The sequence below is a fragment of the Lynx canadensis genome, chromosome B3, assembly GCF_007474595.2.
Source record: "Lynx canadensis isolate LIC74 chromosome B3, mLynCan4.pri.v2, whole genome shotgun sequence".
NCBI classification, from domain to species: domain Eukaryota; kingdom Metazoa; phylum Chordata; class Mammalia; order Carnivora; family Felidae; genus Lynx; species Lynx canadensis.
In genome coordinates, this window is record NC_044308.2 from 98,529,826 (window position 1) to 98,674,004 (window position 144,179).

General features: G+C 40.8%; 1 protein-coding gene across 1 annotated transcript; it reads right to left on the bottom strand.

Moving 5' to 3' along the window:
- Positions 1-1,927: 1,927 nt before the first annotated feature.
- TRIM9 (tripartite motif containing 9) lies at positions 1,928-115,484 on the bottom strand. Its single transcript, XM_030319086.1, is given in 12 exon segments — positions 1,928-4,032; positions 6,063-6,225; positions 8,769-9,072; positions 25,934-26,023; positions 26,026-26,071; positions 27,723-27,844; positions 27,847-27,879; positions 35,698-35,854; positions 37,238-37,348; positions 50,266-50,388; positions 52,717-52,812; positions 114,508-115,484. Coding segments are annotated over 12 exon segments (2,130 nt in total). The 5' UTR covers positions 115,330-115,484; the 3' UTR covers positions 1,928-3,969.
- Between the last annotated feature and the right edge of the window lie 28,695 nt (positions 115,485-144,179).

The window sequence follows — 144,179 nt, forward strand, 5'->3', positions numbered from 1 at the left end:
GAGAGGCAATCTTCACCAGATGGGGAGAGGAAGCAAATCAAAGCCCTTCCACCAACCAAGGGAATATGGAGGGGAAGGAAAGGAAAAGAAGGGAAGGAGAAAGTAGGGCCAGGAAGTCTGTTCCTAGGTCCTCAACACCCCTTCTTCTGCCTTGGGCTTTATCTCAGAGGACAGGCTGGGGGAAATAGGAACAGACTTGGGTGTAGCTGGAGGGAGGGGATAAGGAGAGTCCTGGTCATGTCCAACACGGCCCTTCAGCCTTTCAAGTGTACAGCTCAGTGATTTGTGGTACAATCACCAGGTTATGTCATCGCTAATTCTGTGACATTTAATCTGTACCTGAAGTTTTTCTTAGTGCAGTTGTGGCACCGTGGAGCAGACAATACCTCCGAAAACTAGGCTGATCTTTCTGTGTGTATTTAATTAGGTGCCTCCACCGTACAGTCTTATTCAATCCCGCAAATTCTGTGTGTGTCCGAAACCCTGGCTCTTTGGATAAAGACAAGGTTTAGGAAGCCTCAGTTGCCTGTGATGTCTTATGTCAGACCCAACTTTCCATAAACGCCAGTATCTGTGGAAGTAGCTGGGACATATATTTGAAAAACAGATGTGGGTATCGTTAGCATGTTCGCAGTAATCATAAGGTAGTGTGATCCGAGAACCTCCTTAACTGCTATAGTTCCCTTGATTCATGATCAAAAATCCCGATTCAACAGAAAGTCCTCCTTTCTTATCAGTGAGTTGAATAGATGAGCAAAAGATTAATGCACCCATTAAAGGCAGAAAAAAGGGATTCCACTTCCAGAAAATAGGATGAGATCTTTGCAAATCACTTCATCATCCTACGAGGCAATGCCAGGAATCAGAATTTCCATTAACCTTAGTGCCATGAGAAGACTAGAAAGTGGCTAACGGGTTGCATTAGGTAGAGAATAGAAGGAAAGAAAACCACGAGAGCAATGGGACCCATAGAAGAAGAAGGAAGTTTCAGGGTACGGGGCGAGGATGTGGGGAGACCTGGGTGGACACAGAGCAGGAGCTGTTCCAACTGCCTAGTGTGCTGCTCTGAGATGAAAACCAAGGTCAGCTGCTTGCAGGTGATGTTTTCCTTTAAACAAAACAAAACAAAACAAAACAAAACAAAACAAAACAAAACTAAACAGGGGCCCGGGGTGGCTCAGTCGGTTGAGCATTCGACTTCAGCTCAGGTCATGGTCTCGTGGTTTGTGGGTTTGAGCTGTGCTGACAGGTCAGAGTCTGGAGCCTGCTTCGGATTCTGTGCCCCTCTCTCTCTCTTTCTCTCTCTCTCTCTCTCAAAAATAAACATTAAAAAACAGTTACTCTTTAAAAAAATTTTTAATGTTTATTTTTGAGAGAGAGAGAGAGAGCGTGAGCATGAGTGGGGGAGGGGTAGAGAAAGAGGGAGACACAGATTCCAAAGCAGGCTCCAAGCTCAGAGCTGTCAGCACAGAGCCCGACGCGGGGCTCGAATTCACACACGGTGAGATCATGACATGAGCCAAAGTCAGACGTTTAACCGACTACGCCACCGGGCACCCCCCCCCCCCCGACCACCTCGGAAAAAACAGTTCATTTTAAAAGGGTAATGACAATAATACTGTTGTGATTATTTAAAAACAACTGTATGGTTCAGCCAGTCAAAGCAATGTTGGAGGCACCAGGTTTGAAAAAGTCAGTGACACTGTATTTTGCAATACACGCTTATGGCCTTTCTCAGTAGCAGGCTTGTTAAAGTAAGTCCCCGATATTTGGAGGCAGACCCAAACAGCATCTAAGTTCCAAATGTTTCACACCAAATTAAGATTCAGGAGGTGGGTATCACCAGGAGACAGCACCAGGGCTCCCAAGGAAATCAGATGAAGAGCAAATATTTTCAAGAGCTCGGGGGACTTTCTAATTACACTAGGCTGGAGAAATATGGTTCCAACAAAGGTGAATTGTCATCCCAACTAGGTAAAAACCACGACATTCTGAAGAGACATGTGATCTTCCCTCATAAAAATCTTTTATTGGCACACCAGAAATATCCATTTTTTTCTAGTACAGTAGCTGTATGCATCTACAATGGCCATTCTGTGTAAACTACGTGTTACAAGTCACTAGAAATCTAATTAGCAAGATGAATTCAATAAAGAACAAGAGTAATTATGAGTCTACAGCGGCCCAGCCTTCGAGTCTCATTGGAGAGTAAATCAAATATCAAACTAGTGTTGCCCTGCAACAGAGTTTTTCTGTAGCCAAGAAACCAAGATGGACGTAAACAGGATAGCACCCATTCAATAAATTAGGTACGCTTAACTAGAAAAACACTGTAACTGATAGAAATGACCTAAATAAAGCACGAAAGGAAATAATCAGCTATTTACATATATTATTTTTTGCCAAAACTTTAGTTTGTTAGCCTTCCCACCTTACCTCTTCTATTTGTTATTCTTGTTTTTTCATGGTGAATTTCTTGGCTCACTGGCAAATGCTTAGGCAACTGATCAGGACCTCTTTCCCTGTTCTCCATTTTCTAAAACTTCATGTCAAACTAAAGAATCTGAAAGGTAACCTGTGTGAGTCTATCTCTCTAGAGAAGTAATGAGAATTATTGTTCTGCTCTCAGTCACAGCCATGACGCACAATCGCATTTTTCTTCCACACATTGTTTGAACTACTCCAGAGAGCTGGGTTGTGCATGGCAGCAGAGTGGACGGATTGGTCATTTGTGACAGGCACAGGTACACATGGAGACAAGCGTGTTGATCCTGAGAATGGGGGTGCTGTGGACTGCAACTTCAGATCCCCCATTACTGAAAATGGGGTCTCTCTCTGGTTGCTTTTGTTTCACATTTATTTTTAAGGCTTAGTGTCATTGCAGCATTAACAAATAAGAATGCTGACGTCATTTCTGTCAAAGAAGGGCTCTGTGATGAATGGCAGCAGGTACCATAATTAAAATAGCGTTGTTGAAAAGGCATCGAGTTGGTATGTTTCTGCCGCTACGGCCAGAATGTGTAGATTTTTAGCATCGCTCTTGGGGATCTGAGAGATCTTGCCAATGAGCCTCTTTGGCCCTTGTTTATTCCCTTTCTAGTACTTATAACAATTTTGTAATTGTTTTATTTTCAGTTTGCTTTCCTATGAGAATATAAGCCCTAGAAGGGCAGTAACCACACCTGTGTATTCACCACTGTGTCTCCAGTGTCTAGAACAGTGCCTGGTCCATAGTAGGTTCTCAATTAAAAACTTGTATTAAATAAATGAACCAAATCATAAATCTCCTGGTCTGCCTGTGTCTAGAGACTTTCTAGTTTGACTCGATGACCAGGGTTTCTGGCCTATCCTAATCATCCTACGTGCTGTGAACCTCTGTGTAGCCCTATGGCTAATATTTTTGTGCTTCGATGGATAGTATAACCTCTCAATGCTGCATTTGTTCTGCCCATCTCTCAAAGACTAGCTATGCAGGGCTAACTCTGCATGAGAGATAACAGGGCAAGAACCTTGTAGGAGGTAAACTGCAAGCTCCAAATTCAACTCATTCTTCCCCGCCTCTCTTTACAACCTCTTTGTCAGAAAGCTTAAGAAAAAGGTCATCGGGAGAATATTCTCTCGGTGGTACCAGTTCAGTAAGTCACCAATAACATGATCAGTAAAGAAACAAAATAGAACTCACCTACATTAAAAGAAACTTAAGTTAAATGAAAGCAAAATCTGGGAGTGGAAACTAAGTGACACGGTGGGCTGTCTAGGTCCTTTGTTGCTGGACGCGGAAGTGACGGCAGGCATCAGAGCAGGAGGGGGGTTGGAAAAGAAGGGGTGGAGCTGTGGGGTGTGAAGACACGGGGGTCCAGCTTTTCTCTCCTCCTCCCCCTCTGCTTCCGGAGTGCTCCCTCTGCATGCTGGCTGAGCTCTTGCTGTCGCTCTCTCAGGCAGAGGTGAGGACGGCCCGGCCCGTCGTCCTTAGGCTATTGATGCTCTGCTGGAGTAGAAGTCGGGGACTGGGAGCCCGGTGTGAAGCGTGACCTGGGGGACGAGACTGTGAGTCCTGGAGGCACCGCGGGAACCCTCCCGGCATGCCCCTCCCCAGGGCACAGGGCATGTGTTCCTAATTCAACAGGGGCCCTGTTGGCTTCCTTTAACGTCTATTCTAGTAGACGTTAAAGAGAATTCTAGTAGAATTCTGCCTGTGCGAGGAGCCTGGCCACCATGGTGGGCTCCCAAATCCTGGAGACACTTGATAATATGGTTCTCATCCATCTGCCTCTTTTAAGGATCCTGGGAAGACCGTGTTCCTTATGACCGAAGACACAGGCATTGATCTGCAGGTAGCAAAGCCTGTTGGCGAGGACGCAGTGACACTGCCAAGTCCATGGATAGAGAACAGGTGAGCAGACAACCCTTCCCTTACCACTTGTCCACTAGTCACTCCCAGGAGGATAAGCCTTTCGTATGGGGAACAAACAGGTGATTGCCAGGTAAGAAGAAACATGGGCACTTATACGGTTTCCCTGGTTCCGTGCAGCCTTGCACTTCAGTGGGAAGCTGCACGGATGAGGCTGGAACTGTTCCATGCGGGGCTGTCATCCCTCCCCTTCTCGTCCCTGTCTCCCCCAGCCCAAGAGTCTTTCTCCAGATACTCAGAACATCCCGGAAACCGCTGAAGAGCATTGAGTGCCATACTCCTGGGAAGGGGAAACAGCTGAAAATGTGGAAAACTTCGAAGGAGGTTTTTCTAAGACTCACTTCTAGGGCAATTTATGGTTTTCTTCCTTCCAAGGTAGAGGCTGACCTCTGAGAGATTAGATTTCAGCCTCCCAGAAAACCCGGTCTAGTCGCAGGAAGAGAGAAGGGCAGAGGTCACTGGGTTACAATCACTTTTACTGCACACACTGATAAACGACAATGCTTTTTTTTGTTGTTTTAATAGTTCCCGAGACTGCAGTTCTGAACAGAGCAAAAATCACCTGCAGTGTTTTGATTCCCAAGGCCTATGTGTCTTAAGGCGGCCGTCTGCTGAATGAGGTGCACAGCTGATAATGAGAGCTCCAGGTGAGAAGGGCAGGGGCAGCCCCTCAGGGCACCCCACGGCTCTCTGATCTTTGCCCCAGCCGTGGCCCCTTGGTCCCACCTTGCCCCTGTGAGGCCCCTCATACCTCAGAAACTTTGTCCTGGTTGCTCCCTCTGCCAGGAAGCCTCCACACGGCTCGCTCCCCACCCCCCTCCAAGGCTCAGCTCACCTGCCACAGCACTAAGACCTACCCTCAGACTGCAGCTGCCCGCCCGTCCAACCCCAGCACTCTCCACCCCCTCGCCCTGCCCTTGGCCTTGTCTCCCTTGCACTTACTGCCTTCTAACACATTATATAATTAACGCAGTAATTTGCTTATTATTTCTTCTATCTCCTGTCACTCTACGAGGGCACAATTTTGCATGTTTTGTTTTCACTGATAAACAACAATACTTACAGTAATTATAATAATGGTGCCTTGCGTATTAAAGGCACCCAGTAGGTGTTTGTTGAGTGAATGCATGAGAAGAACCTGTAGTTTTGCCATTTGCAGTAAATCCTAAGTGGCCCACAGGCAGGGATTGTTTTCTATCCCTGTGGCACCTAATAGAACCGAGTAAGAGTGCAGAGAAGATGTTCAGGATTTCTGATAATGGTGCTAAAACTTCAGTCTCACACCTTCACTTCTGGGGTGCTTCTGGCGCTCTGAATAAGTCATTCCATCTGTTTTCATTCCAGCTGGTTCAGGGGTTTCGTTCCTACTAGGGATGAATCTAGGCCTCGGGGACGATCAATAGCAAACCATGAACAGAGTTCCAATTCGCTGTTCATTAGACTGCGTCCAAGCTTAACGAAGGGGCTGATGCTGATCTGGAATCATCTCAGTTGTCACCGTTGATCCCTTTCCCCTCTCCTTTCCTCCGTGTCTTGGTCTGGGCCTTACACGGTTGGCTTCCCTGTCTCGGGGATCAATGTACTGCCCGCGGGCAGCCTTTGAAGCGGAGCGAGCGGAAGCCGAGGTGACACCCGGGGGCGCGGTGCTTACCTGCACGTTCCTGTTCAGGCTGACGGCCGGGAAGAACAGGCCTTCCACGTTCTCGAAGGCTATGGGCCCCTGCTGTTCGTCGTTGATAAAAAATGTCAAGGTTTTCCGATTTAAGTCGAGGAGCACCCCGATGGTGGCCCCCTTGGTGATTCCTCCCTCAGTTCTGTGAGAAAAAAAAAAAAAAAATCACGTGTCATCATTCTAGAAGCTCCCCTTTTTGTGCTAAATGTGCAAACCCTTTTGACTAACCAGTGTTTCTCGGCCTGTTTAAGAGCATCGTTCCCCACATCCAAGGAGCATCTTCAAATATCTTTTCTCCTTAATCACCCCTCCTCACAAAATTTTCATATCACAGATATGCTGCGTATGTTTCTGTGTTGTGTATATCTGTGCTTTGTGAATGAAAAGAGTAACGTGTTTTGCTTGCCCCCAACCCCCACACTAATTTTCACTCCCTTGGGGGGAGATAGCGCCCCCTGTTGAGAATATAGAGTCAACCACACTGCTCTGCTGTTGCTGAGGGTGAACTCTTTCTCAGAAGGTCTCTACCACTGAACCACAGCAGCAGAAAACAAATCAGTAAAGTGCAAGAAAAAACAAAGTAGGCTTTGGGCTATCAGAGCTCTGCCTACAGCTGTGCTGTGTACTTTGCACAAATGGTGTGGCTTGAACATCAACTCCAAAATGACTTAATTTGAAAGTCAAAATAAAGAGGCACTTAAGCTAAATCTAAAGCATATGCATGAAAAATTGGATTTGGGGCCTTATGCTACTCATTAAATAGAAAAACTCATTCCGGAAAGATGTTAATTTTTGGGCTGTTGAGTTTGAATTGAGAAGGCTGTCCATAAAATGACAACATCGAAGAGGATTCTCCCCTGCAAAGTGAAACAATTATATTGCAGAAGATGGAGTGGTTTTCAAGAACCTGCACTGAAATGTCACTTTAAAACAAAGTATGTCTTATGCTCCAGTTGGTAGTTTCTCAAAAGTCATTAACACGGATGACCAGATTTGTCTTACCGGCCGCTTCCCAACTCTTTGAGGTCTAGCAATATTGAGCTTCACCCTGATCTCAGCAGAGCATACAAATTGGTAAGTGTTGTTCCTCCCCCCCGGCATGCAGAATACAGACTGTACATAGCGGTTAAAAGACAGGCTTGTACGTTGCATCTTGTTAATCACAGCTTCAACAATGACAGCACAGGCGACGTGCAGTCTGCACGCAAGCAGACGTGTTCAGCTTCAAGAATGTGTTTTTTTTTTTTTTGCATAGTGTGACACTTGTGTTATTCTTTACTCCTTTACTCCAAAATAAAGAAGCTAGAAGGGAAAAGTAAGTGTGCTACCTCGGGGAATGGCATCAGGAATCTAGTGACTGAGGGCTCCCCCACGTGCAAATCACCAAAGGTGACCGCTCATCTACATCTAGAAGGATTTGATATCAGGCTGCAAGGACATGTATGTTCACTTTCAGCGATAGTGGACAACGCACACCTGAGTGGAGGTGTATAGAAAAAGTCTAAGGGAGTAGGAAGTGGAGGTCCTAAGAATCCTACTGGCTGGAGAAGCAGCAGAGATGATGTATCCAGAAAAAGGTAAGACTGTGGAGCCCACCAGCCTACCACTGCCAGACTCGCTTTCCTTTTGATCTGACTGAATAGAACTCTATATTTTTTTCCTTGAAACACCAGTGAGAGCGTATCTCAGGGAAATCTTTGAGAATAAGGTGGATGAGGATCCATGAAAGACACCTCTCTACTTACACAAACCAAATGATAAAGGGAGTGTAGGAGGAAAATGTGTAGCATAGATTAAATTATAATTGCTTATGATTTGCTGTTAGAGGCAAACCCAAGGAGATTTCTATGTTCTCTTTCCCCAGCAAACAAATCAAATTTATACAATAATAAGAGAGTCCTACCCAAAGGAGTAGGTGCTAAAGGTTCTCAAGTTACCCAAACTGATATCCATAAGATTTAGTTTAATGAATGGCTTCTATTCTGGGCAGTGGTAGTAATAATAATCATAACAAGAAGAACAATGGCTTCTGTTTTCAGATGCCTCTGATGTGACACATTTCCCCATATCTATCTCACTTAATCTTGAGAACACTCCCACATGAAAAAATACTATTATCCTAATTTGGTAGATTTGGAGATGAAGGTTCAGAAAAACTCAATGACTTTCCTGGGAAGTTGTAGCTCGGGATTTTAGAATCCTGGGATGTTTTCCTGAAATGGATATGCATTGGAATCCTTAGTTTCCAGCCATGGTGGAATAGAACAGTGAAGGGCCTAGGAAAGTGCTCATGTCTCTGGCATTATGCAAAACATCATATATATATATATATATATATATATATATATATATGTATGTGTGTATATATATATACACACATACATACATGCATATATACATATGTATATATGCATGTATAGATGCATATATGTATATATGCATGTATGTATGTGTGTATATACATGTATATGTATATGTATGTGTGTATATATATATATATATATACACACATAAAATAAACAAATAAACACTGAGATGAAGAGTGGTAGAATTCCCGTGCTACCCACTGAAGACCACCTGCCTGTCTCCCTTAATGTCATCTCTTTAACAGGACTTTGAGCCTGGGCTCTCGTTTTTGACCAGAAGCCAACGTGAAGAAGGCTCGGTTTGGGGGCCGCTGGGTACCTGTTGGTGTGCGAGTTGTTGTGCATGAACCAGCTCCGGTTATTGTCCACATACATTGCCCAAGCTTTGTCGTCCTTTCCTAACATCACATCCTTCATCACGTCGATGCGAGCCACGCCGAAGGCAGGGTCAGGGTGGTTGTCATAGCGGTCTACAGTTAGCTCCCAGTAGTGGACGCCCTTGGAGAAGCCGGTCTTCCCCAGCACCACCCGGTCATCGTAGCTGCTGCAGGTCACAGTCAGGTTGTCATTGGAGAAGATGATGTCAGAGTGTGCCGAGCCGGGGTCGAAAGCAAACCAGGCCACTGGGAACAAGAGAAGGGAGTGCGGTTACTAAGGCAGACCCAGTGAGCTCTACGCCGCAACACGCTCCTGCGCGGGTGAGGAGTGTCGTGTCCCGTTTTCATGCTGCCATGCAGGAAGGAGGCTTCCGGGGCCAGAGGGGGCCCTGAGTGAGCAGACCGGGGGCACGTCCTGGGAGGTGGCACTGTCTGCACCCAGAAGCAGACGGAGGACACAAGACCGATTCAGCAGGGGTTACCTGACTCAGACTGCACTCCCAACCAGGTGATCCGGGAGTGAGGTGGCATCGATTTTGGAAGGTGCAAGTCCCTTCACCCGGTGACTGGGACAACAGTACACCAGAGACATAAAGGGAGAGGGTGCGCTAAGATGCCTGTGTAACCCTGAGGCGGGGAGGCTAGGATCTACAGTCCTAGATGGAGGAGGGATAAAACACACTGAGTGAAACCAGCAAATATCCCTTCGGCAGAAGTGAAGTCTAGTCATTTTGAAAACTTCCTTAAGCGGTATTGGAAGCTTAAAGGCTGCGAAGCTGTCGGCAACATGAGCTGATGTTCATGAGTGACTGTGACTCGGACTTAAGACAGGTTGCTTTCTTTGTACCTTAAAAATAACAGTTTGCATGTTACTCCTGACCCTAACGTGTAAACTATTTTGCTGGAGCAGCAGGTATTTTGGACATCGGGTGAACACAGAATGACATCTTTGAACACATCATTATGACTCGAGTTCTAAATGCCGCCTACCAATACCACACTCTGGAGAGATGTCATTGCTGATTTACTGAACCTGTGAGCCACCTCACATGCACTTTGGTCTTTGCTATTTGTAACAGAATAAGGTTATTCCATACCTGCCAACAGCTTTTTAATGTCAACTGTTGTCATTCCAAGTGAAAGGCATGGGAGAGAGAAATAGGAAGCAAAATTGACATTGATAAGAAAACAGGTCTCTTTTGATAGGCTAATACCAAAAAAGGACTCAATTTAGGACACTGCAAACATTACAACAGTTGGTCTGACTGGTACCTTTACCCACGTGAGCGCTCATAAAGAGTGCATTGGTGTTTAAGAAAAATGGGGGGGGGGGAATGTAACCTTCTTCTAGGTATAAAATTTAAAAACACATTTTTCCAAGTATTTGAGAAAGTTATAATAGGATTTTAATGACAATTAGACAATTTTATTGACATAAAATAAGCTGCCGCCATTTATTTGCTGAAGGAGATTGAGCATGCCAACCACAAAAGTAAAAGATGACAATCACAGTAGGTGTACTTGCCTAATTGAGAGTAAGGTGCAGATTGTGTCTCAAAATTGCATCCTATAAAGAGATACTACACATCAAAGCTATGAAACAGCAACCAGGTTGATAAAAATTATTTGTATACAACGAAAAAGCACCAGCTGAAAAGAGTCACCAGAGGCCTGATTCATGAAAAACCAAAGCCCTTTTTATATTTGTTTAGTTTTCTGGATAAAAACTGTTTCTCTTGCTCTTTTAAAGATTTTTTTTTCAACGTTTTTATTTTATTTTTGGGACAGAGAGAGACAGAGCATGAACGGGGGAGGGGCAGAGAGAGAGGGAGACACAGAATCGGAAACAGGCTCCAGGCTCTGGGCCATCAGCTCAGAGCCTGACGCGGGGCTCGAACTCCCGGACCGCGAGATCGTGACCTGGCTGAAGTCGGACGCTTAACCGACTGCGCCACCCAGGCGCCCCTCTCTTGCTCTTTTAAAACGAAGAGTACATCTTTCTTTTTTCCATTTAACAAATCCTCCTCCAACTGATGCTAAACTATACAGCTTAAATTTTTATCATCTCCCCACGCTCAACCTTTTCCACTAAAATTTCCATATTAAGAAGGCTTACTGTTTAAAATGAGAAAAATGTGGGGTGGGAGGGAAGCTAAACAAAATAAAATACAAAATGAAAATGAGAAAAATTCACCCAATTGAAATGGAGAAACCAACAGATCTTGATAAAACTCTGTTCTATATTACTTGTCCATGCACTTCTAACTCTGGTGATACAGGAAGGCCTTTGTCGTGACTTGGGCCCAAGTTAAATGACACATATATGTATAAATGAACATGGAATGTAACGTGTATGTTAATAAAAGCATCCGATAATTGTTAATAATGACATGAATTAAATGTAGTAAAACAAATTACTTCATCCCCTTCTCAGATCATTTTGTTATATCAGTTCTTCTTACCGAAGGGAGGGGAGGGGGCCCTGGTGGAGGTAAGATGGTCTCAGAGACATATTAGAATCACCTGTGGAACTTTTTCACCCCCTCCAAATCTTAGAAGATTTGGATACCCCCTAGCTACTCCATGAGAAACTGGGTTGGGGGGAGGAAGCAGTCTAGTCTTAAAATGTTCAAAGGTATATAAACTATAGTTTCAAGTCATGTTGGGGACTGAGCTGGAAAATGCATTCTTGAGGAGCACTAGGGTATCCCCTAGAAAGGATCATTTAATTTTTTTAAGTCAGTAAGACCCTTATAAAGTAATTTCTAAAACAATCAAATGATAATACACTGAATTCAAATAATTTTAGAATTAAGATAGCAACTTACCATAAAAAAAGGACTAATGATTAAGTTAAAACACAAAATTGAAAGGTTATGACCTTACTTTTGGTTACTTTATTTTACTATGGGATGAGTTCACAGACAAAAGAATCATCTTCTCCCGACTCATGGATGATTTTTATGTTTAATTTCCACCAATTATCACTTAATTCCTATTCATGGGTTAGAGCATAGTGAGTACTGACCACAGGGGTTTGATTAAAGCTGAATCGCCTATCCCACTTTGGAAATAAATCTGTAGAATCTAAATAGGGCTTTTGAAAATTTTAAATGAATCATGCCTTGTGCAAGTCTTTTTCAAAACAAGTTCTCTGAAATCTTTTTACACTATTTAAAACATACCACCATACATTTAAGATTCAACGATACAATGAGCACAATGCTGTGAAATACAGCCATCACATCTCCCCAAATCCACATTTCATTTTATTCTTGAGACAGTACGTGTTACAAAGACTACAACAATATTTCAGTACATTGGACACAGGTGAAAAGAGTTCCATAACAAAGCATGTCTTGAAAGCCAGTAGTGCACAGAAAAACAATAAGAAACATAAAAGCACAAAGAAAAAGGTCGTTTTAAAGGGAGCTTGAAGTCCCTGCATCCTTTTTGCACTGTCATGCTGTGGCCTTCTTCATTCCAGGATGTGGGATGAGCAAAAAGAAGAAAATAAAAAACAAAAGAAACCTTTGGAAATGTGAAATGTGCACCACGTGTATCCACGATTACAATATAGTCCTGAAGAGATCAAATAGGTCTGCATCTTAGATGTTTTCGGGTTCTATTTGCTAGACAGAGTTGATTGCACAGTAACGCATGTCTAGCTTCCCTGAAATCAGCCTGAAGCCCTGTCACAACCTGCTTGGCTGTAGGAAACTTGGGGGAAGCCAGCCTTTTCCATGACTTGGATCTTTGGGCCTTAGGCCAGTTAAGGGTTTCTAATTTGGCTAGTGATGATCCCTCCCCTTCGCTAGGGAAAAAAAATCAGCCACGAGCCAGACCGTCCTACCAGTGAGCACGGGCTTTTGCAGAAAATACTTTCACTTTCTGCTCTCTGGTTTGCCCGCTTTGTAGGATGCATTCTGTTGTTGGTGTGTTTTTACTTTATTTTTCCAATAAAGATCTCTTGAGTCTATGTTTAATCAGACCACTATGAGCTGGATGCACTGATCCAGTCTCCCAGACACAGCTGGTTTCCTGGATACAGCAGGGTTGCAAATCTCCAAACGAAGGCCACAGCCTCCACTCAGCCAGCCTATGCCGTGCGATGCCACTGCATGTGATGACGGAGCGGGTTATCCGTGGCGGTACCAGCTTGTGCAAAAAGAACCATTTCGCTCGTCACTGTCCAATGCCATTGTACATTGACCACAGCTCCATGGTTGGGCCTTACACCACACAAACAAGAACGCCACAAAGCTCCAGCATCCAAATGCTCCTCAGACCGGAAGCAGGCCACAGACATAGAGACTAGCTCATTGCCCTCTCCATGCACATGAATGGCAAGAACAAAACAGGTATTCGGAAGATGCCATCAAGGCACAGAGAGATCAAGGGGAAAGATCAGACGAGCTCAGCTCACCCGGTGCATTGAGAGACTGCAAAGAGGAATGCAAGCTCAGCTGGTGGGGTGAGGGTCGGAAATCAAAGTAGGATCTCCCGGGAAAGCTGGGTTGTAGATTAAGGGTGGAGGAGAAAGGACTCATTCTACGGAGCGGCAATCTTTCCGAAGGCACTGGAAAAGGGAGTGTCTGTTCTTCTGAATCTGTGTCTAAATGTAAGATCAATGCAAACTAGAGATCAGAAATCTGGTACCTGCCCGTGCACGGTTCCCCAAGACCTGCCTTACCAGTGCGTGTGCACAAAGCCTCATCCATCCCGCAGGTGCCACGAGGCATTTACAAAACCAACGTGGCTTGGGGCTAGGAGGGCACTCTCAGCAGCCAGGACTCAAGAGCACGGGACACCTCAAATATCACAGACAATTGCTTTCACTTCTCCCAATTCTCAGTGGTAGAGACAGTATCTTGGAAGGTTCCCTTTTAATTCAATATTTTAGAGTTGAATTTAGAAGCTTTAGAGGTAGATTTTACCCATTGATGACCAAGAGTAACACTTTACCCCTTTCGGCTACCTTGGAAGGAAGTTACTACCTGTATAACAATGACCTCTTAAAGGGTTTTTGTTTAGGAAATGATGATTTTTTTTACCCACTCTTTGCTTTTCCATATTTTTCCCTTTTCTCTCTTATGTATATATTTCCGTTTCTGAATGGACGAGATGATTTTTCTTGTGTACTAGCACACAAGACCTGCTCTTGAATAGGATAGGAAGATAGGGCTGAGCAAGTAATCAGGGAAGGAGCCTTACCTTTGTTTCCGAATTAAGATCAGACCCCAGCAATGCCACTTGGACATCTCTGGTTGTCTAATAATAAACAAACTGGGGCAGTGGTAAGGTGCGTTGGTGGCAAAAATGTCTTTATTTTCAGATACTTGGGTATGGCATGAAGGTCACTATTATATTAAATAAAGACTTATCGATTATCCGACCTGGTTTTAGAAGCGCTTATTAGATAGTTTCTCTAAATTGCTAAAATCACTCCTTTCTCTTTTGTCAAACAAGAGCTGGTTCTACGCAGCAGGGTGGTCTGGTCAGAGACAGATATTTTATCAATTGGGGCCTTCTTAGAACACAGTTTGACAATAATAATTTAAGAAATAGACACGGTACAATGGTAATATTCTATGTCCAAAAACACCAAGCAACCATCTTTTCATTGAAAAAATAATTTTGTTTTTGTGGCCAGAGGATGTTCCTAGGGATACTTTTCTGGTTTGAGTATGTCAGCATGCTTCTCGTGTTGACCATACCCTTAGCCTATCAAAATACTATTGTGGACATGTTCAAGCCAAAAGAACTCAAGTGTGTGCGTGTGTGTGTGTGTGTGCGCGCGCGCGCGCGCGCGCGCGCATGCGCGTATAACACGATCCTATTTGCAAAGCTCAGAATAAGGGGATTGGCTAGTTTCAGTTGAAACTGCCAAGAGTCAGTCCCATTTTAGTTTCTGAATTTACAATATTAAAATTAGCTTTTTGGGCTTTACTCTTATCCTTGGGGAATTTTCTTTTTAAGAAGTATAAAAAGATCCCAGAGAAAAGGAATTGCTATCTATGGAGTTAAGGTGTTGTGTTCCCAATCACAATATATTAAAATTTCTTCAACCTAAACTTCATATAATTTCGGTGATTTGACGTACGTGGTCATTTCTTGGCTCAAAAATGTTAAATAAGAAATGATTCTGATTCTATAATTGTCTCAAGGGGGAACTAGTCTTTTAGTTTAATGGAAAAATTTTGAAATACAGCACCACAAACTGACATGGGCTTCGTTTAGGAAGAGAAGGCCATATTTATGTCAGTAAAAGATTTTTCATTAACAAGAATTTGCTTGGAAATGTATTTTTCACCAGGTGGTAGCAATCAATTCATTATATTGAAAATACTTGTTGCTTTAAAAATTAAGGGAAAGGATATACGTAGTAAAATGAATTCCAGAGTATATTGAACCTCCAGGTCATCATCTGAAAACCAAGGAAGAGATGTATACTGAATCCAGATCGCAGGGACCATACCCAAGCCATCATGAATCGTACTCACCTTTCCTATTCTCAGTACTGAGTTGGTGATGGCACCATTCTGTGGGGTGGGGGCTGTGAGTAGCTGTGGTCATTCATACAATCAACAACTTGACACTAAAATAGTTATTGCTTTTCTATCCTTTTATGTGGGTCCATTATATTGATGACCCAATTTTCCTTGACTTCTCTCACTCTTGAACTATGCCCTCTCTTCAGACAAGCTTATTTAATATGCAACCATTCCATCTCTGTCTTTTTTCCCCCACCAATGGCCTCCCATACTCTTCAGCTGGGCTCATGTTCTCTAAGGAGAGTCTAAAAAAATTTCTTACCTCGTTGTGAAAACTTTCCAAATGAATTACAAGAGAGAGAGTGTTTTCCACCTGATCCCAGCAGGCCTAAACAACAGTGCCCCTTTATGCCCTTCCCCATGGGCACATAGTACAAATGTTTGGTCAGTTGCCTCTAGGTCATCTATGTTACCTGATGTTATCTTAGATTACAGGAGTCTTAGAGGAAGACACTTCTTTCAGTAACGTCTAAGGAGCAATCATCATGCTTCCCCTTGAGATATCCTGGGTGGAAGAACTCATTGCCTCTGGGCAGCCCCTCTCCAGTTTATAGTTACTGTTTATATTGCTCTGGATATTCCTCTTTGGGATCTTTACTCATCAATTGTAGCATTACTATCTGGGGCCAAGATAGTTTTAGTTCTTCAAGTATTTGAGGGCAGTCAGCAAACCCCTTTAAATCTTCCCTTTTCTGGGCTAAATAGAATCTATTTCCAACCCTTGTTCTATGGTATGCATTTCAAATCTTTACTTTCATTGTCTTGCCCTCTGGATATATTCAAAAACATGAACCAAAGATAATATGACAATATTGGGAACAGTATTGCCACTCCCCGGTTTAGCCAAATCACACAACTCACAATGAATATACACACAGCTATGCAGGAAGGATGTACATCCTCCTCCCTCACCTCCTCTTGAAAGCACAACTATTGAGATCTGGAGAAAGTTTCTTAGTCATCAGTATTCTATTAGCCAAGACAAATAGGAACAAAGTTAATCTTTTTTTCCCCCAAAATACATGATATGGAAGCCATGTTTCAGATCATAGCTAATATGCAGGATCATTATTATTATTTTTTATTAAAAATGTTTAATGTTTATTTATTTTTGAGAGAGAGAGAGAGACAGAGAGAGAGAGGGAGAGGGAGAGACAGAGAGAAGCAGAGAGAGAGGGAGACACAGAATCCGAAGTGGCTCCAGGCTCTGAGCTGTCAGCACAGAGCCTGATGTGGGGCTTGAACCCACGAACTGTGAGATCCTGACCCGAGCCAAAGGCAAACGCTTAACTGACTGAGCCACCCAGGCACTCCACAGGATCATTACTATTAATTTTTAATGTATATATCACTAGAGAAAGACACGTAGCGCCTTAAAAGATTTTTAATTTCTTGTCATGTTTCATTCCATGCAGTAATCTGTCTGCTGAAGAGTTTTGCTGAGTAAAAGCAGTTTATCAGGAAAGACCAATGGAAAGAGCAGTAGAATGTCAGCTGAATACTGTTATGGTGACTCTAGGCACAGCTGAATCTCTGGGGTGGAGACAGTGGTCATAATGGGAATGCATCAAGACACAATTTCCATCAATTCTATCAAAGACCACCATTTTCCTCTTGCCCTTGCCTAGACTGTTTTCCCTTCCCACCCAGCATTAGCTGGATTCAGGAGTTGAGGCCTCTGTTTTAAAGAAGCAGTTAAGAATTATGAAAGCAAAGATCAACTGGGGATCACACTTATTATTTAATGACTCTTGGGTTCAAGGTGAAAAAAGAATGTGTAGGTACTGTACTCCTGTTTGGCTTAGTGTTTATACTTTTTGTTGCTGTTGTTCATTAATTAACATTTACCGAACACCTACCGTGTGGCAGACATTGTATTAAAACTGAGCAGCTATGAAACATGAAGTTGGCAGGAGAACTGACCACAGGAAAAATAATAATTTAGAGAAAATCTTCTAGAGGTAGAATTTCTTGACTGATTCCAACATGTACAGAGTACGAAAGATTTCTGTAGTGTGGTAGAATATTTTAGAAATATTTCTCATCAGTCTTTGACGTATTATTTTTGGAATTCAAAGAGGAAAAGCAAACTGACAGGTCTTCCTTATGACAGTGTATGCTAATCCAGCTTTCTTTGTGACTGGTAGAATTCTTGGTCATCTTTTTGTCTGGTAGCAAACAGCTTCATAACTTGGACAGCCCTTGGGTGCTGGGCTGACAAGACAGTTATATTTCAAAGCACAGAAAGGCAGAATATGTCAGTAAGAACTGCACAAATGGCATTAAACATGAGTTTCAGTTCAATTATAAACCATCTGTAAAATAATTTGCCTTCTTTAGGAGACAAAGAAATGAATGAAGGAGGCTGAGATTCCTCAAATGATCTAATAAGCATCCAAAGTCACAATTATGTCCAACTGGCACATAACTTACAATGAAAGGTGGTATTTAAGCTCTCTTAAGTGTGGCATTAATTGCAACTGGGAAGTGAGAAGCAAATATGTTTTGAAAAATTCCTTCTAAGAGAAGAAATGAAATAGTCTCTTACCACTCCTGGGACAATTGCGTACTTTGTCATCAAATCTCCACTCCAATTTAGAATTATATCATGGAGCTATTTATAAGTAACTACCACCAGAAGAACCAAAAATTCCTATATTTCAAATAGATACAAAAGATCCCAAAGGACTAAACTGCTCTCCAGAGTGTCAACTGCAAAGCATATTCCCCAAAACCAAAGACAGGGTCTGGATCCAATTCAGTTCTATGGAAAAATTCAGAGAATTCCCTGGGATATCATGCATGTTGTCAACATTGAGAGGAACAAGGTATCTCTCTTTTCTGGGTTCTGAAACCTATCATGCTTCTCACTTTGGGTTTTGTAATATCGACCCGAATTTGTTCAAGTATGATTTACCTACCTTGAGGATTTTGTCCTGGAAATGCACAGTCTTCTAACTAAATGTTTTGGTAGCTCTGATGCTCTGAGTGAGGAGAAATAAAGCAGAGGCATAGGAAAAAAATGTCTCCAGTGGACAATATACTTCTCCCTATATGACCCTTTATCAACTATTTTCTATTATTGTTGAATTCTCAGTATCATAGGCAGATCTTTAAGACCTATTAAGACCCTTGGAGGAGGGGGGAGGTGTCTATGCCTGTTCATAGCATTTTCTGAAACAGTTAACAGATTTCACAAGTACTTTTGAAGACAGAAACCATATAAAAAAACCAGGGGTACAGATTGTAAAGAACTTATAGGTTATCTGCTCTAAGTCTCTAGTTTTGGAGACAAAAACAAAAACAAAACCACCCCCCTAAACCAAGAAGCCTCCCCACCCCCCTTCCCAAATACAACAACCACAAAGCAAAAGCCCCTAAGGTCCAGAGAAGTTAAGGGACACATCCCAAGTCACACTGCCAGTTGTGGTAGGACATGATAGGGACCTAGGCAGGATCAATTCTTGGGGAATAATACCTTGGGAGTGACAAGGCCATTGTTTCTCTTTTGTGCCTTGGAAATGCACAAAAAGGTAAAGTCTATGCCACAGGCCATGGGCACATGCCAGTGGTCTCAGAGGTGGCCAGGTTTTGTGCAGATGAACCTAATATATCATTCTCCAAATCCTGCACCATACTGCGTGAGGGTGAATCTTTCTTCTCTAAACGGAGCAGTTTTGGGGACTGGGGTGGTTAGGGATTGAAAGGCAAACACATCATCCTCCCCTTTGGGATTTTGGTCATGGGGAGTGGGTGAGCAGAGAGTTTCCTGTTGTTCTTCTTCTGAGATCAGATGAGGGTCCTTTTCCCTCACAAGGTTATAGCTTCTCTGGGGTGGAGGGGGGCCGGCGGTTCAAGACATCAGGATTTAAGAGTGCAGTACTTACATTGGTCCAAAGTCACTATAAAATATCTGCAAAGAGATTCTGGACAGATGCATCTGGGGCTACTCTGGGGTCATATTCTATTTCTACCACTGAATATTCTTTGGATTATTTCCTTTAATGTGCAGGAGAAGGAGCTATCACATTGGAAGGGGGAGTATGATGCTAACAATCCAATGTGGGGGAGGGGGGATAGACATTTTAATGTTATGAATAACATCTTCTATGCCCTCTTTTAGAAAGCATTTTCTAAGATGTAATTTTAAGAATCTTAACCCTTTTATTATCATTACACAAGACAATCCTGAAAAGTGTTGAGGAAATGGCTCCTGTGGACATTCAGCCAAGAAAATGCTGGAGAGCATCCTCTAAAGACTGATTCCCTATCACTATTTACCTTCTCTCTAGTTTTCTCACAATTGAAATCTGGAGGGCTGAGAGCTTTCATCAAGAAATGGCTCTGTGGTTTCAACCACACAAGAGCTCCAAGACCCAGACCTCATTTGGTAGGATCTTTCAAGGACCTTGAAAAGGTGACTTTGACATTCCTTTTTTTCTCCCAAGCAGCGACCTGTCACTGCCAGCCAAGAGCATACTCTAGTACCAACAGAGGAGAAGAGCCTCTCTAGGGAAGCACTCACTCCGGGGAGGAAAGAGGGGGGAGCTAGTGGAAATGCAGAGACAGAAGAAAAGGACAGGACTTGAGTAGGAGCTTGGATATGACGTTGGAAAGGACAGTCTCTTCACACCTCCTTCTTAAAGGACGAATGTTATTTTTTTCACCAAAATTCTAACATGACTGTTTGAAAGTGTTAAAGTCCATTTCTGGCTGGGGTTTCTGGATGAATACATGAGACAGCTATGCAATGCTGTTGCATTTTGACAAGATGTTTCACACACTTAGCAAACAGATTTAGGATAGGGTTCCCTCTTTCCTCCCTTTTGGTTGAGCGCAAATAGCACTGTTCTAATGTCAGCACCAGAGTGCACTACACTGGGCATTGCAGGCCAAAGGCCAGGGTTTGACATATCACTTAACCTCTGGAAGGCTCAGTTTTCCCAAATGCAGTGTGAGATAATAATGCTAATACTTTCTCCTAGAGTGTAGTAGGATTCCAGTCCTTGGAATCTGTGAATACATTACCTTACTGTCAAAAAGAACTTCACAGATATCATTACGTTAGGGATTTTGAGATGGAGAGATTATCCAGATGGGCCCAAGATAATCACAGGGCTCCTTATAAAAGGGAAACAGGAGGTTCAGAGTCAGGAAGAGATTCAAAGATGCTACACTGCTAGCTTTGCAGATGGGGGAAGGGGCCAGGAGCCAAGGAATACAGGTGGCTTCTAGAAGCTGGAAGAGGAGAGAGAACAGATTGTCCTCTAGAACTACCTGAAGGAATGCATCTCTGCTGTGAAATCCACTTAGGATTCTGACCTCCAGACTGTAAGGTCATAAATGTGTGCTGTTTTAAGCTACTAAGAGTGTAGTAATTTGTTAGAGCAGCAACAGGGAATTAATACACAGGGTAAATCTGGAATATTGCAGCAACAGAACAGGAGAAGGGTTTAGACATTACATTAGCAGTGGGCACGAAGGTGTAGTCTGGAATCTAAATAGCTGTCTTAGAGTGAACAGAAAAAAATTCCTAGTTTTTCCTCAGAAGCTTAGAATGAAACATAGAATGGATAGTTTTTATACAATTCCTCCACTGGATAAAAATACTTGCTGGCTGTCATGTTGCTGTCATTTTTCATGGACTCTTTTACTGGACAATGTAGAAATGAGGCAGTTTATTGCAATAGTTTTCTCAGTGTATTTTGTACTGTGATCCCATAAAGCCTTCTGAGAGACACCTAATGTTCATTATGAAGGGTTCCAGATAATGTACTTTTAAATGTTAGATGGAAATATTTTTAAAATTCATACATGCTTTCTTTCTTAATCAGAACCCACGCCACAGAATGCTCTCTTTTGACTCCCCCCTCCTCCGGGTCTGTTCTCAGTTTTCTGTTACCTTCCCTGATCACCAACCCTTCTCGTCTCTTCTAATGTGAAGATCCTAGTCTGCTGTGGTCTTCCCAGCTGGGTCAAGGAGCTCTCGGACTTGTGTGTAAAGTAAGACTAAGCAAGAACTGAGGGAGACCAGGGGCCCTGCTGTAAAGACACAGGAGTGTCTACACCTGAACTTTGTTGCCCGCCCCCCCCACCTTTTTTTTTTTTTTTTTTTTTTTTTTTTTTTTTTTTTTTGCCAGTAAGAGGTCATTGTCACTTCTTGATTGTAAGATGGCCATCTAGATTTCAGGGTGGATATCTTAGTTCTAGAAAGGTGAGATACCATAGTTTTCAGGCACTCTTGAGTCAGGTGCCATGGAGTTCAGGAGGGAGGAGGGGTGGAGCCTATAAACTCCAGGGCAGGGGCCATGTCTCATGCATCTTTGTGACCCTGGGCCCAGCACAGTGCCTAACAAAATTGAGGTGCTCAATTAATGCTTTTGAATGAGTGAGGTTTCTTTATCATAGCCAGCTCAAGGCAGACTTTGAAGTTTTTGCCTTGCATACAGTTATTCCCTGTGTTTGGATTTCTGTCTCTCTACTCTCTGGGAAGTTTTCTCTCCTTTTTAGATTATATTCATTTTCCCTGCAATATGTTGTAACATATTTCATGTAGCTCTTAGATGTAAAACAATTGAGATATTATTTCCATGAAAATATAAATTTCAAAAGCCCTGTTTGAGAAACACTTACTTTTAGGGGGGCTGCTTGTTAGTTGAAATTAAACTCCAAATAGAAGTAAGGTGATTTTAAAAAACGGAATGGCTCATACATTTCTGGTGTAAAATCTATCTGGAAAGCAATTTAGAAACACAGATCAAAGGCCTTAAAAATGTTCCTACTCCTTGGTCCAATAATTCTAATTCTAAGAATTTGTCTAAGGAAGATAATCTTTTTACACAAAGATTTGTGTTGGAGAGTATATACTGAGTAAAGAGTGCCACCCTTCATGTTCTAATTTCCCCGAAGGACTCCCACCTATGCTCAGACTGTGTGAAGCAATTCGCTTGCAATTCTCTCCTCTGAGAGGTGGGTCAGAAAGAGACCCTCTCATTTCAGCCAGTTAATAGTTATTTGAGCCCCAGGAATGTTACCTTCGGTCTATTTCATTTTCTCTCCAGATTAAAGAAAAAGAAAAAGAAAAAGGTAAGTCTGTTTAGTTAGGTAAAGGGAAAATAGGGAAACATCAATAGGAGGTTTTCCTATTCTGTTCTCAGCCTTGCCTAGAAAATTTTTTTTTTGTTTTGTTTTGGGAGGAGTCTCTCACACAGAATAAGCCCCAGAACTCTAGTAGGAACAAAGCCCTATTACATAATGGATACTCTTTTTCAGATGGTTTCAAAGACTGTGACACAGCCATGGTGGCTATTAAATGGGTTACTTTAAAAATATATACAACTGGGTTTGTAGGCCTTATTTTAAAATTTCATAAAGATTCTTAATTGCTTACAGTTATATTTCTTCTTCAGTCGGGGGGTAATTTGGCTTAGATCTGCAACTGGCTTTATTTGCATGGCTGTTTTAGGTATATTTCCAAGAACTCTGCTTTCAGGGAACTAACCACATTTGAATTCATCCAATAATGCATTTTCCTTTCCTTGTCTCTTTTAATAACACATTCTTTATCATTTCCATTGAATTACATTATTTTCATTGTTTTCCTGATGAATTCCCCCCCTCCCCCGCCGCATACAAATTATGTCTTCCTACTAGTCCTTTTTCCTTCCTTCCCAGGGTTTATAATAACTTGTATGTACATAACTAGCCGTGTGTCTGTTTTTTTAAGGACCATCTCTCTTCCTAGACTGTAAGCTCATGAAAGCAGGGACGACATCTACTCAACCCTCTAAACTCACAGCGTAACAGACAGTGAACATTTACCAAACACTGCCCAATAAATACACAGATTTGCTGTCAGAAAAAATGGTCAGCATTTCTAACAATGTGGACATGTGATCTCCCCTGCATAATGTTACCTGTAAGTCAGCAGATGGTTTTATGACCGTTCGAACAGTATAAGTGATAAGTGATTTAAACCTCGTACTAAATGCATGTAAATACAAGTCAGACTTGCTATCACATATGAAATAATACCCTTCTGTAATACAGATTTTTGTTTTGAAACTTGGAAAGGGTTAGCTCTTGCTACGAAGACCGCACAAGATTTGTTACAATAGAAAGCCAAAACGAACCACCACATCACCCCCCAATAGCAGCAAAGAAAAAAAATGTTTTCCAAAGCAAACCCTTTCCAGGAGCTGTAGGAAGTAAGATTAATAGTGGATAATATAAGTTCAGTTAATGTATTGATCTCTGTCAACGGCATTTTCTCACTGATTTCTAACAAAAAAAAACAATATATATATATGTGTGTGTGTGTATATATACATATACATATATGTGTATGTGTATATACACACACACACATATATATATATTGTTTTTTTTTGTATATGTATACACACACATATATATATATATCTACATGTGACTCTTTAATTCTCTAGGTTTTCTCTATCATTACAAGGTTGATCAATCTTTTTTTTCTTTTTAATTGGCCATTCATGATATTTTTTTCTTGCTTTCTAAACCTTGTCTCACCATTTGAATGGATTAGAATGAGGGAGAAACAAATAGAACAAACCAAAGTTATGGAGAAAGTATGTGTGTGAACTTTATTTCATCATGAGAAAACACTTCTGGGCAGTAACAGAGAATACTGATATCTACAAGATGATAAGGTTTTCTTTGTATTTAGATACATACCTTATATTTGTACACAATATATAAAATCATGGAGGAAATTAATTTCTACAGTACAGTTTCTTTGTTGGAAGAGGACTTGTTCCGTTAGTTTCTTTTAGAAAATGACCCCCAGTTCTGTGACGGGGATCGCAGTTCCAATCCTGGAATTTATTAGACACCATAATCTTATGAACATTAAGAGAAACTGACAAACTACATCCTCCTGCAGGATGAAAAGAGAAACGTGAATGCTCAAGCTGCTATGCTATAACTGATTTTAGCAGAAGAATATGATTCCATGATGGATTATGAGTAGAAATAGGGAGGTCTCATGACACATATTAGCAACATTGCTGCAAACTGGCTCCCTGCTCTGATGGCATGGCACTTCACTCTTCAATCAAACCGCCTTGTACACCTGGTACGCACGTGGGAAACAGGCCATCATCAGGAAGGGCCTTCTGCCCTGCATCGAGGCAACTCTTGAGGGCTTAGCAGTTAGCATGGTGCTTGGGGAAACGAGGCAACTGCTCTCAAGCGGATAGGTCATCCCGGAGAGAAGTTGCTAACGTGATCATTCGGGAGGGCATGTCGCTGCCACATCCCCATAACCCGACGGGAATAGGTCACGCTAGCCATTTTCCCTTCAGCGAATCCTTCCCTTCGAATACCGTCCCTCACAGACTTACCCCTGCTCCCCGGCACGGTTTGTATGGCTAGGGACCTGCCAACCTTGCTGTGGGATTTGAAGTTGGTGCTTGTTTTTAACCATGTGAACCATTTTAAGGGTGGCTGGCACATGCCAAGGTCTGGGGATGTGGGAAAAAAACACCACCACAGTTCTTTTAGCTAACATCTTGAATTTGAACAAATCAACACAATTATAGTTCTGCAGACAGAGGTCATGGGGGAATGCCGGTGGGGGGGTCACTTCTGTGATTAAAATAACACCCAGGGGGTCTGAAAATGCTTTGGCACCAACCACAAATACCTCTTCATAGGTTTAGTTCATGTGCTGTGATTGATTTTAAAATGAAAATGTTAAAGCCTCAGAGGTTATACCCGGTCATCAAATTCAAGCCCTTCTTCCGAGGGGAATGGCTTGTCTTTGATGGCCAAACTATTTACAGTACAGCCAAGAAGCGAGTGTTCGCTAGAGAGTGACCTTGTGTGGTGGCCCTAAGGTGGCCTGACCAAGCCTAGAGGGGACGGGCAAAGGTGAAAATGGCGAGGTAATGCGGAGTTGCTGGTCACTTCCTGTTTGGTGCCCACAGGAAGCCTCAGTCCAGGCGCCGCCGGCCTCGGCTTTGGGTGAGATGGAAGCGGTCCGTGCTGGGGAAGCCAGGAGTGGCCAACAGGCCCTCTCTGAACAGCTCTAGCACCTACACCCACTGGAAACATGTTCAGATCACACAAATCCACAGCTGGAAAGAACCTCGGTCCCCACCCTCAGAACCAAGCAAGCCTACAAAGCAATTTAGAATCATCTGGGCAAAACTGGCAAGTGATGTGTATTGTGGAGAATGGGAGCCTGCCCTAGAGCCTAGATACATTTGTGTCACACACCGGGGGGGACATTCAGGCCTTCATTTTTCAGCTTCTTCAACTGCAGCTTATTTAGAATGTTATCAAAGGAAGCCGACGCCCCCGGCCATTTGAACTGCTGCTGTGGACTCTTTGGTTTGATCACATCCACATACCATGGGCTCTCTAACGGCAGGAGAGGAACAGCGGCCTTGTGCCAGAATGCAGAGCAAGTCATGGAAACACTTGAGAATGTGGGCAGTGGTGGGGGTTACCTCCGGGCTTGCCAGCCATTTTAGATGCCTCGAAGTTCTCGCTCTGAGGGATACTGCTGAAGGGCTTACCCTCAGACGTTTGGAGGACCAGGGTCTTGCTGTACTGGCTGACTCCTGTTTTGTTGAAGGCCTTGATGCGAGCGTTGTATGTGCTGTTGAGTGAAGACCGTCCACGGTGCACATCGTCTCCTTTCCAACATACACTTCCTGAGGGTCAACAAATAACAGGCCACCGTTTAACGCCATCTCCCGTGAGGGGTTGGGGAGGCACTGTCGCTCAGAGGTTAGGAGCAAGCATTTTAGTGTCAGCCTGATCTGGTTCAAATCCTGTGAGATCCTAAGCCATTTAATTGACCTCGTTTCGTCTCAGTGTCCTCATCTGTAAAACGGGGACAGTAATGCCCACTTTATGAGGTTGCTATATGAGCATATATGGAGGTCATGTGTGCAAATTGACACAGTGCCTTACATTTAGCATGGGTCTCACACCTTAATGAATGCCACTTACTAGTGGCTAGGGCTTAAAAAATTAAAACTGGGTGCTTCAGTTAGCATTATGCATACTATTATTAACTTGGCGTTATAAATATGTTATACCTACCTAGCTCTTTATCCTTCCGTGAGATTTTTTTTAAAATTTTTTTTTAACATTATTTTTGAGACAGAGAGAGACAGAGCATGAACGGAGAGAGGGTCAGAGAGAGAGGGAGACACAGAATCTGAAACAGGCTCCAGCTCTGAGCAGTCAGCACAGAGCCTGACGTGGGGTTCGAACTCACATACCGCGAGATCGTGACCTGAGCCGAAGTCGGACGCTCAACCGACTGAGCCACCCAGGCGCCCCCCCCGTGAGATTTTTTTTTTTTTTTTTCTCCAACGTTTATTTTTATTTCAGGACAGAGAGAGACAGAGCATGAACGGGGGAGGGGCAGAGAGAGAGGAGACACAGAATCGGAAACAGGCTCCAGGCTCTGAGCCTCAGTCCCATAGCCCGACGCGGGCTCGAACCCACGGACCACGAGATCGTGACCTGGGCTGAAGTCGGACGCTTAACCGACTGCGCCACCCAGGCGCCCCCCCGTGAGATTTTTAAAAAACTGGTTTGAAAACATGAGGGTGGTCTCTGCTATGTTTATAACTCCACTGTAATTTCAGAAACTGTCACAAAGACTACCTCAAAGTCACAGGAATATCGGTTTTAAATCGTGGTACAGAGGGAAGGGGGAGGAAACAGGGGCTGGAGGAAGAATGACATTTCAAAGGCTTAAAATAAATCGTACCATAATGCATCTTTAGCATAGGTTAGGCATTTGCCTCCCTCTTAGCTGTATGCTTTGCAACATTATGCTGATGTAATGAGTAAAAATAATTTGTATTCCAAGCACAGCCTTAAAATGACGCCTGTCTGTGTGGATTACTAACACGATTGGGTTGGGGATCCTGGCATGCTGAGAATTGCATACGGGTTATCTAATTGACTCTTAACAAAAATGCATAAGGTACATGTTAATATTATCCTCATTTTCCAAATGAGGGGGTCCCGAGGGCTCAACGAGGTGAGAAATGGGCAGTCACACAGCTAAATGGTGGAGTCCGGATATGGGTGCACGCAGTCTGACCCCAGAGCTTACGCACTGCATCCGCTTTCTCTGAAGAAGCGTAGGGCGTTTCTACTCAGAGACTCCATCATCCATCTTTAATGGTTCAAGGAGAACACAAGCCTCAGTTGAAAGGCAGGCAGGGCCTGCCAGGATGGTCTGGCTCTAGGAGAGATGGGGAAGCTTGGCCTGAGACCCTATGGTGGGCTCTCTGAGGTGGTCAGTGGCTTTGGTTGACAAGTAGCAGGTTCTCTGCTTACCCGAAACTGACCACCGTTGCCGTCATCCAGCTCCATAATGTAGCCTTCGGCAGGCACCGTGGACAGAGGTGGCTGTTTCCAGGACAGTGTGGCGCTGTTGTTGTGAGTGCAACACTCCTCCACTGCAGGAGGGGGGTTGCTGGGACTGGAGAGGAAGCTAAACAGAAATTAGTGGGACCCTGGTTTCTGTTGAGCTGCAAACATTTCGTGTCTCAGAATGTTAACATCCCCCTGATCAACACGTGGCTCCACTAAGTAGCTGCCCAGGGACGACCTGAACCTGGATCCCTTCCGGAGTCTCCAGGAGTGGGATGGTTTCTGAGCTGCTGTGCTGCCTTCTCCCAAGCTCGTGGTGGGGCTTTCCTACCTTAACTGGAGGGGAGACAACTGCTCTGTTCTTGCCCCCTTGAGGACTGAAGACATCAGTCCCCAAGGGAAACGTTTTACATGGGGGATGGGTTTCTGGTCCAGACCGCTAAAGTCTATTTAACTCATAAACATGGCTGAAAATTTTTATCATAAAATTCATTCTGTGCCTTGACCCCCCAGTTTATAAACTTGGAACTGCCTTCCGAGCAGTAGCTCTGAAACCATCGTCCTTCTAAGGTTCTATCCTTTTTTTTTTTTGTTTTTAAACCAGTGATTCTACTCAAGTCTTGTGTGCATTAAGTAGTTATAACAGTGGCTTTTGAAAATTTGGTGCCAAGTGACACAAAAACAGTGATTTTTGCCATTTCGAAACTTCTGAGGAACTTGACCTCATTCTTTCAAGGTAGCTATGCTAGCTCAAGTTCACTCTTTCCGCGGGCGTAGAACTGCCAACTGTGAGCCTGGAGAGTAGTATGGGAGCAGAAGGGGCCTGGCAGGGGAGGGTCAAGGTGTCCTTGTGACTTTGTGAGAATCTGCCACAGTATTACTAGTCACAACATGCCCCTGTCCCCATTTTGAGCCGAGAGTCTTTTCTATTACTTAAAACTGCAGAGTGGTTGAGGCTTCAGACACAAAGACGTGGAAATGTTAGGTAACACATAATCCCAGTTCCTAATATATAAACTCAGTATATGTATTTGGAAACAATGTTTTTATGAACTGCTTCAAATATTTTTCAGCAACAAAACATTAGTCTTTAAAGCACTTTAACAGTAGGAGGGAACAGTTTGGACCACACCCAGGGACATTTAAGCGAACAAATGTTAATTGTAGGGCACCTGGTATGCTGTACCAAGATTGGACTCTGTGTCACGCATTGAGTTACATGCTCCCTGCCATCACCTCAACCAAAAAGATGGCTTATTTAATAGCAGTTTAAGAAGCAGGTTCTATGGTAGACAACCTAGAAAACACAGGCAGTGACCATAACACAAGAAATGGGAAGGTGAGGCAGGTCAGTTATACCTAAGAAAAGACTGAGATACAATAAAACCATGCCTGAGTGACTAGGTCAAACATAATTAAATTAAAATTATGAGCAGTTAATGGAGGTGGTGAGTTTAGGAAGGGAAATCACGTTTCAGGTTTCAATGGCATGGAGTTCGGTTGGTCTTAGGAGAGACCAGTGGCTTCTGCAGCCTCGGAGGTCCCAGAACATCTGGAAATGGAGGAGAGGAAATGAATTCATTGCCTTGTTCAAGAAATAGACTACAGGACTGGATGGGAAGGGGAGGAGAGAAAAGATGTAACTCCTCATGATCATCTACATATAAACAGGCATCACCTAACAGTTGTAATTGGAGGGCTAGCTTTAGGTTATCATGTATTAGGGAGCTACTTTGTCATTAAAAGGTTTTTGCTTATAAAAACAATAAATTTTAACATATTAACAGTGGAGTAGATTATAATAAGTTTGAGCAACCTGTTCTTCAAAGGGCTTCTAGAGACATGGAATGATTCTCCCCAGGGATATTTGCTGTTAGTTATCCTCATTAATCAGCGCCTACCATAAAATAATTCCTTGGACTTCCTTTATTTCATTAGCTGCCCTATCAGTCTTCATTTTCCCTTTGTTCATGTTTCAGGCAGCTTACATTTCATCAATTTTCAAATCAAAGAATAACATCACAAGATAGTTTCAACTTGAATCATGCAAATGCTTGCAATGTCTCTGATAAGAAACTCAGATTTCCTTGTATAGGCATAGGTATAATTAACAGATTAATTGAAACACATGGTGTCATGTGTAATTAAAACATGGGAACTTCATTTGTAATCCTCAGTGGATACACTTTAAAAGACCAGAAAGATAATAAAAAGTCTAACCAGTCACTAATCTTTAGATTTTAATATTGTCCAGATTTAAACAAATAAGCAAACAAAAGATCAAGATGAGGAAGAGAAGGAGAGGAGGGAGGGGAGGAGAGGAGAGAGAGAGAGAGAGAGGAAAACGAAGGACCACAGAAACATTTGCATGTCTAAATCTATTTCTCGATGTGCTTCAATTATTTTTCGTGTTTCCTTATTTACTCCAAAGTGATGTTGCTATAAAAGGCAAATGTGCCAAAATTACAGCCGTCATTAGTAAAGACGAAGGCTGACATTTAGCAAAACAGATTTTATAGTGGGTGTTATATTACCCTATTTCACTTTATTAGGTAATAAACAAATGACCTATAAGATCCAAAAGTATTTTCAAATAACTTATTATGTGTGTTTGGAAATGGATAGCATCACGGTTTCTGGTCTGAACTCTAAGGAAAGTTTTATTTTTAAAACTGCATCACTGGGCTGCTGTAGCCATCTCATCTTAACACTTTCATGATCATTCGTGGATGTTTAGTTTTTCCTAGAAACTAGTTTTCCCCTGCCCTGATCAGAAGACTATTGGCTTAGCATTTTGTTAACCAAAAACAGCCTCTGGCTAAAAATTCTCTTCTTAGTTACAAGGAACAGCTGTTCTTACTGACCGCCTTGAAGGGGACTAGGGAGCCTGGGCTCAAATGAAATTCTGCAACAGTGTCTTCTTAAAGTTTTCAAAATGCTATTCTAGTTCAGATTATGGCTTAACGTCGTTTTTTTTTTTTTATAATCATTTAATTTTTTTTTCCAGATCCTCAGATTGTGAACACTCACAACTAGGCAGAATTCCTCTGTGAAAGGTCATAGGACGTAATGAGGCATGTGAGGACATATGGCCTCCCGCACTTGGACATGAAAAATAATGGCAGGGTCTGCTTTTCGAGCACTTACTGAATGCCCTAAAGTGTGGTGAGAGGCTTCCGTGTAGTCACTCGTGTAATTTTCACAGCAACCCCGACAGTAATGGGTACCATTATTATGTCTATTGTGTAGAAGAGGAAACTGAAACACGGAAAGTTTTCATGGCTTCTACCTAAGTGGGAAAGCCAGGATTTGAAGCCAAGGAGACTGGCTCCAGGGGCTGTATGTTAAATTGCACTACACCCGTGTGTAGTAATAGTGTACTACAGGGAAGTCCCAGCCTAATCCAGGAGGAATGTTTCTTTTTGCTTCCTGTAACATCCATGAGAAAGTTCCCCAAGACTTGCTGGTAGAATTAAGGAAATATTTCACCATACATAGCATATGTATCAGTTTGGTCAAATGGCTATGTTTGTCATCTGAAACTATGTAACATTGTGTGTCAACTATACTTGAAAAAATTGCAGAAAGAAGAAACAGAGAAGGAAAGAAAGAAGAAAGGAAGGGAATGAAGAAGAAAGAAAGAAAGAAAGAAAGAAAGAAAGAAAGAAAGAAGAAAGAAGAAAAGAAAAGAAAATATTTCACCATAAGAGCTACAGTGGTTGGGAATGCAAGTCTACTGAATCATCTTGTCTGAATTCCTTGGTGGACTGTCACTCCTTTTTACGGTAGCTGAACTATACAAGTGGCATCTGAGTAAAATATAGACTTTAGAGGGACAACAAACCATTTCTTCAAAGCTCTCATTCGTACACTGTTAAAGAGAATGTGAACGTAGGTTTTGAGGACAAGCATTTCAGGCCTCCAAACCATGAACAGATCACATGCATGAACAAATTACATGGGAGTCAGCATGTGTGCTCAACCCTATCCCCACCAAACAAACCTCTAGGTGCTCTTTCTCCATGATTTATAAGAGGGTCTGTTCACATCACACTGACCTTGGCCCATGACCTTGGTGCATAATCAAGGCTTTACATTCAACATGAGTTAATGAGGATAAATGTGTTCTTAGGTGAAAAGAGGCACTTAAGGGATTACAGCCATCGCTCTAAGTGCTAAAAAGGCTTGGAAAACATTAGGTCACTGTGTTATCCGGTTCAAAATGAACATGCTGGCATTTTCATTTTAGTACTGACTCAGAACCTTGGGATACCTTGTACACTTAAAACAATTCTGGGCTAATATTTGTTCTGGAGATGTTTGAATAAAGAAGGTTCTGGCATTCTCCACTTAGATTTCTTTCTTTCTTTCTTTCTTTCTTTCTTAAATGTTATTTATTTTTGAGACAGAGAGAGACAGAGCATGAACGGGGGAGGGGCAGAGAGAGAGGGAGACCAGACTATGAAGCAGCTCCAGGCTCTGAGCTGTCAGCACAGAGCCCGATGCAGGCTCGAACCCACAGACTGTGAGATCATGACCTGAGCCGAAGTCGGAAGCTCAAACCGACCTGAGTCACCCAGGAGCCCCTCCACTTAGATTTCAATTGCTTGAGGGCGATGTAGAATAAGAAAGAGCAGATCAGTTAAATCCTTGGCTACGAGAATAATTTTAGGCAGTGCATTCTTGCTGAATAGTTGCTGGCCCAACTAGAAACATTTAAAAACCAGCAACACACCTATCTTTGATATCAAGGGACAAAAGTCATCTGAGATGAAATCTCAAACCAGAGAGATGCCAAAATTTTTAGTCAAGGAATAAACAGATATTTTTGTTGTCAGTTTGAGTCATAAGTTTAAATGCATATTTTAAGTAGCTTTGAAGATCTTTTAACTTTCTACTGTAATCCACTTAGTACTATTAGAAACATATTAGTAGTACACGTACTGTATCAATGGTCAGATTACTTTAGCACCATTCTCAATGCTATTTAAATTTTGGCCCATTTGTGCATGGATTCTGGGGTACAGTTTCTTGAGATATTTTTACTGACAAGTTGTGAAAGTGCAGTTTATTAAACTGACCAGAAGAGCCTAAGGGAAAAAATGTCTAACACTACACTGGGCACAGTTGTGTATGTTGACAGATCTCAAAAAGGCCGTAGGAGTAGTTTTAACTATAGCTAGCTAAGATCTGTTGCCTCATGACCCTATTGGCTTTTTCTTTCCATCAAAGACATCTGACAGGTAAAAATGATTTAGAGTCTATAGAGGACTTGGCTCTCACTGATTAATTAACTTAATGAGCACAAAGCAAAGCATAAATGAGCTCTGTAGAAGGACACTAATCAGAAGTAAATTAAATTAATAGGAAGTGTTAAAAAGAAAAGGAAAATGAAATAATCCAGTCTCATGCCAAATGGCCTGTTATATGAACTTCAGAAATAACTGTTTTGGGATAATTTTGCGTTCCAGGTGAATTTTGCTGTGATTGTGTTCTGCGTTTTGGTCTTTAGAGTGCTTGGTATTCTCTCCCGTGTGTACAGACTTTAGTGGGGTGTGCACACAGCCACGTTCACGCATATTTCTTTAGGCAGCTTTATGTGACTGAGTGACATTGCTTTAGGAATGTGGTCTGTGACACACAGCACACGAATCTGCAGTTCCCATACCAGATGAAGGGCCTGTTCACTCCCAACACAATTGTTCGCATCCTGCCAACTGGCCTGGACTCCACTCTGGGCAGATGGGCGTGATTCAGAAGGACAGCAAATGGGGGAGGAGAGGGCTCGGTCCAGGCAATGAAAGCATTTGAAAGCCCTGAGGCTTTTACCCTCTAACCTGTTCCATCACCAAGGCTAATTGGGTTGGTTCATTTTTTTTTTCCGCTTCCACTAAAAGCCCTTCTCTTGCCCTTTGGGACATATTTTCTCCCCTGAGCTGTTTTGTGACATAACCTTTTAATGATTTTACCTTATTGGGAGAACTGGATACAGAGAGAGGCTGATTGAGGGGGATTTACCCGGGGCTCCCTATATTACTCCGATGGCTGTATTTCACAGGTCACCATGTGGGTGTGAAAGAAAAAAAATTTCAACAGTAAGAAAGACTCGCTGTAACAAAAAATTAAATTTCTGAAATTTAAGAGAGCAATTCAGTTATTCCTTGAAGAAGCCAGTTTCATTACACAGTGACATTATAACACAAACTGGAAGTTGTGTTATAATGAGGAACAAGTGAGGTTCCGAACCTCACTCCCCTGGTTTGGAATCTCTGCCCTGTCACTCCCAGCTGTGTGAATTCAGGCAAGTTATCCAGTCTTCCTGTGCCTCAGTTTCCTCAGCTACATACTAGGGCTGTGAGAATAAACTGAGTTAATTCACGCGAAGCACTTATTCGGTTTGGTAAGCAGGTCGGCAAAGGCTAAAAACCATTTTTATTACCGCACCAAAGTGCTTTTATTTACAATCTTTATAGTACTTCCTCCAAAAATTAATGAAGGCACCATCCCAAGCCATACATATTAACAAAAAGTGAGAAAACTGAAAATAAAAGAGCAAAAATCTATTAAAGGGATGAGAGACGTACTTGTACAAGGTACAGGGGTGAGTTTAGGCTGCATGATGGGAGCCACAAGCGTATAGCCTTAAAAACTTGCTGAGTTAGACGGTTTTCTGTCTAATAAAAGGAAGTATGTAGATGTTTTCTTAAAAAACTGAAATTTTAAAGTGCTGATTCTATGTCCCTTTATTATGTGGATGCTTAAATTAGAAAAGCAGAGAGGCAAATACATTTCTTCAGTTTTAAAAAATATTAGAAAACGACAAAATTACAGAGATGAAGAACAGAAGAATCCAGGGATTGGAGGTGACAGAGGGGAGGGGCATGGGTATGACTGTATGGTGATAATGGGGTAGCATGAGATCTTTGTGGTGATACAGTGGTTCTGTATCTTGACTGCAGCGGTGGTCATATGAGTCTTCACATGTGACAAATGGCACAGAGTCATACATATACACTGTACCAATGCTAACTTCCTGGTTTTGATATGCTAGTTATGCAAGATGGAAACCATTGATGGAAACTGGCTAAGGGTGATACTGGACCTCTCCTTACTAGTTTTGCATCTTCTTGTGAATGTATAATAGTGCAAAATGAAAGTTAAAAAGAAGTCAGAATATTGTCCAAATGGATATTACCTACACAGCCATAAAAATATTGTTGTATGGTTGGCTTTTTATTTTTCTTGTAAGAGTAATTTAGGTACTTGCATTTCCCCTCAGCCACCCAAAAAAATCTCAGAGAGATCTTGCATATCCCTGTATCACATAGCCAACAAGTTTAAAAAGTTAAAACTTGTCTCAAAATTTTCATTTTCCTTCGGTAACCAGACTTGCATTTTCCTGATCATTTTGGCAAGCCAACTGGGATCCTCTCAAAGTCCCACTGATTTCATGCTCAGCCATTTGCTCACTACCTATCCACGTGGAAGCAGTCACTTCAATTCTCAACTGCCTTGATTCAGTAACTGGGTTACTTTCTGTAACAAGATTTTATTATGTACAGTGAGCTGTCTCTATCTCCTTATCTTTTTAACGTCAGCGATCCCCTGATATCAGGGCTTGTGAAATTTCTAAGACTCTCAAAGAGGCAGCATTGAGTTATCTGAATTTATCTGACTCTCTGAGAGGTAGGTCCCACTGCTACAACCATATATTTCCTTATGTGATAAGAGAGGAGCCACTCTAGATTTCTGTACCATTACCAGAAGTGTGTGTGTTTACTTCCTCACCCCTTAGGTGATTCATAAACCTGGCAGCTGCCTTTTTTTTTTTTTTTTTTTTTTTTTTTTTTGCAGCAATCTGGCCAAAGCCTTGATCCTGCTTCAAGCACCAGTACCCACCCAGGATGTTGCTCTGTTTAGGGAGATGAGATGCAGGCACATACCTTTCATCTGCCGAAGTCGAGTTGTGAATGGATTGCAGCAGAGGGCTGTTGTCCCAGACTCAGGTCGAAGTCCGTGGTCATCCTGGGAGTGAGCGTGCCTTTCCCCCACTGATCCTCAGTCAGGTGCACTCTCCTTATGAGGGCGTCAGAAATCTAATCACATCAAAAACCACAGCCTAAGAAATATAACACCACACTGGACACAGAATGCTGCTCCTCCACTCTCCGGGAGCTTTACCAAACCACTTTGGGACTCACACCCTTCCTGTCTCCGGGTAGGCAGTGAGGAGTCTCTTCTGATAGAGTGACCCGTGCAAATCTGGGTCCTTCTGTGAGTCAGAGGGGCCACTAGAAATAATTAGCAGCTATTAATTGCTCTAATAGAAAAACCTGGATATATGCTCATGCTATTTATGACTGATTCATAATATTTGGTGATCCATAATCCTACTAGCACCAACAACCCTAGTTTCTAAGAGGAGGTGTGGGTTCCTGTCAAAACTTGGAAATGAGGGTTTTTGAAAATTTATTTATTTATTTTGAGAAATAAGAAATAATTATTTTGAGAAAGTGGGGAAGGGGGAGAGAGAAGAGAGAGAGGGAGAGGGAGAGAGGGAGAGAGGGGGAGAGAGGGAGAGAGGGAGAGAGGGGGACGAGAGAGAGAGAGAGAGAGAGAGGAGAGAGAGAGAGAGAATCCCAAGCAGGCCCTGCAACACCAGCACAGAGCCCAATGTGGGGCTCAAACCCACAAACTCAAGCCGAAGTCTTAAACCGACTGAGCCACCCAGGTGCTCCAGAAATGAGTTTATAAATAGTAGAGAGGCTGCATATGGTAATCTGTAAAGTGGAATTTCTTACACTTTAAGCAGATCATCTGACTGTATCACTTTATTCTTTGATAGAGAACTCTTCCACTTCTTGTATTTAATCTCCCTCTGTCATTCTTGGACAGTTTGACAGAATGTGAGTTGGAAGGATAATTTATGTATTCCTTAATACAAGGTCCCTTATCATTACGATCAAAACTAAGTAAAATTCAGCTGACATCATCACATCTCATTAAAACAATACTGAGAAATCATGAGAAATCCAAGCAATGAAAAACCTTCACTTTATTTAGGAAATCACTGAATAACTGGCCAGTAGGAACTGTCAAGAAGGTAGAAGTCTTGCATATTTAGACATTTCTAGCTGACCAAATTGTCCAAGAAATTAGTGGAAAGGGACTCAATTCTTAGGCAAGTCAGTAGCTCTGCTTTGGGGGAACTTAAAGGGAATTACATTTTCAAGATTAAACATGAGCAAAACAAATTTTAAAAAGCCCACGTGCTGCTCAATCTAGTAGCACATGAGGGCCAAGGCTTCCAAGAAGTCAATGGAGTTTTGCTGGCACCCATATATGCATGGCAGTCTGAAGTGGGTTTCATTGTGGAGGGGATCCTTGCTCTCCAAGGGCTGTTAGGAGTCCACCCTGGCTTCGGAGACTCAGTCTCATGGGACATTGAGAATCTGAAGTAGAAACTAGATGGCACTCACCTGTAAAAAGCCACTGGGATCATTTTCCTTAATGACCTCCAAGCAGTACTCCATGAGACCTGTGGTCTGGCGCAATTTCACTGTGCAGTGAGAGATCTGATCTCGAACCACCTAGGGTTGATGAGAGAACAGAGTGGTCCAAAATGGCAGAGGGTAAAAAAGAAGCACTGGGACATTAGAAAGCGTCTTCAAACCATATTCCAAGAGCATCATGGAATGGAATAAATGTATGAGAATATTTTGTGGCAATGTCTGCTGTGGACAATGGCTCCAGAAGACAGATTGTATAAATGCTTTTATTACAGGAACTGGTAACAACAGGACCCATCAGAAAGGCATGCAGATGGTGGAAGCCTAGGAAGCTGGTTACTCTGGTGCCTGAAAGGGACGTCTTCCTAATTCCCCCTTCTTTCCGTCTTCTGGGAAGCTGATACTGTGAGCTGTTCTAAGTGGGAGGTCGCTGGGAGTCTACAAAGGAGCTGCGTAACCCGAGGTGTGGCTGCAGCTTCTGTTCTGGGAACAGTCACCCACCTGCTCCCACCCTGTGCCTGTCTCTTCTAAAGAGCAGATGTCACCATTCGAACCAGTTCCTTCTCATTCTGATTCTTTTTTCCTGAGGGGGGTGGTGGGGTGGGTTAAAGGTGAAACTTGCTGAAAGACAATGAGCTAATAACCACAAGTAAGCCAGAGAAAGACGGATGCAGAATTAAGTTTTGAGAATAACCCACTTAGAAGCAATCACTGCCTCATTTGGGAAAGCAGTTTTAAAGGCTCTCTATTTACCATGCTGTGAGTCTGGTTTAACCTAGAAAGGCCTCTCTCTGAACATACAGTTTCTGCCTCTGGGAAGTTGTCTTTGCCCAGTGTCAAACACATGACAGTCCTTGAAAAGTTTCTTTCTTCAAAGATGTTCATTTTCTGTGTCCTCTGCTCAGTGACCCAAATCCTGAAGTGGTTTCTGAAGCTAGAGTTGAACAAGAGTTTTCTAGGAACCTCAATTGCTTACATCCTCGATATTTATACTACTTTGCAAAAGCTTCAGAAATATCCAGCCTTCTGGATTTTTACAAATAATAACTAAAGGAGTTTTAATATTAATTATTGAAAACCTTTTTCTTTGTTCCTTCTTTTCAGTTTTGATTATACACCTTCCATTAAAGGATATTTCATTTACTTTAAAAAAATTTTTTTTTTCAACGTTTATTTATTTTTGGGACAGAGAGAGACAGAGCATGAACGGGGGGAGGGGCAGAGAGAGAGGGAGACACAGAATCGGAAACAGGCTCCAGGCTCCGAGCCGTCAGCCCAGAGCCCGACGCGGGGCTCGAACTCACGGACCGCGAGATCTTGACCTGGCTGAAGTCGGACACTTAACCGACTGCGCCACCCAGGCGCCCCTTCATTTACTTTTATTTTTATTTTTATTTTTTTTTTTATTTTTTTTTTTTTAAATTTTTTTTTTCAACGTTTTTATTTTTTATTTTTGGGACAGAGAGAGACAGAGCATGAACGGGGGAGGGGCAGAGAGAGAGGGAGACACAGAATCGGAAACAGGCTCCAGGCTCCGAGCCATCAGCCCAGAGCCCGACGCGGGGCTCGAACTCACGGACCGCGAGATCGTGACCTGGCTGAAGTCGGACGCTTAACCGACTGCGCCACCCAGGCGCCCCCTTCATTTACTTTTAAAAGCAATTGGAAACTAGACAAAAAAAGCAATCATCTCATCACTCTACTGCAGATTTTTAAAGCATTTTGATATTTCCTTTCAGGTTTTATCCTTGAGCTAGATATATGTATAGTTGCAATCGTAATATGTGACAATTTTACCTCCTTCCCACTTAACACTATACCATAGTCATTTTACATGTTGCCACCATCAATAAATGTTACTGGTTACATAAATATCCCACTGAGTGGGTTATCATCATTTATTTAATCATTCCTGTTCCTCTATTTTTGGACATTTAAATTCCTCCTAATTTTTAAAAAGTTCATTTATTTATTTTGAGATTGAGAGAGAGAGCACACGCAGGCATGCATGTGTGAGCAGGGGAAGGGCAGAGAGAGATGAAGAGAGAGAGAGAATCCCAAGCAGGCTCTGGGCTGTTGGTGCAGAGCCCATGCAGGGCAAGTCCCACTAACCGTGAGATCTTGACCTGAGCTGAAATCAAGAGTTGGATGTTCAACCAACTGAGCCACCCACGTGTCCCTAAATTCCTAATTTTTTGACAATTCATCCATTTATTATTGCTGGTCTTTGTTTCTAATTTTTTTTGTGTGTGATGAAACATATATAACATAAAATTTACCATTTTAGCTATTTTTAATTGGATAATTACATGGCATTCATATTGTACTCAATACATTCATATTGTTGTGCAACTATCACCGTCCATCTCCAGAACTTTTTTATTTTTCCAAACTAAAATTTTGTACTCATTAAACAATAACTCTCCATTCTCCCCTCCCCCCTGGCCCCTGGAAACCACGATTCTACTTTCTGTGTCTATGGATTTGACTACTCTAGGACTCTCAGATAATACAGTATCATACAGTATTTGTTCTTCTATGACTGGCTTGTTTCACTTAGCATGATGTCTTCAAGGTTTACCCATGTTGTAGCTGGTGTCAAAATTTCCTTCTTTGTAAGACTGAATAATATTCCATTGCAGGTTTACACCACATTTTGTTTATCCATTCATCTGTTGATGGACATTGGGGTTGCTTCCCCCTTTTGGCTATTGTAAATAAAGCTGTTATGAATATGGCTGTGTAAGTATCTGTGGAAGTCCCCGTTTCACTGCTTTTGGGTAGATAGCCTGAAGTGAAATTTCTGGATCACATGATAATTCTATTTTATTTTATTTTTTTTAGAAATCATTATACCATTTTCCACAGCAGCTGTACCATTTTACATTCCCATCAGCAGTGCACAAGAGTTCCAATTTCTCCACACCCTGTGATACGTATCACTATCTGTTTTTTTTTTTTAAATAATAATAGCCATCTTAATGGGTGTGAAGTGTAGCTCATTGTGGTTTTGATTTGCATTTCCCTAATAACTAGTGATGTTGAGCATCTTTTCATGTGCTTATTGGCCACTTTATCTCCTTTGGAGAAATGTCTATTCAAGTCTTTTGCCCATTTTTTAATTGGTTTTGTTGTTGTTGTTGTCTTCTGATGCACAAAATTTATACATTTTTGTCTACCTTTTCCTTTGTTGCCTGTGCCTCTGGTGCAATACCCAAGAAATCATTGCCAAATCCAGCATTGTGAAGCATTTGCCCCGTGTTTCCACTTAAGAGTTTTATAGTTTTACTTCTTACATTTAAGTCTTTGATCCAATTTGAGTTAATTTTTGTATACAGTGTTAGGTAATGGCCCGACTTCATTCTTTTGCATGTGGATAGCCAATTTTCCCAGTGTCATTTGTTGTAAATCTGCCCTTTCCCCATTGAATGGTCTTGGAACCCTTGTCAAAAATCATTTTACCATATATGTGTAGGTTTATTTCTGGGCTCTTTATTCAATTCCAGTGGCCTATATGTCTGTTTCCATGCCAGTACTACACTGTTTGGAATTTTGTAGCTTTGCTGTAAGTTACGTAAACAGGAAGTGTGAGAACTCCAAGTTTTTCCTTTTACACGATTGTTTTGGCTCTATGGAATCTCCTAATTTTTTGACAGATGATTTGTTATCACTTTTTAAATTTTAGTAAAAGAAAAACAAAAAATAAAATGTAGGATTTAAAAATCTCCTTATCAGAATTGGCGAAAGAAACCAACTTTGATGTGAAGACTGATTTTGACAGGTAGAAGGGAGATCAAATTTAAAATTCACTGGTTGACTTATTTTCTTCTGGCATCTAGTATTCTGCTCAAGGAATGCAAATTATTTTATTTTATTTTTTAAACGGAAAGTTTAACCTTTTTAACAGAAGGTTAAATTTCTACTCCTTAGTGGGGAGAAAACCCCACCCATAAGTGAAACAAAAAATGCAGGACAGGTGACCTAAAGCTAATCTGCTACTTCTCTCTGCTATAATAGGCTTAACTAAATTGTTCTCAGAAAATGTTGTTATATTTTGGTAGCCAGTGCATCAACGCCTCTAGCTAGCAGAAACCTCAGCAGTCATCATTCACCAACCAAATGGCATCTGTCCTAGGACTGTGCAGAAGTGACTGGTGCTCCAGTCTGAATAACAAGCACGGATTAGGTCTGGGCGTTGTAACCCAAAGCGAGTTAGCTTTTGAAGCAAAATAGACTTGAATTGCTGTATTTACTTTCCAGAGCATTCAGATCAATGATAATTTTATGACTGAAAAGCTGAAATAAATACATTAATCAGGCCTCATAAAATTCTATGTTTGCTTCTACAAATTTCTTCTCAAGTAAGATTTATTTGACGCCAAAGGAGCTGAGCGTTGGGTCTCTCTGACTACTCTTAGGAAACTACATTGTTGCAGTGCCAAAGAGTTGGTGAGTTTCAGTGGGGGTTTGCCATTGCCATTTGCCATTTGCTCCTGTGTTCCATGGTTCAAGCTTCTTGGAAGGACTCACCATTCCTGAGCTCCTGGCTCTCAACTCCCACTGTTGCAACAATGGATTTGGGTCCATCATTTTACCTGTTAATCAACTACTTCACAATGGTCACAGTAGCCAGTGATAAAAATCACTGCTTGGGGCACCTGTGTGGCTCAGTCAGTTAAGCATCCAACTTTGGCTCAGGTCATGATCTCATCGCTTGTGGCTGCGTTGGGCTCTGCGCTGACAGCTCAGAGCCTGGAGCCTGCTTCGTTCGGATTGTGTGTCTCCCTCTCTCTCTGCCCCTCTCCTGCTTGCATCCTCTCTCTCTTTCTCTTAAAAATAAACATAAAAAAATTATTTAAAAATTCACTACTCAAAATTAAACTTGAGGTTTCCCAGAGGCGGTACTTTTGGATGTGTTGTAATTGACGTCTAGTTTTTGAATTAATTTGGCAAGATTTTCCATCTTATGGAAATTAGCCAAATAGTTAGATCTTTTAAGAGTATAAATATTTTTTCTTCAATTGTGTGTCTTTATCAGCTCTCTCGTTACCTTCTTCACTCTGTGTTATTTCTACTATTTACTATTATTATTTATTTTACATTATATTTTTGTATGGAAAACAATCCCGAGGAAGTGAGGCCGTGTCACTTTTTCTTTGGGTTCCACATTTCTGTGCAGTTGCTTGGATGCTCCGGAGAAACCGTTGGCAACATGTTTGCTGCTGGCCGGAGTTAAGAGTTCCTTTTCTCAGGAAGGAAATGTGCAAGTGACAGGAATGACACAAATAGGGACTGGGAAACAATCTTCCTGCTTTCATCTGCAGTAAAGCCTAAACTAGCTCTGGGACAATGAGTTAATCTTTAGTTCATGGTTTCAGAGAAGGCTTTCACCATTTTATTAGCAGTCCCCATCTGTTCGGGATGGCAAGTCTTATTGCTTGCTTGAACGGCTTTATTTTGCTAAGTGGCAAATTTATGAAGGTCATTCCTTGGGTCAAGACATGTCACTGACACTTTGGAAAGGGGGAATTGAGCATTCCCTCTGAATGCTTGAACTTTTTTGGTAGCATAGAGCAATCCACGAAAGCTCATACAGTATATAAGTGTAAGATTTTGTTCTATCTACAACTACATTTTTCCATCCCATCTCTAGTAGACCAATCTCCTCCCTCCACTCAGCTCAGGTAACATAACCAGCAGCAAGAACTGAAGCCAATTAGGGTGAATTTCCTTATTTTATCCAATTTGACCTCGATACCCTTTCTCTACCTCTGTTCACCTCTCCCATCTTGCATATGGCTCTTTAAAATTCTTTCTTTCTTTCTTTCTTTCTTTCTTTCTTTCTTTCTTTCTTTCTTTCTTTCTTATTTTTAATAAATACTTTCACTCATAGTATTTTCATTTGTCCTGGAGTCTGGAGAGATACCACTAATGAATTTTTAGTCTAAGTCAACACTAACATTCTCTCTCCTATTTTAAGAAATTTGTTCTTAAATATATCCCTTCCCATCACAGTTTAAAACAGTTTCCCCCGGGGCGCCTGGGTGGCGCAGTCGGTTAGGCGTCCGACTTCAGCCAGGTCACGATCTCACGGTCCGTGAGTTCGAGCCCCGCGTCAGGCTCTGGGCTGATGGCTAGGAGCCTGGAGCCTGTTTCCAATTCTGTGCCTCCCTCTCTCTCTGCCCCTCCCCCATTCATGCTCTGTCTCTCTCTGTCCCAAAAAAAAAAAAAAAAAAAAAAAAAAAAACGTTGAAAAAAAACACAGTTTCCCCCAAGTATAAAGTAACCTCTTTTTTTTTTAATGTAAGGTACAAGTACTTTCAAGATGCAAGCTTGAAAAATGTATTCTTCACAGGTCCTTTTGGTCAGTGGAGGGGAATTTCTATATGCACCATCATTCCTGAAGCAAGATGACTAATGCCTGGAATTGACTCATTTGTGAATTACAGGTGAAGTGCTTTGGCCACGAGGTTCAGCTAATAAAATAATGAATTCTCTTTTTCTCCCCCTAGGGTAGAATTTTATCTTCTATATTATCACTATATTCAGTGACACTTAGAGGCATTTATTTTTTATTTTATTTTTTTTCATTTTTTCATTTTATTTATTTATTTATTTTTTTCAATATATGAAGTTTATTGTCAAAATGGTTTCCATACAACACCCAGTGCTCATCTCAAAAGGTGCCCTCCTCAATACCCATCACCTCCCCTCCCCTCCCTCCCACCCCCCATCAACCCTCAGTTTGTTCTCAGTTACTTAGAAGCATTTAAATTAAGGAAGAGCTTTTTAAATTTCTCACATGCCACCATTCTCCCGCATGGTTAGAGGCAAATATTTCCCCTTTCTTTTGGTACCACTCTTCTGTACGAGTGTTATTAATTACCCACATTGGCAACTAATCATTTCAAAGACAGGTTCTTGAGGCTTTGAGTTTTTCATCAAGAAAAGGATCATTCAGCCCTATCAAATGAATAAGACATGTACCTGTTTTGAGAAAGGCTTGAGATTTTAACAGCAAAACTGTGAACTTTCCATTCCAGAAATGTAAATGTCACCAATAGCCTCATCAATAAACGTTGGGTGGAATATGCAAAGAAAGCATGCTCTTAGTGCGTAGAATACTACATCCTTGTACAGAGAAGTTAGTGAGGAAACACAAGTCATTTGGAGACAGAAGCATGGTGGTGCAGACCCATCCACAGGGGAGGACACTATTTATGCTCGCCCACGGTGGAAGTGATGCATACAATGTGGTGTTTCCTAGGCTGTGAGGCTCAGGGAGACTCACTAGATTGTCATCTTCAAAGTATGTGTTTAGTGCCCTCTGGAGGTAAGGAATGTCACTCATGTCTGGGTTCAGGCAAAGGGCATCAAAGGTCTGTGACTGCCCTTCATGGACGTTGCCAAAGCGGGTACGGGGTGTTCAGAAGTATGTCCCGTAGCTTTGGTGAGCTCCAGCTGTGTGTGTGGCGCCTGGTGATTCCATGGGCACCCTGGGCACTCTGTTCTGTATTGTCCCTCTGTGACTTCTGCTCCTACGTGGTAGGAAGCAGAGGATCACAGAATTTGCCAAATGAATTCCCCCTTAATGATAGGCTTATAATAAAAAATGATTGTGATTAAAATTTTAGGGTTGGACTCCTAACGGCAGTCAAAGGTTTCAAGTGTTTTGGTGTGCCCGATCTTTCCAAATGTCTTGACTGTAATGGACTTAACAGAACTTGTTGTCAGTAGTTTTACTGGGATTGTGATGATTATTGGGTTAAATTTGTTGCTTTTTCTTTCTCTTTTATTTTTATTAAAAAATTTTTTAATGTTTATTTTTGAGAGAGAGAAAGAAAGAGAGAGAGGGACTGAGCATGAGCAGGAGAGGGGCAGAGAGAGAGAAAGAGAGAGGGAGACACAGAATCTGAAGCAAGCTCCAGGCTCTGAGCTGTCAGCACAGAGACTGATGCTGGGCTCGAACTCACGAATCGTGAGACCATGACCTAAGCCAAAGCTGGACACTTAACTAACTAAGCCATCCAGGCACCCTGATTTTTCTTTCTAGTAAAGTCTGTAGCCCATTAAATCATATCTGATTATTTAAACAAATTTTTGTGGGCTTGGATAGGTCTGTCTTCTACCCTCCCTCCCTCTCTCTCTCTTTCTTCCCCATCCCCCACCCCAATCTAAATCAAAGGGTTACTTGTTTGTTTTAAGACAATGGCAAATAGCTTAAGTAAGCAATTCGACAAGCCGGTAATATCCCTAGTGTAAATGTGTACTCTTAATGATATGACTGTATAATTTTTTAATAAACATAATGGGAACATGATAGGCAATACATGGTAAATAACAACCAAGATAATCATCACCATAATGAGAATGATTCTAACAAGATCCAACAGTACACTTGGATTCAAAATCAAACCTGTGTATAGTTACAATTGGGATGTGTTGGCTGCTGTAAAAACAGTACACTTTATCGTTATCCCTCAGCACTCTTGCTCCATGATTTTGTTGGTACGTTCATTTACCGGCCACACATGGAAATTAAAGCCTAGATTTTTGGGGGGATATTTTTGAATAACTATAACTTTTTTTTCTTCCAAAGAATCTTAGAATTGAAAGGTGACCAAGAAGAAACCTGTCACTTCGTTTCGCACACATATGAATTTACTCTAAAATACTGGAGCAAGTATGTATTTAAGATCATTGTGGAATTACTTCAAATTCTGAGCGTTACATAAATAAAAATAATTCTCTGATATTTCTTTGGGCCTACCAAAAGAAAAATGACATTGTCAGTTTCCCGAGAAAAGCACAGATCTCATTAATGGCACACTTCAGTGTTGTCACAAATTCCCTGTGAGGATCACAGATGGCGAGGATACTCTAAGGTCCTATTCAGGTCAAGAAGGCCCAGAAAGGATGTTAACAAAACATATAGTTCATGTGGCACCTGAGTGGCTCAGTCAGTTGAGTGTGTGACTTTAGCTCAGGTCATGATCTTCTGGTTCATGGTTTCGAGCCCCATGTCGGGCTCTGTGCTGACAGCTTAGAGCCTAGAGCCCACTTCGGATTCTGTGTCTCCCTCTCTCTGTCCCTCCCCTGCTCACATTTTGTCAACAACAACAACAAAAAACATGTAGTTTGAACAAGACACCCAGGGGTTCTGGTTTACCGTGCTTATTGTGGGGATATCGCCCAAGTAGTCTCAAAAACACGAGTTGGTAATATCCCTTAGAAGCTCAAAAGCAATTTTCCCCCGTCAGTAGCTTTCTGACATTTCATTAGTTCACCACATCCTGAAAATAGAAATGTGGCTCCCAGTGTTTTTTTTTTTTTCAAACCAAAGAATAGTATTAAGAAACAATATTCCTCAAATACGGTCACAGCTGCATACATATGTCTCAAGCCACTTTCCTAGGTCCAGAGACAATCATGCCTGTGTATAGACTAATTCTACACCACATTCTCTACTATTATGGAAAGTCAATCCCTTGGAGAACTTCTTCAGTGTACTTACTAAGTGATACCAGGTTTCCAGGCATTCTCTCTATATGATAACAACAATAATAGCTAATATTTATTGAGGACTGTGCTAACGTGCTTGGCAATTTCCTATGATGTGATGACTGCTTCTGACCCGATTGTACACACAGGTGAAAGAAACTGAGCCACAGGCTTGCCCACAGTTAGACATCTAGTAAGTGAGAAAGTGTGTCCTCACACCCCATTCTCTGTGACACAGAATCTGGGCTCTTTACCTCTCAGAGCCAGCTTGCCTCAGAACCAGAACTATTCAATCTGCTCAAGCAATCAGTGCTTTCAGAGAGGGGCATGAGGAGATTATAAAGACTGTCTTTATACACACTCACTTTCCAGCATCCTTAGCCTTTTGGATTGCTCAAGGAGAGAAAGTTGCCAGAAAAATACACACACAACTCTCCTCTTTGTCAGCAAAAAGCAGGGCCCCTAGAGAACTCTGCCAAAGGGAAGCGGAAGACCATAAGATTATCCTTGCCGGACTATGAGTGATGGGTTAGCCAACAAAGACAGAAAGAAGTACTGTGCTTGGCAAGCCATGTCTATAAAAGGCCAGTCTTTTCTCACAAATCTGAGGAGCAACAGAAATGACAAGAAAGGGGAAAGGCAGGAGGGAGAAAAGCAGAGGGAGGGAAGTTGGAGGCTGCATCAGTAGTCACGGCGTCGGCCCTGCTGGCTGTTTTTAGAAGCAGTGACATACAATCCACTGGCAACAGCAGAGAAACAAATCGCTCGAGACAGAAGACAGAACAGCTTTCCTGCCGTGGGGGACAGCCAGCCACCTGTCTCCTGTTTCTGTGGCCCTATGGGATCAGGGGCAGGGAACGCCGCCCAGGGCAGGGTGGAATGCGAGCAGGCAGCTGCTGCTGCTCAGTGTCTCCGGGCACACCGCTGTGCCCTGCTGGGGCAGGTTACCAGGTTCCTCTGCAGTCCCTCCATTAACTGATTTTCACACAGTCCCCTACAGCAGAGGCAGCACTGAGCAGAGGCATCTGGGGGGAGGGGGGGCTTTCACGCCCCTCTGCTACCATTTGACATGGAGAAGTGATGCTTTCTCAATCCTTGATTCCCTTTTCTGTCCAGGTCACTGCCCTTTTGTCTCTCCCACGCAGAAAACCTGGAGTTGCGGCTACAGTCACTATGTGGTTTATCACAAATGGTTCACTGCGTTCTGCTTAAAGATACCAAGAAAGTGTCTGAAATGTCTTAAAAAAGAGATTTCCACTGAGAACAAGTTAAAATCTGGTGGCTACCTACTAAAACGGTTGGTCTACTATTTAGAGAGGAAATCCAGCTGTCCAGCTCATTTCCTGAAGATAGCTGTGGTTTTATTTTAGGTGGCTCTCGGTGGTTCAAGTGGTATTCTGAGTTCCACCATAATAATAAAAGTTCTGGGTTTCCGAAGAGTGTTACATGAAGGGCAATAGCAACAATCGTTTAGTAATGTCAGAGCAGGTGACGGAATCAGGTTTGAGTGCATTCTAAGATGAACCTAAGAGGGTTTTCCAGTAAGAGCCACCACCAAGAAACAGCAATGGCATCTCTGGAAGCAGGGTTATAATCGCCAGCCTCGCTTCACTGTCTAAGCCAACAGGCTGAGGCTCTCTGAACATTAGAGCCCTGTGCACTTTTCTTTCCAAACTCCTTCCTGGTTCAGATTTAACTTCAAGGCACGCAATTTTCTTTATCAAGGAATCTACAGTACCTCTTGATAAGATTGCACTGCTGCTCCCTCATCAGGAACATGTGGAGAGACATGGCCCTGATACAGCACCCAGGAAGTCAGGCCAGCAGACTTCATCACAGGGCAGAGCCCTCAAGGGCTCTTTCTGGACTTTGTTGCCCCAGCTCTGCCGCCTGCCTGATTGAGTTCCACAGGCCCTCTCAGAGCGACACCTGGGCAAGCCACAAAGGCAGGGGAGAAAGGTTTATATTCCAGCCACATTACTGCTCTGACTTTGGGGCAGGAAGAAGCAGGTGTGTGGCTCTAAATGTGTTTTGCAGCAGGTGGGCAGCGGAGGAGGGAGCCTCTTAGAGGAGGAAGCTGGAGTTGGGGTTTTCTTACTTTTGGAGAAAACTGTTAAGCTTCCTTGGGGAGAGGTTGTTCTTTATCTTGCTGCCTGGCTCCCTGCCTTCTGGCTGAGCCCCCTGGGGCTCCGGGTCCTGGTGTGTGGCTGGGGCATAAAGTTGGAAGGTTGGTGACTGCTGCTCAGGGCTCAGCATTGCCAGTCTTGCTGCGGGTCTTGCCCAGGTCTCATGCCCTAGTTGGCAACCAGTTTATTGCCTTGTTTCTGGTACCCATGAAATGGGTGCTGGCCCTGTTTGATGAAGCTTCCCTGCCACTAAGCTTGAGCCCCAAATCTTGTAAGCTGTGCTCTCTTATTTCTTCATTTCTCCCTTGGTTTTCCTACTGGAATCCCATTAGTTTAACAATGGGGCCTTCCCCTATTCTTCAGGGACTATAGCCTGTTCCCAACCTGCTGGGGGTATCTGAGGCTCACAGGGCCATTCATGAGCTCCTGCGAGGCTGTATCCATTTCCTGCTGCCCACATCATGAGCTCCCTGAAGTTGGCTGCCTAACCCCAACAAAGGGCCTGTGGTCAGACCTCACCTCTCCCTCCACCCTAATGTCAGGCCAACATTGTGCACCCCGTATCCTCTACCCACTGGTAGTTACCCTGGGGCTTACTGGCCATGCATGTGGACCTCTGCTGACTGCCTACTTCTGGGCTCCCTCCTGTGGGGTTGTTCCCATGTCTCCAGCCTGCTCTCACATCTTGTTGCCCTGCTCCAGTGAGGGAGTGGATGGGGTATCAGATGTCTCCAGGAGGACCAATCCTTTTGCCAATAGGGCCCACACTCATAATCAATCAACTCCACTGTGCGATGACAAAAGTCTGTGTAGCCGTCCCGTCACACAGTTCACTTCAGAAGTTAAGAAAAACCTTGTTTGTCTTCTGGAAAGCATGGTTTCCATTCCCATTTCAAAAATACCTTTTGCCTCTGTATGGCCACTCTGGCCACCTTGTCTAAAACTTCAACCCCCTTTCCTAGGACTTCCATTCCCTAATCCTTATTATTTTTCTTACCTTTTTTTTTTTTTTTTTTTTTTTTTTTTTTTTTTTTTTTTTTTTTTTTTTTTACTAAATACTGCGTATTTTACTTACTTATCTTGCTTACTGTTTATCCCTTCTGGTGGAAAATTAGCCTCATGAGGGCAGTGATTTTTATTTATTTAATTATGCCTACACTCAGAGCAATTCTTGGCCCAGGGGAGTCACTCAATAAGTATCAGTGAGGTAAATGAGGGAGTGTGTGGGGAATGAAGGGATGCTTGCTCCTTGCTCTCCAGGCCACTGGCCACCAAGACTGTGGGCATCTGGCCCACCCGTCTAGCCTGTCTATCCCGGCCCTGGGAGCCTGGCTCCTTGGCTTTCTCCTCTCCCCATGGAGCAGCACTCACCTTCAGCTTGTGCTCATGCTCCTTGTTGACACGTGCGAGCAGCTGGGCTTTCCTTCTGTTGAGGGCGTCGATGAGGGCATCACACTGGGCCACCAGGCAAGCCTCGAACTCCACACTGTTCTCCTGCATGAGAAAGCACATCTCTCAGCCGCAAAGCACCTGGTCTCCTTGGGCTGCAGGAGAAGACAGAGCTCCCCTGACCATTTGTGGGGTACAAATCCCTGCTGAAGGAGATGAAAAGGAACTCTGTCCACAATGCACATTTCACGTTGTTTCAATACCTGGATACATTTCATTCTACAGTGATAGTGTTCACTTTAAATTGAAAAGGATAAATATTACTTAATAAATTTATCAAAAGGAAATCACACCCACAGTTTACATTATATTGTGTAAAAATAAAGCTTCAGTTTGTGGAGTTGAACATGAATCTTTCTGAGGGCTGGCAGATGTCTGCTTATGTATGGTGGAAGGTGGCATTCAGAGAGGCTGGCTGCCTGAGCAGGTGGGGTATTATAGAGGCATGAGAGTTAAAGAATCATTAAATTCAAGAGAAGAGGGAAGAAAGAGGACAGAAGTGGTCTTTAATATTAATAAATAATCCAATGATAATAGAACTTTATAAGAATAATCATGGGAAAAGTACTTGCTGCTTTCATTAAGGAAAGCAAATAGTTAATGTACATAAGACAGTCAAGAACAATTGGCTTGACTTCTACCCAGCCCTAAAAGTCAAGCCACGAACCAATAGCTTGTGGGGGAACACTAATCATGTTCTAAATGAATTATAGCTTCTCTGTGATGTTTACATTGAATGTTGGATCTAACTATTTTCTTGATTTAAATCTGTACATGCTATAGCATTTCTTTCAAGCAATTCTCTCCCTAAATCATAAGCATTCATTAATGATAGTCCTTTCAGTAAATCACATATGTAATTTTGATTGTCAAGTGATAATCTGAAAGACAGTTATAATTTATAGCAAATGAAAGATGAATACTCACACATACATGAATAGCATTGAAAAAATAGCACCCAACTGAGTCAACTGTAAGCTCTAGGGGCTGGCAAGGAAGGAACAGCTTAGCCTATCAAATTTTAATTTATTCTCTAAGTCATAAAGAACTATGTCTCTTAATATAAGGATCTACTGATAGGCATTTGAGAACTTTTTAAATGCAAGATCTTCTTCATGTAGTGTGTTATATTAGTAATTGCTTGACTAGTGCCTTCTACATGCTAAGTTTTGGCTTTCCTGGCAATTGTTTTTGAGTACTCAGAGAAGTCCTCTGGAAAACGTCATTTAAGAGGGCTCTATGTCCCACACAGGGTAATATTGGGAGGATGAGGGCAGCCCTCTTGCAGTTTCTGATTTAGAGCAGAAGGAAAGCTTTGCTCTGATGAAGAGGTGGGGTGCAGGGCAAAAGCAAAGAAGGGACTGACCAATCACCTCTGTTGTTCTGGAAAACAGAAGAAAGTGTACAACTGTTAGATTGTCAGGGGATCAAAAGTTTTAACATGAACATGCATGGAAAAAAGAGTGAGGAAATCAATATAAGATGCTTTGAAAGCCTGGCTTACCTTTAAAAAGACCATTCTACTTTGACATGGGTTAAATATTAACTAGGAAAGCCAATTTACTGGAGGCCAGAGTGAAGGTTATTTCTGTGAGGCAAACCTCAAAACATAAGAACAGTAAACAGTGTAGAAGTTCACTAGTTAAGCATCTCATGCAGTTTATGGTTTCTCCCTTTAGCAATAGTGGAGAGCTCACGAGCTCTCAAATGCTGGCTGATCTTTGGGTCATTGTGTCCAAACAAAGCAATCTGAAATTATAGTTACCAGGGGGGTCATAGTTGGAAAACACTTAAGTATCTAAGTAGAGAAGAAGCATTACTATGGGCAGGAAGGAAGGAAAGAGTGAAGGAAGGAAGGAAGGAAGGAAGGAAGGAAGGAAGGAAGGAAGGAAGGAAGGAAGGAAGGAAGGAAGGAAGGAAGGAAAGGCAGGAGGGAAGGAAAGGAAGGGAGGGAGGAAGGAAGGAAGGAAAAAAGAGAAAATGTGACCTGTTTGTTATCATCAGATAAGATATAATTATTGCAAGGTGTTTTGGGAACCTGAAGAGTTTTAAAAACTCAACAATAATGACTCTGAATTCACAAAGAGGCCTCTTTCTAAATACGCAGTAGTGGAGAATTAGGACCCTAGTGCCAAAGGTAGCAACTATTTGGAAAACTAGGTTGTGTTGCTGGCTTGTTGGCAAAACACAACCACCTCGAGAAGGGGTGTGTTTGAAGTTGGCCTGTATGTGTGTTTGTATTAGAAGGGACAGAGCAGAAAAGAATAATTGGAATTTCTCCACAACACATTAAGGTAGAAGAAACAAACTCCCTGCTACACAGCTACATCTTAACCCACGGAGTTTGCTTTCTGTCTCAGGTGCTGCCAATACCTGGATCTGTTGGACCATGTTGCGGAGCTGCACCAGAAACTCCTTGGCTTCTTTGGCCCTGTCTGACAGTCCATTCAGCGCCTGGGAGAGCTGGCTCTGCAAAGATAAAGAAGGAAGCCAGGGAGCTGTAACCACAGGAAGTAGCAACAAGGTCTTACGGTGTTGTTTTGATCCAAGACCCAAAGTTCTCAAGCCCCTCAGATTCCTCTTCTCAGAGCTTGGGGCAGTTAGCCAACATCTGTATATGAGGATTCTGGTACTAATGGCATCCAGGCACCTTCCACAGGCTCCTGAGAAGTTTCTCCTCTGAAGCAGTGAAAGCTCCTGGTCATTGCAAAGGCCCTCGCCAGCTGATACCTGCCTGGAAATTCCGCATCTCATGAATTAGTTAATTAATTCAGCAATAATTTACTTAACTTAAAATTAAAAGCTAAAGTGAGTCAGAAGATATGATGATTATCAAAATTATTTAGGCCAAAGTGCTATTGGTCTGGCGTTGGGGCAGGAAGAATACAGTCAAGAACAGGATGAAGGAAGAAAGGGTTAGAGCACTGGTATGATGCTCTGGGGCTACTTCAGTGTAATGGCACATACAAAACCCACGACCACATTTTTTTCATCAAGGTCACCCTCCTTCTCCCAAATACAGCCCTGTTGCCCTAACTCCTGTCCATTCCTCAACCAAGGAAGACTCTCATCCTAATTTTCCACACTGTCCTGTCCATCTGGAACGCAGTTCTGCTGGGAGCCATGTGTCCAGGTAAACACTGGCTTTCCCAGCTTCCCTGTCTGCTGGGGTGGCCATGGGACATACTACTAATTGATGAGACTCAAGTGGAAGATGGCTGGGGGTGAGGAGGGGTCTGAGAAAGCTCTTGCTTTTCTGCTAACATGAGACCAATGTGGCTGGTACAGCCTCTGCCCTTTTGTTCCTGACTTTATGGCAGATGTCTTATGACTCTCACTGAGAAGGCCAACATGGTAAGGGAGGAGGGGTGGAAGAAGAAAGAGCCTGGCTCCATTGGCATCATTGAGCAGCTGAACAACAGTTGAGTCTCCTACCACTAGGCTTCTTGTTTGTGGGGAAAATTAACTCCTTGTTAAGTTCCTGTTTGGGATTTTCCATTACTTTCAGCATTGTACTTAATGCAAAATTCCTTCTGCTATATCCTTTCATCTCACCTGTAAATTACAGAGACAAACTCCTTTCCCACAACACCTTCTTTAAAGACTAAAGCCCACTCTCCTTACCAACACAAAGCTTCATCCCTCTCTCCTCTCAGTAAAAGGGAAGAATCTTAAAATTGTATCTCTTGGTCTAATGAATGTTTCTCTTTTTCTCTTTAATCCAGTACAGTTAACATACAGTGTTATATTAGTTTCAGGTGTGCAATATAGTGATTCAACAGTTCTATACATTACTCAGTGCTTATCAAGTGTACTCATAAGTGTACTTTTAATCTCTTTCACCTTACCATATGATCCAATAATTCCACTACTGGGTATTTACCCAATGAATACAAAAATACTAATTTGAAAGATATATGCACCCCTATGTCTACTGCATTATTGAAAATAACCAAGATATGGAAGCACCCCAAGTGTCCATTGATGAATGGATAAAGAGGATATATAGGAGATATATCTAGATATAGATATAGATATATAGAAAATATATACACAATGGAATATTACTCAGCCATAAAGAAGAATGAAATCTTGCCATTTGCAAGAATGTGGATAGATCTACAGAGTATAATGCTAAGTGAATGTTCTTTTTATATCTGCCTTATTAAATACAAAGTTAGGCACTGGATCTCTTTAAAAATATGCACGTCAAATGCTTGATAGAAATAATGTGGGGAGATAGAACATAGGCTTTAGAAGCGTTCAAATTCTGGCTCTGTCCCTTACTAAATGTGACCTTGAGAAAGTTACCTCTGCCTGAGTTATTCCAAAGCAAACAGTGGGAAGCATAATAACATTTTGTAGTTGGGTTATTGTGAGGGTTTAGTGCACTCGCCAATAGAAAAGCTCCTGCTAGTAAGGGTAATGGTTAAGGGAACTAATCCAAATTCATAAATTCTGCCAGTCAGTGGCTTTTCAAACTTTACACATGGTTTTACCTCATCCATAAAATGAGAAGAATATTACTCTTCTCGGGTGTTATGGGCATTGCATGAGATATTAGATTAAAGCCCAGAACCTCTCTGGTGCATGCTGCGTGATTAATCAACATTGGCTGTTATTCATCTTCTTCCTTCCTGCTCACAAACACCTGCAGACTGACTGGGGAGAGTCACAGGGCAGATTCCTGGAATGGGCTCTGCTCATCCCTTGTACTTTGATTTATGTACTCAGACTCTGGGAGGCTAGACCAACACAGCTGAGGAAGAAAAAGCACAAAGTGAGCTTGCAGTGCTGGAAGGGCTGCTCAATTATTTATTACTAGTCCCAACTGCACCTATAATTTGGGGTGAAAGTTTTCTCCTCAAGAACTTTTTCCAAGAGCCGAGGGGATGAGGGAGAGCAGTAGAGTCTCATTTAGAAGAGCAGGCAATAAAATGAGAGAGACATATTCTAAAGGAGACATTTTTCATTGTTACTTTAAACTCACTTCCCTTCTTCTGAATGAGCAAAAGTTTGCTGGCTATCAGTTTTCTTCCCTCTTTTTAAAAATTTTTTAATGTTTTTATTTATTTTTGAGAGAGAGAGGGAAACAGAGCAGGCATGTGGGAAGGGCAGAGAGACAGGGAGACACAGAATCTGAAGCAGGCTCCAGGCTCTGAGCTGTCAGCACAGAGCCTGAATGGGGCTCAAACTCACAAACCACAAGGTCATGACCCGAGCCAAAGTGGGACGCTTAACTGACTGAGCCACCCAGGCACCCCATCTTCCCCCTTTTATGATAATCTATGCCTTAGTAACCACATTTGTATGTTGAAGTACAGAAGCCAAGTTCACTCATTTATACAGAACAGACGTGACCTGATTTGTTGTATCCCAGCCTTGCAATTAATTATACAATGTAAGCTAGATCTGACACCCATTAAAAATTGTTGACCAGGTACGGCTATCTACTTAGAAAAAAATTATTCCGTAGTATACAAAGAGTGCTGGCCTCATCCACTCCCAGGTTTTGATACAGCAAAGCAATAAGTCAACTGGAAAAATCAATTCGTTTGCAGATTACCTTTCTTTGTGTCTATATTCAGTCCCAAGAATGCCTTCTACCTGGCTAACGATGGTCTGGTATTTGATAAACAATTGCATTGTAAGATAAAGATCTAAAAACCTTTCTCTTAAGCTTTGCCAACTTGTAGAAATTGAGCAGGAAACAATGAAAAACCCTGGAAACTATTTATCATTAGAAAATGCTCTTATTATAAGGATTTATGTGTGCGTCGCTTTTATAGGATAGTTCTTTGATCACATTTATAAGCTAAATCTGATGTAGAAGAACATTATTATTGATTGATTTTGTTTCCCAGAAGCATTTAAATTCCTGCTCTGGGCTAACAGAAATGTTCTGTATTCAGGACCACAGAGCAGCCTTGTAAATTTATACCAGAACACCAAAGATGCAAATATTTAGTGTGTGTTTTCGTTACAGCCTCTTTGGCTGTATATGTAGCCGTTAGAAGCGGTTTTTAATGCCTAAGAAATGACATTCTGATTTCCTGGATATTTGTCTTCCAATTTTCTGAAAAGGTGTCACGTTCAGAAAGTGAACGAGAGTGGGGAAATGATGTAGCCGTGGAGGCACTGACAAATTTCCAGGCAAGATCTCAGAGCGTGCTCTGAATAACCAAGATCTCCCAGAAAGAAGGCAAGTTGCTCAGAGCTTGAAGGAGAGGAACAAAGCACTCTGCCTCCTTCTTCCTTCCTCTGCTGCTTTGTCCCTCCAACTTCCACCCAGATTCCCTACACCTTCCAAAGGAGTGGAGGTTATAAGGGGTCAGAAGCTCAACCTGGAAGCCCCGGGGGGAGGACAGTTCACAACCCATTATTACTTAGGCTCAGCAAACCGGTATGGGATTCAGTTCATCCTGACCAACTCCTCACTTGCCCAAGCATCTGCCCAGCTGCCAAGGCACGCCCACGCAGAGGAGGGTGCCCTGCCATGAACATGATTCACGTGTCACTTCCTCCCTCAGTTTACTATGAATATTGGATGGAGACAATGGGGACAAATGAAAGGAAGCTTCCTAGCTGTCTGCAATCTGAAGTTACAGGCATGGGATGGGTCAAAATGGTCAACCAAAGAATTAGTACAAAATAGATGAGGTGACAAACCAGCAACAGTGGCTTGATGGCCCTGTGACCCTGTCACAGTGCACGCCTCCTTCCCAGGTACCAGGGTCAACGCAAAATGCAGGAGCAAAGTGATGATTGATGCCATGTGATTCTAAAGTAAGGCCCCTCGGAGAATAACAATTTTTTTCTGGAAGAAATACTGTTTTTTTTTAAGTCTTACTACATTATTGACATTATATAGTTAAAAAGCAAAGGCAAGAAATTCTAATAGTTATGATATATTGATTGTTTCTTATTATCAAGGAACTGATGCATGCTTTTAATGTGTATCCTATTCAATCCCAGTCACCACCCTGCAATTTTGCAGAGTCTCAGAGAGGACACACATGAGTTTAGGTTTTATTTATCTATTTTTTTAGTGTTTATTTATTTTGAGAGAGAGAGAGAGAGAGAGAGAGAGAAAGAGAGAGAGAGAGAGAGAGTGGGGGGCAAGCAGGGAAGGGGCAGAGAGGGGAGAGAGAATCCTAAGCAGGTTCCTTGCTGTCAGGATGGAGCTGGACATGGGGCTCAATCTCACGAATCGTGAGATCATGACCTGAGCTGAAACCAGGAATCAGACGGTTAACCAACTAAGCCAGCCAGGCTCCCTGAGTTTAGGTTTTACAACTTACATACAAAAGAGTAGGAACACAAAGCCTAGTCGTCTGACTCCAAAGTTGTCCTCTTTGCTTCAGCCGCCCAAAGAAGAGAAGTCTTCTCTCACTCATGCAGGAAGAATAAAAACAACCTGCAGTGAGAGCATGTGAAACCAAAGAAGGTGATTTGGTGGGGGGATTATGATTGATTATGAGGGAATTTGATTATACTTAGCAATCAGATAAGATGTGAACATGACCTGTAAGCTCTGTGGAGGACAGAAGGGAGGAAGACCTTACACACCTATAATCTAACACACTGTTCCATATTATCCCATTTCTGTTTCTCAGTGCTAGATCTGGACACACAAGTACACAAATATCCACATCAAAAGCTAATGCATAATGCCATTTACCTCCTTTTTAATAACAATTTAAATCCAAACATTCTGTTTTCGTCATTCTTTAAAGCATAAACATGGACCAGAAATGCTGTTATCTCACCAGAGAGCAGCAACTGAATGAGATAGGGCAACGGTAATTAATCTGGCAGTGGGGTTAAGAGGACAGACTTTACAGTCAGATGGACTTGGGTTTAAATCCTAGCCTTTTACTAGCTGTGTGACCATGGACATATCACCTAACTGTAGTGGATATTGTGGTGCTCTGCCCAGATTCCCTTCTAAAGGCTGGTGTGTCCTTCCAGCTGCTGGGAATATCACTGTTGATAGATGGCACTAGGCGTTGTTCTTGCCTATGGGGAACTGCATTGCTCAGTGCTGGGCCCACATCCAGGGTGTCCCATGAATGACTGACTGGGCCTCCTTGCCATGATCTGAGAACAACCCTGAAGGGCCATCCCAGCCCTAGAACTCCCTTCAGACTTGGCTGAGGCCACTGCAGTTCAGGTTCATCCTCTGCTCAACCCTGGCCTTCTCACTTCCTCACAGGTGGACCTACTGAAACCCTGAGCAGCTAACTATCCCTTCACAACTCTCTGAGTCTGTGTCCAGGAGCCCCAATTTAAAACACTAAGCTTGCTAGGTTTCAGTTCCCCCACCTACAACATGGGGATAATAACAGTACCTGCGTCATAGGACTGTAGTGAGGATTACGTGAAATCATGTGTTCAAAGTTCCTCTATACAACACCTGTGAGCATTGTGTAAGCATGTAATACTTATAAATAAGTACTATTTTTATAATAAGAATTATGTTAAAATATATATGCATAAATCATTGGAACATTTTGTTATGCCACATGTCCCAGTTTGGGGTTTGGTTAACTACGATTAGTCAGACAGTGCCCTAGACTGTAGTATTGTTCACAACTATTTGCCCCCTCCTCATTTTTGCCATCAGACTTGCGGTGTCTCCTGTAGAGGGATCATGTGTTCCTGCCCCATTCTTATTCTTGGCCACGTGATTTGCTTTAGGCTAAAGAAACATTGTGATTTTCTGCCAGCTCCTTTGCTCTTCTTGTCACACAAATTCAATGGCATGTGGATAAACTGGCTCTCAAAAAACACATTCTGATTTGTAATGTTTGCTAATTTCAAAGGTGTTAATACATAGTCGGTTTTAGGCTACCAACACGACATTACTGAATGTGGAGCTAGAAGAGGTGTGTGTACTATCAACTCTTTGGAGCAGTGTGCAGGTACGACCAGGTACCTGCATACCTGCTACCACTGGGCATGTCCCACAGAGTGGCTGTGGGCTTCAGAAAGAAGACATATGGAACAGAACTTCAGACTACCTCCTACGATAGAATATGAGCAAGGAATAAACCTTTGCCTCTGAGATTTTAGGGGTTGTTTGTTACTGTAGCAAAACTGACTAATACAGACAGCAATGATAAGCTTTTCCTTTGTGATTTGATTCAATCAATTTTCATGGAATTTGCTGTGGACCAGCCACAGTGATTCATGCTAGGAAAACAATGATAAAATAAATACAATCCCTTCCCTCATGGAACCATCACTGTTCTGAAACCACCACCATTCTGAGCTTAACAATGTCCATTTAAAAGTTCTCTCTTATGGGCTCTCTATTGAAGCAGAAGAAGACTAGACTATTCTAACAACTAACAACAGAAATGTACCTTCTCCACCTCTAAGGGCAAATGAGAAGTAGCTGCTTTCCTCGCCAGGCATAGCCAGTTCTGGCTACAGTTTGAATTCCAGACATATACTCTGCATGGCCTTAATCCACCCAACTTAAAATATTTATCTGCCTTAGACAGGAAACTCTCAAGCTGGAGATGCAAATCAACATGGAGGGTTTCTTTCAGCGAACTAGATAGAAGAGCCACTTATCACCTTAAGGCACAGCAAAAAAAAAAAAAAAAAAAAAAAAAAAAAAAAGAAAAGAAAAAGAAAACAACAACAGCAACAAACAAAAACAAAACAAAACAAAACAAAACAAAACAAAACAAAACAAAACAAAACAACAAAAAACCTGTTGCTTTGCCCAATGTTCATAGCTTCTTGGGGGAAAATCAATTTACCATGTGTCTATGGCTTTTGCAGAGTGCTGGAAGCAATGAAAGAATTCATGCAGCAACTGTTGCCAGGGAAGGCATGAAACTTTAATAATGCAGCAAGCCTATAGGCTGCATGGTCAACATCACCCTGGCCAAGGCTCTGTCAGAGAGCATGCCTTTCTATGGATATTCAACACACGTGATATGTGTGTTGTTAGGCAGTTACTAAGTATTTACAGCCAAGGATCAAAAATATGCCTTCCTTGGGCTAAGCCTTCATGTAAATATTGGATTTTACATCCCAGAGATTGATGACTGGATAGATCTCCTTTGTACGTATGTTGCCTTTTCTCTGGGGAGAATTCTAGGGCACCCGTCAGCAGGCTCTGAGTCCTTTCCCAGAAAGCTGTTTTCTTTGTGGATCCCTCTGGCTGCCTGAATGTCCACACCGGTCTGCCATGTCCTTCCCGGTGGTATAGCATTCTGCATTGTCTGATACTACTGGGGAACAGTTTGAAGATAAGCCAAACAGATTTGAAAACAATAAAATTTTAGTTCTCTATAGTTTTTAAGTGTCCCAGAGGGAAACTTTCATTCCTCAAATGAAGGTTTTTCTCTAAACAATTAAAAACATGTTCTTAGAAACATATATGATGAAGTGAAAAAAATCACTGAACTATTTTTTTATATAGAAATGCTTTCATTGTGTTCTTTCAGAGACACAAGTGTTAAGTGCCAAAGCTGATGACCATTATTTGTTCCTCATGTTTCTAGTGGTGAGAACTAAGTAACTACTAGTAGGAGCCAGACGTTTTTGTTTCAAGAAATAACTCCCCCCCTGCCCCCCAAACTGCCCCATGTTTCAAAACCAAACATGCTCCTCTCAGAAAAATCAGAAAATAAAAGACTTAGAAGAAAAAAATTATGTCACCAGATACATTATTTTTTGAATTTATTTGTTAAATAAAGCTTATTTATTTTGAGAGAGAGAGCATGATCAGGGGAAGGGCAGAGAGGAAGGAGAAAGAGAGAATCCCAAGCAGGCTCTGCACTGTCAGCACAGAGCCCAATTAGGGGCTCAAACTCAAACCATGAGATCATGACCTGAGCCGAAACCAAGAGCTGGACATCCTAGCACCCCACCAGATACATTATTAATAGCATTAATAATGAATCTTTGATGTTTATCCTTGGAGATCTTGTATACATTGATAGGCAAATATGTATCCCTCTATATAATGTGTATGAACAAAATTGGAATAATGTCATATACCCATTTCTGTCTTGAAATCTGCTCTTTGCATTTGATATGATATAAATGTTTTCCCATGTGACTAAAAATATGCTACTTCCCCCTTTGTGATAGCTATCTAACACTTTGATAACATTTACTATGTGCCCAGCACTGCTTGTAATGCTTTGTACATATTAACTCACCTTTTACACACACACACACACACACACACACACACACACACACAACAGCAAAGGTGGGTACTATTATTGTTCATAATTTTTGTAGGTGATAGAACTAAGCAAGGGAAGTTATGTGTTCCAAAACCATTAAGCAGGAGTGCATGGGTGGCTCAGTCAGTTCAGCATCCGACTTCAGCTCAGGTCATGATTTCACGGTTCACAAGTTTGAATCCCGCGTCCGGCTCTGTACTGACAGCTCAGAGCCTGCAGCTTGTTTCAGATTGTGTCTTCCTCTCTCTCAGCCCCTCCCCTGCTTGCTCGCTTGCTCTCTCTCTCTCTCTCTCTCTCTCTCAAAAATAAATAAACATTAAAAAAAACTGTTAAGGAGATGCTGTGACCAGAATCTAATCTGTTACCCACTAAACTATGACCACTAACCCAATGTATAGATGCATCCTAATTGATTTAACTAATTTCCTACTTTAGGACATTTAGTTTGCTTTCATCTTTTGCAAAGAATTTCTGACATGAATTTCATGAAGAAGATCCTTCAATACATTCTTGATTATTCTCATTTCCCGAAAAGAAAATTCACATTTACTTATACTAAATGTTATCATGTTATCAAAATGTCCTTGAGTGGTCATTCAGTTTACACTCCTGATAAAGCTGATGTGAGTGATACTTGCCTATATAACTCACTGAAAATATCATTTGGGGGCACCTGGATGGCTTAGTTGGCTAAGTGTCCAACTCATGATTTCAACTAAGGTCATGATCTCACAGTTTGTGAGTTCAAGCCATGCACCAGGCTCTGCACAGACAGTGTGGAGCCTGCTTGGAACTCTCTCTCTCTCTCTCTCTCTCTGCTTCTTCCCTTGATCACGTACTCTCTCTCAAATAAATAAATAAACTTAAAAAAACCCCACAAATATTATCATTTGTATTTGTTTTCATGATCAGATAGGCAATGAATGAAATCTTACTCCTAAAATTTGCATTTTAAAATTACAGGGTAGTGGTTTCAAAAGCTTCTTATTGATCTTTTCCTAGTTAAGGTGAAAGTTCCCACTGGTATTATTTGTAAAGCACTCATGAGAGGTCCTAGCCCATAGAGCCCTACTAGTAATGCATAAGTGTTTGTTCAGGAAATTAGTTTCTTCCTATTGTTGATGACTATTGGTGAACAAGGCTGGCCTCAAAACACTTGTTTGCTTACCAAGAATGCCTGAGGGACCAAAAACTGGAAAACAACCTGGAAAGTTTAGGTGGCCTTCCAGAGAAGTGAAAAGTCGTGGCTTAGTAGTTTTAGTAGAATTCGGTCAGAATTTCTGGTTCACAAAATCTCTACTCTTTAGAAGTTATAATCCTTATTTTGTGGATACATACATGTACACAAGAGCTTCTGTAAACATTAAATGGGTATAAAAGAAGAATATAGTCTTTGCTTCTAGGAGAGAATATATATAATATAAAGATAATATGCACAATATAAACTTTTGTAACACGTTTGTAAGCATAATTAAACTTGTTAACTGGGTTATTCAGATACTCTATATTCTTGCTTGTTATTTGTCTCTTTGACCTACAATATTTTCAAATAAATATGTGATTAAATTTCCCACAAAGATTGTGCTTTGACTGTATTCTCCTTTATTTCTAGGAGTTTTTATCTTATATAATCTGTGGCTTTGCTGTCCTATATTCTTTGTACATTGATTGTACCTTTTAACATTAGACCACATCCGTCTATGTTTCACTTAGGTCTTTTGGCTTTGAACTTCATTTCATCTGATATTATTATATACACCCTCTTCTCTTTCTCTCTTTTGTATAAACTTCCTCATCTTTTATTTTATTTTATTAAAAAAATTTTTTTAATGTTTATTTTTTTGAGAGAGAGAGACAGAGAGCAAGCAGGGGAGGGGCAGAAAGAGAGGGAGACACAGAATCGGAAGCAGGCTCCAGGCTCTGGGCTGTCAGCACGTGAGATCATGACCTGAGCTGAAGTTGGACGCTTAACTGACTGAGCCACCCAGGTGCCCCCGTCATCTTTTATTTTAAAACTACATTTGTTTTTAACTCAATCTGATGCTTTTTCTTTTACCTTATCATAGGGAAATTTGGGCTATTTACATTTATTGTATTAATTGATATAGTTGGCTTTATTCCATTTTTATCATATATGTTTCTATTATCCATTTTCCTTTAAAATTTTTTTTTGGCTTTATCACATTTCCTTTAATATCTTAAAGTACTCATCGGCTAATTTGGATATTTTGCTGTTTTTCCATTTTGCAAGCTGTTACCTTCCCATGTTTCATCACATGTAAACCTACATTTGTCTATAACTAAGTCAAAATTAACTAGCAACTTTAATTCTCCTACCCCATTACATTCCCCCAAATGCTTCACTTAATGTTTAATAATCTCTTAGAAATTAAGAAATATCATTTTAAAGAATGATCCAGATCATTTTCTGGATCAAACAGAAAATTAAAACTGCATTTACAGGTTCCTATATATTAATGAGGAGAATCATCTTATGAAATATATTGCTTTATTTAATATGATGTTTTTGGGCTAGCTAGGCAACTCAAACACTTTACTACTGCTCTCTCTAGAAATACTGTTCTTAGGTGGAAAATAAAAGAAATGGATCATAAAAGAAAGAGGTGGCTTTTTTGCACTTAAGTACTTCTATCCAGGATGGCTCTGATTATTCTTAAGTTCTAAGGGTTCAAAATTTCAGAATATTTTCTAATGAAATCTCAGCTTACTTGAGCTTACCTTAGGAAAGCTATATTTTTCAAAGGCATGGGGTTATTAGTAGGCTGGGAAATGTTAAACACAATATCTGAATTTTAATTCTGACCTTAAGACCTGAGTACACCACTAATGCAGACATTAGCACAGATTCTTTATTTTTTTTTTATTTTTTTTTTACGTTTATTTATTTTTGAGACAGAGAGAGACAGAGCATGAACGGGGGAGGGGCAGAGAGAGAAGGAGACACAGAATCGGAAGTAGGCTCCAGGCTCCGAGCCATCAGCCCAGAGCCCAACACGGGGCTCGAACTCACGGACCGCGAGATCGTGACCTGAGCTGAAGTCGGATGCTCAACCAACTGAGCCACCCAGGCGCCCCATAGCACAGATTCTTTAAAAACAAAGGGCACACGAGGAGACACCACTACACACCTACCAGACTGACAACACCGAGTTCTGGTGAGGATGGGGAGCCTCATACATTGAGAGTGGGAGTTAAAATGGCAAAAACCACTTGGGAAAACTGGCTCTTTCTAATAAAGTTAAATATATACCTACCCTACATGACAGCATATGTCCACAAAAGGCTTGGATACAATGTTCCTAGCAATTTTATTTATAATATCCCCAAAGCTGGAAACAGTGCAAATGTCTATTAGTGGTAATATGCATAAATAAATTGTGTCTATTCATACATTGGAATGAAAAAATTGTGTATATTTATACAATGGGATACTATTTGGCAATAAAAAAGTACAAGCCAATTTATGCAAGACATAAATAAAATTTTAAAAATTATATTGAGTAAAAGAAGTCAGACACAAGAAAGTGCATATTATTTTTATGTAAATTTCAAGAATAGGCTATTTCAAGAACGAATCTATAATGATAGAAGTCAGGAAAAATGGGGAGAACTTGAAAGCAATGTAAAGAAATTCTCTGATGTGGAGATATGTTCTATATCTTGATTGGGGTGGTAATTATATATATGCATGCATGTATATGTATGTATGTAAATATAGACATGTACATATATATGTTAAAGTTTATTGAGCTGTCAATTTAAAATTTGTATACTTCATTGTAGACAATTTATGCTTTTTAAAAAATGGATATTTTTGATCCTGAATAGCCAAAGCAATCTTAAGAATGCACAAAGTTAGAGGCATCATGCTCCCTGATTTCAGACTATATTACACAGCTATAGTAATCAAAAAAGTATGGTATTGGCATAAAAAGAGACACACAGATTAATGGAACAGAATAGAAAGCCCAGAAATAAATTCACACATACATGGTCAAGTAATTTACAACAAAGGAGCCAGGAATTTATAATGGAGAAAGGACAGTCTCTTCAAGAAATGGTGTTGAGAAAACTGGACCACTATTTTACACCATACACAAAAATGAACTCAAATGGATTAAAGACTTGAACATAAGACCTAAAACCATAAAACACCTAGAAGAAAACTTAGGTGGTAACCTCCTTGACATCATTCATGGCAATGTTTTTTGGATTTGAGACCAAAAACAAAGGCAACAAAAAGCAAAAGTAGATGTGTGACTACATCAAACTAAAAAGCTTCTGCAAAGCAAAGAAAATCATCAGCAAAATGAAAAGGCAACTTGTTGAATGGGTTATATGAATATTTGCAGTATGTGATATATGAATATTTGCAAATCATATACCTGATAAGGGGTTAATATCCAAAATATATAAAGAACACATATAACTCAATAGCAAATTAACAAATTATCACATTAAAAATGGGCAGAGGATCTGAATAGGCATTTTTTTCCCAGAAGATACAGAAGGCCCACAAGTACACAAAGACAGCACTAATAGTCAGGAAAATGCAACTCAAAACCACAATGAGATATCACCTCATACCCGTTAGAATAGCTTTTTCAAAAAGACAACAAATAGCAAGTGTTGGTAAAGATGTGAAGAAAAGGGAATGCTTATGCAGTGTTGGTGGGAATACATTGGTTCAGCCAATGGAACACTCTAAGGGGGTTCCTCAAAAAATTAACAATAGAACTACAATATGATCCAGCAATTCCACTTCTGGGTATTTATCCAAAGAAAATGAAAACACTAACTTGAAAAAATATATGCACCCTCATGTTAATTGCAGCATTTATTACAACAGCCAAGATATGGAAACAACCTAAGTGCCCGTTAGTAGATGAATGGATAAAGAAGATGTGAGATATATACTCAGCCACAAAAAAGAATGAGATCTTGCCATTTGAGACAATATGGATAGACCTCGAGGGTATTATGCTAAGTTGGAAAAGAGAAAGAGAAATACCATATGACCTTACTTATATGGTAGAATCTCAAACAAAACAAAGTAAAACAAAACAAAAAGACCCCCAAACTCATAGATACAGAGAACAGATTGGTGGTTGCCAGAGGCAGGGGGTAACGGGTGGATGGAGGTGGTGGGTGAAATGGGTGAAGGGGGTCAAAATGTATAAACTTCCAGTTATAAAATAAATGAGTCATGGGTATGTAATGTATGCACAGCATGGTGACTATAGTTAATAATATTGCATTGCACATTTGAAAGTTGCTAAGAGTAAATATGAAAAGTTCTCATCACAAGAAAAAAAATTTTGTAACTATGTGTGGTGATGGATGTTAACTAGACTGATTGTGGTGATCACTTTGCAATATATTCCTTATCATTAATATATCATTAATGATATATTCCTTATCATTATGTTGTCCTACACCTGAAATAAATATGTCATATATCAATTATACCTCACTAATAAATACATAAATAGGTTAAAATAATGGACATTTTTTCCTCAAAGATGAATACTCCTTATATAATCAATCTCTGCTTACTAAGACCCCATGCTGTGTAGAAAAAAAATGTTTGCAGATGGCCTTGTTTTTTCAATTTAATCTCTGAATTTAAGTAGATATCTACAAAACCCTCAAGCATCTTGTAATTGATCCATAGAAATATTTCACTCAATTTTGTTTCATACTTGATATTGGGAACTGTCCACTTACAGGCTGTTATTGTCTTGGATCATCTCTTGATGCCCTTCCCCTGGTCATCATGGCACTTTTCTCCTGTTGCAGAAGAATTCCACACCACCAGTATCTTTGCCCACTCTCAGAAACGTCCTGTCCTTTGGGAAGGCACAAATGCCATTAGGCTCCTAACACACGTGCCCTTTTTAGTCAACTCATGATGTCATAAGTTTGTAGGAAGAAGAACTCGTGTGTAGATGTTCTTGGTTCCCTTACTTTGATTATGAGCTTGAGAAGTATGTGATCCTTTCATCTTGATAATAAATCCACATATTCCCTCTCTGACAGTCCTAGCATTTATTTTTTTTGACAGTCCTAACATTTAATCTATAAAGTCCAAATATAAGAAAATTAAATTACCCTTAACATAACTCTCCTTTTCACTACTATTGCTTTGATTACTCTAGGAACACAGTAAAACACAATGTTTTTCTAATAAATGATTCTCTTTGGCAAAAGAGAAACTCTTTGGGATATCTTAGGTAGCATCTAAAACATATTTTGGTTTTTCTCTCCCGAGTATTGAAAGATTTGTTAGGATTCAGTATTTATAGGTCAATTCCCATCCAACATAAAATTAATAGTGATCATCAATATCATTCAGGAAAATGGATTGAAGCCATGTCTGATTTCTTTTCACCCTTTCCTTTTGCATCTCTGTCAATCCACCTCCATGCAAGTCAAGTGCAGCACCAGCCTAGTGAAAAGGGAACGGTTTCCATGACAACGGATTTTCGCTCTGCTAGTTAGAATCTAAGATATGACTCCCACAGAAATAAATCTCACCATGGGAATTGGTTGATTTTGTAAACGACTAAATAACTGTGCAATCATTTCCAAAGAAAAGCCTGTTCAAAGCTTGCACGAGCAAGGGGAGGTTATGCGAGGTGACTGCTGAATCTGCCGCTGACATCACACGGAGCGCGGTGCTGGGAAACGCCTGTTTTGTGCTGCAGCTTGTTCTGTTCTGCACCCACCAGATGTGGGTTGTACAGCCTGGCCCTCTTGTGAATTTCAATGATGTTTTAATTCCAGGTGGAGGGAATAGATTTTAGAGCAACCTCATAGCAAATGACAAGTGTTCACCCCCAAATGTCTTTCCTCTTATATCCAGAAACTATTAGTTCCTTGAAAGGACACGATTCCCAAAGCTATGCTTAAGGCATCCAGCATGGTATGAATTTAATTGCTTATATCTATTTCTCTGTTAAATTAGTTGCCGCTAGCGTACAAAAATGCTCTTTTCCACTATCATTTCCCCTTCTTAGTAGTCTGTCTTATTTTATTAATTATAAAATATATAGAAACACTTCCAGATTTTTAATTTTCATTTAAAAACCTGACATGATGCCAAGTGTTTCAAGTAATGTTTTATGAACATATTTTCCTAATAACATTCATACAAATTATAATGGTTAATTCTGATGTGCAAGACAAAAATTGCTATCAACCTAGTGGCATATAATTCAAGTGAATTTCATTGCTTCCATTCCTGGATCCAGTAAGCCAGGTTTCCTTTTGAACAGCGGGGCTTGCTGCTGAAGCAGGGACTTCTGTCAGAATGAGGTGGTATCTTCAGCAGGGATGTGAAGAGGGAATGAATGTGTGTCTTTGAATAAGAATACTTTGGAAGTATTCAGGGCTGGAATGAGGATGCTCTGCAAAGTGCAAATTTAATAGCTAACTCAAATCCTTCCCACCCCAGCATATGGATGCATTCATGCTCAGTGAGCTCGTTTTGGAAAGTCAGTGCAAGTATGCAACCGAAATCCCTTAGTACCCAGCCTGTCACTGTCCCTGCCCAGCAGAAGATAATTATGGCTAAGTCTGGTAAAGTCCGCATCTCCATGTTGTGCACCTTTCCTGTCACCTCACGCTGTCCCCTGATGCCCACTTGCCTTTTCCTTCCTCTTTCAAAGCTTAGGAAGGACCTAATGTCAGTCTCTTAAGAATGATGGGCCAAGTAGCCCATTAGCCGCTCAGTGAAATTCATGAATATTAAATTTTTATCTAAACCAAAGATTTCCCTTTTACATTTTTCATCTCTAGTTCTCAAATGAAAGATTTTGTAGTTAAGGAAATTTTCAATAATGTGTAGAAACGTGGGGACAATTTGGCTTAGGAAAGGGGACCTTGAAATCGCATTAATTTTACCTTGCTGGCCACAAAGGCAAACCCGATACTATATTTTTAGGATGAAGTTTCTTTTCTCCTACTTCTCCCATTGGGCATCTCGTCCTTAGGGCAAAAGCATCCCTCTGAGGTCACTGGAGGCCTAGTCTTATTAGTAGGTGGGGGTGGAGGAACTGGTCCGTTCATCATGAGCTTTTCCCAGGACCTAAGCCCAAGCTGGTACAGACATGCCAGCATTTCTTCATGCAGACCTGTCTACAACCTTCTCTGGTGAACAAAGGGCTAGCCTCCTTCCCTGCCTCCTCTGATATATAGGCTGGCATAAAACATGATCTAAGCTTATAGTTAATAATGGCAATGGCATAACTTACTTACATGAGGTCTTAAAACGGATACATTCTCTCTCCTATTGTGTTTCTACTCCTGAATTTCTGACAAAGAATGTTGTTAGTGGAGTGCATCGATTTTATGGCAATTTTATGGAGTGTATCTTCCTGAATGTCTTATATTTGGAACATCACCTTTTGCCTATTTCTAGTTATATATTTCAAATGACAGAACTCAGCTATGCTAATGGCTAACTGATGACAGGTATGGAGAGAGGCAAGGTGTTGGGGACGGTAGAAACCAGACTGTATGGAATATGTGGTCCCATGAGCAGAACACAGCTGAGACATCAAACTTTGGAGAGGAAAATCCAGAGGGAGGAGACAGGGAATGGTGGGGACAATGGAAAGAGGATGAAGGTAAAGAGATACACACAGGGAAGATGGGGAACAAGTTAGAATCAAATATAAGACCATGTGCGGTGGGAAGGAGATGCCGTGATCTCCAGAGCACTCTTGATCATTTCTATCTATGGCCCCAAAAGCTAGGTGATGTGGCCTCAACTGGGCTAACCCTGAGGAACCAGAGGGGATCAATGCCACAGAGGTTATAAAATCTGGACAGGTAAACAAATATTAGTACTTATAGCTTAGAGATTCCTTATCTGTTTCTTTTTTTTTTTTTAATTTTTTTTTCAACGTTTATTTATTTTTGGGACAGAGAGAGACAGAGCATGAACGGGGGAGGGGCACAGAGAGAGGGAGACACAGAATCTGAAACAGGCTCCAAGCTCTGAGCTGTCAGCACAGAGCCCGACGAGGGGCTCGAACTCACATACCGCGAGATCGTGACCTGGCTGAAGTCGGACGCTTAACCGACTGCGCCACCCAGGCGCCCCCCTTATCTGTTTCTATATGGCATGCAACCACAGTTAGCAGAACTAGGCAGCTCACTATATGAATGCTTTTCAGTTCATGGTCATACAATGAAACCAGAAGTGGTAGCTTCCAAATGTGTCAAGGTAGGTTGAACTACACCCCCTGGAAGCCCCTCTCCTGTATGTGTAGTTAGGGTGGGCCACAAGAGAGATTCCTGTAGGAGATCTGGAGGGAGAAAGTGAATTATCAGTCCTTTTGTAGCTCACAGACAATGTTACACCTGCTGTCTCAGCCAGTTGGCATGCAGCAGCAGCTAAGACAGCATCTGCTCCCCTCTCCCCAGGTCCTCCCTTTAGCTTCTCTAATTTTGGGGGCCAGGTGTGTGTGTGTGTGCGCGCGCGTGCGTGTTTAGTTCTATGACAAAAGGCCTGTGTGTTTAGTTCCATGACAAAAGGCTCCAGATTCTACAGGATACCTGCATGACATCACCAAGGTCAGAAGCAAGAACTGACATGGGTTTCAGTCAAACCTCATGGGCTCCAACTTGTGCTTGTGCATTTTAGCCTTCGCTAACTCTGCCCTGTGAACTTCAAGCTCTGGGATCAGATGTGAAGTTGACAGCCTTATAGACACTGCTTAATGTATCAGTTCCCCCACAAATGTATAAAAATTCTTGTACCGAATCCATCTGAGTAAGTAAGTAAGTAAGTAAGTAAGTAAATAAGTAACAATACCTCCTAGTGGAACTGCTTCTTTGATTGGATCCTGACTGATACCAGAAGGTAAGAAGGGTTCTGAAGACATTTAATTCTAGCATAAGCAGATTAAGTCTTCTTTAATGACCAAGAACACTGTGCATATAAGAATCAAATCAAAGCGTGAATTGAAAACCACTGATTCACACCCATTAGGATGAGTATAATAAAAATGACAATAACAAATGTTGGAGGATGTGGAGAAGTTAGAATCTCATACATTGTTGGTGAGCATGTCAATTGGTGCAGCCACTTTGGAAAACAGCTTCCTCAAAAAATTAAACACAGAGTTACCAAAAGATCCAGAAATTCCACAAGAATTGAAAACATGTCTACACAAGAATTTGTACAGAAATATTTATAGCAGCATCATTCATAAAGCCCGAAAGTGGAAACAATCCAAATACCCATCAACTAATGAGTAGATAAATGAGATGTGGCATATCCTTACGATAGAGTATTATTAAACAATAAAAAGAAATGAAGGACTCATATATGATATAATATGGATGATGTACTAATTTGGATGTTCATTAGAAAGAGGATAGTGGTCCTGATAAGATCCTTCTAGTGATCATGATTATAGCAAATTATCCACTAGTAACGTTCATTGGAAAAGAAGCAAATTGCAATATAATAGATGGGTTAAAAATTAGGCTTTACGATGATAACATTTTAGAAACGGAGGACAGTTCAGTGGTTTCCAGGGATTAGGGAGGGGGTTGGGGGAGGGGGTTGGAGCAAGTTGAGGGGGTGACAGAGGAGGTATGGGTTTAAAAGGGCAACATGAGGAATCTTTGAGGGGTTGGACTTATTGCTTATATTGACTGTGGTGGTGCCTATATAAACTTCCACAAGTGCTGAAGTTGTATAAAGTTAACATACACACACATGAGTGAAAGTAAAATTGGGAAACCTGAATAAAGGTGGTGGATTGTATCAATGTCAATACCCAGTGATATTTTGATATTGTATTACAGTTTTAGAAAATATTACCACTGAGGGAAACTGAGAAAAGCATACACAGGATTTCTCTAAATTATTTCCTATAATTGTATATGAATCTACAGTTTTATTAATTTAAAAAGAAAGAAAGAAACATCATTTCAGATATGAAAAAACTGGAAAATATTCTTTGTCTCCTGTTCCATGATAGAAAATTAAAAAACTTTTCACTCTCACAGAAAAACAGGGTGATTCTCACTAATAAAATTACTTTTATTTGTTTATTTTTTAATGTTTACTTATTCTTTTTGGGAGGGGAAGAGGGGAGGAGAGAGAGGGAGAGATTGAATCCCAAGCAGGCTCCATGCCTCGCGTGGAGCCCTCCGTGGAGCTCAATCTCACAATTGTGAGATCACGACCTGAGCTGATATCAAGAGTTTGATGCTTAAGTGACTGAGTCAACTGGGTGTCCCTAAAATTACTTTTAAACACAAGGTAAAAAAACCTCAGTCTTTGGAACCAGATTGCCAGGGAGTAAATCCTGGCTTTACCACTTATTATTTGTGAAATTTTGGACAAATTAAATACTCTGAACCTTAATTTCTTTTTTAGTAAAATGGAATAACAATAGTACTGACATCATCAAGTTGTTGTGAAAATTAACCAGATCAATATATTTACAGTGTTCACACAGTGCTTGGCACATATTAAGTGCTGGTTCTTATTACACGAACACTATGATACCACTGATATAAAATTCAAAAGTAGGTGTTATTAGGATAGGAATCCACACATGTACAGTAAGACTATAAAGAAATGCATAGAGGGGATAAATACAAATTCAGGACAGAAACACCTCTGGTAACAGGGAGGGAAATATCCCTGGGAAGGAATACAAAGGGATTACCATTTATCTGCACAGTGTGCAATTTCTGGGGCACCTGAGTGGCTCAGGTGGTTAAGTGTCTGACTCTTGGTTTCAGCTCAGGTCATGGTCTCACAGTTCATGAGATTGAGTCCCACATTTGACTCTGTGCTGACAGTGTGGAGCCTGCTTGGAATTTTCTCTCTCTCTCTCTCTCTCTCTCTCTCTGCCCCTTCCCTGCTCTTACTCTCTCAAAATAAATAAGTTAATTAAAAAAAGAGAAAGAAAACCATTCTGTAGGATGATGAAATCGTGGGACTGATTTATTATCAGAAGTGTTTCAGTTAGGAGCAAGAGAGGACAATGAACACTCTGCTGCAAGCTATTTGATGGGCAATTAATTAAAATATTCATGATGCACCTAACATGTGCAAGGCACTGGTCTAGGCCCCGCCATACAAAGGCAAACAGGATAAGGCACATACTCAAGGGACATATGGTCTCGTATAGGAAAGACTTGCACATATGATCTGTCTCTGGTAAGAAAAATGGCCAAAGAAGGGTACTGACAAAATGCTGTGGGGTGAACCTGAGATTCTTTTTTTTTCCCCCAAGTAAGAATAATACACCACATCTTAGAGAATAAGAACAACACTTTCAACAGAAATCTATAGCTTTTAACAATGTTTTATACAAAAATATTTTCAATGGAAATATATAGACTTTAATAAAAAGTTATATTTCGTTCTAATTAAAAAAAACCCTAACATAAGAGAACAATCCATTCTGAGTATATATATATATTCTTATGTAATTTATTATTAAAAAAGATCCCCTTAGCAAATGTTATAACCATGCAGTATATGCCTTCATTCAGACACCGAAAGGTAACATTTTCCTTCCTGATTGATAGCTTGCTCCAAGATGCCATTTCCTAAATTTTACTCACACAACATGCTGTTGTTAATGTTAGAACAATGAATATCTAGTTTTACCAAATTAAATCCCCCAACTGTTGTGCAGTGCAGCAGTTTTCAGAATTAAAATGGCTGTCTAGTTGCTTATGGAAGAATCACTGCATGGCAATCTTTGCCTTGTTAATTAACATTCAATTGTATGTGATGTAGAGGCCATGCTGAACACCTTGAACCCTGTCCCTGAAGGCCAGTCCTGAGAATTCTCATCTTACTGATCTTACAGACAGGAGCTATATTCAGTGTGACAGTCCAGGAAGAGAGTCACCAATCCTTTTCCCCAGTGAGTATGTTATCAACATGAGTAAGCCTTCTCTTATGCTTTCAAGATCTCTCTTGTTAAGAAAGATCTCACTGTTAAGAAAGTTCCCACATTTGTCTGTCTGCCTGTCTATCTATCTATCTATCTATCTATCTATCTATCTATCTATCTAAGTTTCCTGTTGAGTGTGTCCTATGTAAAAATCATTGGCTTCTTGGTGGGGTACAAAGACCAGTAAGACCCAGACTTTGCCTCCAAGCTCCTGGTGATCCAGGAGAGGGCAGGCACGCAAAATATTAAACATAAAAAGGGGTGCTACAATTCTGGGAGAGGTGTGTGTACAGGGTACCATGGAGTCAACAGAAGGAAGTACCTGGTTTGAGGTGGGTGTGGGTTGGCTTCCGAGAGGAGGCAAGCTAAATAGTTGTAGCATTCCCAGAACAGGGAACACAGTGAGCAAAGGCCTAGAGGTGTAAGATGGCCCAGCTTGGCCAGGAATAGTGAGCAGTTCAGCACGGATGTAGTAGGGCAGTGAGGAGACATGGTCCAGAGATGCCTTGATGCTTTCTCTGCTTCCCATAGCAAGCACAGCCCATCTAATCAAGTCATTGCTAAATTTCTTAAATTAGTGAGCATGGGTGTTATTCTTGGTTTTATTCTGCTGGCTTTCAGAAAAGCTCTGACCTATCATCTCATCAGCAGTACAATTTACCTTGTACCCAGTGACACCCAAGGCAAGCCTGCCTTTAAAATATATCATAGAATTCTATTTACCTTGAAGTTTTAATCCTTTGATATAGCCTCATTACGATAGCACTCCACTATTTCTTTTTTTTTTTAATTTTTTTAACGTTTATTTATTTTTGAGACAGAGAGAGATAGAGCATCAACAGGGGAAGGTCAGAGAGAGAGGGAGACACAGAATCTGAAACAGGCTCCAGGCTCTGAGCAGTCAGCACAGAGCCCAATGCGGGGCTCGAACCCACAGACCACGAGATCATGACCTGAGCCGAAGTCGGACGCTCAACCAACTGAGCCACCCAGGCGCCCCAGCACTCCACTATTTCAAAAAGCCTCCAAGATTGTTGATTTTGGCATGAATGATGAAGAAACTCAAAAGCAAATGGCTGGTTCAGATTCTGAATCCACAAATTAAAAGTCATCCCATCTCAGTCTTATCATTTACATTAACATGGATTATGTGAGCATGATTATGGACCTTTCTTATTCATTTATCAAGACTGAATAGATGCTACCAGGTCTCACTATAAGTTGAAGCGATGTGAATGCTTCTTGGCAGCTAGAATCTGTGCAGGCAGTGGAATCATGCCAGACACATTCACTGCAGTGCTTCCACCACTGGTCAGAGCAACCTGGGAATGGCCTGCAGAAAGAATCACCATCAGTCTGTTTTTTCAATCATCCATTCAACACACACACACACACTGAGCACCTACTCTGGAGTGGGCATAGTTCCATGAACTGGAGATAGGAGATGGACACTGTTCCATACACTGAACAAAATGAGTTCTTTCCCTATGGATCATCTCTACTTCTGTATTTATTTATTTATTACTAGACCTCAACCACGGCCTTCTTTTTCCCCTTCCACCTCTTTGCCTGTAGGATGTACTGTATATAATCATGCACTTTGTATTAATATATTAGAAATCTACAAATCTGTTTTGTACTTTTTATACTGTTGGATACTTATAATCAAAACTTTTACTAGGGTATTGAATAAATTTAGACTTACTAGAAAATAAAAAAAAATGAGTTCTTTCCCTTAGCGATAGGTGTCTTGAAGAAAAACAGAGCAAGGTAAGGGGAAAGAAAGGGAGAGAGAAAGAGAGTATGTGAGGGAGCACGTTAGGTAGTGTGGGATCACTGGGAAGGCCTTTCTCCAAAGACACCTTTTAATTAGAGACCTGAATAAAGCAAGGAAGCAAATCATGTGAATATCTGGGAGAAAAACTAATCCAGGCAGAGGGAATGAGCTTAGTATGTGTAAGAAGTGGAGAAAAGAGAGTGGTTGGAAGGAGGTAGGGGTATGAGAGAAAAGGGGTTCAGAGTGAAGGGCTAGGTCACGTAAGGCTTTGTAGGTAAGAAATTTTGGAAGTAATTAATAAAAGCCATTGGACAGATTGATATGATCTGATTTACCAGCTATACAAAAGAGTTATAACCACTTAACCATAGGAAATCCTCCCCTTGGAAGACTATATTTTCCAGAGATAGCCATATCTATGTATTTATCTCTTCCTAGGTGTACTTCTAACGATGTTTCCTCTTCTTGAATCTGGAGAGACTCTTGGAGTATGACAGAGGTGATCTTATGTACCTTCTAAGGCTAGGTCATACAAAGGATAAAACTTCTGCTAGCTTCCAATCTCTCTCCCTCTCTCCTTCTCTTCTCTCTTCTCTTCCCCTTTCCCTCACTCTTTCTTTCTATGGATGTTCACCATTGGTAAAAGGCGAAAGATTTATACGATTTGGAGAGAAACCAGAGTATGGATGTTCACCATTGGAACCCAGCTGCCAGGTTGTAAGGAAGCCCGGTCTACCTGGAGAGACCTGTGTAGAGAGGACAGAAGCTTCCTGCAAACAGCCAGCATCAACTGGCTGGCCATATGAATGAGCCTCCTTGGAAACTGATTCTCCAACCCTACTCAAATCTTACAATGCCTTTGATACCAGATAACATCTGATTTCAATCTTAGGACAGACTCTCAGCCAGAATTACCAGCCACTCCTGATTCCTGGTGCAAAGAAACTGTGAGAGATAATGAATTATTTTTAGTTACTAAGTGGTGCCTAAGAGCTAGATCATGTAGGGCCTTGCAGGTCACAGTAAGGATCCTGGATTTAATTCTAATTATGGCGAGTCACTGGAGTATTTTTTGTAAAGAATCGATATGCTCTGATTTACTGGTTACAAAAAAAAAATCATAACCAGATAACAAAGGAAATCCTCTTTGCCCCTAAAAATTTTTTATATATTTTCTCTTTCCTCCTATTTCTTTGTGTCATCTCTTCCGTCCTTGTCTCCCTTCAATGTCTCTCTAGCTCCTTCTCCCCACTCACTGCTTATAGCCCCTGACTCTCTGTTATTCTCATCTTCTCCCTCTGTGACTTGTCCAAGGTCACTCAAGGAGTGTGATTCTCTTAGCAAAACTGACTGTGGAGGAAAGATCAAACAGGAATTTGGTTTGGGTGGGGCGGAAGCAGGCAACTCTGACCTGGCAGGCCCCTGTTGCTCATTGAGGTTGGAAGATCAGAGATTTTTACCCAAAGCACCCACGAAGAGATGCATTCACATAACTTGCCAGTGTGGGTGTACTTGGCAGAGAAGTATAATGCAAATAGCTACATCATCCTGAACATGAATTGTGAGGTACAAATGTGGGCTCCCTGAAGACAAAGATGGCAGTTAGATAATCCATACTTAAAATCTTTTAGCTTTTTATTTTGAGAGAGAGAGTACAAGCAGGGGAGGGGGGCAGAGGGAAAGAGAGAGAGAGAGAGAGAGAGAGAGAGAGAGAGAGAGAGAGAGAGAATCCCAAGCAGGCTCCATGCTCAGGGTAGAGCTCAATACAGGGCTCTATCTCATGACCCTGAGATCATGACCTGAGATGAAATTAAGAGTTGGACACTTAACTGACTGAGCCACCCAGGCGCCCCTTAAGTCTTTTACATGACAGTCATAATGATCCAGGTACTGAATTCTAGTATCTTTATCTAGCTTGGCATTAAATTAATTCTTTCAATGCATATTTTTCCAAAATCATTAATATGGTGAAAAAAGACCTATAAATGCTGTAAAGCAAACTGCCAACTCCCTAATACTTGAAAAGACCCTTTAAAAATAACAAAGAGCCAAGGTCTGTAAACAAGATTAGAAATTACTTTTTAGTTAATAATGACTTCTCAAAACATTTTTACCCCCTATTGTGTATCTGCTGAATTCCTTTTCTCCTGGGAATTAAATGTGATCATCACCCCATCCCTCAGCATTTTGGCTACTGTTGCTATTAGCAACACTTAACTTGTGTTTATTCCCTAAGGGCTTGATTCTGAATGGGAAGAAGAGTGATTCTGATTTTGCCTGAAGCAGCACCGTTGAATCAACGTGTCATCAGTCTTCAATGACACGAGTCCTTGATTTCAAGTAGGAGTTTTGATGTAGGCACAGAGGCGGCCAAGATTATGACACTCAGTTAGCTGCTGCCACTATGCACTCAGACTCTATTACATAAGCAGATTTCTTCAGCCCTCATTTTAGACTCCACATACAGACATTATTGCCAATACTCTACGTGTTGAGGGTTGGAATTCGGCAGTTGACGCCACTTTACTGGTGCACTGTGTAAGCCTCATACGTCATTCCTGGCACTGACAGAGGGAACATGTCACTTTAGTACCTTTACATTTTTTTTTTTTTAGTTTATTTTTGAGAGAGAGAGAGAGTATGAGCAGGGGAGGGGCATAGAGAGAGGGAGACAAAGAATCCAAAGTACATTCCAGGCTCTGAGCTGTCAGCACAGAGCCCTACGTGGGGCCTGAGCTGTGAGATCATGACCTGAGCTGTAGTCGGACGCTTAACCGACAGAGCCATCCAGGTGCCCCTAACTTTAGTAACTTTAGAGTAAAACAAGAAAACTCAGAATCAAAAAGAATCTTGAAAAATGCCTTGCCCAAAGCTACTTCATATTTATGAAATGTTTTATCAATGATAATAAGATAAGCTTGATTTTAGGTACTTTCTTAGTATTTACCAGATATTACCAAATTCTTAAGAATCCCAAGAGGAGTCAAGTTTATAAATACTCATTTGCTTCCAAGGTCCTCAGGGTAATCCTCTGCTTCTCTCAGTATTTTCTTTTAAGGAGTTGAGTCTTTGTGGAGGGATGTGTGTGTGTGTGTGTGTGTGTGTGTGTGTGTGTCTGATGACAGGGAAGTGATACACATGCTCACGGACAATTGTGGAAGGACATGTCTGTGTGTCTGATGATGGGGAAGTGATACACATGCATAGTGACAATAGGAGATGCTTCAATTCAAATGTGGAAAGTTCTTTCAACACTCAGTTTGTAGTGCACACTTCATGCTCTCTGGGAGTGCCTCAGACACACAAGTTCAAGTGCCAAATTGATCAGAACAGGTATTGTTATGGATGGGAGGGGTTATAAATTGTCATTCAAAGATAAAGACTACAAAATGTAAAGGGAATATTTATGGGCAAGGCCCACAAGGTTCAGCTTCCCTAAAACCTTTAATAAAGGAAATTGTCAATTTAATCAGCTGCCATCTCTAAAGACAGATGAATGACCAACCTGAATTTTAAAAATTCATTATTTTAAAATTTGATATAATTGAAATCCAGAGACTATCACAGAATTTATTAATCTTTCTATAGAAATCATCTTGACATCATTCTGAGGGTATGATTTATGACACACAGAAGAGAAAGAATTGAATCTTATACTCATTTGGTTTATTACTGTGAAGCTACAATAAATCATTTCATTAAGTCTAAATGCCATCAATTTTAAGAGGCACCATTATTTTATGTTCCAACAAGAAAGAAAGGAATTGCCAATGTTTTAAACTAAAAACTAATCTTTTCTTATCACACTGATTGTAAGATGTATCCTGATTGTAGACATGATAATATGTGAAAAATAAAATGTGGTAGGCAGACTAATGGTCCCAAACATGTCCACATCTGGATCCCTAAAATGCATGAATAGATTGGGTTACATGGCAAAAGGAAATTAAGGTTGCAGGTGGAATTAAGGTTGCTAATCAGCAGATGGGGAAATTATCCTCCATTACAATCACAACGTGATCACAAGGGTCCTTAAAATGGAAGACAGAAAAGTTAGAGGGAGATGTGATTATAGAAGAGTATTCAGAAAGAAGTAAAGTTGCTGGCCTTGGAGATGGAGGAAGGGGCTATGAGTCAAGAAATGTGAGTTGCCTCTAGAAGCTAGAAAAGGCAAGGAAATGGATTTTCTCCTATAGCTCTGCTGTCACCTTGATTTTAGCCCAGAGAGACCTGTATTCGACTTCTTACCTAGAGAACTATAAGAGATAATTAATTTGCACTGGTTCAAGCCACTAAGTTTGTATAATTTGTTATAGCAGGGATAGGAAACTAATACATATACATCTTACAATCCATGATGATAATATAACTTGTACAAATTTGAAATTGTAATATTTTTTACTAGATATATAAATTCGTGAGAACTGTTCAACTATTATTCATAAATAAACAGTTGTAGACAATCCTGAAAAGCTTAATTATGGCACTCCTCTGCCTTAGGGGACAACTTTCATTAGCATGTATAAATTATACAGTAGGATGTATGAATTATCAATTGTATGTCCAAAGCCCAACCTCACTATTCAACACTCCTTTCATGCCTCTGATTTTTTTTTTTACTTCTTGTTTTTTTTTTTTTTTTTTTTTTTTTTTTTTTTTTTTTTTTTTTACTTTTATTGCAGACATGGAAAAGCAAGCTTTTACAATGGGACAAAAATTATGCTTATGCATTCATAGTGCTTGATCCAGCTAAAAAGTCAGAAGATCCCAGAAGTATTAAAACCTCTCTAATCAGGCCAGAGATTAATTTTATACTTATGGGGGCACCTGGGTGGCTCAGTCAGTTAAGCATCTGACTTGATTTCAACTCAGGTCATGATTTCACAGTTCATGAGTTCGAGTCCCACATCGGGCTCTGCTCTGACAGTGTGGATGGAGCCTGTTTGGGATTCTGTCTCCTTCTCTCTCTGCCCCTCCCCTGCTCTCTCCCCCTCTCTCTCTCTCTCTCAAAAGAAATAAATAAACATTGAAAAAATGTATACTTAGTGAATCTTTATGATGCAATGGACTTAAAAACATTAATTGGCATTTATTAGGTTTAAAATTTTTTTGAATATCAAATTCTTTGCTTGCCTTTGGTCCAGCACATAATACATTAATTCTGTACAAATGCATAGTTTGCAACCATGCTACTTAAATCCAAAGCTGAACCTCTAACAAAACAATAAACAAACTCATTATGAAATAATCCCCAGCACCAAATATGCCACATTCTAGATCCCAGATCTCATAATCTCCACATGTAAAACTTTGACATTAAACAAATGAGTCCAACATTTTTCAGGCAGTATGGAAATGTCACTTCACATGTGCACAACAAGCTATCCGTCAGAGAGCAAAGCCCTCTGAATACAAAACAGATGACCCAGGCAATTTGTTTGGATCAACAGCTCAGCAAACCATCAAAAAAGACTATAACAGTATTTTGCTTTTTTATGCCATTATCCTTCCTTCCAGGTTCACAATTCCAGGATCTTCACTGCAAATGGTCCAACATCTTGATTATTCCAGCAACCAGTTTTTTTCTTTCCATTTCTGTGTTTCTTCTATCATTGCTGTCTTGTCATATGGAATACAATTTGCCCAAGCTTTTCCCTTACCTCTTTCAAATCGAAGGTCAGTATGTCCAGCTTCAGGGATTAAGAAGCAAGTATTTATTAGGGTGAAATAGAGATTGAAGACAATTATCTTGTACCTACTAATATTCATCTGGCTTACCTTAGCTTCTGCCTATCAGATAGGAGAACAAATAAATGAACTCGTCTCCTATTCATTAACACAACCATTCTGGAGCCTTTTACTTTCTGGAGCATTTGGGTAGCCAGCATAGGACCTCAGATATATTCTATCTGTATCACCACTGATGCCATACTCAAAACGCCCCATCACCCTTTAGTAAAAATTGCTCACACTTTCAATGGGCGGCCATGACAGCAAATTACTTAGCTAATGAATTGTTCTAATACTGCTATTAGCCTATCAGGAGTGGTCCTCTTTTTACAGAATTAAAATGTTTCTGTCTTCTAAAATAACTCAAAGAAATTTACAAATATTTACAAATCAAATATTCCTTTAGTTGTCTTCAATGATGATGGTTATAATGCAAGTCATATTATTTCCCCTTACAGATGAAAGGAAAGGATTTGTTTTCTGAAAGTCATCACAATTAATATTATTAAAAAGAGCTCCTTTTTACAGTAATATTATATCTGCTAAAATAAAACACTAAATGTAAGATACCGCTTTGTTATTTTTGAAATTTTTTCTTAGGTTTTTTTCATCTTTACAATCTGCTTATCAGCTGTTGGACACACTAAAAACATTACATCCACAGGCAGAGTAACATAGTATACTCATCAGCAGTTTTCAGGAAGTATGAAAATCGTGTTATTTTTGTTATAAAATCCAAATCATGATCTTCTGATCTGATTTATTCACCTTTCTTCTAGTAATGTACTCTATTGATTTAAAAAAAAATAGGCCACACTTATAAAATATGTAAGTCAAAAATATTTTTTTGAGACTAAAACATTTGTATAAGACTAAACCTCTCTGGAATTCAACTAAGAAAGAAGAGGTAAGTGGAAATGATGCCCTGCAGAGCCAACTTGATACACAAGTTTATCCATTAAAGATCACTTAAAGATAATTTACTCAAAGGAGAGAATTTGGGCTCTGATTCCATGCTGATTTACTATGATTTTAAGTTAAATTCTAACAACCTTGTTTATTTACTTCTACATCTATAACTCATTGAAGGTAACACTTCTATAAAAAGATTACAGAAGAGGTAAGAGCTGATAGCCTGTCAGTAAAGAGACTGAAACCAAGTGAAAATGAAAAAAAAAAAAAAGTCTCTTGGAAATTCAGGGGCCTTGGCTAGCACAGCCGACTGAGGATGTTCCTACATTACAGTACAACACGATTAGACACTGAGACTTAGAGCCCAAGAAGAGCCTAGTCCAGAATAACCACTTAATGAGTACCCCTGGGTATGCAGGTGCTGCGAGCCTGGCATCAACAGAAAGGAAAGAGTTATTTCTGCCTTGTCTACTCCTTCATTGCCATTGGTTGGGAAGACAAAGTGAGATCATACACTTATTAGTTAGGTTATTGATTCAGCTGCATGCGAATTCTCTCTACCAGAATAAAGACTGCATTTCCTAGCCTCTCTTGCAGCTGAGCATGCCACTAGAATGACCTCTGGACTCTGGATGTGAGGGGAAGGCATCCTCCAGGATATGCTCTCCCGTTGCCTTTTCCCACTGTGGTGAGAATGCATGTCAGGTGGTGAGCCATCCTGAGCCACAAGGAGGATGGACAAGACCAGAGGCACCTGCATTCTCAGTGACTGCTCCAGCAGCAGACACACTAAACTCAGACTCTTACCTGAAAGAAATAAAGTTCTACCTTGTTGAAGCCCCTTCAATTCAGCTGCCCAATTCAGAATGACAGATGCCCTAAAGATTTTGGATGGGATTTGCTATAAGGTGTTTGAAGAATAATATATGTGTGTGTGTGTGTGTGTGTGTGTGTGTGTATGTATGTGTGTGTATATGTGTGTGTGTGTGTATATATATGTATTGCTGATTTAGAAGCTTTCATGGGTTACATTCTAGAATTCTCATGTGATCACTTGCGTTTTTCTTCAGGAACCCTTGGGTTGACCACACAGTTCTCCAAGTTCTCTAGAGCAGGTCAGATTATGTCAGTAAAGGAAGAACCAATGAAATGGAGGCTTAGCCGGCCAGGCCGAGGACCAGACCAGTATCAGCACAAATCCCCACCTTGGGAAATCAACTCATTCCTCCAGGGAGGAAAAACCGTGAAGAATAGAGATGATCAGAGAGCAGAGACAGGGCAGAGATTTTTCATTTCCCCTAAACGCCACTTCTACAACTTTGCCTCATGTTACCATGGTTACCACATGACTTTTGAATTAATTTCTACAGAAACAGCAATTGTGGCCTAGCACAGCATAGTAGTTACCCAGGTGTTCTCATTATTAATAGAACAGGCTATCCATTAAAAATACACATTATATATTTTCCAATATTTGCTTTTAATTGTTCACCAATATTCAAATTGGAGGCATAGAATCGGGGACACAATGAACAGAATGGGGAAAAAAATACAGCCCTAGTCCTTTACTATGGCTTTGAACATCTAAACCTTCACTGTAGCTTTTTTTAGAATATTGGTTACTAGCAAGGCCATTAAAACCACGTTCCAAATAACACATTAAGTGGCAAATATGGAATAAGTTTTTGTAAAAGAAATGTTTTATCACAACTTGGGGATTTTTACAGGTCTTTCATTCAAAAGGAATTCTATCAAACTAGAATACACAGATGAATCACCTCCTCCTACCTTGAACGCATCGGAATTTGTGATGGTTTTTCTAGCTTTCTGTTTCTTCCTTCTATAAATCAAATTGCACTTGGCTGTGAAGACAATATTTCATAACCATTTCTATCATATTATTTATCTGTTAAGAATCTAAATATTATTATTTTGTTTGGTCATTTCTCACTCCCTTAGACTACCCTTTGGAGTCCTTTATCAGTTCATCTTCCTGTTACTATCTAGTTAACCTCTTTACCCCCTCAGTACTCTGAGGTCAACATCATAGCACTCTCTACCTATATCATACATTTCTTATTTAAAAAAAATTTTTTTTAAATGTTTATTTATTTCTGAGACAGAGAGAGACAGAGCATGAGTGGGGAAGGGGCAGAGAGCGAGAGGGAGACACAGAATCTGAAGCAGGCTCCAGGCTCCAAGCTGTCAGCATGGAGCCTGACGCGGGGCTCGAACTCACAAACCATGAGATCATGACATGAGCCAAAGTTGGTCGCTCAACTGACTGAGCCACCCAGACACCCCCATACATTTCCTATTTTTATAGAACCATACAGTACGAGGTTTTTGTGTGTGTGTCAACTGCTTTTACTCAACATAAACTTTTTGAGATTCATTCATATGTATCACAATTCATTCTTTTGTATTGCTGAGTAGTATTCCATTATGTGGATATTCCACAATGTGTCTATCCATGCTCATATTTATAGACATTTGGGTTGTTTACAGTGTAGGCTATTATGAGTATGACTATCATGAACAACCCTGTATAACTCTCTTGTGGGCATATATTTCTCCTAAGAGTAGTATTGTTGATTCATAGCATAGATAAATGTTTAACTTTTTAAGAAATTGCCAGTTTTCCAAAAATCATCTTATTCCTCCACCAGAAATTGATGAAAGTTCTAGTTGCTTCATATAGTTGCTAATATTTGGTATTTTCAGTATGTTTAATTAAACAATTTTATAAATATAAAACAATGTATAATATAAAATGGTATCTTATTGTGGTTTTAATTCACTTTTACTTGATGATTAATGATGTTGAACATCTTTTCATGCGCTTAATTGCCATTCCTAATTTTTGGCAAAATGTCTGTTCAAGTCTTGTCATTTTTGTTTTATTTTATTTTTTATTTGAGTATAGTTGACATGAAATGTTACACTAGTTTCAGGTGTACAACTTAGCGATTTGACAAGCTTGTACACTATGCTATGTTCACCAAAGTGTACTACCATCTGTCCCACTACATTGTTACTACAATGTCATTGTCTGGATTCCTTTGGCCTTGCCTTTTATTGCCATGACTTATTCCTTCCATAAATGGAAGTCTGTATCTCCCTTGAGTCTTGTCATTTTTACATTGGATTGTTATTTTTTTATTACAGGAATATATATGCCAGATTCAAGTCCTTTGACACATGTTTTATTTTTTCCTCGTCTGTGTCTTGGTGCTTTTTGATTTGTAAAAAATAAATTCTTTTACATTTATTTAAATTCAAGTTAATTAACATACCATGTAGTATTGGTTTCAGAAATAGAACCCAGTGATTCATCACTTACATATAACACCCAGTGCTCATCCCAACACAAATGCCCTCTTTAGTGTCCATCACCCATTTAGCTTATCACCCCACCAAACACCCCTCCACAACCCTCAGTTTGTTCTCTGTATTTAAGTCTCTTATAGTTTGCCTCCCTCTCTGTTTTTATCATATTTTTCCTTCCCTTCCCCTATGTTCATCTGTTTTGTTTCCTCAATTCCACATATGAGTAAAATCATATGATATTTGTCTTTGACTGACTTACTTCAATTAACTTAGCATAATATGCTCTAGTTCCAGCCACATTGTTGCAAATGGCAATATTTCATTCTTTTTGATCACTGAGTAATATTCCATTGTATATACATACCACATCTTCTTTATCCATTCATCAGTGGATGGGCATTTGGGCTCTTCCATAGTTTACCTATTGTTGATAGTGCTGCTATAAACATTGGGGAAAATGTGCCCCTTCGAATCAGCATTTTTGTATTTTTTGGATAAATACCTAGTAGTGCAATTGTTGGGTTACAGGGTAGTTCTACTTTTAATTTTTTGGGGGAATCTCCATACTGTTTTCCAGAGTGGCTGCACCAGTTTGCATTCCCAACAACAGTGCAAAAGTGTTCCCCTTTTTCTTCATCCTTGCCAACATCTGTTGTTTCTTGAATTGTTAATTTTAGCCATTCTGACAGGTGTGAGGTGGTATCTCATAGTGGTTTTGATTTGTATTTCCCCAATGATAAGTGATGTCAAGCATCTTTTCATGTGTCTTATTAGCCATCTGGATGTCTTCTTTGGAAAATTGCCTATTCATGTATTCTGTCCATTTCCTCACTGGTTTGTTTGTTTTTGGGGTGTTGAATTTGATAAGTTTTTTGTAGGTTTTTGGATACTAATCCTTTATCCAATAAGTCATTTGCAAATATCTCCTCCCATTCTGTTGGTTGCCTTATAGTTTTGCTGACTGTTTCCTTCACTATGCAGAAGCTTTTCATCTTTTCTTTAAAAAATTTTTTTTAATGTTTTTATTTTTGAGAGAGAGAGAGAGACTGAGTGCAAGCAGGGGAGGGGCAGAGAGAGAGGGAGACACAATCCAAAGCAGGCTCCAGGCTCTGAGCTGTCAGCACAGAGCTGGATGCAGGGCTCGAACTTGTGAACCGAAGATCATGACCTGAGCTGAACAGAAGCTTTTTCTCTTGATGAAGCCCCAGTAGTTCATTTTTGCTAAATATTTTGAAATTTTGATAAAATTAATTTATATATTTTTCCCTTTATGGTTAACACTTTTTGTATCCTCTCTAAGAAATTTTTGCTCTTTCCAAACTGAATATACACTCTCCTATGTCTTCTAGCAGCTTTATGATCCTCATATATACTGTTAGGCCTATGATCCAATTCAAGCTATTGTTTATATATAGATTGATATAAGACTTGAGGTTTGTATTGTTTTTATTATCTATCTATCTATCTATCTATCTATTTATTTATTTTTGTATACTGGCATAATTTATCCTACTTAGGCTTCTGTTAGCCTTTTTGGATCCATGGCTTAAAACAATTCTTCAAATATGGAAAATTCACAGGCATCATCTCTCCAAATATTTCTTCTGTCCCATTCCCTTTCTCCACTCTTCCGGGACTCTAGTAACATGTATGTTAGACCATGTAATATTACCCCACAAATTTCAGACCCTCTATTTTGATTTTTTGTTTGTTTGCTTCCTTTCCCTTATTGTTCCTCTTGGTGTTTTAGTTCAGATGATTACTTCTTCAAAGTCACTGATTCTTTCTTCTACTATGTCCAGTCTGTTATTAAGCCCAATTAATAAACCTGTTTCATGTTTTGAGGGGGGAGGGGCAGAGAGAGAGAGAGAGAGAGAAAGAAAGATAAAGAATTCAAAGCAGGCTCCAGGCTCGGAGCTGTCAGCACAGAGCCCAACACAGGGCTCAAACCCACAAACCATGAGATCATGACCTGAGCTGAAGTCAGAGGCTTAACTTGACTGAGCCACCCAGGTGCCCTTGGAATAGCTTTTATTGAAATTACCCTTGTACAAGTATCAGTTATAAACCATAGGTAAAATACGCATTTAAAAAAAGTATTTGAAGACACTGGAGAGCAACCAAAAACAGGCACAGGTAATTCCTTATTCACCACCTCCTTCTAATCACTCTGCAATTCATTTTACTATTTTATTTGAGTCTTAACACCTGTCTTTATCAAGTATCAAATATATTATTTATTTGAGTTTGTGTTATTTCTGTTTCTTCCAACAAAATATACGTCTCATGACAGCAGAGATACCCTTGTTTATTGCTATATCCCAAATCCCTAAAAGTTACTGACAATGGTGGGTGTTCAATACTTGCTGAATAAATGAATTAAAGTTTGAGTGGTAATCAAAATTTATTATACACCAAAATCACCTAGAGGGCTTGTTAAAACACAGATTTCTGGACCCCATCCCCAGAATTTCTGATGCATAAGTCTGGAGTGACACTCAAGAATTTCCATTTTTAACAAGTTCACAGCAGATGGTCTAAAGACCACACCTTGAGAGTTGGGCTAGTATTTACTGAGTGCCAGCTATCTTTTCCTATGCTAGAACCATGAGGAGTAAGAAGAAGTAAACACAGGACATTGGCTCCCAACAAGCACATACTCTAGTTAAAAAAATAAAGAAACCTTATGTGTATGTGTGTGTACACATACAAGCAAACACATGTGTACATAGAATAAAGTCAAATAGGCAGCATTAAGTGGTAAGATCAATAAGATCTCACAAGAGGAAGGTACAGTAAGAATAAATATCATGTGACATTTATTAGGAGCTTCCTATGTGCCTATAATAAATAGGCCTAGTATTTTACATGGAAAATATTAGTTAAGTGTCACAACAACCTTGTATGTATTATTTTTAACCCCCATTTAAAAAATCACAAAAATAAGGTTCAGAAAGCTTAAGGAACTTCTTGAGAATTGTAACCTGTATCTCAAAACTCAAGCACTTAGCCAGTCATTGTTTTGCCACCATGGGTGGGTTATAAGTTGAGAAGAATAGGAAGGATGAGACATTGGGTAGAATTAGAAGAGGAGGAATTAGAAGAAGCAAGCCTGTGATGCAGAGCCAAAGCTTAATCCAGGGTTTCTGGCATTCTAGAACACCTGTTTATTCTCCTGCCATGCCTCCATGCTTCTTCTGATAAGATTTTACAAGAGTTGTTGGGTGTTTAGCAACGATTTCTGTTAAATGAAGCATTGTTTAACATTTCTGAGTGAGGACTGGGATGGCATGAGGTTAACAACATGGTAAAAAAAAAAATAGTGTCTTGGAATATCAATTCAGAGTGATGGTCTGATGGAAATAGAAAGGATAAACTAGTGTGGGGTGCCCAGGTAGGAGACAATTTCAGTAGTCTAGACAGGAGGATATAGGGGACTGAGGTAAGGTTTTTAGTAACAATAAAGGGAGAGCTGAATATAAGAACTGATAGGTTTAGAAATGGAATACATCTGAGAAAGGGAAATATCCAAGTATTTGGAGGATTCATGCCTGGATAATCAGGAGAGTGGCAGTCTCAGGAACAGAGAAAGGTTGAGTCATAGGTGCCTTTATATGGTTCATCTGTCTCAGTCTAGACCAGTGGTTCTCAATTGGGGGTGATTTTGCTCCCCAGGGGCCCCTTTGGCAATATCTGGAGGAATTTCTGGCTGTCACAGGTGGTAGGATGGAAAAATAGATATTCTACTGGCACCTAGCCAGTGGAGGCCAGGGATGCTGTCAACATCTTACAATGCATAAGACATCCAGCACCCAACAAGAAATTACCCAGCCCCAAATGACTCACTATTGACACAGTGCTGAGACTGAGAAATTCTGCTCTAGACTATAGGGACAAATTGTAAACCTGAGGCCCTCAGGGCAAGTCAGACAAGGTAACAAGATGTGTTTAGTGTGTTCTGTGATGCTGTTGTTTTTAATGTAAACCAACATTTAAAACCAAGAGAGTTCACATTAAAATGATCCAGATGGCAGGCTTCTCTTGGAAGATGTGCCAACTCTGGCTCCAAATTTCTCCTGGGTGAGGCCCGACTGTAACCGACTAACTGCACCCTCCTCGGTTTGCCAGTCTCACAACTCCAATTTTCTCTCCTATCACTGAGACCAAACTCAGCTGCCATTTATCTTTGCTTTGCACTATTATTTTTCTTATGGTACAACAGTACAATCAATCCTTATTATTTGCAGATTCTACATTGGTAAATTTGCCTACTTCCTAAAATTTATTTGTGGCCTGAAAATCAACACTCACAGTGCTTTCATGGTCATTCATGGACAGAGCAGTAGAAAATCTGAGTTGTCCAATGCGCACGTCCTAGCTGAGGTACGTGCGCTTCATTCTTGTGTCAACTCTCATACTGTAAACAACTATCCTTCTCAGGTGTATTTAGTGCCATATTTTTTTTTGCACTTCTGTGCTTCATTGGTGATTTTTCTGTTTAAAATGACCCCCAAGGGTAGTGTTTAAATGCTGCCTGATGTGCAAGAAGTGCAAGAAAGCTGTGATGTACCTTATGGAAAAAATGCATGTGTTAGATAAGCTTTGTTCAGGCATGAGCTTTAATGCTGTTGGCCATGATTTTAATGATAATGAATTCACAATATGTATCAGATAAGGAATCTATAAATAGAAAAACACATAAAACGGGGTTATATATTGACCAATTGTCAAAAATGTGACGAGAACTCACAGGAACCTAACCATAAATTTCCCCTAGGAGCAATGGTTCAATATTTGCTAATTCAGTGTTCTTGGTGACTTCATACAATAGAGCTACCTTGGATAATGAGAATAAATGGTATGCCTTTTTCAAAAGTGCATAAGCCAAAGTTAGACTAAGGGCCACATGTTACTTGAAAACTGGGACAATGTGTTTCTTTCTGAAGGTGAAAACTATTGCTGTCCTGGACTAAATAGGAAAAACTTGCTTGTATCATCTGGTCCCTGTAGGCATTTGACTCACAACCTTCGGCGTTTGTTGTTTTTGTTTTTGGTTGAGATCGAAGATGTCTTGAACCAGGATAGAAAATGATGAGTCAGAGATTCAGACAACAAGAACCATCATATAACGTAATGTAAATAATCTTGGGAAATGTAACACATTTACACTTTGGGGCTGCTGCAGAAGATGAAATAGGAGTCATACTGCCTTAGAAAGTGATGGCAAGTAGGTACCATCTCAGATGACAACTCTGATAGATTGGTATTGGTCTCCCAGTGAACTGTGTTAAGAATCTGGGGCTGCATTTGGGTTACACCTGGACTCACTGGGAAAAGTGCTATGGTTGACAATGGTGGTTGCCATGGTCCCAGAATAGAGGAATGGCAAGGTGCTTTATGTTTGCCAGTCCTGGTCTCAGCAATGTGAGGAAGCACCACGAAGGGACAGCATAGGGACAAGAGAAGCAGACTGCATGGAAGGGAAATTTCTCCTGTTCCCAGTTTTGCTCTGGGCTGCCCAAGCCATGTGCAGTGAAAAGGCACATGTGGCAGGACAGGCAGGCCTAGCCTTTGGGGGCAAATGCTGGGCCTTCAGGTGATTCTGCAAATATCCCCAATTCTTTCTGGAACATTTTAAGAAATTTCTTTCCTCTTCTTCATGGGGAGACTTAACTCTCCTGAAACAGTAGTCTTAATACTTTATCCTATGTTGTTACATGATAAAAAATAATGAAGGAGGTAAAGCAATTAGGCTTCTATGAAAAAACTGTTTGGTGTGATTGACCCACATTCAGTTACCCAGGAAAATTTTCTTAATCTCTGAAATTGTGAATTATTCTTTAAAATGTTCTATATTCTTGCCATAGAATCAGTTTTGGATGAATAGATTGCACTCCTGTATCTAAATAAGGATTTAAAAAACTAAGAAAGCTCACACAATACATAGGAGGAATTCAATTTTTAGTGAACATGGTTTTTTAAAAAAGGATTTACAGATAAGAAACAAGGTTTTTCTATTGAGATAATAGAAAGGAAAATGAAGCGTTACCTCTGGAAACTTTAAAAAATTCACATTTAATATGAAATCAGAGTTACTTTTTTTGAAGTAATTGAGGTTAGAATTTATTTTTTTTCTTACAGACTGTTTGAATAGCTCTCACTTTCATGTAAGAAAGAATGGCTCACTTTTGAAAATGTATTTGCATTTGCACTGTTTTTTCTTAAAAAAACCCTTCTCTCTAAAATTACCTTACACTATTTTGAAGTGAAGCTATGAAATAAGCCTAAAATCTGGTAAAGACCTATAGAGAGCAATGTACAGTGTAGGAGAAACTCTGAGTTGAGACAAAATTACACAAAGAAACAGAGTAGGCAAATCTTCTCTGGTTAGCGCCTTTGGCCCACAAGTGGCTTGTTTCATAACTAGGGTTTGTTTTTATTTTTGTTTTTTAGTATTTATGGGTAAAAAAAGAAAGTAAAAATAAGGTAGACGACTCAATGGAAAAGTGGGCAAATTACTTAGACTCCACATGAAAGAGGATATTCAAAGGACCAGAAGACATATGAAAATGTCCTCAATACATGGTACTGTGTAGTTGCCACAGCACTGTGGTACTGTTATATACCAACCAGGATAGTAAAAATGGAAACAATAGCAAATGTTGGTGACAATGAGGTTTACTACTGGGGGAATGTACTATGGCATCACCATTTGGAACACTGTTTGGCAGAATGTACCAACGCTGACCTTATAAGCGTACTCTATGACCCGGCAATTTCTCTCCTAGAGATAAAACCGACAGAATCACTTACATTTGTGCACCAAAAGACATGTACTATAACGTGTACAGCTGCACTACTCGTAATAGCCCAAACCTGAAACTGCCCAAATGACCACCAGTGGTAGAACGGATAAATTATAGAACACTCCTAAAATAAAATACTATAAAACAATGAGAATGATCTAAGACTACATGCAATAATGTGAATGAATCCAACAAACACAAAGATGAGCCAAAGAAGGGGCATATGGGTGGCTCAGTTGGTTGAGTGACTGACTTCAGCTCAGGTCATGATCTCACAGCTTGTGAGTTCGAGCTCTGTGTCGGGCTCTGTGCTGACAGCTCGGAGCCTGGAGCCTGGTTCAGATTCTGTGTCTCCCTCTCTCTCTGCACTACCCCCGCCCCCACTCCTCACATTCTGTCTCTGTCTCTCTCAAGAATAAATATATATATATATATATATATATATATATATATATATATATATATAAATATGAGCCAAAGAAGCCATGTTGCAGGGCATGCTGAATACTTTCATGTAAAATACAAAACCAGGCAAAACTAACATGCAGTTAGAAAGCAGGGTACTTACTGGTTACCCTTGGCAGGGATGGGTGGACTGTTGGCTGAAAGGGAGCATGGGGAGGGCTTCCAGGGGCTGATAATATTGTTTTTTGAGTTTTGCTAATTACACAGGTGTAATTAGTTCGTGAAAATTCACTGAGCTGTACATTCATGATTTCTACACTAAAAATTTCTGTACCGTATCTTTTTTTTTTCTTTTTCCAGCTGCAGGCTTAAATAATTTTAGAAGACTTGCAATTTGGCACTTCCTCTGGTCTGACATAAAGGAAAAGAACTAACAATAAGTGGTGGTGTGCTGGAGCTGGCTTGTTCTGACTCTCTTCTCAACTTCAAGGTCAGTACCTTCATGTCAGGGTAGCTGGAAGTCACCCTTGGCAAATGCTGGAAATCAAGGATTTGCATATTTAACAGCACACCACTGAATTACAGAAATGATAATGAAAACAAAAACCCAAATATCTATTTCTTCTGCATAAATAATAATCACTTGAAATAGAAAGAATTAGGAACATACCTTATTCCCTTTAGAAGTTTAGCACCCAACTGACTCTTTCCTTAAAATAAGGAACTCGAGGGGTGTCTGGATGGCTCAGTTGCTTAAGGGTCTGACTTGGGCTCAGGTCATGATCTCACAGTTTGTGAGTTTGAGCCCCACGTTGGGCTCTGTGCTGACAGCTCAGAGCCTGGAGCCTGCTTCGGATTCTGCGTCTCCCTCTCTCTCTACCCCTCCCATGCTCGTGCTCTGTCTCTCTCTGTCTCTCAATAATAAATAAGTGTTAAAAAAAATTAAAAAAAAATAAGGAACTCAAAGTCAGGTTCACATCAACACTTAATCTTCAAAATCCCTGTGATGGGGGTGTGAGAAGGCATAAGCATTATTTACCCATTTTGTTTCCATCTTTTACTTCTCTCAGTAGAATCTTACCTCGCATTTCAGGAAGTAAATAGTCAAAAACAGCTTGTTTATTCCTTCTTGACCACTCCCCTCCACCCCACACTTATCTTCCTCTGCAAGGAAATGACAATGAGTATCATCTGTAGACAAGGGTCATTACAGGTCCACCAGTGGGTTGTTCCACCCAGGATGGAGAAGCAGAGGCCAAAACTGGGCAGCAGGTGCCTCTCTCCCCACTTAGCTGCCTCTGCCTATTACACCTGTCAGCGCCCTCCACGTAGCTCTGGAGCCCCGGGGCACTGCCAAGGCCTGGGCAAAATGAGGGGGATGGAAGGAGAATGCTATCTGGTCCATCTGCCTTTGATTTCCAAATGGTGAAGCCCCAGCCGAGAAACTTGAAACAAGAGGAAAATTAAAGTGTCTCTTTACAAAGGCACAAGCAGCAGGTAGCAGACAGTTTTATCCGAGAAACTCTTCTCAGGAACTGGGCCAGAGAAACATCAATAAATGTAGATCCCATTAAATTCACCACTGACAGGGATCTTTGCTCTCATCTAATTCTACACCCTTACCCTCTACACGAGAAGCTGGAGGTCCAGGGGAGTCAAGTGGGTTGCCCAAGAGGTAGATACAGGATCAAAACAGAGGCCCCTAGCTCTGCTTTTTCTATTATATGTGGCTGCCAGTATTCTCAATTCCTTAATGGACCCCCACCACCACTCTTACACCATGTTAATGTTGCTGAAATTGGGATATATCTTACAATTCTTTTTAAAATTCTTGTTCTTTTTGGCTCTTTTCTAGAAAACAATTTAAAAGGCTGTTATTAACTTGTTGGTGTCCTGGAATCTAGGCAATGTGGCTTTACAACAGATATTTACATTTGAAAAGTATATACCAAAGGTTTCTTTATGCTGAAATGTCTTAGTACATTTAAAATATGGTTTGGTTTACAAAAAATGTTTAGGAACACATGCCTACTTGGGGCTGCATTTCAGAAGCAACTTGTTGCCTGCCAATCTTTCTTCTATTTTTTCTGCCCTCCTTGAAGTTGCTGCCCAAATTCTCTGCAAATACCAAGAGGTGAGTGAGAGACAGGAAGCCTTGGAGCAGGCCCTGGGCAAGAACAAAGGATAAATACAGACGGCTGAGCTGCCTTAACTCTCAAAACTTTGTGGGGAGGAATCTGATCTATCTGAATTTCTTATTGCTCTTGGTCAACTTCTGACAAAACCAATGTGATGGTTAATTTTGTGTGTCAACTTGACTGGATCATGGAATCCCCAGATATTTGGCTACACATTATTTCTGAGTGTGTCTGTGAGTATGTTTCTGGGTGAGATTAGCATGTGAATTGGTAGACTGAGGAAAGCAGTTTGCCCTTCCCAGTGTGCACAGGCATTATCCAGTTTATTGAGGGCTTGAAAAGAACAAAAAGTGGAAGAAGGGGGAATTTGTTCTCATTAACTGATCGTTGACCTGGGACATTGGTCTTCTCCTGTCCTCGAATTGGGAGTTATGCCATCAGCCCCCCTGGTTCTCAGGCCTTCAGACTCAGATTGAACTACGTCCCTAGCTTGCCTCTGTCTCCAGCTTGCAGATCATGAGACTTTTCAGCCTTCAACTGCATGAGCCAATTCCTTATAATAAGTCAATATGTAATATAAATAACACAAACATAATATATAATCACAAATTACAATATAATTTATATCTATGTCTATAATTTCAAGCCCCACTTCATAGGTAACAATAGCACACATTAATCATGCACACATTCTGGCCAAGCTGTGTTCCAAGGGCTTTGTGCCTACCACACCTTTCATCCTCACAACACTCTTTGGAGTGATTTTTAAAAAGCAAATTTTTAAAATTCTAGTATAATTAACACATAGTGTTACATTAGTTTCAGGTGTACAACACAGTGATTGCACAACTCTATATATGGTCTGATAATTATCTCCATTTTACAGATGAGAAAACTGAGGCACAGAGAGCTCAAGTAACTTACCTAAGTTCACACAGCTAAGCAGTGGAAAAGCCAGGGGTTAAATATAGGCAGTCTGCTTTAAGGCCCATGTTCTCAACCCTTCACTGTGTTGTCTGGATAATAGTGGACCCAGGAACAGACCCCAGCTTTTTGGGCCCCATACCAGTGAGCTGCACAATAGCATGCAGGCAGTCCACACTACAGCTTTCAGCCTCTTGAGCCTGGCTCTAGTCCTCTGGCTCTAATCCTCATTTTAGCACTTGCAATAAAAGGGTTTAACCAGAGACCAATTTTTGCATTTCTGCCACGCTCTTCTATTTCCTGTTTCTCCTGCTTATTCTATTGTTTGTTACCTGATTCTTGCTGTGAATCTTAGATTCTCCAGCCTTATATGTATAGTCAAAATGCTTGTCATCATTTGCCCTCAGCCAGCAAGGCACTGATGTGGCAACTTCACAGAGGCTTGCATGATCGATTACTTTTAGGAGCAGGGAGGAAGGAGTCTCATGCTTCCTGTAGGAGACATGAGAGCGTTGACAGGGTGTTTTAAGGTCGGAGGTAAGGTGTTCATGAGCTGTCAGACTTAAGTTCCGGCCCTCAGTCTCAGCTTCAATATACACAAAGCCCTCCTAACCCAGTTCTAATGATCCTTGCTATTAAATCAAAGAAACGGTTCATGGTGGAAAACACTCTGATATGAAATCACATCTTACAGCAATTGGTGCACACAGCAAATCCTGTTCTAGCAACAGCTGTTCCGTGACCTTGGTTTTAATACATTATGAGAACAAGTTCTTCTTGGAGTGCTTGGGAATTGAAATGGTCACACGCCATTATCTGTGTAACCATTATCCAGTCCTCTTCCTGGGGCATAAAAGTGCTTTGTTTATGTGTTCAAACTGGAAATCTCCCTTACTGTGTGAATTTCCCCACTTGGGCAGCTGAATAAACCTGGAGCACAGGGTCAGCTAAATAGACAGTGGTCTCATGCTATACCACCAGTATCCTAATCTTGAATCAGCAACAGGAATGGCCTTACTCAGCCCACATTGGTTCTTGCAGTAATTACAGTGAGGATGGAGTTGTGAATACAGATCATTTAAATTCCTTAACATGGCTGGGAAGATTAACAAACAGCAGGACAGGAAGGAATGTAGTGGGTTTAGTATATCACTGATAAATGTAACTTAATCCCGGAAGAAAATCATGAGATATGAACAAATAAATACTAAATGAAATTAATTTTCAAATATAATATTTATGGGAATTTTATACCAATCTCTTCAGATACACATTCTAATTAAGGAATTTCTCTAAAAACACTGGGTTAACTTTTGAGGCCTCTATCTCACAATAATAACCTTTTGTACATATAATTTTAGACAACTTAATAATTGACCATAACCTAAAAGCCATCAGCATATGCAAATTAAGTAATATAAACGGTAAATTGATGACACTGTTCTCATGTAAGTAAATAAAAGACCTATGGGAGTAAAACTACAATATAATTGAAGTATTTGGCTCCACTTGGAAGAGAGTAATTGGCCAGTCTCTGGCTAGCCTCCAAATGGAGTAATAATCTTCTACTAACTAACTCATTCCTTCCCTGTTTTACAGATGAAATTTGTAAATTATTTCTTACTTTCTGCCTTCAACGTAAGTAGAACTTCCAGGTTCCACTAAATATCTATCATGTTACATTTCAGTGGTGGCTATATGTCAACAGATTCTGTGTTTGTATTTGGTTAAATCATTTTATGGCATGTTTCAAACGAAAAGAATTATGTGAGTGCATTTTTATACAACCTAGATGTATATGTTATAATCTTATTTTAACATTACGGGTGATGGGCCAAGTACATTACAGTAATCTATTTTTGGGATCAGTGCCAGCTCTGAAGCTGCTACCCGTGAGGTATGATTTGAGGAGCTGTCAGCACTGGGTCCTTCACTGGGAAGGAAGCCAGCCAGGAAAGCCAGTGTCAGGCTGGAGGCAGCGGATGCACAAGCCAGAAGGGCTGGGCAGAGAGACACTCCCAGAAGTTGCTCGTCAAGAGTCTAGCTAGGGTTGGGTGAAGAGAACGGATACACAGAGGTCAGAGCAAGGCATGGCGATGACCAAACAAAGGCACATCCATTGGAACCAAAGCTGGGCTTTCAGACAGGTAGGCAGAAACCAGAAGATTCACAGGAGACCACTGTGGGAGGGGAGGGGAGAAATAGAGAGCACTGGTGGTCAGTAAGGTGCCAACAGAGTTGTCAAGTAGTGTACCGGAGTGGGAGAGAAGAGCAACAGGAGACTCTCTTTTGTTTCATCCTATAAACTTCTTTTGTGCTTTTGGCTAGGGCAGTACCCAATCAGACAACCAATCCAAGGGGACAACCATGCTGTAATGCTTCAGTTCTCTGTGTGTAAGGGACAAAACAAAGCTTATTTTCTATAAATTCTTCCCTTTCCAGTTTTTATGCTGAAACTCCTCCATTGGATTGATCCTTTGAGCAAAGGCACTGTCTATTGAGGGCCAGTATTAAAAAAAATATATCTTATTTATAAGGAAGTAACATTAATTCAATAGTATAGAGATATACAATTTCCCCTTAAAGAGAGAACAACACAGTTAAGATAAACTTTGATAGTTGTGATCATGCAGTATAGAAAACCATGATTATAGTTATCTGGGGGCACAGGAGAACCTCTAAAAGAAAATAGGTGTTTTCATTGACCTTCACTGAACACACACACACACACACACACACACAGAAGCAACTGAAAATGGGTCCTGGGATGTTCAGAATTCTTAATATAAGTTCTAAGAAATCAACATTTTTTGTTTTTGTTTTGTTTTTGATAATACATGCTGTGTGATTTTGGCAATTTACTGAAGTGTTCTGGGATTTACTCCTTTGATTTTGGAGGGGGTTAGAAAGTGATCTCAAACATCTAGTGTCCCAATTCTATCAACTTATAACTCTCAAATATAGGGGAAGAATCCACCATCTTGACACCCTAAGGTGATGGTAATTTTTTAATACCATGTTGATAACCTATAAGTAACAGAAAACATAGCACCACTGAAACTTTATAATATATGAGTGAATATCACCACCAAAATTGGCACAAGTGTAACTCAAGTTGAGGAGGAGGTACGGCCACCATATCCAGGTACCTTGATAACCAAATTATTTCCTCCTACTACTTTTCCATGTTTCCTATTCATCAGGAGCCAATTCTGTGGCAGAGCTCAGATAAGCTCTACCAGAATTGGCTGATAGAGGTTATTGGGCAAGAAATTAGCAGCAGGTCCTGGTGGGCCTGACAAGTTTTTCCTCATACTCAGTGCTGTGTCTGCTTTTTACTTTCTGTGTCTTTGAGAGAAGAGAGGCTCACATCGCTGTCCCTTCCATTTTAAATGAGTGAATCAGTGTCCAGAATATATAAAAGCTCTCTTACAACTCAACAATAAGGGAGAAATAACCCAAATAAAAATGGCAAAGGATTTGAATAGACATTTCTCTACAAAAGATAGAAAAACAGCCAATGAGCACATGAAAAGATGTTTAATACCACCAGTCATTAGAGAATTGCAAATCAAGACCACATGAGATATCCTTTTGCAACCACTAGGATGGCTCTAAACAAAAAGTGTTGGTGAAAATATGGAGAAATTGGATCCCTTATATATTGCTGGTAGGAATGTGAGATGGTACAGCCTCTTTGGAAATCAACAATCAAGGATATTGTCAATGCTAGAAGCATGGACTTTCTCTTTGGTTTGATGTATTTTTTAATTAATGTAAAATATTTATGTGTTGATTTGCCAACCAACACCAATATTTACTAGTATGTTTTAGATCTACATAACTGGACTTCACTATGAATTCAAACTTTTCTACAACATTTTTTTATATACAATGTATTGTTAAGTTAGCTAACATACAGTATATACACTGTGCTCTTGGTTTTGTGGGTAGATTCCTGTGATTCATCACTTATATACAACACTCAGTGCTCATCCCAATAAGTGCCCATCACCCATTTCTTCCCTCCCCTGCCCCCCCCATCAACCCTTAGCTTGTTCTCTGTATAAGAGTCTCTTATGGTTTGCCTCCCTCTTTGTTTGAAATTATTTTTCCCCTTCCCTTCCCCTATGGTATTCTGTTAAGTTTCTATGAGATAACCAGAGCAATCAGAAATCTATGTCCTCCTCATGGACATGGATTCTACCTAAGTCTAGGTAGAAAGGTGACAGTTTTGAACTGTAACAGAAGGGTAGTTACCCCAGGTGCCCTTGCTTATTATGCTTATTGAAGCTAGCCTGGAAATTCAGTGCTTGTCCAAGTTTCTGTATTCCATATTTCTTGTCTCTCAAGATAGAAAGTTAGAGAAAATTTTATTTAATGCTGAGCAACATTTTCATTCCACTACTAGAAGATTTGCTTCCTTAATGGCAGAAGGTAGCCAGATAACATGAGTTGAATGTAAACATCAAGCTTCTTCACACTGTATTGAACTGTGTGTTGGAAGCTATTTATATTTCTTTGCTAAGTCTGGCCAGATGATTGATGGTCAACGAAATCAATAACGTCTGCTTGTTAAAAGCACCACAGATTTATTCGCACCATGTAAGATTTATTAGATTGGATGGAAGTCCAACTTTACATTTGATTTTTTGTGACTAGTGCTCTTGGGATACCATTTCACAGATGTAGGAGTGAGGATGGCACAGGCAACACCATTTTATCAAGTTATCCATTTTATCATGAACCTGTGTCCAGGTGATGGCATAAACATCATCAGGAATACCATGTAAATGTACCACATATATCTATAGTAAAATCAGTTGTTGGTGTTTTGTAGTGATGAACAGAAATTAAAGTAGAAGCAGTAAAAAAGGATAGAATATAGAGTTATTTTCCTTTGGCTTTGGGTGAGCTGTAATTACAGTTGAGCCTGTATATTTTTGACCTTCCAAGCATTTTCTCCCTACAGAATCAAAAAGCCCATTAAGAAGACCTGCCTTAGGAAGAAACTGTTTAATCCCCCCATATTCACATTTACTTCTCTCTGCAACCTGCTTTTTCAGAGATTAGATAATGTCTTAGACTGGCATACAGCATAGGTCAGAGCAGCATGGCCCTGTCCCAGGCTTTTCCTGGAGCACGGGAGAGAGTAGTATTTGGTGTCAAACAGTTGCTTCTTAAAATGCAAGCTGCAAGCAAAGTAAGAGTAAAGAGAGGGTGAACAAAAATCTCAATAAAGCTGAATTGATGCTATCTGGCTGGAAAGGCAGCTTCACATGAATAAATCAGCAGTCAATGAGAATTAACCATCTATGTGTACTGGCTAATGACAGAAGGTGGCTATTCCCACACCAAAGAACAATGTTAAGCATTCTACTTCTGAAGCTAATTCTTTAAGGAACAGTTTCTTCTTTGACCAGAGCTATTAGTATAAAATGCACAGTTCTGGCTCTATGCAAGGCTTATAAAAAACAAATTTTATTTGGCAGTGCTTAAACCCATTCTTAAACAATAGGCTTTTCCAATTCATATATTCCTTTTCATACTTATGGAAAAGGCAGGCCAGGTGTATATTCTCGAAAAGGAATGTATGTATTTTCTTTTAACCACCTCAGCAAAAGGTCCAAGAAAACAGAGCAGACACGCGCTTATGGGTTTAAGCATAGTTTTGTGTTTTCCAAGATAGACTTGTAAATGTTTTAGAGCTGCAGAAATAAAGATACTGAAAATGCCAAAAAACCTCAACTTAATCTTTTATGTTATTTCTGTCTATAAAAATTTTAAGATGATTATTTTGTTATAAGAGGACAATGAATCAGTGACTGAGCTGATAGAACCCCACTGCCTGCCTGTTGCTTGATTGGTTCGGACAAGGAGGCGGGACAGAGCCCTCCCAGGGTAATTTGGCCTACCCAGTGCACCTCTGATGGTCTGGTCTATGGAATACTCAACATATTTGTCTTTCCTTTCTCTCTGCCCCATATTTTTCTTTTTAAATTTACTTTATCACCAGGAAACTTAGGAGACAAATGACTTAATTGCTCAGTAATTTTCATACATGAGAACTAAAGGAATTCAGTTATTTGTTTATGCCATTGTAATTTGCAGCATCATAAAACAGTGCTTTATAGGACATGTGTTTCCTGTGATTATCAGAGGGCAGGACAGATAGCAGTTAAATACATGAGCTCTGAAGTCAGACAGCTTGGATTCAAACCCTGGCCCTGCCACTTACAGCTGGTACAACTTTATAATCTTTCTGTGCCCCGGTTTTCTCATAGGAAGATGTGTGAATTCTGAAGATTAAGTGAGAAAGTGCTTGGACATGGCTTAGAACAGTTCCTGTCATGTAGTAAGTGCTCAGTAAATTTTAAACAAAAGTATAAAATAGAAGGTTTTCAAATTTAATTATTATTGTCAGACTAATATGAAAAACTTAAAATATTGGAATATTTGCTAATCATTCATCTGTTAATTGACTCTTTTCTTCATTAAACCTTTTCAAATATCTACTAAGTGCATTAATGCAGGAAACAAGGGCATATCAAGAAACTTTGAGACTTTGAGTTAGTAGGGTCCAGTGGAAGATTCTAACATATGCAATTATAATACATTGGGAGATGCTCAGTGTTGGAACACAGAGATGGGAGCTGTGGAGGGGCGTGGAAAGAAGACAGAAGAGAGTTTGGGAACACGTTGGGAAAGGGAATGAGACTGATGGCTGGTTCAGACATTCAGGTGCAAGTGAGAGGTGAGACCATGGAGTAGATGAGTCTGTAGAGACAGGCATGTTGAGGAAGAGAGAAGAGTCGGTGATGCTTATTTATTCATGATTAGAAACTCAAGACAAGTTTTCTTGCTTTTTCAGCTTAAAATGAGTCAGTCAAAACGAAGAAAAAAAAACTCTACAGTTGAGGGAAAAAAAAGTGTAATTAAACCCAGCTGGGGTGGGAGTGGCGCAGGTGCAGGGGTGACTCTGGTGGAATGAGAGCAGCACTGAGCTTCCGGCTGGCTGGTGGGTTGGGGCTGGTGGGAAGGTCAGGGCCAGCTCAGCTGGTCTGAAGGTTGAGTTTTAAAAAATGCTGGAGGGCAGGGCTGCTGGACTGGGAGACGGCTCTGTGGGGAAACTGGAAGACCATTCGGGTTGAGAAGGAAGAGGTAACTTAGGCAGATGGGAGTATGGCTGGATCCGTGGCCAAAATGCTGCACCATAAGCCATCAATGTTAACAAGATGACAATGCCAGGGCTGAACAAAAGTGAAGTGAAATTGTGATGATTTCCCTGACGATGTGTCGAGTGCATTCTGTGTATTCTGCTAGGGTTTTTCTGAATAATCTCACTCTGAGTTTCAGACAAGGGTCCAGTTTGGGGTTGGGATAAAACTGCTGTGAGAACACTGCAGGGAAGTGTTTTTGGTTTTGAGATGTCTTTTGGGATTAATTAGACACACTGCTGACAAAGCCTAGATGGTCTCTAATAATATAGGTACACTGCTGGGGGCCATTTTATAGCTAACTCTTCTTCCAAGGTTACAAATTGACTCCAAATGTCATTTTGAAAATATTAGCAAAGCCTAGAATATAACAGTCAAGCACTGCTCTTTTAACTTTCATAAATTGTTGTGATATGCTGTCACAGAAGCAACTTTAGAGTTTAAACTTTTAATTATCGTTTTTTGCTTTATCATAAGTACTTAAAACAATCTATTTATGTCTACCACAATTTAATGACAAAGTCAGTCAAATAAGTCACTTGGCATCATGTACACAATGCCTAAAAATAGTCAAAGTGGATCAAAGCCATTATTTCTAGTTATATTACATTAGTATTACTGATACCTAAAATAATTTTTCAGTTATTTACAATACAAAGGAAGGCAACATATACTGAACATATGTATATAAATACTATATAATTTACATTAATTGCTTTTATCTCTATCTTTAACTTTAATATTTAAAGAATAACATAGGGGTGCCTAGGTGGCTCAGTTGGTTAAGCAGTCGACTTCGGCTCAGGTCATGATCTTACAGTCCGTTGAGTTCAAGCCATGCATCAGGCTCTATGCTGACAGTTCAGAGCCTGGAGCCTGCTTCAGATTCTGTGTCTCCCTCTCTCTCTGCCCTCCCCTGCTCAATTCTCTCTCTCTCTCTCTCTCAAAAATAAACATTAAATATAATTTTAAAAATAAAAAAATAACATAAACTTACCTTTTTAAATGTTCATTTATTTTGAGGGAGAGAGAGAGAGAGAGAGAGAGAGAGAGAGAGAGAGAGAGAGAGAATATCTCAAGCAGGCTCTGCACTGTCAGCATAGAGCCAGATGGGGGGCTTGAACTTATGAACTGTGAGATCATGACATGAGCCAAAATCAAGAGTTGCTGCTTAATCTGCTGAGCCACCCAGGCACCCCAAATTTAATTTTTAATATATGTTTTAAGAATTAATACAAGGGGCGCCTTTGTGGCTCAGTTGGTTAAGCATCTGTCTCTTGATTTTGGCTCAGGTCATGATCTCATGGCTATGAGATCAAGTGCTGTGTCAGACTCTGCACTGGGCATGGAGCCTGCTTAAGATTTTTTCTCCCTCTTCCCCTGCCCCTCCCCTGATTGTTTGCTTGCTCTCTCTCTCTCCTCTCAAAAAAAAAAAAAAAAAAAATCAACATATGGTTTAAGGATAGTCTTATTTGGAACAGTTATCCATAGACTAGAGTTTTAGAGTAGTCTACTCTGCATACACAAGAAACTTACTTTGCTACTGGCTTATCATTGTCTAGAACAGTGTTTCCCAAACTTGTTTGGCACTAAAAAAGAGGTTCTACAACTTAAGTGTCCATCAACAGATGAATGGATAAATAAAATGTGGTATATGTACACAGAGGACTATTATTCAGCCAAAAAAAAAAAGGAAAGTCTGCCTTTTGCAACAACATGGATGGACCTTAGAGGTTATAAGCCAGAGAAAGACAAATACTCTATGTTCTCACTTATATGTGGAATCTAAAAAAGCTGAACCCAAAGAAATAGAGAATAGAATGGTGGTTGTCAAGAGCTGGGGGTTGGGTAAATGGACAGATGTTAGTCAAAAGGTACAAATTTCCAGCTATAACATGAACACGTTCTAGGGATCTAATATAACATGATGACTATAATTTACAATACAGTATTATATACTTGAAAGCTGAGAGTGTAAATCTTTTTTTTCTAATGTTTATTTAGAGAGAGTGAGAGAGAGAGAGAGAGACAGAGAAAGAGAAGGGGAGAGAGAGAGAATCCCAAGCAAGATCCATGCTGTCAGCATAGAACCCAATGTGGGGCTTGAACCCATGAACCGTGAGATCATGACCTGAGCGAAACTAGGAGTTGGATGCCTAACTGACTGAGCTGAGGCACCCCCAGAGTGTAATCTTAAAAGTTATCGCCACACACATACAAAAGGCACTTGTGTGAGTGGATGGATGTGCTAACAAACCTTGCTGTGGCAATCATTTCACAATATATACATGTATCAAATCATCACTTTGTACACCTTTAACTTCCATAGGCTATATGTCAATAGTATCACAATAAGTCTGGAAAAAAAATGAAAAAAAAAGTTTCCAAAGACAAATAAGTTTAGAAATTTCTAGATTAAATCAAGCAGGGTTTTTTTTGCTGCCGAATGGGTCAGTACATTGTTATAATAATGTACAATGTGGACCATCTGGAGCACATGTAGAGTGGAGTGTCTCAAAATTATTTAATCATGGAAACTTTGAGGGAACACAGTTTGAGAAACTCTGACCTAGAGAATGGGTCAAAGCAACATGTATGTTTTCAGAGGTTTCTTGACTTTGGAAAAAAAATAAAATTGATTATTGATTTCAGAATCTCCCTGTCCAGCCTGTTGCCCTTGACAGTATGATCACCACATACACCAAGTAATTTAAAGTTGGTAAAAAGGAAATTTCCTTATGCTTCTTTGTAAGCAACCCCTCAATAAGAATAGAGGAAAACAGCCAATAGGCTAGTACAGACTACACAGCAGCGAATGGGTAGACAGTGTTAGATTAAACATCACATGATTCCTGCTTCATTAAATCAAAAGTGCTTTCCATTTGTATTTTTGGCATCAGAATATAATATTCTAGAGACAATATCTAGAATGAGTAAGAATTAGTATCTTCAAACACAAATGTTCACATGTGTTAATTTGTTTTTATAAGTTAGGACTTCTCAGTTGAAAGTGGCTGAAAACTGACACAAACTAGCTAACGCAAAAAAGGAGGGAGGTCTCTTGGCTCAGTAACTCAAAAGGCAAGAGGGGTTAGCTGGCCTCAGTCATGACAGGTTCCAGAAGCTCAAATACTGTTCTCCGAATTCTCTCTCCATTTCTCAGCTCTGTATTTCTGTGGGTTGCCTTATTTTCTTCTACTTACAGGGTAGGTGGAAGAGGCATGGATATAGACAGCTTCTGGCTTCTATTATTCTAGCTGAGTAATATTAACAAGCCCAGAGAAGAGCAAGGCTCTCTGTCCCTGACTCAGTAGATACAAACCTCAGAAAGGACGCTGATTGGACTGGCTTGGGACACGTGCTAATCTTTTAAATGAATCACTTGGGCCAAAGGGATAGGGTGTCATGACTGGCCAGGCCTATGTCACATGCCCTCCCACCTGGTCAGGTAAGGCAGGGCTTTGGATTGGCAACCCCACCAGAATCGCAGGCACTGGGCAGCGGTAGGAACTGGTGGTGAGGGAAGCATTTAACTAGGGCAAGAAGAATACTGCCGTTATGAGGCCAAAAGCCAAAAAGACAAAACACTGAACTCCATGGTTACTAAAGCTCTTTTTTCCTTCTATGAAGTAGCTGCAATTATTGACATGAAACTATATGAATTTATTTTTCTCCCACTCCCAACCCAACTACATACTTTAAAAGAGGTACCCAACGTTAGTACAAAATCATGCTTTGGCACCTTCTGTGCTCCTTCCTCCGCTCATACATAAGTCAAGTCAGAAACTGCTTTGCTCTGATGTGGCCACATTCACCATAACATATAATAGTAATAACAACACACATCACTTTGGTGGTGGAACGCTGCTGGGGAGAGGAAGCAGCGAGCTACAGCTGTGGTGTTCGCTATACTTCTCTGTCTTCTTTTTCATCATCGTCAAGTCTTGCTTCACCTTCAAAGCAGCTCAAGAGATTAGTGCTGCAGCTAGAATGCAGAAGATCCAAGGAGAGCAAAGGGGCTTTCTTCTGCACCCAGAAGGGTTTCCTCTCAGACTGCACAAGGGTACTAGTCAGTGCCTCCATGCCCCCGCTGCTCTCAAAGGCCTTCTGCCTGGAGCTTTCCTCTGTCCATCAGGGCTGGGACTGGAGGTGGGGGAGGGGGGATGGGGAGTGAGGCACTCGCCTCCGGTGTAGAATTTAAGGGAGTGCCAAAAACCTCAGTCATCAACATTAATACTATTTTAAAATTTTTTTTCAACGTTTATTTATTTTTGAGACAGAGAGAGACAGAGCATGAACGGGGGAGGGGCAGAGAGAGAGGGAGACACAGAATCGGAAACAGGCTCCAGGCTCGGAGCCATCAGCCCAGAGCCCGACGCGGGGCTCGAACTCACGGACCGCGAGATCGTGACCTGGCTGAAGTCGGACGCTTAACCGACTGCGCCACCCAGGCGCCCCAACATTAATACTATTTTAATGCAGTATTTTTTAAAAGTAAAAATTAATGCAAAGAATCTATGAAGAACAAAAGGTCAAAATATTAAACAAAGAGAGGACCAATATTACTGGTATTTCCTTTTGACACAGGCTCCAATATGGCTCAACATGGCACTGTTACTGACCTTGCCTTTATTTTTTTAAAATGTTTTAAAACGTTTATTTGTCTTTGAGAGAGAGACAGAGTGTGAGTGGGGGAGGGGCAGAGAGCAAGGGAGACACAGGATCTGAAGCAGGCTCCAGGCTCTGAGCTGTCAGCACAGAGCCTGATGCAGGCCTCAAACCCACAAACCGTGAGATCATAACCATGAGATCATAACCTGAGCCGAAGTTGGACGCTCAACCAACTGAGCCACCCAGGTGCCCCCCTGACTTTGTCTTTATTTAAAATGTTGATATGTTGTCCATCATGGATTTTTTGCATTAATTTGTATTGTTTAAGATATTGTATTATAATATTTTGTGTCTTGATTACTGTTTGAAATTTTTTAAATGTTTATTTATTTTTGAGATGGAGAGAGAGACAGCATGAGCAGGGGAGGGGCAGAGAGAGAGGGAGACACAGAATCCGAAGCAGGCTCCAGGCTCTGAGCTGTCAGGACAGAGCCCGATGCAGGACCCGAACTCACTGACTGAGAGATCATGACCTGAGCTGAAGTCAGACGCTTAACTGACTGAGCCACCCAGGCACCCCCGAATTACTGAGGTTTGGTGCCCCCTTAAATTTTGCACGTGAGGTGAGTGCCTCACTCTAGTCTTCTGCATCCACCTCACCAAAGGGGTGGGGTCATGACCTGGAGCACCATCAGGAAATACCTCACTCAAGTTGAGCTAATCAGATTCTTTCTCTAAACTTGAAAATGGAAAGAGACAGAGACTCTATCCAGATGACAGTGAACACTTGCACTGAAATGTCATTCTGAGTTGGGGCTGGAGGACTCTTGTCAGGCCTTGTTCAGGCCAAAGAGGACCACTGTAAGAGACAGAATGAGGGAGTTGAGCATGTGGCAGATTTTCATTATTTGTCCAAAATATCCTCTGCCCCCCTCTATAGGGTCCTTTTCTGATGCCTCTCTCTGTTGGAAGAGTATATTGCCCGCTGCAGGGACATCAGGCATGGCCACATGACTTGTTTTAGCCAATGGAATATAAGCAGAGGCGAAACGCCACATCTGAGTAGAAACTTCAAGTGCTATTGAGTAGTTCTGCTTTGCTGTCTTCCCTCTATGGTAAGGTTGGCATGTTCCAAACATGCTGTTTCAGCTGAAGTTCAAGAATAAGAAGATGTGGAGAAGGGCCACAGCTGATTCTCAGTGGGCACTGAGGTAAGAAATTATATACTGCTATTATAATTCACGGAGATTAGGAAGTGGTTACTGTAGCATAACTTAGTCTAACCTGACTGATACAGAGAATAAACTTAGTTTCTAGTTTTTCAGTTTGTCCTCCTTGAAACTTGATTTTGTTTCATACCCATGAAATCCTCTGAGATCACTTAAGTGGGTGTTCTGTTCCTTATAACCAAGAGTCCCTGATAAAATTGATAACAATGATATTATTTAGAACGATTTTGTTCTTTTTACCATGTAATGGGTTCTTTCCTCCCCTGTGCCAAGGTTGAGTTGTATGCATGCACACACTTTGAGAAATGCTTAGATGAGAGAATTTACTGCACTGAAAGTAAGGATAATTTTTGACTGTGTATTATTATTAGTCAATAACAGATAGCTATGATAGTTTTCTCTTACTTTATGCAAACTGCGACTTAACCTGAAATTTCAATTAATAGCATTGTTTCATGGTATATACAGGAAGAACAATTTCTGCTACTTCAGAGTGATAACACTATCTTCACTGGAGAATCTGAAACAACGGAGTCCTATCAATTATCATTTTAGCTTTGTTATTGAAAAATAAAATCCCTTTGTTTACTATATACATAAATCTTTGTGTAGTGTTTTCATTCCTTGAGCTTAATTCAACTGAGTATTCTCTGAACCGCCCCCCCCACCACCACCCATGAGGGTATGGCTCAGTCTTTCAGGCCACCCTCAAGAGAAGCCTTTTACTGCATCCTGTGCTCTGAAAGGAGCGAGCAAAGTCTCCAAAATTAGGGCATGAGATTTTTATGCAATAATTGTTGACTAGTGAGACAGTAACTTCTGTTTTACACAAAACTTTCTCTTGTGCCAAACTGAAATGAATAAACATTTAAATTAGTTTTTCAGAATATTTCTACAAGTATAGTTTTGTGGGTAGGAAGCATAGAAGTTGTAAGACTTGCTTCAAGCTCTTGGCAAGTAAGTGGCAGCATCAGGTCTGGAATGGGATCTCTTGTCATCTAGCTATTTCTATTATGCCTTGGTACAAAGAACAACTGACTTCTCTGATACATTCTCCTCAATATCTGTAACACTGTGCACAGAATGTTCTGATTGTCCTAGAAGTAAAGTCTAAAAATATAAAAAACATGAATATCTGCTACCTATTATATTTACCATAGGAACATCTAGATTATACTGTGTTTACTGCTTATAGTTAACTGAATATCATTTTAGTTATATTAAATGACACGCTTTGCTACACACATATTTGATGAGATGCCAACATACTACAAAGCAGATATTTGTTTTCCAGAATAGTTTGAAAATTAAAGCACCGACAGTTTATTTTAAAATGCAGCCTAAATTGCAAATTTTCATTAAAAAAAAGAAGGTAAGAGAAAAATAACATTTGAAACAAGATTCAGAGTAGATAGTATAGAAAGGAAAAGAAAATCCTTGCTCAACTGCACAAATACAAAAGAACAGTTACAAATATATTACTGATTCAGTGATTGATAAAATATACCAAGAATTCAAGGAGGATGTTAGATTTAGAAATGTGAATTGCTAAAAATACAAAGCAGTAACAGTGGTTCCAATTGCCTATTTGAAAGTATCTACAAAATTATTTTTTTGTGTAGCAATTCTTCATACCAGCCTAACTTGGGTAAAATAACCTGGCAAATGCTGGTACTAAATATAAATTGTTACCAGACATTTTTCTTATAAGGCAGTATTATTTTTCATGGATTTTGAAGGCCATACACATGTGAGAAGTATTTTAATTTGGTCAATTGACAACTAATGAGATTCAACCAGTTGTTTTTAAAGCCTCTAAAAATAAACTTCAGCCATTTTGTCTTAATGTGTAAGATGATGATTTAGTCCTTGAGGGAAATACTTATTCATAGAATTTTAATCACTAGAAATGACTAATTAATACAGTAGAACATTAATGAAAACTTTCGGGTCTAGTAATAACCTGTGTTGATAACTACTTGCCTAACTTTGGGAAAACTACTTAATGTAATTCTTTGCTTTCCATTGTTTTGAAGGGCATAGAAATTCTGGCCTATGAGCTTTTGTGGAAACAGAGCATAAAGAGACTATATGGGAAAATTTGGTATTAACACATTAATTACTTTATTAAGAAGATAAGATGGGCGAGTAATGCTTGTTGTTCATCTAAGATGATAAGCAAATGTTAAAATCTGTCATCTTTGTGCCTTATTTATTTATTTATTTTTGGCAGTTTAATGATCCTGATATTGACTGAACAAAAATTATACATATTCACTATTTTGGAAAAAATGTGCAATAGATCAGAGAAGAAATGTTTTCCCCGCCCCCCCCATGAACTAACCTTCCTTTTCTAGCCTACTTATGTCTCAAGGTCTTTGACATTATTGGTTTTTTAACAGACATCCAAACTTCAACTCAGTCCACACCAGTGTCTACTCACAAATTCCATTTCTCATAAAACGAATGATTTAACATTTCAAATCTACACAGGGTTTGACAAAGATGAAAGGTTGCTTTTGGTCTTAATGGATAAAGTATATAGGCTCTCCGTCACAGAAAAATAATGCTGTGGTTTGACCATCCTAATTAGCCTGTGACTCTAAGTTCTTTTTTCAGACAGGGAGATTAATTTCTTAGTTCCAAGGGTAGTTTTGAAGGGTAATTTAAAAGAGGCTGTAGTTAGCAGCTTAAGAGTGAAATCATAACATGAAGAAAAGATTGGCGGCAAACTGAAGTTTTGAAAACTTTCAAAATTAAGTATCATTAACAATTTTAAATTGAAGTGTCTTCAGAATAGTGGCATGTGCCTAGTAGGGCTCAGATTTGTGCTGACGTAGATTTTCATCAGTACAGATAAGATGTAATAGGTTACATGTGAGAACACAAATGACTGTAAACACAGGTCACATTCAATTAATACTGAATTGAGAAAACCTCCCTGATGGCTGAAAACAGTGATACCTTATTTCTTTTCTTGTTGTAAATAAAATATCAATGTTCCAGCCTTAACCCCATCGTTTCTCTCAAAGGCTAGTCTTTCTGGTCTCCAAGCAATGCTGGGAAATCCTTAGTGGGGCACAGAGGAGGCCTGAGCACCAACTTTACTGCCCTGCCTGATCCTTGGGCTTGCAACTCAATGATGTGAAGAAAATCTCCTTACAACAATCCTGAACTCCTGTCTTACCCTTTGCATCTCCAACAAAGTGAATTATTTAAAATTAGAATGGGGCACCTGGGTGGCTCAGTGAGTTAGGCTACCAACGCTTGATTTCAGGGCAGATCATGATCTCAAGGTTCCTGGAATTGAGCCCCAAGTCCAACTCTGTACTGACAGCAGGGAGCCTCCTTGAGATTCTCTCTCTCCCCCTCTCTCTGCGCCTTCCCTGCTCACAGTCTTGCTCTCTCTCAAAATAAACATTTTTTTAATCTTAAAAAAATTAAAAGTGCAATTTATACACATCTCCTCAAGAGTGGTTCCCTTCCTTCTAAGCAGGGTGGGCATAACATTATCAAGATCTTTCTCCTCATGAAGCTTATTTTCCAGTGTGTGAGGAGGGGAGCAATAAATAAATACAAAAATAACAGGATAATTATAATATACAGCATGCCAGTTAGTGGTGGCTGAGAGGAGTGGCGGCAACTGTGGCCAGAAGGCTCTGGCAAAGGTGACACATGAGCGACAATCTTAAGGAGGGAAGAGGGTGAGCCATTCCAATACAGGGTTTTGGGTAAGGCTGTCCCAGGTTGAAGAAACATCAAATGCAAAGGCCCAGGGGCCGGAAATGTGCCTGGTGTTGGTTAGGGGACAGTGTAACTGGAGCAGAGGGGAAGAGTGGGAGGAAATAAGGTCGATGAGACCAAATGTGAACAGGTCAAGCAGGTCGTGGAGGGCCATTCCAGGGACCGTCTAAGAAATGGACGTTTGGAGGATTCTGAGCAGAGGAGTGGCATGACCTAAATGTTGTTAAAGGCACTCTTCTTGAAGCTAGTTTTGGTGGAGGCGCCATCAAAAGAGATCAGAAAGATAAATCCGATGGTAACAGGTGCCTCAAAGCTTGCTAGGACAACTACTGAAAGGGGAAAAGGGTTGAATCCTAGACCAACGGGTACGTGGTGGTTGGGAGCACGGGGTACCCTGGGAGACGCACCTGCGCAGCTTTCAGGCCTAGACCACGCAGAAACCTCTGGTCCTGCTACTTCAGCCCCAGGTCCCTAGCCTGGGGAGGGTCAGGGCCCGAAGCCCTCAAGCCTGGTTACCGTAGCCACCACAGGATTTTTCTTTCCCCTCCCTACACTCCCCACTCCTGGGGGCAAAGCACCAGGTCCCGCATCCGCTCCAGCGCAGACTCCCAAGTTTGGGGCAGCGCAGACTCATCAGTATTCCGCCCGCGGAGTTCTCCCCGCCCCCGCCGCGAATCACCGCGCTCGCCTATCCCGCAGCTCCAGCCTTTCCGCGTTCCGCGCCGCCTCACCGCCCCCACCCGGTCCCTGTGGACCGCAGCCGCATCTGCCCTGAAGCGTTCCTGGCAGCCCCGGGCACTGGCGGGGTTACGCCGCGCTTTCCAGCAAGCTGGCGGCGGCCACAAGCTGCGTCTCCGCAGCGGAGAGGGGGCGCCCTGTGCTAGGCGGCGCCCCCGGGGAGACCCGCTCTAAGGCATCCCCGCAACAACTCTAGGGATATTCGACTCCCCAGCTCTCGGTTTAAGGTCCCCCTGCACTTCTGCAGTGCACCAGACGGGGGAAGCAAATATAGGAGGACCTGCATTGCGCCCCCGCTGGGATGCACTTGCGCAAAGAGGAGACCGTCTGCTGCAAAACCGGAGGATCCGAGGCGCAGGGAGTTAGGGGTGGGTTTTTTTTTCTTTCTTTTCTTTTTTTTTTTTTTTTTTCTTTTAAGGACTCACCTTGTGCAGTTTCCACATGGCCCCCAGAGCTTTGACTTCGTGGCTGGAGTGTTTGCCCTCCTCCAAGCACTGGTAGCACACAGGCATCTTGCACTGCACGCAATACATGCTGTGGTTCTCCAGCTCGTGATCTGTGCAGGTGGATACCTTGCGCGGGCTCAGCCGCCGGCTCACGCGGCCCTGGGCCGGGGGCACCAGGCGGTGCTTGGCTAGGGGCCCTCGGGGCGGGTGGCAGCGCAGGCGGCACGGATCGCAGTAGAAGACATCGCACTGTTCGCACATGACGGTGGCCTCTTTAGGCGCCTTCTCGCAGAGCTGGCACTTGAGGGCTGCGGCTTTGCTCTGTTGGTAGCGGTCAATTACCCCTTCCAGGACGCGGTTCTTGGGGAAGCCGCGGAGCCCCCGGTCATCCAGTATGAGGCTGCGGTGGCACTGGGGACAGGTGATACAGGAGTTGCGGGGCACCGGGGCCAAGGCCGGTGACAGATGGGTGGCCGGTGGCGGCATAGCCGGCGGGAACACGCGGACGCCGTTGGGGGACTTCTGGCACGGCGTAGTGGGGGCACTGGCGAAACCCCCGTAGGAACCATAGCCGCTGTCTGCTTCGCTGTACAGGCTCATCTTGTCCAGGTCCAGATAGTCATAGTCGGAGACCCCAGAGCCCGAGGCCCGACGGCTCTGGGGGGACTCAGACTCCGGGGTCTGTACCAGGATGTTGCGGGCGCACGCTTGACATAAATTGTGAGAGCAGGGCAGGATGATGGGCTCCCGATAGAAGGAGCCGCACACAGGGCATTTTAACTCTTCTTCCATCTCTTCCATGAGGACCGGGCTGGGAGCGAGGCAGCAGCGGCTGCAACGGTTGCCTGAGCTGGTGAAGCGGCCGACGGCCTCTCGTCTCCAGCACCTTGGCCAGCGGCGGCGGTGGTGGTGGCGCCTTCCCGCGTCGCCTGGGCACCGACTCCCGGGGAGGCGCTTTCTCTCCAAGCCACTCTGTCTGTGAGCCAAAGAACCGCGACGCCGCGCGCCAGCCCCGGAACGCCCCCTCCTAGTCCCGCCCTGCCCTGTAAACAGCGGCCCATTGGACGGCGGCGAGACAGCGAAGCTCTCATTGGCCACGCGCCCCGTCCTTCTCTTCTCTTCTGCAGGCCAGGGGGGGTTTCGTAGCGGACTCTGGATGAGCGAGTCTTCGCTCCCGGCTGCAGGATCTCGGGAGGGGGCCGGCGTGCGGAGGCGAGGGCCCGGGAAGGAGGAATTAGGCGGGATGACTCATCCTTCGCCCCGCTTCCTTCCGACCTCCGGTGCAGTCACCCAGGAGCAGGGGGCGTGAGAAACCCCTCCCCGCAGCGAGTAGGCTGGCGGAGGGGGCTGGCGCTTCTCGCCAACTGTCTTGTGTTTGGCTTCCAGCTCTGGTGTCCGCGCCGACCTACCACCAGCTAGGGCCGCGCGACACCGAGGACCACCCTCCCCCCCTTCTCTTTCCGCTGCTGGCAGCCTGGGCTGGCGCCTCACCCAGGCCTGGATTTCGGTACCGCAGCCGGGCTCTTCTCCCCTCCAGGAACGCGGTGCAGCCCGGCCCAGGCTCTACCCCATCCCAGGCGTCTGGCGTGAGCCCTGGGAAGCGCGTCTTTGCTTCTCTCACCCTCAGTCCCTGGGTTTTAAGACGGGATTAATAATATTAATTTCTTAGTGCTGCCGTGAGACTGAAAGGCTCAGTATGCTAGTTAAAATCTCTGCCCCCTACCTTTCCCGCTTTAAATTCAGGCTCGGCCCAGAGGCTTCCCAAGCCGTGGTGTGAACCCTAGGGTGCGAACGTGCCTCTCTCCTCTCCTCACTCTCCCTGCCTTCCAAAGCTGTGCTGTCACCCTGCTCTCAGCGCTTGGTTGTGCTTTCGCGAGCCCAGCAGTACCTTTGGCTCAGTTTGAGGCAGGTATGGGTTGCCTATTTCTCAGTGCCCACAGTTTAGTAACTAGCTGCAGATGAATCACTGTGTCACTGCGGAGTCTCCGTGTTTGAATCCAAACAGCATTATTCAGCGTCACGTGGCTTGAGCCTTTACCACAGCTTCAGAATGGTGGGTTCTTTCCGTTTCTTCTTGTTTCCTCCAATGAAGTGCGTGGGGGTGCTGGTGGAGGGGTGCGGGTAGGGGATGGGGGTTAGTTTTAGTGTTAGTCCTCAAATATTAAGCCCCCTTCTTCTCCCTGTCCCCAAACATTGATGGAGATATCTGGTCCTGTCCCTTGCCCACAGAACTGTTAATTTGATTAATGTAGGAGGAGGAGGAACCCTCCCCAGCAACCCCCCCCCCCCAAAAAAAGAAAAAAATCTTTGAGTCAAGTGACTTAGTGACATTCTGAGATAGCCGCTTTTTGAAATAGTACATGGCTGCCTTTTGCTGAGTAAATGGCAAAAACTCATTCCAAGGTTTAAGAAATCTTCCATTTTTCATCTTCCAAAAAAAGATAACTTGATTATATGCAGCTACGTTTATAATTTAAAAGCACTTTATTGCCCAGTGAAAAATGGACCATAATCCTGCCCTTGGAGAAACAGTCCAATAAACTAGGTTATCTTTCCAACACCTTCAGTTGCAATGAAAATAGCATTTGATTATTGTTGGGGGGGGGAGTTCTCATTGTTATTTAAAGTTACACTAATCACAAATACCATCTGATTTATTTTTAATCTGGTTTTTAACTAGCTTAGTTCACAGCATCCAAAGGCATATGTACTCCTGTTTACAGACATACAGTTTCTTCATGTGGGCTTGGAACATTATCTGTATCTGCAGGATTTATCTAATTTAAGGGTCCCAGAAGAATTTGCTAACACTAGTTAATTATTAAGAAACTGTTAGAAAGGAGTGTCAGTACCACTCATAATTTACAACCCTTTCCATGACTTTTGTATGCATTTGCCTGAAAGTCAAAGTGGCCTTGGGCCAAGGCTATGGACATTTCAAGGCGAGCAGCTGTTACTCCTTTTATGAGTTTGAACTTTGCTTATCATAGTATACCATCTGCCATAGATTAAATGTATCTCCCCAAAATTCATATCTTGAAATACTAACTTGCAAGGTGATGGTATTAGGAGGTGGGGCTTTTGAGAACCGATTAGGTCATGAGAACAGAACCTTCATGAATGGGATTAGTACACTTATAAAAGTGGCCCAAGAAATCTCCCTTACCCTCTTCCAGCCTCATGAGGTTACCATGAGAAGACCACCATCTATGATGGCATCTTGCCAGATGCCAAATCTGTGGGCACCTTGATCTTGTAATTCCCAGCCTTCAGAATGTGAGAAATACATTTCTATTGTTTATAAGCTATCCAGTCCGTGGTATTTTGTTTTAGCACCCCCAAAAGACAAAGACACCATCTAAGAGGTCTGCTTATTAGCAGAAAACGTATCCTAAGTTAAAAATAAAGGATAATTTGGGGTGCCTGGGTGGCATAGTCAGTTAAGCAATAGACTCTTGATCTTGGCTCAGGTCATGATCTCAAGGTTTGTGAGTTGAAACCCCACATTGGGCTGTGCACTGATGGCACGGAACCTGCTTGGGATTCTGTCTCTCCTTCTCTGTCCCTCCCTCTCTTGTGTGTGCTCTCTTTCTCTCTCTCAAAATAAATAAACTTAAAAAATTTTTTTTAAAAATAAAGGATAATTTTAGGAAATGTCTGAAGTGTAATACACTGTTGGTTTCACAGAGACTCAATAAAATACAGATTTACAATATAATCAATACACAAAGAATTGAGCTATTACAAAATATATTGAGATGATTTAATTGTTAGATCTATTTGGCCAGGAATTAGCTAAACCAATCCCAGGAGAGCTGTTAAAATGACTGTAATTTGTTAAGTGTTCATTTTGTTCCAGGAAGTGGGTTTATTTATTTACATGGATTACATAGTTCAGTCTCTGTGATAATAAAAAGAGGTGGGCATAATCGTCTTCATTTTAAAGATGAATAATCTGAGGATAAACAAAGTACTCAAGGTCAAATATTGATGAGGCTGGGATTTGAATCCAGGCACATGTAATTTTGCTTCCTTGTTCATTCATTCAAAAAATGCTGAGTTCTCACTCTGTCAAGCTCTGTGTGTAAGAAATACCCAAAATGATATTTTTTTAAAGTTTATTTATTTGAAAGAGAGCACAAATGAGAGGGAGGGGCACGGAGCAGAGAAAGAGGGAGAGGCAGAGAGAGAGGGAGAGAGAGAGAATCCCAAGCAGGCTCTGTGCTGTCAGCAAAGGAGCCTGATGTGGGGCTTGATTTCAGGAGCCATGAGATCATGACCTGAGCCACCCAGGCACCCCCAAAATGATCTTTGTTAGCTTCTATACTATTCTGTTTACCTTCTCGGTGAGTTTATTGTTTTTCTTGAATTCATTTCTCTACAAATATTTTCTAAACTTTTGAAGATTTTCCCTTCATGTGGCCATAATGTACTTTAAAGTCCTCCAATGAGCTGTGTTTAAAAGGAAATAAAAATCTGAATATAATTGATGGTATTATAGAAATACTGTAGGGAATATCTTCTCTCTTCCAGCTGGTGATCAGCCCATGCCCTGAAGCATGAGGATTGAAAGCTCTGTAATTTTATCATTCCTGGGGTGACTGCAGATGTTCTCATTTGTGTAAAGTGCCTTATTATACTCTGAAACTTACTAAACTATTCACCCAAATGATGTTTTTTAGTAATGGGTTGAGCACATTTAAAATGTACTAGCAGCTTTTCATTTTTTTTTTCAAAAACAAATGCTTTCCAATGAAAAATTTAGTGCTTTCCTACTTAATTTTTGACTAAAGTGCTTGATTTTTGACACAATAATCTCTTTGATTCTAAAGAATGAGCACTCAGAGAAGAAAGAAGTCTCTCTCTTCTCCCTGCATTCTCTCCTAAAGCCCTCAGTCCTTAGTTGTAAAGGGAGGAATCAATTAAAGGAGCTCATTATAGGCTTTAGCACTTTAAGATTCTTTGACACATAGATAAAATACTCTGTATTTACTTTGTGATTAAGGACTTGCTGATGGTGGTTTGTAAAAATTGCACTATTTAAAAAGTGATGTTTTTATTTCAGAAGAAATTCTGAGGAAAGTCATGGGGTAATTTAGCCCATTAACATTTAATTTTATATTTGTAATGTTTGTGCCATCCTTTTTTTTTTTTTTTTTTTTTAAATTTTTTTTTCAACGTTTATTTATTTTTGGGACAGAGAGAGACAGAGCATGAACGCGGGCGGGGCAGAGAGAGAGGGAGACACAGAATCGGAAACAGGCTCCAGGCTCTGAGCCGTCAGCCCAGAGCCTGACGCGGGGCTCGAACTCACGGACCGCGAGATCGTGACCTGGCTGAAGTCGGACGCTTAACCGACTGTGCCACCCAGGCGCCCCATTGTGCCATCCTTTAAAAACTCCCATATTTATTTCTTATTGATATCCTATTGCCTTTCAAATTACACTAATATTACAGTAAATTAAGAGTGTTTTGCCCATTTAGTACTACTATATTCAAATTCTGTAGTATTCCTAACTATAAGTAATACATTACTAATACTGTAGAAAGGGTAGACAGGAGAATCTGGGAAGATGGAAGTTTAATGAATCTGGTATCAAGGTAAGAGAGTTGGAGGATAAATCCAGGAGGCCCGATGTGTGAATAATGGGAATCCTAGAAGGAGGAAAAGGCACAGATGGAGGAAGAAAATCATGATTAAAAAAGTAATTGTCCTGAATTAAAGAAAATATGTGAGATTACAGATTGAAAGGGTATTAGAATTATAGATGACATTGATGAAAAATTACCCAGGTATATATGGACATAATTCTTGAACTCCAAGGGAAAAAGAACATCTTACAGGCTCCTAGAGAGAAAACTTAATTATTAAGAAGAAATAATCAGATTGGCACTGGACTTCTCTGTACAGCCTTGAAGACATCAAGAACGTGAAATAAAATAACTAGCCTATGACCCAGCAATTGCGTTACTAGGAATTTATCCAAAGGATACAGGAGTGTTGATTTGAAGGGGGCACATGCACCCCAATGTTTATAGCAATGTTATCAACAATAGCCAAAGTATGGAAAGAGCCCAAATGTTCATTGATGGATGAATGGATAAAGAAGATGTGGTGTATATATATATATATATATATATATATATATATATACACACACACACACACACACAATGGAATAGTACTCAGCAATGAAAAAGAATGAAATCTTGCCATTTGCTACAACATGGATGGAACTAGAGTGTATTATGCTAAGTGAAATAAGTCATTCAGAGAAAGACAGATATCATATGATCTCAATCATATATGGAATTTGAGAAACTCAACAGATGAACATAGGGGAAGGGAAGGGAAAATAAGATAAAAACAGAGAGGGAGGCAAATGATATGAGACTCTTAAATACAGAGAACAAACAGGGTTGCTGGAGGAGGGTTTCCAGGGTGGGCATTAAGGAGGGCACTTTTTGAGGTGAGTACTGGGTGTCATACGTAACAGATAAATCACTGGAGCCAAGACTACACTGTATGTTAACTAACTTGAACATAAATTTAAATACATACATACATACATACAAGTGAAATAAAGCCCACAGCCTACTAAAAGCAAAAAACAAACAAAAACAAACAAACAAACAAACAAAAACCATCCTAAGTATTTCATAGCCACCCGAGAGATCACTTGATTGTCAGGTTAAAGAATATTTGCAAGAATTTACAGAGTGTAGCACTCACATATTCCATCTGAGAAAAATACTTCAGAAAAGATTTTAAACTAACAAATGACTCCTAAGATGGTAAGGGTAAGGAGCTAGTGGGGAAGGAAAAGTACCCTGAGGCCCTGGTATTACTTGAGAAAGAGAAGAAATGGGAAAGGTAGGAACGGAATATTTTGGTTGGAGGGGTTACTTAGCATCTTTTATTTTTCGCACAACAGTAAATAAAATGGGCATTATGAGGCATGCCAAAGGAAATATAATTATTGATATAATGGAAAGTACGATAGAACTCCCAATTAACAAACACTGGGAAAATACTATGTGAAACTCTATGACAACAAAATTTAAAACCTAAAGGAAATGGGGGCACCTGGGTGGCTCAGTTGGTTAAGCGGCTGACTCTTGATTTTGGCTCAAGTCATGATCTCATGAACTGTGAGACTGAGCCCTGAGTTGGGCAGAGCCGGCTTGGGATTCTCTCTCTCTCCCCCCCCTCCCCCCTGCCTCCCCCCCCCCACTCAGGCACAAGCGTGCACTCTCTCTCACTTTCTCTCTCAAAATGAATAAACAAACATTTAAAAAATAAAATAAAACCTAAAAGAAATGAATGCTTTTTCTGTCAAAAATATTTTGACTTAATTAGTCCTTCAAATCCAGCATCAATGTAGCATCAGCTTTCTTTTGTGGTAGCTGAGTAGGTATTCTCAGAATTGGATACCTTTAATATATTTTTTTAACGTTTATTTATTATTGAGAGACAGAGAAACAGAGCATGAGCATGGGAGGGGCGGAGAGAGGGAGAGACACAGAATCTGAAGCAGGCTCCGGGCTCTGAGCTGTCAGCACAGAGCCCGATGCGGGCCTCAAACTCACAAACCGGGAGATCATGACCTGAGCTGAAGTCGGAAGCTTAACTGACTGAGCCACCCAGGCGCCCCTGGATAGCTTTAATATTTTTATGCAAATTGAACTTTTGGCTTTTTGTCAATATGTCAAGATAGATTTTTCTTCCTCATATATTCCTCGTACTGAAGAGTCAAAGATATTAAATTGAGCTCTTAAATTAATGGATTCTATGTAAGTTACACAGTCTTAATTTTATACCTGTAAATAGTACTAGATAGGACTTCTACCATAATATTCCAAGAATGAAGATAGCAGAGGAGTTTAAAAAGAACATTTTTAAACAATCAGTTAATCTACCATGTAAAGTTGCTGTAAAGGATAATGTATACAGATTTTCTGTTTGAATATTCTACTGTAAGCATGCTAACACTATTATGTTTCTATTGGTTTTGAATGGAATGACATTGCAAAAAGCAAAAGAAAAGAACCTTCAAAAAAGATGTTAATATGTTCTCAAAGTGGAAAGCTTGCATAGACCAATTTCCAGAAAAGAGATTTGAAAGGTAATTTCAGATTTATCATTAAAAAGGATAGGATGGTTGCACAGATGAGTTCTAGTTAACTTTTTAAAAACAAGTAATTTCAATGTTATCAAGATAATATAAAGTAAAGAAAAAAACAGAATGGTCCCTGATCTGCTTTATAAAGCCATCATAACTTTAATAATAAAATTTAATAATACAGTTAACAGAAAATGCAATAAATAAAAAAATACTATAGGCTAATATCACCTAAGTAATAGATGTGAAAGTGCTAAATAGTACATTACCAAATAGATTTTAACATTGTTTCAAAAGATTAATAAACTATGACCAAGTAGGGATTTTCCCAGGAATCTAACGTCAGTAAAACTATCAACACCATTTATTACATGAAAAATTAAAGGGGGACAGTTCCCTCTTTGGGCCATATGGGAATAATCCTCCTTCCATCAATACTAAAAGGCAGGATTAATTGTAGGAAACGACTATTGTCAGACATTGGATAATAGGCAGTGTAGCACTGTGATTCCTGAGAGAAGGCAAAGAGGGGAGTCCTACCGTCAGCCGGGCTTTCTAACAGATGGTAATTTCTAGACTGTGGAACAGGGAGGAGGAACCCAAACAAATCCCACCAATCTCTCTGAGTTGAGGAGACAGACAGACTAGATTTGGGGAAGGTCAAGGAAGGTACAATCTGCAGAGAGGTATGAGTGAGACAAAGAGTTTCAGCATAGAGATTTGCTTGGGTCTCTGACTGAATACAGTGTGTGCACGTATAGGGTGAACCTCCACCAGTAGGCTGCGTGAAACAACTTCTGAGGAAAGAGCAATTACTGGAATTGTAATACAAACAATTTTCAGAGCACACACAGGACCAGGAATCATTTATATTCCCTTCAGTCAGAATGAAGAGAACTCACTGGATAGACAAGATACACAAAGATCAATCATACTAGCAATGCACGACTAGCAATTGATATTAAAAACTGTAGCATTTACAACAGCATCAAAAAACATGAAATTGGATTAACAAAATATGTGGAATATCTATACATTGACAACTACAAACATTCCGGAGAAAAATTCAAGGCAACTTCAACAAATGGTGAGATTGCTATGTTCATAGATTGGTAGTCACAATATTGTGTAAGAAGCAATTTCTCCCAAATTGATCTATAGATTCAATGCAATTCCAATTAAAATTTTCAGAGGACTTTTGGGAATGAGGGGTAGAAATTGACAAACTGATTTTAAAATCTACTTGAAGATGCAAAGAAGCCAGAATACCCAAAAGTGTTTTGAAAAATATCCTACTTGAAAGACTGATACTAACTTATTTTAAGATTTACTGTAAAGGGGCGCCTGGGTGGCGCAGTCGGTTAAGCGTCCGACTTCAGCCAGGTCACGATCTCGCGGTCCGTGAGTTCGAGCCCCGCGTCAGGCTCTGGGCTGATGGCTCAGAGCCTGGAGCCTGTTTCTGATTCTGTGTCTCCCTCTCTCTCTGCCCCTCCCCTGTTCATGCTCTGTCTCTCTCTGTCCCAAAAATAAATAAACGTTGAAAAAAAATTAAAAAAAAAAAAAGATTTACTGTAAAGCTATGCTTAATCAACATGTTGTGTCTGTGACTTAAGAACAGACATAGATCTCTGAAACAGAAAGAATCTAGAAATAGAATCACATACCTATGGTCAATTAATTGTAGGTAAACATTCTATGGAAGCTGTATGGAAACATGTATTAAAGTCAAAATAACCATCTAAAAAAGTTGAGAAGTTCCACTCACCAATTTCATTTCTAGGAAGCTATGTTATAAAAAGGATTGACATGTAAGAATATTATAGAATGCATAGAAAGATTGTAATGGGAAAAACTTAGTATGCCTGACTCCACAGTTGCTTCGGTCTCCTTTGCTGCTGTGACCTATAGGTTAGACACTTCTGTTTAGTCTTGTACATACATATGTTAACCATCAAAGGAATTTTGCTTACAGCTATGATCTGCAAAGGCTGTTCTTTACCTGAAATCCATCTCCCCAAGAAGATGCAGAAGCATGTACAAAAATAACAACACTGCATTTAAGGTTTACAGTAAGGACATGACCAGATTCCTGTATGCAAAGATCAACTGACTAAGGACAAAGAAGTTATATGACTTCCCTTGGACCCTTGCAGGCACCTATGGATGTCAACTACTTTTGATGCTAGTCACCTGCCACTTCCTCCTCTTCCTAACCTAAGAGGCTTGAATTTCATGCCTAGTTAAGGTGGTACTTTAGGCCAATAGTGCACAATCTCTTTGATTTGCTGGATTTCTAAATAAAGTTGCTTTTCACACCCCAACATCTTGTTTCTCAACCTACTGGCCTGTTGGGCAGTCAATGGAACAAGCTTAGACTCACTTACAAGATGTTCAGATTGTCCCTAAAGTGGGGGGTGGGGAGCAATAACTTTCACTGATAGTGTAATGTTGAATAAATTATATTGCATCCACACCATGGAATATGAAGACATGAATTGGTTAGCATTTGATTTACATGGATTTCCATCAATCTTGTGGCTTCAGAAAAGGAAGGTACACAGAGTGTACACAAGATGATTTTGTTTTTGGGAGGTTGACGAGGACGCCTGCTTAAAATACCTATGTAAATATGTTTGCATATGATTATATAATCACATGGAAGCTTATTAAAGCATGTACATCAATTGTAAACCATGGTTACCTAAGGAGGTCAGGGGATGGTCTGTAGGTAGAGATGGAGGGAGAGTATGGAAGTCATTAAAAACGTATCAATTCTATTTCCCCAGCACATAGGATATCCCCCTTATGTAAAGTTTATGAGTGTCTTATGTACTTTATACACACACATACATTTTTATTGTTCCAATTTTAGTGTGCTGCCGAAGCCAGCACCACACACATACATTTTTAAAGAAAAATTACCTAGATGTATAGATAGTGACATATATGGTTATCCTAATATCCTGTCAAATGAAAAAGCAAACTGCAGGCTAATGTGTACATTATGATTCCCTTTTGTTAAAAACCAACCAGTTCTGGGTGCCTGGGTGGCTCAGTCAGGTAAGCGTCTGACTTCAACTCAGGTCATAATCTCACAGTTTGTGGATTCCAGCCCCACATTGGGCTCTCTGCTCTCAGTACAGAGCCCATGTCGGATCCTTAGTCTCCCTCTCTCTGCCCCTACCCCCCTCTCAAAAAAAGATAGACATTAAAAAAAAAAAAAACACCCAACCCACACACCACTGGGTATAAATATATTCACTTGAATGTATATGTACGAACAAGAAGAAAGGGTCAGAATACCATATTATCAGCACTGCTTCTGAGTTTGGGCTGAGAAAGGAGCAAAAAGAGAAATGATTGGCTTAGTCTTTATACACTTTTGTACTAGGTTATTTCAATGTTTGTAACAAGCGTATGTTACAAATGTGTTATAATTTGGAAAATATCTAATAAATAATTTTCAGAAGAATTCTGAACTAATTTCCAAAGGAGTGTGAGCATTTCTCCTTGGGATCCCCTTTCTCCTAGCTAATCTACATTGTCACATATTAGAATTTGGAAGCACCTCTTATATTCCTGATCTTGTATTTTGGAATTCTATTTTCCATATGCTATTATGGTGTTAATCCGACTTTATACCACTTACTTTGTCTCTATTAGAAATCACAGCTACTTCCTCCTTAGAACTTTCAATACGGTTCCAATGCCGTTGTTTTTTATCATGTTCTCAGGAGTTTTCTTCCTGGTGAATTTCCCTACATTCTGTAAGTTTTCAGATATTTTTCTTTGCCTTTAAGAAGACGATAGTTTGCTAGAAAAATAAATTTGCTGGGAGAATCCTTTTTCTTTAGGTGTTCAGTAAATAGTGCCTCTAATGTGTAAGTCTCAAAGTCAGAAGTCATTCATACGATAATTTATTTTCAATTTAGCCATTACCACTTTTCGTCATGCTAGAAGACACTGAGTATAGGAATTTGAAAATGGAAAGACTGAGTCCATTAGTTGGGGGGGGGGGCTGCCTAAGTATAAAGGGTGAGAAGTGTAGTAGAGGCCAAATTAGCCAATATGATTATACAGAAGCTAAAGTTTCAAAAAACATGATGGTGTGGTAGACATTACCAGTGTCTCGCAATATTTAGGGAGCCCATCCTTCCTGGGCATATGGGAAACTATTCATCCCACCCCTTTGTTGTTAGGGAAGACTTTGTGACCAGTTCTGGCCAAAGAAATGTGTCCAGAAGTGGTATGTTTTATTTCCAGACAGGGTCAGTAAAAAGTTCCCGCACATTATGGAAAATGTGTTGAGATTTTGTTGAACCAGAAGATCAAGGCTGCCCTGATTACTGAATCACCACATGGGAAAACAGCTATCAGAACTGTTGTTTCACTGCTTGGAGAACAACTTAGGAGAAACTAACTTTTGTCATGTTAAGCCAGAGACAGGAGGGCGATGTGTTACTGTAACATAGCATAGCCTATCCTGACTAATATAGTATAGTAAAGGGAGATGAGGAGAAGACACAGGCCGAGACCAGTCACGAGTATGGTACTCGACAGAAACAAAGCAGCTATGTTTCTTCTTAATAGCTTATGTCATTACCGTTCCCATTAGGCCTAGCATTACTTTGGTTTCTTTATTACCTTGCATGCTCACAAACCTATTGGTGTCTTTACAATCTATTTAACTTTCCTTGGTGAGCTTACGGGTGCCTTTTTTCCTGGCATTCAAAAGACCAAAATCAAATTATTCAGTTAGTCACATTTTAATTACTTACATATTCAGCTCTTGTGGCAGATGCTGTTGGTGCTCTTAGCATGCACCTCTTCGTGCTGAAGGCTGCTTCGTGCAACAATCTGAGTTTTTAAAGGATTTTTCTAGCTGAGGGCGTGTGCTCAGTGAAGACACAGCCAGCAGGGCTAGAGAGTCAATACCTCTGGAAGCAGCCCCAATAAATGATGCTGGGTAGGTGAAGGTTTTGGCGGATAAATACACAGGTCCCTAACATCTCTTGGTCTAGATAATTTTGCAGCATGTTCCACATTGTCTTCCAGAGTCCCCGTAAGCTCAAGATGCCCAACGTGGCCTGATAATATCTTGCCTTTCTTTATGCACTTCCTTAATAGTATTCCTTGGGATCATCCCCCAAAGAAAACTTACACTTAAATTCATGTCTCTGGGTATGCTTCTCAGAGGAATCCGAACCCAGATAACCATTTTGTGTGCATAAGCAGGCCATGAACGGCAGCTTCATCTCATGAAATTGTCATTTATTCCTCTACTTGTAGTGACGTTCTGCCCATTCTGCCTTTTATACCACCTAATTTCAGCTGCCAAATTTTCCCTTGGTTCTTTTTAGTTCCTATCTCTTTGTTTATATTCGCATTGTGTTCATGTATCCTTTTTTTGTTTTTTGTTTCATTTAGTTGTCTGTGTTCTAAGCACATTGAACTTCTTTAAGACATCTATTTTGAATTCTTTGTCAGGTAATTCACACGTTTCTTTATGGTCAGTTTGTGGAGCTTTTTGTTATTGTTGTCCCTCTGATTGGGCCATGTTTCCCTGTTTTCTTTGCATGCCTGGTGAATTTGTGTTGTTGTTGTTGAAAGTTACATATTTGAAAAAAACAGCCACCTCTTCTAGTCTTTAAGGGAAGTTCTGTACAGAGGAAGACCTTCGCCAGTTAGACTGGGCAGAGATTCTGGGGACTTCTGAAACTTTTTCTGGGGATGTGTCTTTCCTGTTGTGCATGTAATTTTCCAATCAGAAAGGTTTGCTGGTTTGTTAGGAGCTTGTAATCTCTTGCTCCTTCTGGTGTCTGTTGGTGGTACTGCAGTCTCTACGGTGCTGCAGCAAGCCCCAGAACTCTTTTGTTCTCTGTGTCATTGCCCTGCCTCCTGTCCCCCAATCCCAATGCATGCCCTCAACTCCCAGCATCCAAACAAAGTAAGCTGGTTCCATTGTCTTTCCAAACCAGGTGAGACAAAAAACAGTGTCTTGGGCAACTGGAACATCAGAGGCACATTCCACTCTTCTCTCTCTATTCTAAGAGAGAAGCCCTGCGTTGGGCTTTTTCTTCCCTAAACTGTATCAGCTGAGGTGAGGGGCAAACTGCAGATGGAATGCAGTGGTTTTCTTTACCCATTTTAACCCAGCTGTTCTTGGCTTTGCATTCACCTGGGGTATCAGGTTTCTTAAGTAGTTTCTGGAGTTCTCCTAAAGGCATTTTATTCCATCTATTGTTGTTAAGTCAGTGTCTCTGTATGGCAATGAGGGCTGGAGTTTCCTGTTCTCTTTCTGACATTATTCTTATCTTCTATATTTAAACAGAATTTATTTGTGTTTCCATCCCATATAATGTAATTTTCTCTTTTAATCTTTAAAAATCATTCAGGAGATCACAGAATATATAACAAAAGTGCCTGTGTTCATTCAGGACTATATAACCTATAGGTTATATACATCCACATTTACCATCTTCTTTGTTAAAACTGCAAAATAATCCTGGCAGGAGTGTTAGTTTTAAAGGTACAGAAACTGGGACTTAAAGAAGTCTAGTGACTTCTCCAAGCTTACAAAGTAATGATCAGAGCCGGGATTTTAAGCCAGGACTTCTGATGTCCAGTACAATTCTTTTTTTCCTGCATTGAGCTAGTAGAAAAGAAACAATAAAGTTATCATTCATATATTTTTTAATATTGGCAAGGTAAGAGAATTTGCAAAGATCCTGGACTTGAATATGAAGATTTGAATGGACTGATTCTTTCAACTTGATCATTCCTTGAAGATGGGAATCATAGGTTCTGGTTCTCAAGTTAGATTTCTAAAGACTGTATGAGCTATATGATCTTGAACAGGTCCTGTGCAGATCCTGTACCCTGTGGGCCCTAAATTTCTAAGTCTTAGGAATGCCTAGATGGTTCCTTGGATCCTTTGAAGCTCTACAAAACTTTGGTTTTAATAGCCACACTATATTTCTGCAAAAGAGGAAGAAAAAGAGAAGGGAATGAAGAAAAAATAGGAGGAAGAGGAGAAGGCAAAGAAGGAGGAGGAGAAGAAGGAGGAGGAGGAAGATGAGGAGAAGGAGAGAAATCTGCTATGTAGTCTCCAAGGAAAAGACTTACAGATCATATTCTCCCAGCCCAATGAGAATCAGGATAGACTCTAGGACCCACTTAGTACTTAAAACATCCTGTACAAATTCATGTGATAAGTGAAAGGTAAAACCACTTGCTACATGATAACATCTAAATGGGATAAATTAGAGCCCAAACTCATTTCAGAGAGGGTAACTGCTCCAATATGGCTATAGTACTATTAGCCATTTATTATTAATTCCTGTTCTTTGATATGATTTTTAGTCAATTTCTCAAGCAGAAAATAACTATATCTTTAAGTAAAAGTTTAATGTAATAAACACATTAGTTTAATATTTAAGCAGATAAGAAACATAATAATATCTTTGGTATGGTTCCTAATTTTTCACTATCACCTTCATATATTTGATGTCATTTGGTTCTCATGAGCCTGCAGAGTAAGTGACTTTCTCTTTAAAAAGCAGAGTCTCTGGAAGGTTAAATAGGGTGCCCAGGGTCATGCAGATATCCTTGGAGTAGAACTCAGGTCATATGTACGTGTAGCCAAACCAACCTGTAAGGCGACATTTTGTCATAATTTTTGGAAGTAGCATTCTACTATGCAATGTTTTCTCAGCTTCAGTGACATTTATGGAGTAGTTACATAGAAAAATGAGATACCAATTTTTATGAACTGGTTAATATGTATTGCTCCATATTTCTCTTTCTTGATGCTACTAATGGATACTATATTAGACTGTCTTTATGCAGATTTTTGAATAGTTTCATTTATTTCTGGTTTTTGAGCCCTAGGTTTTTCAATTTTACTGAACTATTCCTGACAAGAGCCTGAACGAGCAAGATCATTTTCCTTGCCCTAAATCCATGATTCAAATCTCTTTGAATTCCTTATAATCACCTCATAATTGATTAACTATTAAATTATTTTATAACACTTCACAAATTTGCATGTACATTTGGTTCTTCAGTGCAACCTCCAATTCTCCTGGAATAATTCCTTGTGCAGTATTAATGACAAATCATTATTTATAGATTGAATGAAAATCCTCTTCCGTATTCTTACAGATTCAAGTTAACTGTAACGTGGGGTTTTTATTTGAGTGGCATGTTTCTTTGTGGCTTTGAAAATATCTGTTTCTCTAAAATGGCAGTTAAAAAATCTGAGTAGAGATAATTATGGGCTTAATTATAAAGAATAATACAACCAATTAAAAGCATTTACTGCTCATCTGTTGATTATGAGAGACTTGAGAAGGGCATCCCTGACCTCTCTGAGTTAATGTTTTGTTAGAGAATAAGACAAAAGTCACTCATGATTATAGAAGACCACAGATGCCAGAGAAGGGTTCCAGAATGTCATAAGGGTCAGAGGAGGAGGGTAGCATGTGTGGGTGAGGTTATGAAGCCTCCACAGGTGGGATTTCAAAAGAAAGAGCTAGGGTAAGGAAGAACATATAGTAGGGTACATAGTAAGCAGAGAAGTTGGAGCTTGGGGTTTTTGAAGATGAAGATATAATTTATAGTAAAGGAGAATCAATCCTGAGTTATTATTTTACTGTATGGAACACAAGAACATATGGATGGAAGAGTCCATTGGACTTTTTCCAAAAGGGCAAAACATGTCAATGAGTCTTAGCATCCTCTGAAAAACTCAGAATAATTCCTTCTAGTGAAAATCTGATCTTTTTCTAGAGTCTAGACAGGAGAAGGGGAATTTAACAATATATTTTTTAGTGAAAAAATAATATATTCTTATTGTTTAAAAAGTAAACAATTTAGAACCAAGAATTGAAGTTTACTTTTTGGGTACACTCTTTTATTATAGAACAAAGGCAGCACCACATAACATTTATTCAGATTACTCAAATAGCACAGTCTTCTCTCTTTGAGTTCCTCCATTCCAGTTGCCATGTGTAGTGAAAAAGCATGAATATCGGGATAAGACAGATCTGGATGTAAATCCACTTACTAAGCTGCAAGGACATGGGCATAAATTCCATGAGGACCTTTTTCTGCTCACTGCTATGTATATCCAGCATCTAGAACAGCACCTGGAATATGAGTGCTTCATAAATACTTGTTGAGTGAATTAACAATCAACCTCAATTTCCTCATTAATAAAGTGGGGAATGTAATACCTAACTTAAAGAGTTGTACTGAGAAATTGCATAAGAAAATGCTAAGGGAAGTGTCTAACAGTACCTTTCACGCACCAGGTTTCTAAAAACATGATATTCTTTACATTCTCAGATCAAGGTGCACCTAACTATATCTTTCATTGATTAATTCCCTTTTTATTTTTATGACTGTACAGGTGGTTTTTAAGACTATGTGGCTTGGGGCACCTGTGTTGCTCAATTGGTTAAGTGGCTGACTTCAGCTCAGGTCATGATCTCATGGTTTGTGAATTCAAGTGCTGCATCAGGCTCTGTGCTGACAGCTCAGAGCCTGAAGCCTGCTTCAGATTCTGTGTCTCCCTCTCTCTCTGCCCTCCCCCGCTTGTGCTTTCTCTCTCTCTTTCTCTCTTTCAAAGATAAACATTAGAAAAAAAAGAATATGTGGCTTAATTTCAGTAGGTCCAAGAACATGATGAAAATTTGTCTTTACATGGATTGGGAAAACAAAACATTTATTGGCTTTGATGCTTTTTGCTGGCCCAGTCAGCACCTACATTGAGAGAAATGGAGACAAGGCTCAGAATGACAGTGGGGTGAATCAGTGATTTTCTCCTCTGTGCCTGTGGGCACTTGTTTTCAATGACAGGATCAACCAATTTAGTTTAACAAAAATGAAAGCAGGCTAGTTGAGCTAGACTTTTGCTGCTCAAGTTAGAAATAAGTCAATCAGGGGGCGCCTGGGTGGCGCAGTCGGTTAAGCGTCCGACTTCAGCCAGGTCACGATCTCGCGGTCCGTGAGTTCGAGCCCCGCGTCAGGCTCTGGGCTGATGGCTCAGAGCCTGGAGCCTGTTTCCGATTCTGTGTCTCCCTCTCTCTCTGCCCCTCCCCCGTTCATGCTCTGTCTCTCTCTGTCCCAAAAATAAATTAAAAACGTTGAAAAAAAATTAAAAAAAAAAAAAAAGAAAGAAGTCAATCAAGGGCTTATTCCCTTTAGTCAATACAGATAAAACTCCTATACTGCTAATACCATAGAATTTTATGAAACTTCAATCCAATAATACGTTTGCCAAGAGCTGTGCTATATGCTAGGGATACCGTGAATTAAAAAACTTTATTCTACTTTTAGATTCAGGATGAGATTTGCAAGTGACAAAGATGATATAGTGAAGCTTTGCCTCATGTTTATCAGTTGACTTTTGAGAACAGTTTAGGTAGGCCATCAAAAGTGATTACTCTTAGGCCCACGGTTGGATAGGCCTCTGAGTACTAGAGGTTGGCTCAACCTTAAAAATTAAGATCTCCACCCACCACCATACATACTCTGGATGGCCAGTCCAACTTCTGGCCGAAGAGTAAGAAAAAGTTCCTTTTCCCATCCTCATTGCAAGACCCACTTGTGTTCCTGTTCGAGAATGACTGTCAGTGGGCTGTCCTTTTCTGCCACCAGAGATTGACAGGGAACCATCCATTCCCTATATCAGTCAGAGCTTCTGGTCCTAGGTCTGGGAAGTCCAAATAGTTGATAGTACCTTTCCTAAAGTCTGGCTTATTCCATTTTTACAAAGTCCTAGAATGAACAATACTTTTCAAAGACACTACAGTCTAGGGCTAAACTTAGATAAAAATCTTTGATTACAAGGGCAGAAATAGATCCAATACATTATTAAACAGAAGACTAAACATCTCGATTGGAAGTATGTGCATTCCAGTTAATATTGAGAAGGCAGAGTTTTCTGTCAAACAATAGGTATGTGTTTGCTTAGTTTGATGATTTTAAGACAGACAGGAAGGAAGGAAGGCAAGAGGGAAGAAAAGAAGGAAGTTTCACTGATGTTACCACTGCTAAAGACAAAAGAAGCTTTCTCTTTTTTTAAAAATTTTATTTATTTACTTAGGACAGTGAGAGTGGGGGAGGGGCAGAGACAGAGACACTCCAAAACAGGCTCTGGGCCTTCAGCACAGAGCCCCAGGAGGGGCTCCATCTCATGAACTGAGAGACCATGACCTGAGCTGAAACCAAGAGTCGGACGCTTAACCGACTGAGTCACCCAGGCACTCCAAAGCTTTCCCTTTTAAATGACACTTGCCTCATTCAAGTCTCCCCATCACCTGCACAGGGGATGATGAAGCCTTGTGTCCTAAGTATCTGCGGTTTGTCAGTGACTGCACTCTCTGAAGGTGTACAACTGAGCTACATTTTGGTGTTTTCTTTGTCTCTTAATCGGTTAATGGGTATCTACTTCATGCTTACCAGGAGCATTGCATTATATTTGTTGCTTTTAATTTCATTTTTAACTTCTGCCTTTATTCCTTTAGCTACTATTCCAGGGGATTCTGTGACTGAGCTCATCATAACTGCAGGCTCTAGTGGGTTCTTTCCCATGTACAATAACAGATCTGCCTGTGAAAGCACGGGAAGATTTTACTGGGTCCTGCAAGAGATGTTGCAGATGTTCACGGAGGCTGTCATATCCAGCAATCTCCATCCAAATTCCTCCATGAGACACTGAAGAAAAAGAAGTCCAGAGCATCACAACATTATTCGTTTCTATATTCTGTCACCAGTATAGCCTAAAAGAATTTTTAAAATAGAACACATTGACTGGCTGATAAAGTTGATGGACAAATTACAATGTGAAGAAAGGAGAGACAGTATAGTCAGGTCGGATGCAAAAGCTGTGGGGAACTGCTGAATCAAAGACTATGGGTGTGCACTTGCAAACCAAGTTTACCCATGAAGAGCTAAGCTCGTCTGGGGAGTAGGGTCACCTGAACAGGCAGAAAAGCTTCTTGGCGACCGAAGGATGCAGGACAAAGGAAATCAAGCGTGCCCTGGTTTACCATGAGATTGTAAACACAGGGAGGCTAAGCTGAATCAATCTACTGATTGATCGTTACTTAAGAAAAGCAGAAAACAATTTAGTATTCTGCCGGGCCCAGCGATGTAGCGAGCAAAAATATACGTGCAGTGAAGTTTCGGTTATCCTGTGTGACTAAGCACAAGTCAGTCTTTCTTTTCTCCTCTGCTGGACAATGTGGAGGTGACACACTAACGGAAGCGAAGAGAACATGTCCCCGTGATCATTTGTGTGCTGTTGGAGAAGTTGGGAAATGGTTTTCTGCAAGTCTTGTGTACATAACCATTCCCAACGGAGAATTTCATTTCAATTCAAAGAAATTTATCTTGCTCTTATTCTTCTTGAAGGGGAAATCAACTACAAAAGAAGTCTAAAAAAAAAAAACAAACAACTCAATGTTTTGTCTGTTTTTCTATTGTTAGGCTACTTCTCCAAAGATTTTAATGTGTATTTATTTGGGTCAGTTCTAGATTTGCGGAGGTACTGATTGGCAATCTAATGATGTACCCTTTTTTTAATGTTTATTTATTTTTGAGAGAGAGAGAGAGAGAGGCGGGGGGGGGGGATCAGTGGGGGAGGGGCAGAGAGAGGGAGACACAGAATCTGAAGCAGGCTCCAGGCTGTCAGCACAGAACCCAACCTGGGGCTCGAACTCACGAACTGTGAGAACTAATGATACACTCTTAACAGCTGTGCTCTAGGAACTCCCAGAGGCCAGATATGAGAGTGGGACCCAGATCCCCCCTCTTCTCAGCCTCTCTACCCAGGATTTCTTGAGTCTGTTGCACAGTGTGATCAGCTGTATTGCACAGGGAAATAGATAAGAGATAGATAATTGAGAAGGGGAGGTTGTAGTGGGCTTCGGGCACCAGAGGGTGGAGGGGGGCATAGTAGAACATACAGCTGCAGGATGGGGAACATTATGGACTTAGGATAAATGAATAGAGACATTTCCTGCGAAAGTTGGAGTAGAGAGACAAAAAGGGGACACCTCACTGCTACTGGCAAGGAATGGCCGGGATAGAGTGTGCACACTAGGGACAAAACTTAGAAGAAAGGCTACATTGGTTTTGCATTTTGGTGCTATGTACCTACCTGGTTCAATCTCAGCTTTACTTCCATTAACTGATTAAGCTTGTGGGAAAGCCTTAAAATGTGCAGTTGATGCTAATGTGCTCACTTCTAAAATCCTAGAACCCAGAGGCCCAAAGGGGCTCTATGTCTGCTTCCTGATGCAATGCAAGGCAACGTGACTTATTTGTATTGACTGCGTAGAACGCCTTGTGGGTAAATGGTTTTGAGTGATCTGTTTTATAACCTTTTTGTGAAACTGTAGGGTAGGGGATATAGTATTAGTTTTAGTGAGGTCTTCCCTTCCCTTATCAGAAGTTTTGATTGCTAGAAAAACCATAGATTCTAAAAACAATTTAATTGTCAAAATTCAGAATTTTTTTTGAAATTTAATGGGTCTGGCCTGAAACAATAATTATTACATAACTGTTCCACAAGTCAAGACATTTATCTTAAAGCCTACATTTAAGTGTCTTTCTCAGAAAATTAATTAGAAACAAGCTGCTTCAGTATTAGTATGAATCATTTAATAAACTATTTGTCTAACTATAATCACTGATAGTTCTGTAAGCTTAAAATTTATTTCAAATGAAAAGTTGGTGAAGACTCATCTCACCTCCTTTGTTGCAGGATAGACTCTGCTTATATTTTTCCACAATTCTTATCTACCTTCTTGAAGACCAAGGCCACCTGTAGCTTGCAGTGCCATCTGTATGGGAATTGAGGGTCCCTTAGGAGTGAGAAGCCCCCAGGGAAGCATGATCCAGGAATAAATGTTTTATGAGTATCCACTATGTAAAGACAAGTGATGGTATAAAAGTACTGATCTCATCCATCTGTATCCAGTTAAAATTCCAGTATAAAAGTAGTTATGGTGGTAATAATAATACTTGACAAGGTACCAGGTACCATGAAAGTACTATGCTAACCAATAATGCATACTGTCTCACTTAACCCTCACAATCACCCTATGAGGTTGGGATTGTCATCTCTATTAATAGTTGAGAAAGCTAGGGGCACCTGGGTGGCTTGGTCGGTTAAGCGTCCGACTTCGGCTCGGGTCATGATCTCACGGCCCGTGAGTTCGAGCCCCGCGTCGGGCTCTGTGCTGACAGCTCAGAGCCTGGAGCCTGTTTCAGATTCTGTGTCTCCCTCTCTCTCTGCTCCTCCCCTGTTCATGCTCTGTCTCTCTCTGTCTCAAAAATAAATAAACGTTAAAAAAAAAAATTAAAAAAAAAAGAAAAAAAATAGTTGAGAAAGCTAAAGTTCAGGGAGCTGTCTACCTGAGATTTCACAGTTACTAAACGCGAGAGTTGAGATTCTAACATAAGTTTCACTGATTCCAAATCTATTTGTACTAGTTTGCTAGGACTGCCATAACAAAATACCACAGAGTGGGTGACTTAAACAACAAGGATCTATTTCCTCAGAGCTCTGGAGGCTAGGAGTTCAAGATGAAAGTGTCAGCAGGGTCAGCTTCTTCTGAGGCCTCCCTCCTTGGCTGGTAGATGGCTGTCTTCTGTCTCCACCTTCAAGAGGTCTTCCCTCTGTGCCTGTGTCCTAATCTCCTCCTCTTCTTCTTTTTTTAGATTGTATTTATTGAGAGAGAGAAAGAGAGAGAGAGGGAGGGAGAGAGAACACGAGCAGGGGAGAAGCAGAGAGAGAGAGAGAGAGAGAGAGAGAGAGAGAGAGAGAGAGAATCCCAAGCAGGTTCCACACTGCCAGTGCAGAGCCCGACAAGGGGCTTGAACTCACAAACCATGAGATCATGCCCTGAGCCAAAACTAAGAGTCAAATGCTTAATCAACTGAGCCACCCAGGTGTCCCTAATCTCCTCTTTTTTATAAGGACACAAGTCATATTGGTTAAAGCCCACTCCAATGACTTCATTTAACTTTAATTACTTCTTTAGAGGCCCTATCTCTCACATACTGAGTTACTGGGGGTTAGGACTCCAACACCGGATTGGTGGAGGGACACAATTCAGCCCTAAGTCTTTAAGCGATGAAGTCTGTATATTGTCTATAAGAGGAAATATTAACCCACTAGGCATTTCCACTCTGGTATGAATTATCTTTTCCCCAACTAATTTCTTAGGGGAAGATTTCAATGATGAAACTGATGGAGAAAGTTGGGGCACTGGGTCCTTCAAGAAATGAAGAAAACCCACTGAAAGTGGGAATAAGAAAGGGGACCTGGGGGTGTGGGGAAGCTGGCATCTCCTAATTTGCTTTTTAGGGGAGGGCCAGACTTAACAGAAGTAAGTTAAACACAAGCCTCACTTTCTATTTTTATGTCTATAGTTCATCTTTCTAGCTTCTTTACATTTTTGCTCTGAAAGTATTATTGCTATCCATCCAAGCCAGCAGGCTTCTCAGCTGTTGGAAAAGCTCCTTAATAATCTCATTGTCACTTCTAAAATGGTACCAAAAAAAAAAGTAATAAGCTGCTTGATTCTCTCTAATTTAAAAATAAGTTATTAAAAACTGTAGTCCTCTGTTGATATTGATTGGAACCCAGAAATTGTTAGGAGGTGTTTGGAATACTTAATGAGAATTCAAAGGGAACCAATCATGAAGGACATTTTTTTTTCCAGTTTCCATCAGAGCTCTTACATCTAAAGCGATATATCAGAGAGTAAATCAGAGCAGTGCTCACAACTTGCCTTCTGATAGTCCTGTTTCTATAACCTCTTGGGAGCCAGACCTAATGGGAGGAGGTGGGGCCTTCCCCTCCACTCTCATCTATCAAGAGCAGGCTCTCCCATTACTATTCTTTCTCCCACATTAGTGGGTTTGTTCATGGGTGTATACTTCTGAATATATCACTTGTCCAGAAGCAAAATTAACTACAAATCTCCTTTTTGGACATCAAGCTCAATGTTAATAATCCTGACAGCCTGTTAAGAGCTTCCTAAATCAGGAAGGGCTAATAGGCCTCAGTCTGCACACCAACACTGAATGATTGATTGGTAGTGACCCTCTAGGAGACAGTGGTGTTACATGAAGGTTGTGAAGCCATTCTTTTTGTTTTTTTAACAGAAAGAATGGTATAATCAATTAGTGGGGTCCACCATGGGAGAGGGACTGGCAGCATAAGTATAAATGATCTTCCATCATTAATAAATTCAGAGCAACAATTTATTGACAGCTTGCCTTGTAGTAGGCCCTGGGCACAGCACAGTACATTCATTATCTCAGTGAATCTTCACAACTCTGCAGAATAGGTGCTTTATGTCTCCTTTGTTAGGGGGAAGGAATTCAGGCCTAGTGGGATTAAATAATTCGCCCAAGATCACCCAGCTGCTAAGAGCTGGCACAGGAATTTGTACCCTCACAGTCATGATATAGACTCCTTGAAATAGTACACCAAGTGTGTGGATCAGGATTTGAGCTGAGGTGGTGCCACAGACAGAGCTACAGTGCCCCAGTCACCATGAGAATACAGGGCACCACCAAGGGCCAGGGCACCCCACTTCCTTGGATGTGCCCTCAGTACAGCCCTTCTGGCATGGAGATGGGGGGGGGGGGTAGGAGTGAGGTTGGCAGGGAGGGCGGCCTGTCTCCCCAGAGTGAAGTCCACACTATGCCAAGCATCTAGGGGTGCAGCAGATTTGTCTGCCCTGTAGGAGTTTGTGCCCAAGTTGAGGGGGACAGGTAGGAAGTACAGAAACACGTAAGATACCTTTGGGCCCAGGTAAATGTGGAGATACCTAAACAGGCTTACTGGGTGGGACTGGGAAGTGGACTACTTTAGCGAGGGATGAAGGCCTCTGGGGAAAGAAACTGAAAGGCAGAAAGGAGACAGTGATGGGGGGATCTGGGAATACACTCCCAAGACAGAAGGAGTGACAAATGCAAAGACCCTGACATACAAGGAACTTGTCCTGTTTGAAGGAAAAAGGCTCATTTATTTGCATTACCTTGTTCAAGACTAAAGACATGGTCATGCTACAGGACTGTCTGGGATTCCCCTGCACAAAACCATTGACTGGGTGGAGAAGACAGAGGCAAGAGATTTGCCCTCTCTTTTCTCTCTTCTCTCCTCCACCCTCTGAGTTATGTCTCAGTGCATGTAAATCAGTGAGGTCACACGTGCCAGAGGCTTCAGCTCTGAGAAGGACGGAGTTAATTTGCTTGGAGAAGAATGTGAATTACAGCATGTCTTACAGAAAATGTGTATTGATAATATAATGGTCACACATTGATCAAACTAGTCATGGAGAGAATCCCTCAATTAACACAAGAGAGTTTATCCTTGTAGAGAATAGATTAGAAAATTCAAGGAAAGGGAGGTCATTGTCACTAGTCCTGCTACATAAATCACATATTTCCCACAAAGCAGACTCCCTTTCTTCTAAACCGTGTGAGCTTTTGAAATAGCTGTGGAGGGATGGATACCTCAGGTTAATGGATTTAGAGTGAAATTATGGATTTTTTTCTTGGAGTCTTTTCCCACATTGATTTGATTCACATTAGTTCGTGTATTGTTTTAAAGTAAAACACTGTACATGTCTTTCATAATTATTATAAATAAGACAATTATTGGCCAAAAGCCTGAAGTTGTCTTTGCAAAGTGGCTTAACCAAGCTTCCTCTAAGACAAAACTTCTGGCATTGTTGTCCCACATGCTTATGCTTATTGAAGAAACATTCACCAGGCTCTACCTATGTACCTGACCATACATCCAAATTCTATGCCAAATTCTTTTGGAGATAAAATGACAAGCAGAGAAGTCATGGTTTCCACTCTTGAGAAACTTGCATTTAGTTGGGGGCCTGGTGAGATAAGTACTTGAAAGAGCTAAGGGTCAAATATAGAGCAATTAAAAAAAATGATAGTAGCTAAAAATTGTCTGGTACGTTATGGTTTGTAGATTTTCCTCATATACCTTTGTTTCAGCCTCACATTGATCTTTTGAGATAGTTACTAATATTATGCCCATTTCACAGATGAGGAAAATGATGCCTAAAGAGGTAAAATACTCAAGACAACTAATATGGGACAGAGGCAGGACACTGTAGTAGTTAAGACCTCTGGGGTCAGAGAGATAAAGTTGTCTTGGCCTCAACTCTTACTAGTTTTGTAAACTTGGGCAAGTTCCTTACATTTCTAAGACTCAGTCTCCCCATTTTTTTTTAGAAGGACAACCTTCCATTAAAAAAAAATTTTTTTTTTTGAGAGACAGAGTGCAAGTGGAGGAGGGGCAGAGAGAGAGGGAGACACAGAATCCCAAGCAGGCTCCAGTCCCTGAGCTGTCTGCACAGAGCCTGACACAGGGCTCAAACTCATGAACTGCGAGATCATGACCTGAGCCGAAGTCGGAGGCTTAACCCACTGAGCCAGCCAGGCACCCCTCAATCCTCCCATTTGTAAGGATAACAGTAGTATTCACTTCCTATTGTTGTATTAAGTGAAAAATGTATTGAAGGTGCTTAGCGCAGGGCTAGAACCACAGTACGTGCTCGGCGAATGTAGACGTCACTACGAGGAAGTGGCAGAGTGAGGGATGAATCCCAGCATCTCTAGCTTCTCAGTGCAAGGTCCTGCACACTGTGTGGACTCCAGCATCTTTCTGCTTAGGTCCAGAACATGGCCCTGCCACTTATTTACAAGGGTGACTGGGGGCAAGATACTTAACTGTCCTGTGTCCCTGTTTCCTCATTTGTGACATGCGGCAAATATAGTGGCTGCCTCACAGGCTGATGTGAAGATAAAGTGATTAGTTACATATACTTCGAACAGTACTTGGCACACCGCGAGCTCCCTAAAGGAATTCACCAGAAAGGTTGAAAGACGGGGGTGGGGCGAGTTTATCCAGGAAGGCTTCTTCCAAGCAGCACTAGCCACATGCATCCTGATGGGACAGATGCCAGCACAGCCTGCTGATCCTCCGCGATGCACAACTGGGGGAGGCGTCGAGGCATCCTAGCTAGATTTGCAAACCTACATCCACCGCTTCTCTTGCACCTGTCAAAACTACAGGGGCTGCTGAGCAACACAAGAAAAACCTAACTTGCAATAAAATCATTTTCCCCCCCCCAAATACATCTGTCCACACTTGAAGGTGGCAAAACACATCAGAGAATTCGCAATCCCGCATGGGGGTATGAACTTGTCAGCTTGTTCTGTCAACAGGCTTGATGTTTGAGCAGTGTTGTCATCACAAAGCTACTTGTTACCTGCCAGGCTTGACTGCTTCCCTCCCAAGTGGGAACCGGAACTGGAAGCTTCACTAATGGAGAAGAAAGCTTTACCAAGCCCTGAACACAATTAAAAGCCCCAGACCTTGACTTTGTGAAGCGGGAGGTTTGGTCTCCACACTCTCAGCTGCGTTTGGCTGCATGGCCTTGAGGCCCTGGCCCTTTGTGTTATTCCCCCACCTTCACTTTTCATTCCCTTCCTCTCCTCCAAGGCTGTCTAATGGGGACAGGAGTCGGGTCAGCTTTGTTTGCCACTCAGTGAAGTATTTGTCAGATCAAGTGACTGTTTAGTGTACGTCTATCAGGTGCTTACATACGTGACCTTGTTTAATACTCAGCAACCCCCTGAGAATTTGAATATTGGCCTGCTTGATGACAGTGTTTAGTATATGTGCTGCCGAAGCAAGCACGACGTCAGAGTATTTAAACCATCGTGTGGACAGTTTGCTTCTGTTGTCTGCAAGTCATGGGAGTTTGGGTTTTGTAATAGGGGACTGTTGTTCAATTCTGTTTTTTACATTCTGGGCAACTAAAAGGGATGAAATGTACGCAAACTGTAGATTACATAAAAAAGAGGAGAAAGTAATCCTAGATCCAGAAAGTAAATTAGATGAAACTCAGTGGCTTCTCATAAGCGTCATTCAAACAGGTCTTATTAAAATCTGACTGGACAATGAGAAGACACAGGTCACTGGCCTTGGGGTCAGACCCACACGGGATCAAATTCTGACTCCATATGTGGCCTTGGGTAAGTTATCTCTTTTTTAGAGAGCCTTCGTTTCCTCGACTACAAATCAAGAGATGACAATAGTACATTACAAAGTGGTGTAAGATTAAATAAGCTAATGTATGTAAAGTACCAAGCTCATGGTTACCACTAAGCTATATTTCCCTCTCTTTGAATCATACCTCTCTATCTTTTTTTTTAAAGTTTTATTTTTAAGTAACCTCTACATTCAATGGGGGGCTCAAACTCATAACCTGGAGATCAAGAGTCACATGTTCCATCTACTGAGCCTGTCAGGCACCCCTGAATCACACCTTTCATTAGTGGATACAGAAGGGGACCTTCCCAACAATTCAAAGAACCACAACATGAATGTAATTTTATTATTAAAAACAACAAAATTCTTTTGCCATGACCTGCCCAGACAGTTTTAAAAAAGCCACTTAACAAAGGAGACTAGTGAGGCAAATATATATATATATATATACATGTATATATATATATACACACATATATATATAAATATACATATATACACATATATATAAATACATATGTAAATATACATATAAATACATATGTGTATACATATATACACATATATATAAATATACATATATACGTATATATGTGTATATATATGTATATATGTATATATATGTATGTAAATATATATGTATATTTATATATATAAATATATATTTTATGTATTTTATGATGTATTTATGTATGTTATGTATTTATTATATATTTATATATATATAAATATACATATATATATGTATATTTAATAGTGGCATTGCACCATTGAGTAAGAGTGATTTGGGGCTGCCATTACAGCCTTTTCAGTTAATTTTCTGGGAAACCATTGCCAAACAGCAAAAAGAGATTAAGGTCAATTAACAGAATTTTCAGTTTCTTAGAGGAAGCTCCATTGGTATATGACATAATTGCCGGAAGTGAGTGTAGGTTTTGAGTATGGCCAATGGCTTCAGGAGATCCAGGTTGGACTTAGAGAACGCAATGTGAACTTAGGTCATTTTGCTCTGGAGGGTTCTGCTTTTCTGTCTCACTGATGATACCCAGTACCAAGGTCGACGATCTTAAAAAACAAATGATGCAGATGTGAACATCTTCTCGTTGCTTTTTAGATGTAAAAAGGGCATATGCACAAGTCACTCATTGATAACCTAAGTATCACAAAAAGTCACTTGGGAATAGTACCTTTTCCACAGACTGGCTATGAGAATAGTTATTTTGAAAACAGCTCTTTTAAAGTTGTTCAATTGTAGGCAAAAGAGTAAGTGAAAATGTCAATTAATGTCCTGGTAGAAACAGAATCAAACTTTAAAACAAAGATATGATTAATGATGATTCAATAACTGTTTTTCTTTTTTTAGAGTTACTGTTTATCGCTTCCTCTTGGCAACTTCTGCCATGTCAATTTTAGTAATG